General features: G+C 40.2%; 1 protein-coding gene, 1 long non-coding RNA gene and 1 pseudogene across 2 annotated transcripts; 2 read left to right on the forward strand and 1 right to left on the reverse strand.

The window, feature by feature from the left end:
* Positions 1–7152: 7152 nt before the first annotated feature.
* CFAP58 (cilia and flagella associated protein 58) lies at positions 7153–118348 on the forward strand. Its single transcript, XM_025397301.1, has 18 exons — positions 7153–7306; positions 13220–13501; positions 16932–17080; positions 19977–20133; positions 21067–21261; positions 23678–23815; positions 26585–26744; positions 32223–32305; positions 35491–35682; positions 47645–47806; positions 48743–48889; positions 61076–61216; positions 62412–62635; positions 65474–65585; positions 68165–68269; positions 107902–108021; positions 110252–110385; positions 117662–118348. Exons 1-18 carry the CDS (start codon positions 7298–7300, stop codon positions 117768–117770), a joined length of 2619 nt encoding a protein of 872 aa, XP_025253086.1. The 5' UTR covers positions 7153–7297; the 3' UTR covers positions 117771–118348.
* LOC112632311 lies at positions 61512–61625 on the forward strand (annotated as a pseudogene).
* Positions 118349–138038: 19690 nt separating the features above from the next.
* LOC112632207 lies at positions 138039–143292 on the reverse strand. The gene is made up of 3 exons (XR_003121282.1): positions 143144–143292; positions 140005–140160; positions 138039–138753 (listed from the first exon to the last, which is right to left on the reverse strand). It is a non-coding gene; the product is annotated as an uncharacterized LOC112632207 (long non-coding RNA).
* Between the last annotated feature and the right edge of the window lie 887 nt (positions 143293–144179).

Raw genomic sequence — 144179 nt, forward strand, 5'->3', positions numbered from 1 at the left:
TTGTATGGAGCCAGTTAGTTTTGTTTTGTTTTTTGTTTTTTTTTTTGAGACCAAGTCTCACTCTGTCACCCAGGCTGGAGTGCAGTGATACAATCTTGGCTCACTGCAACCTCCACTTCCTGAGTTCAAGTGATTCTCCTGCCTCAGCCTCCTGAGTAGCTGGGATTACAGGGTCCTACCACCACACCTGGCTAATTTTTGTATTTTAGGTAGAGACAGGGTTCCACCATGTTGGCCAGGCTGGTCTCGAACTCCTGACCTCAAGTGATCTACCCACCTCAGCCTCCCAAAATGCTGGGATTACAGGAGTGAGCCATCGCACTTGACCCACTTAGGCTTTTTAACCAATCTGGTCCACCGGTTGGCTTGTGCACGTCCTTACCAGTCCTGAGTAGGACATCAAACTGCAACCTTGGCGTCTTGGGCAAGAAGCACCAACTGAATGATCTGGCATAACAAGTCATACCCAAAAGTAATCTGTGTAGGATAAGAGAGTAGCTGGTTTCAAGCCAATAAAATTCAAGGCAGGTAAGATGACTGGGTAGTTATGACACTGCTATCTCCTTCTCCTGGTAAAAATGCTTACCCGCTGTGGCTGCTCCCCCAGTGCTTCTACCTGGCACCTGACCTTTCAGTCTTCCTAATAAATCTGCCTGAGCTTCGTCGCCTCCTCAGGTGTCACGAGGGGAGTTTGTCTGGAGACCCTTTGGGAGCTGATGTCAAATGCTCAACAAATGTTCTGTTAAGTTAGCACTGCAGTAGGCGGGAAAAGGAGAAGATTAAAGGAATAAAATATGCCCCGAACAGTTTTGGAGAGCACTAGCCAGTGGGGACTCTGCTTTGTCATCTAAGGTGACCATAGGGTCGGCTGATAAATGATAACAATTTTCTGTAACACGTGGGCTTTTAATCTTCCTAACAGTCTGCAGGAAAAATGTTAGATATGATGACAGGAGCAGTTTTTACCATGTCGTTAGGGGCCCCAAATGTAGTTTTTAGATTCCATAGACACTAAATCCAGCAATGCCACAAGAATGCCTATGCAAACAGGATCTGTGTTGATGCAGACTTTAAATTTCTTTTTTATTTTTGATATATACAAAGAAAACTCACTTCCTCTGGCTTAAACAAATGAGGTGATTTTGTTAGGAGGATACAAATTATCTAGCAGAATCTAGGAGACCTGGTGTTGCTGGGTCTCTCAAGGGACTGCCACCAGGTTCCCACAGGGCATCAGCCACCAAGGAAGAAGCTCCCTCCCCCATTTTTCGCTTCCTGCTTTTGGTCTGTGGATTCCCCTCATTTATTTGCTTTATTCTTCCCTCCATACAGCCGCCTGCCTTTCTCTGCCTCTCCTGGGCTTCACATATTCAGTTCCAGACCTGAGCAATGATTGACTTGCTCTTAGTCCCTGTTATAAATTCCCAGGAAAAATAATAGAATTGGCTTCATGTGGGTCAGGTCTCCCCCTTGACCCATCAGCTATGGCCCTGGGGAGGTAGGTAGGGTGGCTTAGAGCATCATGGCTTCAGGGAGGCACGTAATTCTGGGTGGGAGTTGATAATCTCAGAGGAGATTGTGAATGATATAGATACCCCCAAACTAGCCTCTGGGACCTCTCTGATCTATTACAGAGGTAAATTTCTGTTAGGGCACAGTTGCTTGGCATTACAGGCTAGGAATTTACATGTAGGCCTGCAAGTCAGTGTTTCTGCTTCTTTGGAGGTTTACTTCATATCTTCACTGGGTGCTGTTGAAGAGGTGAACACTGGGTATATAATACTGTTCTTATTACTGTGTTACAGCACACAACTGAGAAGTTCTAGGAGGGTACTGACAAGAGGCGATTATATCCAGGTTTAAATAAGGAGCTTTGCAAAGGTAGTATAGCTCATGATATATATTTGAGATATCTGGCAGAACAAATGGGTGTGTTCTTGACTGTCCCTGGTCCTTGAGTTTGGAGACACTTCTCTGCTATCCTTCCAAGGCTCTCTGCTATTCACCCATGCCCTCTTATCAACTTTAGTGTCCACCAATACCTGATAGGGACCTCACTCTGCCTAAAGCAGGATTTTTGGATTCTCGCCTTGGTTTCTGCCCAATGCTGTTCCCCATACCTGAGATTCTTTTTACTTCCTTCCATGTCTCTAACTCATACATATCATTTAAGGTCAAGTTCAAGAACCATGTCTACCATGCACCTTTCTTTAAGATGTCATGGTTCACTGGGCTTCCTTACTTTAGAACTCATTCAATAGTGATTCACTGAACAGTTATTATTCAGCAGAGTGCTGGCTGGTTATGTTCGCTAGGGCTGTTACAACAAAATACCACAGACTGGGTGGCAAACAAAAATTGAGGCTAGGTATGGTGGCTCACACCTGTAATCCCAGCACTTTGGGAGGCTGAGGCGGAAGGATCACTTGAGGTCAGGAGTTCGAGACCACCTGGCTAACATGGTGAAACCCTGTCTCTACCAAAAATATAAAAAATTAGTTGGGTGTGGTGGTGCGCACCTGTAGTCCCAGCTACACCGGAGGCTGAGGCAGGAGAATCACTTGAACCCGGGAGGCAGAGATTGCAGTGAGCCAAGATTGTGCCACTGCACTCCAGCCTAGGCAACAGAGTGAGACTCCGTCTCAAACTCCTCCCCACTGAAACAAAACAAAACAAACAAACAAACAAACAAAAAAATTGATTTCCTCACAGTTATGAAGGTTAGAAGTCCAAGATCAAGGTGTCAGCAGGTTTGAATTCTTCTGAAGCCCCTCTCTTTGTTGTGCAGATAGTCTCCTTTTCACTGTCATTCCTCTGTGTGTACACATAACATACCTGATGTCTCTTTGTGTGACCAATTTTCCTCTTCTTGTAAAGATACAAGTCTGATTGGCCTTATTTTAACTTAATCACCTCTTTAAAGGCTCTATCTCCAAACACCATCACATTCTGAAGTAGGGGGCATAAGGACATTAATGTATGAATTTTGGAGGGACACAATTCAGCCCCTAACACCAGTGGAGACAGGGGTGAAGAAGATATGCATCATCTTAGTGCTCCTGTAGTTTGACAGCGTGGTAAGGAACACAGGTGTTAAGCAACCATTTACGTGACTAGGCCATTAGTTACCCTTGTGGGATGATGCAAGAAGTAGAATACACAATCCTGGAAAAGGTAGGCTGGCGAAGTGAGACTGAAGGTAATCTGAAGAAGTGAGATCTGAAAGAAGGATGGATGGGAGCCAGCCAGCTGAAGAGAGAAAGAGAGAGAGTCAAGTATTCTAGACAGGAAGATCAGCATTTGTGAATTCCGGGAAGTGGAGAAGAGCATGGCTACCCAGGGAATTGAAAGAACCAGTGTAACAAGGAGTGAGTGATGGGAGCTGGCACCAGAAAGTCGAAAGGGCCAGATTACACAGGACCTTATTTACTGACATCCTGATTTCAGTGCTTACTACATCCTGTCTTGGGACTGTTGTCAGAAAATCTTTTATGGGGGAGTGTTGGCATGCGCGTTTTGCTTCTCCTTATGCTCCTTGAGGGAGAAGATCTGTCTTCAACTCCTTTTGTATTCTCTCTCCATAGTATGCAACATAGGGCTGGACATATAGTAGGTGCTCAAGAAATAAATTAAGTGGATATAATGAGAAATGAGATGAATAGAAGCACTCATTTGTCTAAATTAGGGGCTGACGCGATCTTGTTGGGTGTGTTTCTCCTAGAGGCGCTGAAAGGTGAGGACTTTTGGTACTATAATGCCACCTAGTGATTCTTCTTATTACAACAACACAGGGGAGCAGGGTGGTGATTAGTCTTCTGTAATCCAGAAAATTGGAAATCAAGCATTTTGTTTCATCAGCATAAATTGATTTGTCCAACCACCCATTCTTTCATCCATTCATCCATCTCTGTTGATGCCCCCTGCATCTCTTTCCTATGAGCTGAACATGTCACGTGCCTTTCTACCTCCTTGTGGTTCTTTGATTGCTCATATTTGGGTCTTTTTGTCCTCCTATAAGTAAGGTCTCAGATATCAGTATCTAGATTCTCTGAGCTCCCATTGTGCTTTCTGTTAAAATGGCATATACTAAATTATACCATCATATTGCGTTAGAATTAACTGTAGATGTTCCCTTCTGTCTTTCCCCCAATACAGATTGTGAATGCAAAGGGCAGTGACTCTGCCATAGTCACCTTGGTGCTTCCTGTGGGCAGCCGTGTGCCTACCATGCAGTAAGTTCTTTAAAAATTGTTTACTGGATTGAATGGCTGTCACCTATGCAGGCCACCTGCTTATGAAATCTCTTTTAGGAGATCCCCTGGACATGGGAAGACACACAGCCCTGCACTTGACATCAGTGCAAAATATGGGTGACCAGGGCCCTCTAGGTCTTTATTTTTGTTATATACCTTCAGAAATGTTATGGAGTTTCTCTGGATCATGGCAATCCCACAAGTCGATGGTCTCAATGTGTAATCAGGTTTCCTGTGAACACACAAAGCAGCCCGAGCTGGGTTGCCGGTCCCATTTCAAGCTCATTTCTATTTGCTTGGCTTACAGTGTGGTTCAGCCTACCTCTCCAGTTCATCCGCCACCTCTCCAGCAACCTCCATGCACATTATGACTCAGCCACATTTCCCTCTTTTTGTCCACCAGATATATAGTGTCAGGTCATGAATGAGATGTCACTGCACAGTTGTCAATTTTCCTTGAATTAATTCATCAATTCAACACAGTTCTCATAAACTTGACAAACTTACTCTAAAAATTATAAGGGAGGATAAAGGTCCATGGATAGACAAAGCAATTTTGACACAGAAGAATTTGGAATGGGGAACTTGCCCTTCAACCGTGATGACTAACTAAAAACCCACAGTGATAAAACCCTGTGCTACTGACACATGAACAAACCAGAGAGCTCAGACTATACTCATGTCTATTTGAAACTTTCCTAAACCAATTTGGAAAGAATGGATTGTTTGACATGAGTTGTTGGAAAATTTGCTCACCCTATGGAGAAAAATATAGTTAGATCCCTATCTCACACCATATGGGAAGGAAAACTCCAGATGGATTAGATAACTGAATGTAACAAAGTAAAACTATGAAGCTAATAGATAGAAAAAAATGATGGGTGAATACCTTTATGACATTGGGGTTAAGGAAGTCTAAATAATACCAAAAAACTATATAAAATATAGGGGAAAAAAGAGCTAAAGAGCCACAGTATGAAAATTAAGGACTGTTGTTCCCTTAAGGACATAAAGACAGAGTTTCTAGTCTTCTAAAGCAGATTGATGTCCAGGCTTCTCAAAGATGTCTGCAAATCAAAAGAAAAAAGACCAATAGAAAAATAGGTGAAGACGCTGAAAAGGCAGTTCACAGAAGGGAATCTCAAGTAGCCTATTAATGTATAAAGAAATGGTCAAAAAATTCACTAGTAGTTAGAGAAGTGAAAATGAAAGCAAAAAATGTACTTACAGTACTTTCATCATATTGACAGAAATTAGAAAATTAGCTAATTAGATGAGTCAATATTTGCAAAGCACTTAGAATAGTATCTGGCATTTACTAAACACTTTATGAGTGTTTAATAAAAAAGACCTACCACGTTCTGGAAGGGATGGATGGAAGTGTTGGACGGAAACCCTTGTACAACACACTGGAGTACAGCCTAGGGTAGTAACTCTGGTACACAATCTTAAAGTGCTTGGTAAATACCCTGGGCTTGTACTAGGCTGTTGGACATCTTTGTGCTTTTGGAAAACTGTTCACTTCTGGCCAGATGAGTTTGAAAATATCACACCCTCTAGATAGTTACAGCCTTCTAGGTTCATGACTTGGCTGGGGTACAGAGATTTTGTGAGAATAAAAAGTGCACACCTTCCTCCAGTAGGGCACATGGCATGGGAAAGAGAGTAGAGGCTGTTTTTCAGCCTCCATTGCCCCATGGTTGGATGTGTTTGTGCAGGACGCAGCTGCATAAGCAAATGTCCCTATGCATCCCTATGACTTTAACAATTTTGCTCTTTGGCATATATTTCAGAGGAATTTGCACAGAGGTCCATAAGGGACCACGGACAAGGACGATCGTGGCTGTATTACCTGATGTATTGGAGAATTAGAGGCAGCCTTGTTACCTAACACCTCGGGAATGGAAGTGAAGTGTGGTAGATGCCCCTTCTGAAACGCTGTGCGGTACTCAGAAGCAATGAACTAGAATATGCTTGCCAATCGCAACGAGGACAGATCCTTAAAAAGAATGTTGAGTGAAAAAAGTAGAAAATAAGATAATCTCCAAAGTCCAGTAGCATTATTTAAACATTTTTAAAAAATACACTGATAAAAATGCTGTACATTTCCCAAAAATACATATGGAAGCACAGTAGCATGAATACCTATGGGGTTGAGGATAGGGGTTGGGAGTAGGGGTGGGGATAAAGGGAGAAAATAAAACCAGATAGGAGTCTTACACATTTCACGAACCAAGGAGTATAATTATTTCAACTATTTGTACCTGAAGTCCAGAAAGAGCGGAGGCAGAGGGGAGAGAAGAGGGCAAAGAAACGGTTTTGGGAGTGGGATCCCAGAAGAAAGATTTTCGTGATGTGGTGCTACATACGTTTTTCCAGGATATCTTAAGCTCTGCACCCTATTTTTCTCACCACTAATATTAGATTAAATCCTTTGAAGACAGCATCTGTGGTTTCTCTACTTCAGCTGTCCCTCCGTGTCTTGCACACAGTAGCTGTTTTACAAGGGTTGAACTGACTGGAAGTGAGATTATTCCTCGTTGTCTTAGAAGGCAGAGAGTAGCCGTCTGTCCTTCCCTCAACCAGAAACTTCTGCTCCACATTTCCTTCCAAGCGTTAGTCCTCGGTTCTCCATGCTTGGCTCCCTAGTCCCCCACCGTCCTTTCTGGGTGGCCTCTTCCCATTCGCCCACTTCTTTCTCCTGGGTGTCTCCATCTGCCCGCACTGTGGGACTCCTCCCAGCCTCTCAGGGGCACCGCTCCCTTATTTCCTTGGCTCCGCCCCATTCGGGAGATATTTGCATATTTCTCTGAGGAACCCTGCCCAGGTGCCAGCCTCAGAAGCTCCTCCCCTTTCGAATTCCCGCTAGCGCCCCTAGAGGGCGTGTCGGTTGCCAGGCGACGGGACGACGCGCCGAGCGCGGGTTTCCGCTCGGGGCGGGCGATAGAGACAGCGCGTCGCGCCTTTAGCTTCTTTCCCAGACTCCCGCTCAGCTCCTGCGATCTCCACAGCAGCCTCTGAGGCCGCCCCCAGAGAGCATCAGGATGGCTGAGGTCAGGAGTCAGCGCCCCTCTGTCGCCTCTCCCTTGACCCCTCCCCATTGTCCCTCTCCTGCTGACGATTGTTACAAACGGTGATTCCAATATTCCCCCTCATCAACATCTTATCTGTCTGCACCCTCACTCACTCCCCCGCCTTTCTCCGTTGGCTCTGGTCCCTTTACCTCCTGTTTCTCCTTCAATTGTGTGGACACCCCCCTACCCCCACTGTGGCATCTGCGTTATGCTAAGTGTGGTAGGAAATTAGTGAATTCTGAAATCCACACGTGACATGCACCCAGCCCTAGATCTTTAGTCATGGAGTGATACCACAAGAGAGGCTCACACGGAAATATTGGAGATGTCTTATCTCACAGGAGAAACCTGGACGAAAGCTTCACAGATGCCTGCTGTTATCCCAATCAATGGCCCTTGTCCACCTGTCACACCCTGATTTCCTAACATATGATCACCTGCTGTCACACATCTTCATTAAGGCTCTTCTGCCCAACACCACTGCCCTGTGTGCTCATTGGCTCCTGTGTTAACATCTTGTATCACCCCACCACTCCCCCATATTACAGTACACCCCATTTTCAGCCTCTCTAATGAGGGGTTATTTCTGCAACCCTTCAATGACACAATGCCTGCCCCCCAGCCCCCTCATTTATAACCTCAAGAGCCTCGGGTCCCTGTCATTACTTGCCATTCACAGTCCCCATCCACTGTTGCCCTACCTAAATCCTTCATGGCCCCATCAGAGCCCTTCGCCTATCACCCATCCCACAGTCTGTTCCAGCCAGGACCAGCTATATGATTTGCAAGGCCTGATGCAAAGTGAAAACACAAAATCTCTTCAAAAATTACAAAGAATTTTAAGACAGAACAACAGAGCATTCAACCAAGAATGGGACCTTTCTGAGCAAGGGGCCCTGTGCAACTGACCAGTTTTCACTCCCATGAAGCTAGCCTAAGCCCCATCTTCTTTCAGCACCATAATGCTCCACACCCCCCACCCCGTTCTAGTTACTCCCTTGCTTCCTCTGCACCATTCACATCCTCTCATCATTGCTTTTCCTCTTTCTCTAGCTTTATAAATTCCATCTTCCTGTGATCAACACCTCCTTCCTTTCCTTATCATACGATCTCTTTCATATCATCCGTCTTCCTCACTCCTGGGCTCCATCACTCTCATCTCTCTCTGACATCCATGCTGCTGTGGCCACATCACTTCTCCCCATTACCCATTGTCATTTGTGTCTCTTTCTTTCCATTTCCTTTCTTCTTCCTTCTAGTTCTTTATTGTCCCATTATTGCTTTTGAGTGTTTTCTCCTCTTTTCTCCCACTAGTCATCTTTGTTTATTTCATTCTTCACTCCCAGTAGGGAAGCCCCAGCCTCCCAGAGGCACCGCCCCCTCATTTCCTTGGCTCTGCCCTATTCAGGATATATTTGCATATTTCTCTGAGGAACCCTGCCCAGGTGCGGCCTCAGAAGCTCCTCCACTATTTGGATTAGTTATTTCCATTTCCCTCTCTCTGTTACTCCTCTCGTTTCTTCCTTTCTTCTGCTTTTCTTCTTACTTGACCTCAGCCAACTTTCTCGCCTCTGCTTTCACAATTCTCTATTTTCCCTCTGGCCTCACCTTATATTGCAGTTCTCTTTTCCTTTTCCTTCTCCCCAGTAATTGATATTCCCAGAACTTAGGACAGGACAGTGCCTGGCACATAGCAAACACTCAGTGAATAGGTAAAGAATAAAGAAATGCCACAGTTCCTTTCTGATCGGTTCATGTTGATTTCATGCTTCTGAAACAGATACTATTATATACTATAACAGTGGAAATATCAACTGTTTATTGGCCAAAGCTAAGAGTTTATTTTCGTTTGCTTTTAAAAGTAATATACTTTTTAATAACAATAGGAACAAATCTCTTTTGTTCCTAAAAGTTTCTTCAAAACTTTTCCTTCTTTGGTATTTTTCCATTCCTGTGCTAAGTGCCAGGTAAATAGGTAAAACTTGGACTGCAAACAAATCATTAGACTGCTGATCAGGTGTTGACATTAATACCATTTACAGGGATGGAACCAAGAACATTGTAGTGATAAATTTTTGTGTGTGCTTATGTTTAGCATCAACAAGGGAGAAGCACAGAGCAGTAGCAATACCATATTTCCTTAATATGGTTTCTCCTCCTTTGTGGAATTACTACATTGTGGTCTTTGCAATAATCTGCTTTTAGTCAGGAAGAAAAACCTATGTGAATTTAAAATTAGTACTAAAGTTGTTATACAAAATGCTATAGATATGCTTGTGACTCTACATTTATTTTCATTTACAAAGACTGTGTTTTGCTTGCATGTCATCATTAGAGATTTAATTAATAGTACAAGTGTTTCTGAAAACCAAAAATATTTAGACTTTCTCCATATTGGGCAAGACAGGCTTGTCAAATAGAAGGTAAGCGAGACTCCTTAAAAATCTTCAGGGTGAGTTGAAATTTTACTTTATTATTGGGACTAGAGATTGTTTCAGTTGGTTTCTTTTAGCAAGAGAGTGTTGATACCAAAGCCCTTTGTAGAGTAGAATATTAAAACATAATGTTGCAAATGTAAGTAAGGCCTTGCAAGCCTTATGAGTCCTTTGCTCAAAAGTATTGAGTGGTTCCCTGTGGCTTGCAGAGTAATGCAATCCATACTCCTTGGAATGTAATTCAGTGTCTTCACTGTGTGTCTCTAACTCCCTAGCTAGTGTTTGGCTTCCTTCTCCCTGTCATACCTCTTATCCTTTTCTAAAATGTGCACAGACTTTTTTAAACCTTTATTTTAGGTTCATGGATAAATGTGTAGGTTTGTTATATAGGTTAATTGAATGTCACGAGGGTTTGGTATACAGATTATTTCATCACCCAAGTAGTAAGCATAGTACCTGATAGGTAATTTTTCAGTTCTTTACCCCCTCCCACCTTCTACCCTCAAGTAGGCCCCAGTGTCTGTTCCCTTCTTTGTGTCCATGTGTACTCAGTGTTTAGCTCCCAGTTATAAGTGAGAACATGTATTTGGTATTCTGTTCCTGCGTTAGTTAGGATAATGGCCTCTAGCTCCATCCATGTTGCTGCAAAGGACATGATCTCATTCTTTTTTTATGGCTGAGTAGTATTCCATGGTGTATATGTACCACATTTTTCCTTTTTTGTTTTGAGATGGAGTCTCACTCTGTTGCCAGGCTGGAGTGCAGTGGACAATCTCGGCTCACTGCAACCTCTGCCTCCCTAGTTCAAGTGATTCTCCTGCCTCAGCCTCCCGAGTAGCTGGGATTACAGGTGCCCACCACCACACCCAGGTAATTTTTATATTTTTAGTAGAGATGGGGTTTTACCATGTTGGCCAGGCTGGCCTTGAACTCCTGACCTCAGGCGATCCACCCGCCTTGGCCTCCTGAAGTGCTGGGATTACAGGTGTGAGCCACTGTGCCCGGCCCATGTACCATATTTTCTTTATCTAGTCTACTGTAGATGACATTTAAGTCGATTCTATGTCTTTGCTGTTGTGAATAGTGCTGTGATGAGCATACGCATGCATGTGTCTTTATGGTAGAATGATTTATATTCCTTTGGGTATATACCCAATAATGGAATTGCTGGGTCAAGTGGTAATTCTAAGTTCTTTGAGAAATTGTCACACTGCTTTCTATGATGGCTGAACTAATTTACATTCCCACCAGCAGAGTATGTTCCCTTTTCTCTATAACCTTGCCAGCATCTGTTATTTTTTTACTTTTTAATGAAGCCATTCTGACTGGTGTGAGATGGTATCTCATTGTGGTTTTGATTTGCATTTCTCTAATGATTAGCGATGTTGAGCATTTTTTTTCATATGCTTGTTGTCTGTGTGTATGTCTTCTTTTGAAAAGTGTCTGTTTATATCCTGTCCACTTTTTAATAGGGATGTTTGTTTTTTGCTTGTTATTTTATTTAAGTCCCTTATAGATTCAGAATATTAGACCTTTGTTGGATGCACAGTTTGCAAATGTTTTCTCCCATTTTGTGGGTTGTCTGTTTACTCTGTTGATAGTTTTTTTTTTTTTTTTTTTTTTTTTGCTGTGCAGAGGCTATTTAGTTTAATTAAGTCCCATTTGTCAATTTTGTTTTTGCTGCAATTGCTTTTAGCATCTTTGTCATGAGATCCTGGTCAGGGCCTATGTCCAGAATGGTATTTCCTAGGTCATCTTTCAGGGTTTTTATAGTTTTAGATTTTACATTTAAATCTTTAATACATCTTGAATTGATTTTTTTACATGGTAGAAAGAAGGAGTCCAGTTTCAATCTTCTGCATATGGCTAGCCTATTATCCCAGCACCATTTATTGAATAGAGAATCCTTTTCCCATTGCTTTTTTGTCAACTTTGTCAAAAATCAGATGGTTGTAGCTGTGCCACATTATTTCTGGACTCTATTCTGTTCTGTTCATCCCTCTTATTCTTTAGCCAACTTGGATACTTGCTTGGCACTGAGCTTTGCTCAAGCTTTGCCATCTGCTGGGAATGCCCCTTTTCTCCATATTCCCCTGTGAAAATTCCACTTTTCCTTCTGGGCCTGCTCAAATGCCAATTCTTTTCTAAGATTTTTTTTTTTTTATTCTTGTTGCTGGGAATAATTCTCTTTCTGTGGGTTCATAGAAAACTTTGAATACATTTTATGATAGGGATCAAATCAAATTCTATGCTTTCATTAACTGCATTCATACCCCACCAGGAATTAAGTATAAATTCCCTTTGGATAAGCTGTTTATTCTTCATCTTGGTATCTCTTACAGAATCCATCACAGAATTTATATATGGCAGATGTTCAGTAAATACTTGCTCAATGAATGAATAAATGTATTAACCACACCCATTCTTCTTCCTTATTATGTTGTACATAACAAGGAGTAGGTGGATTTGTTTGCTAGGGCGGCCATAACAAAGCACCACAAACTGGGTGGCTTACGGCAGTCTGAGCTCATCTTAACTTATTAAATGACTCTGTTCCAAATAAGGTCAGATTAGCAGAGTTAGGACTTCAAAATACCTTTTTGGGGGACACAGTTCAATCCTGAAAAGTAGAGAAAGAAGAATTCTGATACAACTTGCTCTTAGGTTCTCATCTAAGTAATAGCCAGACTTGCTTGAATTATATCTATATGTCTGGGCTTGTGTTTTGAAATAATTTGTTTCCCATCTAACCATGGAAAGCAAATGTGGAAAAGTTCCATGAGTATTGCACAGGGGCATTTTAGGACACTGTGGGGCATGACCTAGCCTACATTTCTGAGGGATAAAAATGATGGAATCTCTTTTGGGAGACAAGTCCATATTTCAGATGAGTTTCACTGTATATGTGATTTCATGATATCTATGCCAAGATCTTCCTATGTCTGGCCTCAACACACCGTGGCCACCCCCGCCGCCCTTTGCAGTCTTAGGGGCAATAAGAAGCAGGGCCCAATGAAAAGAGACTAGGGTTGGAATAATCATAACAGCTCTGAAAATTCATTGAATTCCTACTATTCGCCAGGCATTTGGCTAAGTGTTTAACATCAGTGATCTCATTTAATCTAATCCTTAGCAACACCATGTGGTGGGAACTGTTATTATCCTAATGGATATATATTCTGCATATATATTCCTATGCCTATATGTATATATATGTAATGTGTATAAATGTATAATGTGTATGTGTGTATATATACGTACACACATATATATGTACATAAGCATCAGGGTCTGAACAAGGATCTTTCCTTTCATATAATCTTAATTTTTCTGCTTATCAGTGGTTTTAATTTTGCTCGTATGGAGGTGTTTCATTCAGAGATAATAGCAGTAATTCCTTGATAGTAATGATGTAAATGTTGCAATGCCCTTTCCCATCCCTGCTTTTTTTCTATAGGAAAAGGGTGAAAAGCAAGTCCTGGAAGAATCTGCGTTTGAAGAAATGGAAAGAGATTTTCAGGGAGTTCTTAATGAACTTTCAGGAGACAAAAGTCTGGAAAAATTTCGGATTGAATATGAGAGGCTTCATGCTGTCATGAAAAAGTCTTATGACAATGAAAAGCGTCTGATGGCCAAATGCAGAGAGCTAAATGCAGAGATTGTAGTGAATTCCGCGAAGGTTGCCACTGCCCTTAAGCTCTCTCAGGATGATCAGACCACCATTGCATCCCTAAAGAAGGTCAGTGATCTTCTAGAAATGGAATGAACCTGAATTTAAAACATCATTCTCTCATTACATTGGCACCTCTAGGCTGGTAGTAAATGAGTTATTAGGTAAAAATTTACATGATTTTATATTCATTAAGCCTAAGGAATAATGTACATTTTCAAAGAAAATGATTTTTTAGCCTGGGTGAATCACATCATTGCAGAAAATAATGGAGAATCTTACTGGCTTGGTTTCTGGGAAAAGATTTAGAGATAAGTAAATGCGATATTTGGAATCTCAATATGTCTTATTTGATGCATGATGAGTAATTTAATACCTCATGATGATAGTTTAACTGTTAAAGATATTTTCATATTTCTGCTTTTTCTGCTGTTTTAGTAAAGATTGCCTTGAGAATTCCCAGGTAGTAATTTTCATGACCTTTCTTCCTAGCACCCCTTTTCTTTCCTCTCAATCCTCCCAGTTCCTCATAATAGAAGAACAGAGATTCAGTCTGGGGATACTGAGGATGTATTGCCTTGTTTTACACTAGATTTTTTTCATCCTTAAATGTGTTGCATTATTTTGAAGGTAAAATATATGTTCCTTGTTGACTCATGGTGATAAGAGGTTGAAACATAATTAAAACCCTAAATATGAGAAACAATTTATAAAATTTTTAGACAGTTGCCTTGATATCATGCAATTAGATGCCACCCAGTTCAAATGAATTTCCAAGTCCAGTACTAAATATGGATTATCAATTATCTTAGAAACTATTCACTTTTAAGTGCTATTTTAAAATTTATTGTCATGTTAGCCTCCTAACTGGTCTCCTTGCCTGCAGAAGACATGTCCTTCTTTATTCCATCCTTGCTGAAAAACCAATATAAGAAGGCTTTAAGTCATTTTATAATGGAAAAAAATTTTTTCATTGCAAATTTAAAAACTGATGATGGGCGGGGAGTGGTGGCTCATGCCTACAATCCCAGCACTTTGGGAGGCCGAGGTAGATGGATCACTTGAGGTCAGGAGACCAGCCTGGACAACATGGTGAAACCCCATCTCTTCCAAAAATACAAAAATTAGCTGGGTGTGGTGGCATGTGCCTGTAGTCCCAGATAGTTGGGAGGCTGAGGCAGGAGAATCACTTGAACCAGGAGGTGGAGGTTGCAGTGAGCTGAGATTGTGCCACTGCACTCCAGCCTTGGCAACAGAGCAAGACTCTGTCTCAAAAAACAAAACAAAACAAAAACCCCAAAACAAACAAAATCTGGAAATGGAAGTCATGAATGGATTAAAATCTAATTAGTAAAGTTGATTTGGATAAAACTTTTGTAATCTTTTTTTAATGTAAATATCTTTCATTTGTGTTGCTAAATATAGCACATATGGTTGCTACATAATAAATATTCCACAAACCGACATTTTGCTTTGAATCACTGAATTATTTGCTATAGTTACCCAAGGTAATCTGTCTAATGTAATAGTAACCATGAATTTGTTACATTAAATACTCTCTTCCACCCATTTTATTCCTTGTCAATATACAAGTGGAATATTTTAACCTAAAGCTTATAGGTTCTTATCTATTTAAAGGACCCACATTCTACTTGACAGAATTTTGCAGGAAAGTTAAGTGGTAGCCTAAAACTCAAAGCTGTTGTATATTAGTTGGTCATCACATTGCATTAAAGAAATACCTGAGACTGGGTAATTTATAAAGAAAAGAGGCTTACTTGGCTAATGGTTCTGCAGGCTGTTCAGGAAGCATAACACTGGCATCTGCTCAGCTTCTTGGGACACCTCAGGAAACTTACAATCATGGCAGAAGGCAAAGTGGAGCAGATGCTTCACATGGGCCAGAGCAGGAGCAAGAGAGGGAGAGGGGAGGTGTCACACACCTTTTTTTTAAACTTTTAAGTGCAGGGGTACATGTGCAGGTTTGTTACATAGGTAAACGTGTAGCGTGGGGGTTTGTTGTACAGATTATTTAATCACCAGGTATTAAGCCTAGTGTCCATTAGTTATTGTTTCCTTATCCTCTCCCTCCTCCTACCCTTCACCCTCTGAAAGGCCCCTGTGTGTTATTCCCCTCTAGGTGTCCATGTGTTTTTATCATTTAGCTCCCATTTATAAGTGAGAACATGTGGTATTTGGTTGTCGTTTCTTGTGTTAGTTTGCTAAGGATAATGGACTCTAGCTCCATCCATGTCCTTGCAAAGGACATGATCTTGTACTTTTTTATGGCTGCATAGTATTTCATGGTATACATGTACCACATTTTCTTTATCCAGTCTATCATTGATGAGCATTTGGGTTGATTCCATGTCTTTGCTATTGTCAACAGCACTGTGATGAACATATGTGTGCATCACACACTTTTAAATGACCAGATCTCGTGAGAACTCACTCACCATCACAAGGACAGTGCCAAGAGGATGGTGCTAAACCGTTCATGAGAAATCCACCCCCATGATTCAATCACCTCCCACCAGGCCCCACCTCCAACATTGGGGATTACATTTCAGTATGAGATTTGGGCAGGGACATACATCCAAATTATGTCATGTTGCAAAATTTACTGTTCGTTGCTCCTTTACTGGAACTGCTGTAATTCACTTTTAAGTATTTATGTCAATATTACACATTGTAGTTTATAATAGTAAGGAAGCCAAACCTGCGTGGGTCATTGCCTCCATTCCCTGTTATGGGTTTTTTCCCATATATAAGCATTTGATAAGAAGGCTTGGGCTTGAGTTTCTGAAAAATGGGAATTACCAAGGTTGTTTGGTACAATTAGGTAACAGTAAAGAACAGCATTGTGTGGGTTGTTCTAAAGCTCACATTGCCACTAGGAGCTCACTTGGGACCAGATGATAAAATGTATTTTTTATTTACAAATCTATCGAGAGGTTTAATTCAGTCTGTCAATTTAGGACTTGGATCTATGATCATTCCTCATGTGATAAAATTTATTGTTTTTCCTTTTAATATCTGGACTTGGAAAGCACATAAACTTTTACTTCTAATTTTGCAAACTTTGCAGTAAGTGAGCCTTGTAGCCACACTTAGCTACACAAGAAAAAATACCCTCTGCCAGTCCCTACTTTATTTTATTTTTATTTATTTATTTTTTTTGAGATAGGGTCTTGCCCTGTCATCCAGGCTGGAGTGCAGTGGCATGATTGCAGCTCACTGCAGCTTCAAATTCCTGGGCTCAAGAGGTCTTCTAGCCTTTGCCTCCCTAGTAGCTGGGACTACAGGCCCGTACTACCATGTCCAGTCCAGTCCTCCTCTTTCAATGTGCTATTCACTATTGACTAGCTCATGTTAAACAATTTAGTCAATGCACATTTATACAACTATACTGTGGTTATGGTGTTATTCTGTTTGCTAGTTTATCTTGCATCTAGAACCCAGTTTGGTCTTTCTCACTGATATCCTATGGCCCATCTAGGAAATTGAAAAGGCCTGGAAGATGGTGGACTCAGCCTATGACAAAGAGCAGAAGGCCAAGGAGACGATTCTTGCTCTGAAAGAGGAAATAGTGAATCTGACCAAACTAGTCGAGCAAGGGTCTGGACTGTCAATGGACCAGGATAGCAAGTAGGTCATAGCCTTGTTGATGTATGTTGAACTTGCTTTTGCAGAGGCCTCCTTCAATAGACAGCCTGGGGCTTGCCAGTGTCTTCTTGAACATTCTCTGTGATACAAAACTCTTCTTTATTGGGTTCTCAGAGATTGTTTTCTGTCTATTGCATTTTAAGTAATGCTCTTTACTCCACACCTAAGAACTTCTAATTCGTGGTTATCTTAAACTTCTGACTCCATAGGAATTCAGTAGTATAGTTTCAAAATGAGTAAGATGTTAGGTTTATTTATTTATTTATTTATTTATTTATTTATTTATTTATTGAGATGGAGTCTTGCTCTGTTGCCCAAACTGGAGTGCAGTGGCTGGATCTCAGCTCACTGCAAGCTCCGCCTTTTGGGTTCACGCCATTCTGCTGCCTCAGCCTCACAAGTAGCTGGGACTACAGGCGCCCGCCACCTCGCCCGGCTAGTTTTTTGTGTTTTTTAGTAGAGACGGGGTTTCACCATGTTAGCCAGGATGGTCTCGATCTCCTGACCTTGTGATCCGCCCGTCTCAGCCTCCGAAAGTGCTGGGATTACAGACTTGAGCCACCGTGCCCGGCTGGTTTATTTATTTCTCTCCAATTTGTGTAGAATATAAATGACTGATTTTCTGCCCAGAGTCCCAGCTTCTCCCACCTACTTCCCATGATCAGTCTCATCACCATCCCTCCCACCTTCAGATTCTAGGCCAGAAAACAGAGCTGCTCTTCCCTCCTGCTGCTCCCCCATCTCTTAAAGCCACTGTCTTGTTGACTTGGTCTTCTAAGCACTGCCTTTCACTCCTTCTGGTCACCAGAGCTACTGCCTTGTTTCAGGCCTCCTGTTCTCTGCCAGATTTGGCAGTAGCCTCCTAACTGGTCTCCCTGACTGCAGAAGACATGTCCTTCTTTATTGCATCATTGCTACCAAATTTAGGCTCCTGAAACACATGTGCACCTATCCCCAGCATAAACACTTTCAATAGCTACCCATACCCAAAGGATAAAGCCCAGACTCTTGAATGTGTCATCCAGAGCCCTTTGAGAACCTGCCCCAGTCAGCCTCTCTAGCCTCGTGCCAGCCCATCAAGTTGCTCACACCTCCATGCCTTTGTACATGCTGCTTTCCATGCTCAGAATGCCTTTTCTTCCATTCTCCCCATGGTCACCTTTTATGCCTCCTTTAAGACCCATCTCAAACAGTCTTAACTTCATCACCATCAGCATCACTCTTCCAACATCCTCTCCACATCCAAACTCCAATGACCACACAGAAAGTCACTATGTTTTCTATTTCCATAAGACCCAACATTTACCTCCAGCATGGCACTGATCAGATTGTATTGAAAATTATTTGTTGATGTGCTTCTCTACCCACTAGGCTGTGAACTCCCTGAAGGAAGACACCTTTATATCCCCTCCAGGAGCCCAACACTGTATGGGGCATGCAAAACATGGCATCAATGAATGAATCAGGAATGAACATACACTTCCTTGGGCAGCCAAGGAAATTAACCAGATCTGATGTTGCTGTTTCAGTTTCTTATGCTTTTTTGATGTGTTGATCCAACATTGACAGATAGTTCTAAGTACAGGTGTTGGGAGAGGGAATAGGAAATAAAAACAGAAAATATGATGCCTGTAGTGTGGGCTTTATCTTCTTGTTAAGGAAGTCAAGCATATTCAGAGCAACTACTGAAGAGGATTGCGAGGGAACTGATTCAGATATGAGGCATTTTAAACAAGCATTGGAAGAGGGTGAGGAGGAGAACTGAAGAAACAATCCAGCCCATAATTTTATCTTTAACAGTGTGCCCAGGCGTAACTGTCTGTCTTCATAGTAACCTTAGAATTTGAGATTTTATTTCTGGAGTAGAATTTGAGTGCAGATTTAAAGTTTCCTTATTAAACATTTGTTACATCAGAGGTGTTGGTAAATACACTTTGTCAAATTACTGTGTTTTGAGCAGTCGTTTGATGACTGTCAGCTGCAAGAGTCTGCAGTGCAAGTTCTCCTCTGCCTTCTCAGCTCCAAGAACTGCCTTGCTCTACATTCATTCTGCTGCAGAGTTCGTATCAGACACTGAGCTTCCACTTGCAAAGTGCTAATTCTGCAGGAAGTCATGCCAAATCATATGGAATGGCTTTTGAAATTTGGAGGTAACTGGTTTACAATTCAAATCAATGAATATTATCACATAACCTCCAAAAATGGGCATCATGAATGGTTTTCCCAATTTTGTTCTTTGTAACATTTTATCTGGGCTGCATTCATTTGGGAGAAACTAATCTCTGTGGGTAAATGGATAGAAAACTAGCAAAGCATATTATTTGGTTCTGTTTATGTTTTATTCTAGAGTTTATAGCTGTGATCATAGCCCTCCAGTGGATATATTAAACAAATAATTTCCTAAATTGACATCTGCTTAGGATTAATTACCAGAGTTCACAATAGCAACATAGTCTTATTGCAACAAATTCAAGTAATACAGAGGTGTGAAAAGTATCAACCTCCACAACCTTCCACCCTAAATTTTTCAGAGATAATCAGTGATATGTTTTTCTGGGCTTCTGTAAAAATGTCTGTAAAACACACACACACACACAAACACACACACACACGCGCACTCTCTCATGCACGAATAGACATTGTATTTTCTTAAAGATAAAAAAATAAATTATACTATGCATGTTATCTTGAGTACTTCTTTCTAGTTAACATCTCACAATCTGATCCATATCATGGCATAAAGATCTTTCTCTTTAATGCCTGAGTAGTGTTAATCATTGACCTGACATCTTTCCCATGAAAATCAGCTCAGAGAATGATATGAAGGATCCCTGAGAGGATGGCCATTTAGTCTGACTCCTGTGTTCTTCCTTTTTAGCATCCGAGATTTACTGAAGTTCAAAGAAGAAGTGACAAAGGAGAGAGACCAGCTCTTATCAGAAGTGGTAAAATTACGAGAATCCCTAGCTCAGACCACTGAACAGCAGCAGGAGACAGAGCGATCCAAAGAGGAGGCTGAACACACCATCAGTCAGGTCCGCCATGGAGGGCAGGAAGAAGGAAGATTTCCTTCCAGGGGATGTTTGTCCTTCCACGGTCTCTATTCCCTTCTTGTTCCTTTCTCAAATTTACCCCCTTGTGCCCAAGTGAAGCATCCTCAGTTCTGCTTATCTCTTTAGTTTGTTCTCTGGAGAGGAGCTTTACTTGAATTGAGCGACTTGATTTGTTCTTTCTCTGCGTGCTCTGTCTGAGAAGTCACTGAGGCAGGCACTCCCTACTTACAATTCTGGCTCAAAAAGATGATCCCCATGAAGGCCAGGGGGCCCAGCACCTGGGGATGGTGGGAGCCGTTTCTTTGGCCCTTCTTATTTATTTATTTATTTATTTTTTATTAGAAAGCCATTTAGTGGACTCCTTCTGAACACTTGTATATAAAGCCCAAAGTCAAATAGATCATATGCAATGTGCAGTCCCCAAAAGAAAAACGTGAGACTTCTTTGAACATGAGATCAGAAAAAGGCTTTTCATAGAATTTGGACATCAGGATAAATGTATAGTGCTCTCTTTAGCAATATGCAGGGTCATGTAAAACACAATTTTATAGTTAGGGTAGCTAGTCACATTTTATTTAGTCCCTATTGATAGAAAATCGGATGAATTCTTTCCATGTTTAATGCCCCTAGAACTCTGAGCTTCCATATGTATTTGATTTTGTACCATACTTTGTGGATTTGTTGCCCACCATCAGAGTAGTCATTTGGTTTCAAGGCCCCGAGAAACAGTATAGAATATTCCTGAAAAGTTTGAACACTGGGGCTCAAGGATGTCTGCCCTATAGGGGAAATGCTACTGCAAAGTGACTGCCCTGACAATCACAGACCTGAGAGAGCGGGGTGGGGCTTGGCTGGCTGAGACCTGCCTTGGTCAGGGCTCATCTCTTTCTCTCTTGTCCTTCCCGCACCCTCTAGTTCCAACAAGAAATCCAGCAACGTCAGAACGAAGCTTCCCGGGAGTTCCGGAAGAAGGAAAAACTAGAGAAAGAGCTCAAGCAGATTCAGACAGACATGGACAGCAGGCAGACAGAAATAAAAGCCCTGCAGCAGTATGTGCAGAAGAGCAAGGAGGAGCTTCAGAAGCTGGAGCAGCAGCTGAAGGAGCAGAAGGTGAGTTGGGTGTGGGCCTTCGCTAAAAAGCAAGAAAAACCCAGAATGGCACCTTTGTTCACACCCATTTGTGCATTTTGAATTCTCTTGGAAAGCAGCAAATTCCCTACACTACTCGTGGTGATGATGTAAAACTTAGCATTGCAATTTGGTCTTTGAATGGCTCTTATGAGGTGGTTATGCCCCCCTTTTTAAATTTTCCAGCTCTAACAGGTTAATAAGTTTCTTTTTAACCTTTTATTGATCTATACTACACATATAGAAAAGAGTATATGTCACAAGTCAGCTTGATGAATTTTAACCACTCAACCGCATCTTGGTCACCTGCTCCCAGCCGGAGATACAGAACATTACCAGCACCCCCAGAAGCCCTTTTGTGCTCCCTCTTAGTCATTCTCCCCCTAAAGTACCACCGCTATCCTGAATTCTAAGCAGAGTTTGGTTTTGCCTGTTTTCATACTTTACAGAAATAAAATATTACAGGATATATTCTTTGTGTCTAACTTCTGCTGTATTCTGTTTGTGAGATTCATTCATGTTGTTGCCATGTAGTTATAGACTTGTAATGCCCAATATGGTAACCCTTAGCAACAAGTGGCTATTTAAATTCAACTTTATTAAAATGAAATGAAATTAAAAATTCATTTCCTTGGTTATACCAGCATAATTTCAAGTACTCAGTAGCCACAGGTGGCTAGTCGATGCCATATTAGCACAGACAGAGAATATTTACATCACTGCAGAAAGCTCTACTGGACAGAGCTCAGTAGACCATAAGCTCTCATTTCTGTGCAGTATTCCATTGGGTGAGTATAATAATTTATTTTTAACAGTTTTATTTTTATTTATTTATTTTTATTTTTATTATTATTTTCTTTTGATATGGAGTCTCTTTGTCGCCCAGGCTGGAGTATAGTGGCATGATCTCAGCTCACTGTAACCTCCACCTCCTGGGTTGAAGCGATTCTCCTGCCTCAGTCTCCCGAGTAGCTGGAGTCCGCCATCATGCCTGGCTAATTTTTATATCTTTAGTAGAGACAGGGTGTCACCATGTTGGCCAGGCTGGTCTCAAGCTCCTGACCTCAAGTAATCCAACTGTCTCAGCCTCCCAAGGTGCTGGAATTACAGGCATGAGCCGCCGCGCCCAGCCAATAGGTTTATTTTTAAGTTATTTTCAAGTTTAGCAAACTATGGTCAGTCTTTATTTATTTTTACTATGGTACTGTTTTTAACACTTTCTCTATTATAGCAGTTTAAGGTGGCACAAGTATTGGTAATTGTATTATGTTTTCTCTCATTTTTTAAAGAAGCAATTCATATAATTGAAAAGTCTTTTCTTAAATATGTTTTTCCTCAGGAAGCTTGTTTCCAAAGAATTGTCAAGCCATATAGCAGTTTTATACTCAAAAATAGATATAAGTATACCTTTTTTTGTCCATTGCTCTATTAATTTTATATAAAGCCAGAAGTCAAATAGATAATTCACAATGTGCTGCCTCCAGCAGAAACACATGACACTTCTTTGAGCATGAAACATAGGAGAGAGGCTTTTGGACATCAGGATAAAAACTATCCTCCTATGAAACACAATTTCATTTTTAGCATAGCCGGTTACATTTTATTTAGTCCCTATTGATGGAGAATTGGTTGGATTCTTTTCATGCTTAATTTTTGTGTGCATGGGAGTTATATTTTGCAGACATTACTTAAGCTGTCTTTCTATTTTTATCCTGCAATTCATTTGCTATCCCTCCACCTCCTCAATATTCCCCCAATAGAAATGAGCCCCCAAGATATAATCTTTTGTTTTTATAAAACCATATCTGCTCAGGATAGTCAAGGCAGAGAAGAGGAAAATCTGGCTGACACTGAACTCAAGCAGACGTAAATCACTCCGCTGCTGTTCCATCGTTTTGAGTTAAGTTAGATTAAAAGAAAATTGTCTCTGTATTGGTGTTAGTGAACAGTTCTGTTGATGAAAACGTTGCAGGCATGTTAATGCAGGATTTGCTTCTGAAGATGTAGCTTCCAAGCCCCACAGCTTATAAAATCCGTTTGAATCTCTAGCTCATTTGCAATGATTATAGCAATTGTTGCGTATGCAAAGCCTGCCAAATGGCAAACAGGCATTAAAATATTTATCCACCACCTGTGAACAAGACTTCCCAAGGCTCTCAGAAAAAAAAATTATGCTCACTGTGTTATTCAGTAGAAGGCATCATTTTCCTCAACCGTTTAACATTCATCATATTTGAGTGCGTTAGTGCTTTCATTGGGGATAAAGAACAATTTCTACAAAGACAAAAACTCAGGGTTGCTGTTATCTTCCCAGGAGGTTTGTGGGCCCCCCTGTGTGTATATACAAGTATTGTAATCAGATTAAAAAGCATTAACCAGCTCATTCCATCCCTTTCAGATATTGAATGAGAGAGCTGCAAAGGAACTCGAGCAATTTCAGATGAGAAATGCTAAACTTCAGCAAGAGAATGAGCAGCACAGTTTGGTTTGTGAGCAGCTATCCCAAGAAAACCAACAGAAGGCGTTGGAGCTCAAAGTAAACACCAAGTCACATGTCTGTTCCCTAGCTCTTCCTTCCTCATTCCCTATTAACACAGGTTTGCCTTGGCAATTGGAGCCCTCGCTTGGATAACCTGTGTTGGCTCTACTGGGTGCCTTGACACATCAGAGGCAGGTGCAAGCCTATAGTGATTGCTTTATGCCCAGAAGCAGAGTTTGATGGCTTCCATTCTTATAAAATTGCAAACCTGATTATTGATCATATCGTTATGCAAATGGTTTCCAAAGTGAGCTCAGATGTCTATCTCTGTAACTAGCCTTGCAAGAAACCAGTTGCTCAAAGCTAGAAATCCATTCATACATGTGAACGGCAAAAAAATTCAGATTATAGTTTACTACTTGTTGGAGAAGGTGGGATGGAATTGTTGGGGGAGAGACTGATACTACCTAGTATTTACTTACAGGATTGTGGAATCATGATTTTCACTTCTGTCCAAGGTATACTTTGAGACAGATTTCCTGTTCTTCTCCTTGCTATCATTGAAGAGTGCTTGCAAATTAAGTTTAGATAACAATTTATACTCTGATATATATTGTATACCTACCTGCTTAACAGAGCGGCTTTATGTTTGTCACTTTAATGCTGAAAAAATCCATATTCCCTACTCTGGTTATGTTAGAATACTGGATGTAAAAAGAGTAGTCTAGCAAGAACCAACCCAAATGTCCATCAGTGAGATACTGGATTAAGAAAATGTGGCACATATACACCATGGAATACTATGCAGCCATAAAAAGGATGAGTTCATGTCCTTTGTAGGGACATGGATGAAGCTGGAAACCTTCATTCTTAGCAAACTATCACAAGGACAGAAAATAAAACACCACATGTTCTCACTCATAGATGGGAATTGAACAACGAGAACACTTGGACATAGGATGGGGAACATCACACACTGGGGCCTGCCGTAGGGTGGGGAGAGGGGGAAGGAATAGCATTAGGAGATATACCTAATGTAAATGACGAGTTAATGGGTGCAGCACATCAACATGGCACATGTATACATACGTAACAAACCTGCATGTTGTGCACATGTACCCGATAACTTAAAGTGTATGTGTGTGTGTATATATATATATGAATAATACATAGATTTGAGCAGAGAACCATAACATTTTTGTATCACAATCTCTTTTGAGAATCTGATGGTAATACACACATGCACATACTTATTTGCATATCTTACATCTTGTGTTGCATGCATCCCAAAAATAGGAGAGGTTTCCAGGATTTTTCTGAAGTCTTAACTGTGGGGTCTGGATTAATAACCACTGAATTAGAACATCTTAGAACTGGAGGAGGCCTTAACATCAACTAATTTGAACCCTATAGGGTCTGAGGGTCTGACGCTGAAAAACTTTTAAAACAGCCCAGAATGGGTAGACTTGAAACCATTCTTTATGAGAATGCAATAAGTTAAAGCAGAGATGAGATGACTACTTAAGTCAAAATAATATATTAGCCCCTAAGGTAAAATTAAACGAAAAAGACTCATGCCATTAATTCTTTCCCTTAGTAGCATGAATGGGGCACTTTGAAAGATGGACTATTTCTGTTATTAGATCATGAGCCTGATGGGATTCAGCCTCTAGCAATAATCTGAGGATAACATGAACAGCTAATTTTAGTCTCTTCATTGTTATGAGCAGAGATAATTGCTAACCTTTGTTTGCAAAAGAATCCCAGCTGCTCTTCTAGTCACTTCTAATGGCAAAATTTTTAAAAAGTGAATTTAATTAAAATTTCCAAAATCTGGAAAGCTTGAAGTCTGTAGGCAAAAATCAGGTGCTTTTCTTTGCTGGGATTATTTTTGGGGGACTGTTTGCCATTTTATAGACTGCCTATTCATACTATGAAATATCTGGTCCACTTATCCATATGTATACCTACAGACTAACATACTTTGAGGAAGGAGGACCCCTTCTCTAGTGTATATAATTGACCTACAATGGCCCAGTGAGTTCAAAAGAGTGTTTGAATATTTTATAGCATGTTAATAACCTTCTGAGAGAAGTCACTTCATAAGTCCATGAAAATTGCTAATTAAATACTATATACAAAATTCACATATTTTTGATACATATAACTTAGCATTCTTATCTTATTTGATTCTACAATTAGTTGGTGTATTAGTTCATTTTCATGCTGCTGATACAGACATACCCAAGACAGGGCAATTTACAAAAGAAAGACATTTAATTAGACTTACAGTTCCACTTGACTGGGGAGGCCTCACAATCATGGTGGAAGGCAAGGAGGAACAAATCACATCTTATGTGGATGGCAGCAGGCAAAGGGAGAGAACTTGCGTAGGGGAACTCCTCTTTTTAAAACCATCAGATCTTGTGAGACTTAGTCTGTATCATGAGCATAGCATGGGAAAGACCTGCCCCCATGATTCAATTACCTCCCATTAGGCTCCTCCCACAACACGTGGGAATTCAAGATGAGATTTGGGTGGGGACACAGCAAAACCATTTCAGATGGTGACTTGAAACAAAATTTTTCAGTCTTTTTATTATTTTTAGTTTATAAAAATATAAAACATAACCACATATTTTATTCAGTGAACAGAGTTTTTAAATTTCTCTCAAAACCAAATTGTGTATGCTTGATTTAATCTCACAGAACAACTTTACATTGCCATGGGAAGAATTTCCTTTTATTGGTTCTGAATTTACCATCATCCAGTTCCTGGCTCTTCGTTTACAAAGTGTCTCATTAATTCTTTCTCACTAATTACAGGCCAAAGAGGAAGAAGTCCATCAAATGCGCCTTGACATCGGGAAGCTCAACAAAATCAGAGAACAAATCCATAAGAAACTGCACCACATTGAAGATCAAAAGGCAGAAGTCGAACAGCACAAAGAAACCCTAAAAAATCAGATCGTGGGATTAGAGAGAGGTAAACCATTTTGTGCTTTCATTCATTTAGAAACATTTTATTGGTGACTGATGTTATCTTGTAACCCATGTTTACAAACACAACCCATGCCAAATGAAATCAGTAAAACAACACTCACACTGGTAAACAGTCAATATGGGGTGGGGTGGGGGGCATCGTTTTGAACACCTTAAACTCTTACCTTAAACAGTTCTTCCACAGGTTCCATTGGCAAAAATGAAAATCCAGCCTGAAGTATTGCTCAGTATTTGTCCGTGGAATAAATAGCATCTAAACTCTTATGTCTGAGGTTCACATGACCTGCTTTAGTTCTTCTTTTCCACAGAAGATAGTGGATACATTAGAATGAATGTCCTTCATTAGCAGTATCTGGGACAATATTGCAGTAAGAATCAGCGGAACAAAAATGAATGGCTTCTAACATCTTTTCTCTGTCAGTACTTTGCCATGTGATGAACCCCTGTCTTACTCTGTTATAACCCACCCGTGAAGGGAAAAATCTAAGTGTCACAGGGAGGTACAGAGAAGTCAGTAGGGACTCAAACCCTGGAGTCAGAGCTGCCTGGGTTTAGATCCCATCTCCCCACACCTGGTGGTTGGGGTGAAATAAGTGAACACAGAGCACTTGTGGAACTGAAGTGTGTGAGGCAGGAACATCTGTGTCCCGTTGACTTTACCCAGGTGGCTGTCAGTTGTCAATCACTGAATGAGACAACATACGTAAAAGCACAAAAGCATATATTCCTCACTAAAAGTTAGGTACAATCTAAATCTCTGGATAGAATTACTAGAAATATTTGTCACTAGTGAGACTCTGTCTTAAAAAAAAATTAAGGCAGGGCGCGGTGTCTCATGCCTGTAATCTTAGCATTTTGGGAGGCTGAGGTGGGTGGATCACCTGAGATCAGGAGTTCAAGATCAGCCTAGCCAACATGGTAAAACCCTGTCTCTATTAAAAATACAAAAATTAGCTGGGCATGGTAGTGGGTGCCTGTAATCCCAGCTACTCGGGAGGCTGAGACAGGAGAATTGCTTGAACCTGGGAGGTGGAGGTTGCAGTGAGCCGAGATTGTGCCACTGCACTCTAGCCTGGGTGACAGAGTGAGACTGTTTCAAAAAAAAAAAAAAAAAATTTGTCACTTAGGTCTTTGTGGATATTTTTCCTTCTAAGACATCAAGAAATAATGTTTTATGGAGATGCAGTTGCAGCCTATCTCAACAGTTTCTCTGTTCATCCATTCAATAAATCAAACCCAAACTGTGGGCAGGCATTATTCTAGGTGCTGGGTGCATGGAGGACTCTGCCCTCAGGATACCTACAGTCTAGTGTGAGTTTTCAATCTAATACTTTCTGTGACAGATATGAAGAAAAATGGAACTATAAGAGCATTTTTTTGTAACTGGCTATCAAAACACTTCCATATTTAAACTTCTATTTGCTTACAATAGTTCTAAGCTTTCGAAAAAGAAGTTTTACCCATTTGGCAGTAAGCCCAACTCTTCATCTTTAAATCATGTATACAAAGTTACCATTCTCTCTCTTTTAACTACTTTATAGGTGTCATCAACATTGTTATTTCTTCTTAGGGATCATGTTCTTTTGGTGTGTTCAATCAAAAAGTGGCACTGGGCATGACAGTTAGGAGCATGGGGCTCCTTCCTACATGTTAGGATTTTCTACCACAGAAACCAAGAAATAAACTGAAAAACTACCAGAACTAATAAGAGAGGTTAATAGAGTTCAGTAGAGTGGGAGGTTATAAAATAAATATGTAGACATCAATAGCTTTTTTTCATACCAAAAAAAATCAGTTAGAGTATATGATGGAAAAAATTCTCTTCACAATAGCAACTAAAGTAATAAAATATCTGTGAATAAAGTTACCGAGATATCTGCAAGATCTATATATTTTAAAAACCACAAAATTCTATTGAGGGGTGTAAAGGAAGACTTGAAAGATGGAGAGATATATCAAGTTCCTGGATGAGAAAACTCAATAGGATAAAAATATAAATCTGTCCAAGTTAATTTATACATTTAATTTTTCCAAAAATATTTCAGTGAGTTGGGGCCTGGCACAGTGGCTTACACCTATAATCCCAGCACTTTGGGAGGCTGAGACAGAAGGATCGCTTAAGGCTAGGGGTTCAAGGCCAGTCTAGGCAACATATTGAGGTACTCTCTCTTCAAAAAAAAAAAAAAAAAAAATTGCCAGGTGTGGTAGTATGCTCCTGTGCACCTGTAGTGGCACATGCCTATAGTTCTAGCTACTTGGGAGGCTGATGCAGGAGGATCACTTGAGTCCAGGAGGTCAATGTTGCAGTGAGCTATGATCACACATACTGCACTCCAGCCTGGGTGAGAGAGTGAGTCTCTTTAAAATTCGGTGAGTTATGTTGTATGGGACTCAAAAATTGATTCTAGAGTGCCTCCAGAAGAACAAACTTATGAAAATAGAAATGAAATAGAATAGAATAGAAATGAAATAGAATACAAAATAGAAATGAAATCTGGGAAATAAGGGAAGATTTGCCTTCCCAGATGTGTAAATGTATTATAAGGCTTCAATAATCAAATTATGTAATGATGATGTCCAGATAAACAGGTCAATGAAAAAGATTGGAAAGGCCAGAAAAGACCCAGGATTATCATCTAAGGTAAAGTGTTGTTTCACACCAGTGTGCAGTATGGATTATTAAGAAAATAATGGCATGACAATAAGCTTCTGTTTTGGGGGAAAAAGTCAATACCAAATGTTGAAACCATAAAGCCAAGATTGAGAGATTAAATGAAATAAAAGTCAAAATTGTCTATATTCTGTATTCTCTATAAATGAAGCCAAATTGACTAAAAGATTGTCAAAGCTCTTTATTATATGTGAAGGGCTTCTTTTAAAAGTCCACAAAAAAGGTCGGGAGTGGTGGCTCATGCCTGTAATCCCAGCACTTTACGAGACTTTGGTGGGTGGATTGCTTGAGCCCAGGAGTCTGAGACCAGCCTGGGCAATATGGCAAAACCCCGTCTCTACCAGAAAAAAAAAAGAAAGATAAAAGTTAGTTGGGCATGTTGGCACACGTCTGTAGTCCCAACTACTCAGGGGGCTGACAGGCAGAGGTTGCAATGAGCTGTAGTTGCACACTCCAGTGTGCACTCCAGCCTGGGTGACAGAGCGAGACCCTGTCTCAGGGAAAAAAAAAAAAAATCCAGAAAGGATAAACATATTGTGAGAGAAATTGGTAAAGGGCAAATTGGGCAATTTGAAAAACAGAAATACAAATAAATGGTCATTAAACATGAAGAAGTAGTAAACTTCACTACTAAGCAAAGAAATTCAAATTAAATACTGACATATTGGTTTTTAAACATCTATCAGACTGTCAAAGATCAAAGAGAACGATGATATCCAGGGGTGATTTGGGTGTGGATTTAAATTGCTATTAATTTTCTAGAGAGAAATTTGGCAGTAGCAGAGAAATGTCTTTAAAAAATCCCCTTTGATCTAGGACTTCTTCTACAGGAAAAATATGAGTAAGAACTTTCACAGGATTGTTGCTTGTAACTGCAAAAAAAAAAAAAAAGAAAAAAAGATAAATTATGTATTTTCACACAGTGAAAAACCATGGAGTTATTAAAAATTCGGATGCTGATGCACATTTATAGTATGGAAAGGCATTTATTCTATGCTTGTTAATTATAAAAGCAAGCTACAAAATAGTATACTGTGTGTACAATAAGCTTCTGTTTTTTGGGGAAAAGCTCAACACCAAATGTTGAAACCACAAAACCAAGATTGAGAGATTAAATGAAATAAAAGGAAAAAGTTTCTATATTCTGTAATCTCTATACAGAATATGGAGTGTACTATATATACATATCATTTCCTTTTGGGGTGTATGTGTACTTACAAATATATATATATATTTATAAATTATAGATATAAATATATTTAGGTTTATGTACAAATGTATATTTACATAAGAATAAGCTGGGAAAGAGACATATTAAAATACTAAGTAGATTCTGGTTGATTTAAATTTTTTCACTTCCGTTTATCTGAATTTCTAATTTCGTTCTGTATTTCTATTTACTTGTATAATAAAAAACATTAAAAAGAGCAAGGGGCCGGGTGCAGTAGCTCATGCCTGCCTGTAATCCCAGCACTTTGGGAGGTTGAGACAGGCAAATCACCTGAGATCAGGAGTTCGAGACCAGCCTGACCAACATGGTGAAACCCAGTGTTGACAAAAGAATCAAACTCTGTAAAATATTTTAAGAGATTTATTCTGAGCCACATGTGACTGACCATGGCCTCAGGAGGTCCTGAGAACATGTGCCCAAAGTGGTTGGGGTACAGCTTGGTTTTATATATTTTAGAAAGGCATGAGGCATCAATCAAATACATTTAAGAAATACATTGGTTTGGTTCAGAAAGGCGGGACAACTCAAACGGGGGTTGGGGAGTGGGTAGGGGGCTTCCAGGCTATAGGTAAATTTAAACATTTTCCGATTGACAATCAGTTGAATTTATCTGAAGACCTGGGATCAACAGAAAGGAAATGCTCAGGCTAAGGTAAAGGACTGTGGAGACCAAGTTTTATTGTGCAGAGGAAGCTCTTAGACAGCAGACTTCAGAGAGAGCAGGTTGTAAAATGTTTCTTATTGGACCTAAAAGTGTGTTTGGCTCTTTGTTGATTATTTCCTGGATCTGGAAAGGAAGGAAGGAAAACAAGGGAAAAGGGGATTCTCTATAGAATGTGGATTTTTCCCACAAGAGACTTTGCGGGGCAGTTTCAAGGTACGGCAGGGAAATATATTTTGGGGTTAAATATTTCAGTTTTCTTCCTTGTTATGCCACAGTCAGATTGGAAAGTAAGTCACGATATACAGGGTGAAATAAAACGCATTAGATGAGAATTTATGGTTTTAGGGCATGACTCCCCCGACCTCTTAGATAGGAATTTGGGCAAGATAAAAAAAAAATCAGAGCTTGTCCTCACCTGTCTCTACTAAAAAAACAAAAAATAATTAGCCAGGCATGGTGGTGCTGTACCTGTAGTCCCAGCTACTCTGGAGGCTGAGGCAGGAAAATCCCTTGAACCTGGGAGGTGGAGGCTGCAGAGCCGAGATTGCGCCACTGCACTCCAGCCTGGGCGACAGAGCAAAGCTCCGTCTCAAAAAAAAAAAAAAAAAAAAAAAGAGCAAGGACATTTTGGCATTAGAGAAATCTTAGCCCTGTCACCTGTTGGCTTCAGACATTTGGCAAATGGATTAATCTCTGTAAGCCTCAGTTTCCGTCTCTTTAGTGAGAGAGGGAGACCTACCTCACTTGGTTATACCAAAGGTCACATACACTCGGTTAATAGTAGTTTTATAGCTAGAGACGAACATGTAAAGCAGTTTTTGTTTCACTTCAGCTTTTGTAGATTCTCTTAGATCGACTCTACATTTGTTATTATTTTTTCTCCCTCGGGGTTTAGAGGTGGAGGCTTCAAAGAAACAAGCAGAACTTGATAGAAAGGCAATGGACGAGCTTCTGAGAGAAAGGGACATACTAAATAAGGTGAGTGTGTTACAGTCACACTGGTAAATAAATGTCTTTCTTCAGCACTGTAATATCTGGCTATAACCAGTTGGATGGGAAAAGAAAACTCCAAGGCAAACAGAAGTGGATTAGAATAAATAATAGTGCTTAATTTTCCTCTAAGCCGCTGCCTACAGTCTACCATTCACTGGCTATGAATTGCAATTGCATTATCACCTGAGAACACAAAAAGACTTTGGGGAATTAGCATATAAGCCAAGAGGAGATTTCAGAGTGTTTTGTGGATTCTTGTTTTCATTGCTGGTGTGCTATCTGGCATCCTAAGCAGTTAATCAACATTTGTGAATTTAATATCTATAATCGACAACTTTTGCTAATCCAAAAATTACAAGCGAATGCTAACTGAATTTTAACTCTGAGGTGTTAGGTGTAGGAATGGCAGGTCTAAGCTTTCCTCCATCTTTTCAGGGTTGTTGTAGGTTTTGGTTTTTGTTTTCTGTCCTTATCTTGTCAGACCTTCCAGCTCAGTGTGGTCCAAAGCTAAGGGAGGGGTTATGGGAGCTTGAAGGCAGAGATCTGAAGATTCTCCATTAAATGGAGGACCCCTCCTTTTTCCTATCCCACTTCCTGAAGATTTTTTCCATTGACAGTCACTTTTAGGAGTTTAACTACAGGGATTTAGGGTAAATTTTCCTGCTCAAGGATTTTTTCCGGGGAGGAAGCAACCACAGGCCAGGTGTGGATGGTGGGAGGGTTGTGGGGGATGGTGGCAGGGTTCTTCTGTAATAGCCGTGTGGCTTTCGGCCAAGACAGTTTCATCTCATCAAAGCAGAAACGGTCTGTATTTGTTCATTCTGACTTTCATTATTTCTTTGGGTTTCCCAGAATCAAACAAATGTTAACAAAATACACTATACTTTAGCCTAAAATAGACTATTCAGGGAATTTCAGGAATTGATAGATTAGATCTTCACATGCTAATCACTTTTAAAGAAAATCACTGAAGTTTTCTTGGACAATCTTGGAAATTGCTTGGTTTTTTTCTTGGACAATCTTGGAAATTGCTTTTTATTTTATACATTTGTACATATAAACAATAATGTTGGATTCAGATTTTTAAATTTATATTCAACACACATTTAATCCATTTGTATTTTATATATACTGATAAACAACCAATATGTTTTCTGCCATGATAAGACATGTAGCACAATAGTAATTTTACATTTATTTGTTGATTTGATTAATGTCCATTCTTCCTTTAGGGCAGGGTATACTTTTGTATTTTTTATTTCCTGGCCTTTGTATTCTTAGTGCCTAGCACAGCACCCGACTCTGCAGGTATGCAATGAACTTTAATTGATAATACATTCTTTCCCCATTGACTCAGTTGAAATGCCACCTTCATCCAAAGAATGAGTGACATGGTTTTGACAGGTAGCAACATGAATATATTTTGATTCTTTTAGTGTCATGTGGAAATGGCTTTATCTTTTATAGAACAAATGTTTAACCCAATACCTGAAAAAAAAGTTGATCTTTTCTGTTTTCTACATTGTCACCCAATCAACATTTAATAGGCATTTTACCTGATTATTGTCCAGCAGTTTTCAGATCTATCTGTTGTTCTATGTTGGTTAGAGATTTGAGAAAGAACTGTAAAGTGCCTCATGGAACTCATGGATACAGCTGGGCCTCAGGAACCCATTGGAAACTGGCCTGGCATTCTTGGGACGAAAGCATCTCTCTCTGCCAGTTGACTTCCTGAGTTTTTGCTCCATTCTTCTTTCAATGAAGACTGTCACTGTCTCTCTCTGTTTTCCAGTCCATATGACAAAAAATGACTGTCATCAGTATCTCCCAAGGTTACATCTTCTACTGAGTTGCACAAATCTAAAGGCCCTATTTCAGAAGTCCTGGGGAAGGGTCATTTGATCCATTCAGTTGCGGTTAAAGAGGTGAATCCTTTTGCATGAGCGTGGCTACCAGATTGCACTACTACTCATTCTGTGTTTCAGGGAAACTTGGGCAGCCAACCCAAGATATTTCCTTTTCAGCATCAGAAATCTCCAGTGCAACTTAAAAAAAGAAAAATGTAGATGCCTGGGTCCTATCCCAGACCAACTGAATCAGAAACTCTGGAGTTGGAACATGAACATCTGCATTTTTTTAAAAAACTGGGTTAATTGTTTTTGTTGTGGTTAAATACGCACAACACAAAATTTACCATTAGTGACATTTAGTACATTCACAGTGTTGGGCAACTGTCATCACAATCTAGTTCCACAATCTTGTCCCCCCAGAAGAAGAAACACTGTACCTGTTCAGCAGCAGTGTCTATCCCCCCTCCTCCCACCCCTGGCAACTACTAATCTGCTTTCAGTTTTTATGGATTTGACTGTCCTGGATATTTATACGAATGGAATCGTACACTAGTGAACTTTAGTGTCTGGCATGTTTCATTCAGAACAGTGTTTTCAAAGTTCATCCACTGTTGTAGCATGCATCTGTACTTCATTCCTTTTTACGGCTGAATGCTATTCCACTGTGTGGATATGCTGTATTTTGCTTATCTGTTTATCAGTTGATGAACATTTGGATTGTGTCTATCTTTTGGCTCTTGCGAATTATTTTACTGTGAATACTCATGTACAAGTTTTTGCTTTCATTTGTTTTGAGTATATATTCAGGAGTGAAATTGTTGGGTCACACGTTAATTCTAGGTGTCTGCATTTTTATTAAGCTGCTTTTTATCTTCCTTTGTAATCAAAGCTCAAGTTATATGATTAGGTTCAGTTCTAACCTCACAAGAGAAAGGCAAGAGCTAGATTGGAGGTTAAAGGCATGGACTCTGGGGTTAGCCAGCCATGGATTCAAATCTTTGCTCTGCCATTTCCCCATTGTATGAACTTGTAGGCAAGTAGCTTAACTCTTCAGTCTCAGTTTCCTATCTCTAAAATGGGGCAATATGGGGCCCATTTCTTAGGGACGTTGTGGTTGCTTAGTGTATTTATATGTGTGTTTAAAGTGCCTTGTGCAAAATTAGCATAATAAACTCTTAATAAGCTGTAAGGAACATGATCATTTTTATTCATCCAAAAGACAAGCTATCTAATTATGTTAGATATGAGGCAGAGGGTAAACTTAACCCCAAATCCTCAAACATTATGAGTAATATGACTGCTTTGTGCCCTTATTTTTAGAACATGCTTAAGGCAGTCAATGCGACCCAGAAGCAGACTGACTTGGTAAAGCTCCATGAACAAGCAAAGAGGAACCTGGAGGAAGAAATCCAGAACTACAAGGATGAGGCTCAGAAGCAGAGAAAGATCATCTTTCATCTGGAAAAGGAGCGTGACCGGTACATCAACCAAGCCAGTGACCTTACGCAAAAGGTAAGCCGCTCAGTGATGTTGTGGGTGGAGCAGAGGCACATTCCTTCCTCCGCATTTCTGATGGTCACAAACTGTTGCAAAGAGAATTTATTCAGATTTCTGCTTTTAATTTGTGTGAAGATTTGGTAAGAATGATGTGGACGAAATATGAGCTGTTTCTGAGCTGATCCTGGGCCACATTGTGAAAAGGACAATGTTTATGCTTGTTGCTCTCTCATTTCTCCTTTCCAGGGCCCTCTTCCAACTTCTGGGTTCTCTCTCTTCTCTGTTGCCCTGCTGTGCAGCATCCCTGGGCTGGTACCAGGGCTGCCAGCATCATCATCTCTCAACTCTTCAGTCTCCACACCCACCCACCATCTGGCACTGATTTTGTCTCCTCAGAGAAAGGACCCCAACTTGACGTTAGGAGAAAAGCATCTAATTAAATGACCACAAGTTAAGATGTGAGTGACTACCGCATCTGCTAGGGGTGTCACAATTTCAAAGAGCATTTTTTTATTCTCAAACGATTGTGAACTCCTGCAATCCCAGCACTGAGGCAGGATGATTGCTTGAGGCCGGGAGGTCACAAGTGGCCTAAGCAACATGTCAAGACTCTGTTTCTACCAAAATATAATAAAATAAAATAAAAAGGAAAAAAAACTGTTGTGAGCTGGGCGCAATGGCTCACATCGGTAATCCCAGCGCCCTGGGAGGCCAAGGGAATGGATAGCTTGAGGCCAGGAGTTTGAGACTAGCCTGGACAGCACGGTGAAACCCTGTCTCTACAAAAAATAGAAAAATTAGTCGGGCATGGTAGTGTGCTCCTATGGTCCCAACTACTTAGAGGGCTGAGGTGGGAGGAACACTTGAGCCTGGGAGGTGGAGGCTACAGTGAGCTGTGGTTGTAGCACTGCACTCCAGCCTGGGTGACAGAGTGAGACCCTGTCTCAAAACAAGCAAACAAACAAAAAAAAACCACTGGAGGAAATCCACACATTGGGGAGCTGAGTTCTAGATCTCTGCTTCTTATAAACTGCTTAGGAGAGAGAAGGCTCAAGGATATATGTCTCCAAGAATGGCTTCGGGGATTTGGATTTCATTTTAGCCAGCTGTCTTAGTGCATCGCCTGCATGAAGCATGAGTAGTTACAATAGTACTCTCTTTAATGCATTCATAGATGGCATGGAGCAGTGGTCTATGGAGTGGGAGGCTGGGAAATGGAGAAAAGTTTTAGTTATGAGGCTGATTAGAAAGTTCGGGAGAAAAGGCTCATTTAATCACCTTTTCTCCCCCTAGCAAGATGTGATCTGTTATGCAAGGTAAGCCCTCTCTTCCATCTCCTCAATGAAATTCAGGTTACATTCTGCAGTGCTTACTAATGCTCTTGCACACTTAAATTTTTTGTTTTTTTGGAGTGAAATGTCAAAGAAGGTGACAAAGGGACAGCCAATATTTGTATTACAGAAATAAAGAAAGTGGGAAACAAGCTTTACTAATAGGAAATCAGCTTCTTTCCACTTAGACTCAATCTGCCATGCAGACAATTTGGGAAGGGCTGCTGGAGAAGCACAGTGCCTTGGCTTTGTCTAGGTCTGCAGGACAGTGATCCCCAATGGATTCTCACACCCCTAATTGGGAGTCATTGGAGCAGAGCATATTTCTTTTCTGACTTAACCATGTAAGAAGTTCCACTGATTGATTTACTGACTCTAAGGACTTGTCAGTTTAGGCCCTGGTATTCTCGAGCTTGGACTTGCACGTTAGCTTCTGTATTCACCAGTTTACTGCACAAATAACTTTCAAACCTTAGTGGTTCACAGCAATAAAGATCTATGTTTTGCTCACATAACTGGCCTTTGCAGATCAGCTGCATCCCTGCTTTTTGTCCTCTTCTTTCCAGGCTGACTCTGTCAGGATGCCCTGGCCTCTGGACAAAGGGAAAGGGTGGAAACAGTGGACCCTCAGGGTGCTTCTGAGCCTCTGCTGACAAGGGAAGGGCACAGATCCTACCCACTCATATTCCACTGGCCAACCAAGTCACAGGGCTGTGCCAGGCATCCTGGTCCTCCTTAGGGAGGGGCCCTGCAGGGTGAGGTAGCAAATGTATTTGAACATATAATGTCATCTGTTGCAGCCTCCAGTTTCTTCTTCCTGATAAGCAATTTCTCTCCATTCCCAGGTGCCATCACACCGCCATCAGAGCTAACTCTTAAAAATTCCAGTGTGATTTTATTATTACTCAGGATATAAACCTCTGTCACCTCTCCCTGGGGCAGGGCTTCCTAACATTTTTCACATCACAGAATATGTAAAAATTACATGTTGATATGGTTGAACTCTGTGTCTCCACCCAAATCTCATCTTGAATTGTAATCCCCATGTGTCGAGGGAGGGAGGTAATTGGATCATGGAGGAGTTTTCCCCAAGCTGTGCTCATGATGGTGAGTGAGTTCTCATGTGAACTGTTGGTTTTATAAGTGTTTAGAAGTTCCTCCTTCATTCTTCCTTTTCCTGGTGACTTGTGAAGAAGATGCCTGCTTCCCCTTCCACCATGATTGTAAGTTTCCTGAGGCTTCCCCAGCCAGTGGAACTGGGAGTCAGTTAAACCTCTTTTCTTTATGTTTACCCCGTCACAGGGAAGTTCTTTGTAGCAGTTTGAAAATGGACCAATACACATGTCAGTGGCACATGGGAATAAGGAGATGAGGCTATTTGGGGCTGAAGGAACCAATCCAGGGATGTCAGCTGCCCAGGTCCCACCTGGCCATCCTGTGGGTAGAGTAAAATCCGTGTTTTAGCACACATCTGAAACCCATGCAAGGCACAGCAGTTGGGATACTGGATACTCTGCATTAATGGAATAGAGTCCAAGCTCTTTGTTCCCTGTGGAAAGTTCTGTCCTTTCTCTGCATGGCACATTCCTATTCACCCTTCAAGACCTAACTCAAATGCTCAGGTCAAGCTTCCTCTGATTCCTTATGGGCAGAGCTTGTCACTGTACTTTATAGATTTGTTAATGTCTCTGGAAAGACGATTATCAATCTATAGTGTAATTATTTATTTGCATATCTGTTTTATCCACTTTATAGTGAGCTTTTGGGGGCAAGGACTTTATTTCATTCCTTTCTTTATTTCTAGCATCCTGGCACATAAGAGACACCAAAAAAGTATTTGTTAAACAAATGGATAGATGATAAGCGGTAAAAAGAATGCTACCACTGATTTTAATATAGGATTGTATATTTTTCTTGGCTTCCTCGTAAAAGAGAGATTCGGATATCAAGTTTTGTTGTTAACCGTTTTTCACAAGTTCTGATATGTAACTGCACATAACGTCTTACCTAAATAATTTGAACACAAATTCTTAAAATATTACTTATCATCTACAATTTTTCTGTGTCTTGCTTAACCCCTGACAGAATATATCAGTTGCTATGCAACTTGTGCATCTCTGGACTTCTTAAGAATATGTATGTCTCTTTGTCCCCTTCTCATATTTCTTTCTTTCTTTACTGTCCAACACACACACACACACGCACACACACCCTCATTCTCACAAACAAAAAGCTCCCTTATGTGCATTCTGTTTGTAGGGTATTGAGAAATAATATCAAAGGCTGGGGAAGATGTCATGAAACTGACATTTTCATCTACTTCTAAAGTGAGTATACATTGTTCCAAGTTTATCTTCCAAGTTTATCTATCTTTTATCCAGAATTTTCCTTTTTAAGAAAAACTGAATCTAATGAAAAATAAGAAATGGAGAGATTTATATGAAAAAATATTTTTTCAAAACATAATTTATAATAATGAGAACTAGGAATCAGCCCCCAAAAAGGTTAAATAAATCATGCTACATTTATTTGACATAGTATTATGTAGCTGTTAAAATCATGTGTTTGCAAATTATTTTTAAAGATGGGAACATGTTTCTAATATGAATCTGAGAAAGATAACGTAAAATTATTTGTAGAGTCTGTCTCCAGTTTTTTCTGTGTGCATACAAAAAGGATTGGAGACATACGTAATTTGGCCCCTCCAATATCACTAGAGAATATTAGAAATTGGGAGGTGGACTGGGACTTGGCATGTCACTGTATTTCCAGCTGTAGATTTGAAAGTGGATCTGCCACCACCCTAGGGTACTAAGAGTTGGGGAAAGGTAAACCCCTTCACCTTAGTGGCATTGTTCTTAGGTTGCGGTAAATCCTGTCTTGCTCAAGAATGAATAAAGAAAAAAGCGGCCTAATGGAGCCTTGGGAAAATATGCCTGAGAACGAGAGAAAGAGAATGGCTTCTAGGAGCCCCAGGGTAAAGGTCTGTCTCTGAAAATTCTTCTGTGGCAAGATCTTTAGGTTGAACCCTTTGAAATCGTCTTTTTTTGGTAAATAAGAAACAATTGACTATCAGCGATTTCATAAGGTTCTTAACCTAATAGAAAAAAATGCAGAGAAAAGGTTTGGCTTCCTTCAAAGAGTGTAAATATGTAAAACCTGGTGCCAAGTTTCCACTTGTGGGAGGAACAGTCTTTGTTTAGCAAAATACCTTGATACTTGCCTTGGTTTGAAAGGTGAGGCTCCATGAACCAGAGTGAAACACAGTCATGTGAGAAAAGTAACAGGAAGTGGGAAAGGAGGAGTGGGTGGTGAGCAGGAAATGGGGAGAAGATGGGGAAGAATGGGAGAGGAGGACACACAACATCAGCATCAAGGCAGTAGGCTGGGCGCTGCTGGAAGTGAGGAGTTCCTAGAGACAGGAATGATGGAGGAATTGCAGAAAACAGTGATGTCCAATATTTGATTTTAAGTTCCTTAAACCTCTGGTGACAAATCTACTACATCAATCCTACAGTTGTGATTGCACTTTGGGGGCACAGGCATGGGGTGGTGAGGATGTGAAGTGACACATCCTGGAAAAAGGACAGTATGTGCAAGAGACAAGATGTGTCCGAGAATCTAGAAAGCTATGGCAACAGCAAACTGGAGCCACAGCAAGTAGAAGAAATGCAATTCCTCCAAGAATTCTTGGAGATATTAGAGGGTTTGGGGGCTTCCCAGCACACAGAATGGAAAGTCTAGACTTGTTGTTGTTGTAAAGGACAAGGTGACCCCAGTAGGATACAGGACTATCACCTGAGTTATAAATCCAACATGGCGTTACCTCTAGGGAAAAGCAAAGATGAAATAAAAAGAAAGGGTGGACAAAATAAGGATCAATTGTATAAAAACTAAAAAAAAAAAAAAAATGGCAGATTTAAAATCCACACCAAAGTTAGTAAAGAACAGAACTGATGTTGTGGAAAACGGAATCAGGCCAGGCGTGGTGGCTCATGCCTGTAATCTTAGCACTTTGGGAGGCTGAGGCAGGAGGATCCTTTGAGGCCAGGCTGGGCAACATGGGAGACCCGGTCTCTACAAAAATGATCATAGAGAAGATAAGAGAGAAGAGGACAGAGAATAGAAACCAGCCTACAGAGAGTTGGTTTCTGATTATGGAAATGAGCCCCTAATCAAGGATGTAGTGGGAAATATTTTCTGGAGATGAAGAAAGAATTGCACAGGCTGACCATGTTCCAGGCAAAATCAGTGACAGGACACTCTCCATAGACTTGCCCAAGAAGAAAGTCCTTTTGTGTGTGTGTGTTTCATCTACAATAATGAAAAGTTCTCTGTGAGAATTTACGCAAGAGGAAAAAACAGATAGATACCTAGTTACCCTTTTTTGTTTTAACAAGAAAATGAGTGGAAGGAGCCATATTAACATATTAATAGTGGTTATCTTTGGGTGATAAGGATACAAATTGTTTTAATTTGCTCCTTTTTTGCTTTTATTTTTTTTATTTTATTTTATTTTTTAAGCTATTCTAAAATGGATAGGCTGGGCATGGTGGCTCATGCCTGTAATCCCAGCACTTTGGGAGACCGAGGTGGGTGGATCACCTGAGGTCAGGAGTTCAAGTCCAGCCTGGCCAACATGGTGAAACCCCGTTTCTATTTAAAACACAAAAATTAGCTGGGTGTGGTAGTGGGCATCTATAATCCCTGCTACTTGGGAGGCTGAGGCAGGAGAATCGCTTGAACCTAGGAGGTGAGGTTGCAGTAAGCTGAGATTGTGCCATTGCACTCCAGCCTGGGTGACAAGAGTGAAACGCCATCTTAAAAAAATAAAAAATAAATAAAAATAAGAAAAAGTGAAATGGATATGTATTACTTTAGTATCTTGATTTAAAAAAGAAATAAATAATATTAGTAACCTTGCCTTTCCTTCAGGGACCAAATAAAATTCCACCTTTCCCAAGAAGGTTTACTAAAAGTGGTGTCTAATTCCTCTGTACTTGGTTCCCCTCTGGCCTGTGTGCACATAACTGTTATTTGCATATGTCTGCCTCATTCTAAACACTGGCTTCTTGGGGGCAAGTCTTATCCAATTTTGAGTTCTTCATATTACTTATTTACTAAGTAAATACTCAAATATTTTTTGAACTAAGAATGAATGGAAAGCTTAATTGGACATCTGAGTTAACTAGTCAGAGGCTCACTTTTAAGTATCTGTATCAGGTTATTTTCTAATAATATATTTACTTATCACTATGAGTCTGCCCTTCCTTTAAATTCATGTGAAACATGTTACCACGATGGACGATTTTATCTGAATTATCATTGGCATTTTTAGCTGTGAGTGACTTCCAGGCCTGATCTCTTCTTCCTTCTGAGCTGCAAAACAGAATCAACATTTGCCAACAACATTTGCCTTCTTGTTCTTTCTTGCTTAGAGAAAGAAAAGTGAACTCGGAGATGCTGAACTCCTACATTATATTGTATTCATTTAACTTGGCATTTGCCAGTGAGAAAGAAGATCCCCTTTTGTGCCTGAACTGGATGACTCAGAATCCCAAACCTTTTCCTATGTGTTTGTCTCTGTCAACACTTGCAATAATAATAGTGCATGATAAATAGCCACAACATCTCAGTAGGATACAAAAACAAGCACTTATTTCTTATTCACACACCTGCAGTTGATAGAGGTTCAGCTGACCTAACCTGGGCTTGCCTGGACTTGGTTCTGGGATGTGGGTTGGGCTCAGTTCTGGACCACATGTTTCTTATCCTCCATGTACATGTTCTTCTCATGGGGAAAGGAAGGAGAACAAGAGACAAAGTCACGCATACACGCACATTTTGTGTCTACTTGTCTAATATTCTGACCTCCCATTGGCTATAGCGAGTCACATGGCCAAGGCTAACATCAGCAGCAAGGGAAATGCACTTCTCTCTTTAGGTTGTGGGACAAGGGGAGAGAATGAACATTTGTTAAACCATAAGATAGCCTACCCCAGGATTGTAGCACTTTTTATCCTCGTGATTTTCCTTTGCTGCACTCTAAATTTCGCTATTCAGGTAAATTGAGAGGCATGAGAAACGGCAGGCATGGTAAGTTGTGGTCTACCATATTTCCTGCTTTCTGAACTTTTGCATGTTCTAGGTAAAACCATTCCTAGTAAATTATTAAATCTGCTGAACATTTTTCCCATGATGCACTTGCCTCATTTTAGGATCTCCCACCTTTTTCATTTCAAATATTAAACTTCTGGCAGTCACCTCCCAGACATTTGATATGCCAAAAAACATTCTTTTGCAACAAAACCCTACCAACAAATTTCCTAGCTCTTTGCTCATTTGCCTATAACAGTGTCAAGCAAAGCTCTTCAGGACAGAGGTTCCAGGAAATGAATAATAATGTGCTTTCAAGGACTTAATGCAAGCAAAGAAACCAAAAATTGATTAAGGAAATATTGTCCACTAGATAGGTATCTTCATAATGAAATAAAGCTGCTATTTCTTTGATGTTAATTTGAATTTGATACAGAGCCTCTGTAATTGAGCAGAACCCTGGAGAGAGGAATCAAGGGAACACAAATTATAAGCTTTTTGTGTCTTAATAGAACAAGCATACTTCGTATCATTACTTTTCCTGCAGAACAGGATTTGATTCGGAGGAAAATCAAATTAACTTTTTAAAGTACTAGTATTATGTAACATGACATAATGTAAACTATCATAATAACCTGTTAACATTTATTAAATGATTAAATTATTATATGCTAAGTACTTGTATGATGGCACAGGTGTATATTCTCTCACTTAAATCCTCATAATAGCCCTGTGAGATAGATATTATTATATCCCACATTCATAATATAATATGTTATAAAAATTAATCGAAGCCATAGATACGCCTCTCTAAATTCAAGATAGAGGGTAAAATAACAAGGCAAGAAAAATAGGGAAGACTCAACATTTCACTGGCCGGGGCATATAGTTGTTTTCTATTTTTGCAGAGTGAGTTTTTCAGTTTCATTATGAAGGTAAAAGCATTGTCAGCATTGAGACCATTGACATCAAGTCAGAAAAACTTATTTGAGAAGTTTATTGTACTGATATTTCATCAAATGTACGTTAAGGGGTTCCAAATGCAATGACCTACTTTCTAATCCCACCTTGGTCTATATGATGTTTTGGTTATGCTGCAGTTTTCCTGTACACGTTATTGATTTCTATCTCACTCTTATTTCTATCGGCAGGTTGTTTTAACAGAAAAAGAAAAGGTAGGAGTAGGTTATAAACTGAGACTGTACTTCTGTCATGCCCTGTAAGCATTTTCTGGACTCCTCTGAAGCCTAGGAGTGCCAGGAGCTCTAATTCACTGGCTGTAATAAAACTTTCTATATTTGGATGTGATTTATCTCATGAGTTGGTTTGAGGTACCTCAAAGTGTATATTAATTAAGCTCCAGCCCCAAGCTGGCAGCCTGTGTCTCTGACACGCCACTTCTAACAGGGGCAGCTTGCTGACAAGAGGTTTGGCTACACTTAACACCCATATACTTTATGAATTTTCAGGATTTGAACTTCTGCATGACTTTGGCCTGAATGATTTCCATAAAGATAAACCGAGTCCCAACACTTAGAAATACATTGCTTGTAAATTGTCTTTTCCCCTAGTTTCAATATTTGTGAATCCCTTTTATCTTCTTGGTGTCCTGATGGGTTCTTATAACTCCAGCTTCAAGAATCCAGAAGCAAGTTTGTGACTTTTGTGCACTGTTGTGTGCAGAAAGATGGACCATGCTAGTTGGACGCTCAAAAAAGAGATGCCCCTGGCTACCTCCTTTCTCTGTGGCATTATTCTGCCTGTGCAAAGAATTATTCTTGTTCTAACATCTCTCAAAGTGACTGAACAAACTATTTTTTTCCTTTCTCTAACGTGCTGCTTGATATTCTGAATGCTGATGATGCTGTTGAAAGTATTTTCAATCTATTAAGCATTAACCTTTCAGTCTTAGGTTTTCCCATAACACTTGGTGCATATCTCAGTTTACTAGTTATATCCATTCCTTGATTATCCATTCTGTGGTGAAGTCACTCCCTACAAGTGAACTTGAGGATAGGGAATGTGTCTTATTCTTCTTTCTATCACACATACTTTTACAGTGCCTGCCATAGATAGGTAGGTCCTCAGTACCTGTTCATTGAGTGAATGAATAAATGGGGGAGTGAATGAATGAGTGAACAGAAATGTACTCCATTCACTTTATGAAACTAGCAGAAACCTTGAGACTAAAAAAGAACTGAAAAGAAAGATATAGGCCTAGATCACTTGGGAAAACACATGCAGAATCCTAAATGAAATTCCAGGAAACCAAATTTAACAGTACATTAAAAGAATCATCCAGTATGACCAAAAAGGGTTTATCCTGAAGCTGCAAGGATAGTTTTCTATTAAGAAAGCTCTTGCTGGTGGTGTGGAAATGTAAAGTGTTACAGCCATTTTGGAAAGCAATCTAGCAATATCTATTAAAGTTGAAAATATGTATGTCCTTTGAGCCAGCTATTCCACCCCTGGGAATCCATCCACAGAAATAAAAGCACAAGTGCATGAGAATACACATACAAAAATGTTTCTTGTAGGATGGTTCAGAGTGGCAAAAACGTGGAAACAAAGTTAATGCCCATCAGTGGAGAAGGATTAAATTATGATGGCACACCCACGCTATAGGATATTATGCAACCTTTAAAAAGAATGAATTACAGTGATAATTTCTACAAGGCATTATTTGATGATAAAAAGCAAAATGCATAAGAGTAGTTATAAGATCCCATTGGGTTAAAAAATAAAAACAAACCTCAAAAAGCAAAACAGAAAACAAACAAATCTGTGTAGTTCTCTATTTACTCATTGAATAACTTTGTAAATATTACTTATTTTGATCTGTTTCTTTCTTTGTAAAATTGGAGGCAATAACAGTACATATCTTAGAGGATTTTTGAGAGATTAAAGGAGCTAATACATGTAAAATGTCAGGTACACAGAAAGTAACTGATGAATATTAGCTATTATTGTTAGGTTATAGACATGAATAGAATATGCAGAATCCAATGAAAAATATGGAAGAATACATAGTAGATTGTTAACCTACTTTTGTTTTGTGTAGAAGAGAGGCTGATGTTGGAGAAAGAAAGTTCAAGTAAATAAGGAAAATAAATGTGTATTTCACATTTATGAATTTATTTTAAATTGTGGCACATGGAACTATATTATAAATAAATTGAAAAATCTGTTACTAGGTTTATCAAATCAATTGACCCAATAAGAAAGAATAATACAAAATTATATACATTGAAAGACATTTACTAAAATTCAATCCCATCCCTCCTTAAGCACCTGTAAAAAAATTTTGAAAGGTGCTTATTTAAATATGTAAAGGATAAATATTTAAAATAATAGCCATCATTAACTCTGATGGGGAAAGAATAGAACTGGGCTTCTCATTTACGTATTTTCTGGGATAGTAATTCTGCAAGTGGAAAAAAATGGATTCTTGTAAGTGCAATAATTTGGGAACATGTTGCTCACAAGTAGCCCACACCTGAGTCATGGTGAATTTCAGGATGGCAGAAGTGTAAGAGGTCCTTTTCCACCTTGCGTTCTAGGTAAACTGTCACTTCCTCAGAGACATGGGCCCAGAGACATGGCCCTATTTCTTCATGTGTGTCCCCTTTTCCTCCATGCTCTGTCACATTGCTCTGTGTCCTCCCATTGCAACCATTAATTAAGGGAACACCAAGAAACACAGCGAAATTTTCTTAAGAATTTTCTCCTTATGTGCTCTAGCTGTTATTTACACTGTAGTTTCCTTGATTTAATCAGATTTCTTCGTGAACATTTTTCTTCTTAAGAACTTTCTAAAGAAGTTTATCTTTAAAAAGTCAATTTCTGTGGACATTGCAGCGGAGAGTCATGATGACGTCATTGCTACTGTGTGCATGGCTTTTTGAGAGGTATTGACTCATGGTGGAATTTCAGGTGTTGGTTTTTCATACTTGCAAAAATGGGGCAGTAGTTCTTGCATCCCATCTTTCCTGGAAGTATTTTGTGCACAAAAGAATGCATTTTTACAGAGTCCTTTTCAGTTCCCCTGATGGAGTGAGTTTGACATTGGCAAGATAGTGTCATGATTGCTATCAAAGTTCAAAGACCGTTTTTCTTTCTCATGGTTAACTCTGTAAGCAGCCAGTGTGGCCAAACAGCTAGGTTCTCTCTTATCTTTCTTAGTGCTTTGTGTTAAGATCCATTTAAGCCTGTGACTTTTTTTTTTCCCCCCCTTTTTCGGGGGTAGGGTGGTCAGGAGAGGTTTTCAGAATTGAAAGAATTTCTTCTCTTTTTTTTCTTTCTTGTGATCACAAAATAACTGTGTTAAGCCTTTATACTTGAGCAGAACTCTAGTATAGATAAAATGTATGTTTGCCCCTAATCAGTTGGGCTGAATTTCTGTGTCATACTGCAGTGATTATAGCCACTGTCAGATTTTCTGATTACTGGCATCTCTATCAGCCACGCTTAGATAAAAAACTCCATTTGTCCTGAACCTGTAAGCACAGGTGGGCTATTTAACCATTTTCATCTACTTCTTTCTTCTCCAGGTCCTTATGAACATGGAAGACATAAAAGTTCGTGAAACGCAGATTTTTGACTACAGGAAAAAAATAGCTGAATCAGAGATTAAATTAAAACAGCAACAGAACCTGTATGAAGCTGTGAGATCAGACAGGAATCTGTATAGCAAAAATCTGGTTGAGGCTCAGGTAAATAATATATTTATGTCCTTACATTTTGATTTATTTTCACCCTGCATTTAAAACAGTTTCTGTTACCCTAATGGCAGAATTTAGAATAGATAAAAAAAAAATCTCATGGAATTCACCTGAAAAGAAGATCAATTTATGCAAAACTATCAGGTTATTTGGAATAGAAATGATACATCTTAATAGGATGTGGAGATCATGGTTCTACTTGTAATTATTATGTAGAATTACTATTCTTGTCTCTCTACTTTTTTTTTTTGAGGCGGAGTCTCACTCTGTCACCCAGGCTGGAGTGCAGTGACATGATCTCAGCTCACTGAAACCTCCACCTCCCGGGTTCAAGTGATTCTCCTGCCTTGGCCTTCCGAGTAGCTGGAATTACAGGCGCATACCACCATGCCTGGCTAATTTTTGTATTTTTAGTAGAGACAGGGTTTTCACCATGTTGGCCAGGCTGGTCTCAAACTCCTGACCTCAAATAATCCACCTGCCTTGGCCTCCCAAAGTGCTGGGAATATAGGCATGAGCCACTATGCCCGGTTGTCTTTCTAATTTTTAAAACTGCTAATAGCTACCATGACTCAGAGGGCAGCAGCATACTCTTTGAATTCCAGAGCTTCACTTCAAAATCTTTTAGTTATATGTTTGTTGTGCTTCCAATTCCTTTCATAAAAGGAGGAATAAGGTGTGTGTGTGATGTTCATTATGCATATTTTGTGTGTATCTCATGAGAATATTTTGAGAGTTAATACTATATACTATAAAGTACTTTGAAGTCGATGGGCACTAGAGACAAAGGATTAGCCCAGTTGTAATTGATCAAGAGACCATTATTTTGAGAGAGCGTCCCTTAAGAGCTCTTAAATATATATTGAACTTCCATAGGGATGATGATGTCTAATTCACTTTCAAACATTTCTCCTTCCATTTTGTTAGGATGAAATAACAGAAATGAAGAGAAAGTTAAAGATTATGACCCATCAGGTAGATCAGCTGAAAGAAGAAATCTCTGCCAAAGAGTCTGCACTTGTGAAGCTGCACCTGGAACAGCAGCGAATAGAAAAGGAAAAGGAAACATTGAAGGTACTGACCTCATAGTAAAAGCAAAGGACCAATAGTTCATCAGCCTACCTAGGCAACCTCCAGTCTCACTGAAGGTAGCGAGGGGCAGGGAGAACAACCACGTCTGCCTGTGGTCACTGTTGCTAGTTATCCAAACCAAGCAAACATGGTACCCGGAGGATGAGCTTTACCATCTCTTGTTCAGGGCTCCCTACAGGTAGTGTTGCTAGGTAGAATGGGGAAAGGGAGTAGTGGAGATGCACACACACCCCTTTCATTTATGCAGGCTATCATACATCAGTGGGAGAGAACCTAGCAGGTCAGCAGTGCCAAGAAGTCCTTGAACTTGCATGCCCGCTACAATCCCTCTGCATTCACAACCAAGTCCAACCATTGTGCTCACACTCAACCCTCCCAAACTCCTCCCTGAGCCTTCTATAGGTGATGCTTTGTACCTCTGTTTTTTACTTTGTGTGCTGTCACTTTTCTATCTGCAGTCTTATCAACTGGGTGATAGAGCTCTGTTCTCACTTGGTTTACCCTTGTCCAGGTTTGTAGTTCACTTTACCTCTGTGGGTCTAAGAACTTTGCAGCTGCTCTTCCAGAGATCATCTCTGTCTCCATATATCTTACTAAGACATACCCTTTAAAATCTACTAATTTAGAATATTCTATGTCTACTAACATAAGGACCCTTTCCAAGAATACAAAGCAAATAATTACGCCATTTTAAATCCTCTAACCAAATATGTTTTACTATACACTTCACTAAACTTAGTGTATTTTTCTTTTCCCTATCCAATCCAATAGGTTTCCCTTCCAATCCATTTGACCAAGGATTAAAAAAGAAACTTCTAAGAAAATAATGCCAGTTTTGTTATGAAAATATATGCGCAGAATGCTCATGGGTTCTTAAGAGCTACTTGCAGAAACTGTTTACAACAAATTAGAGACTGGGTACCTTGGTTTCTGCACATATTAGCTTTCAAAGATAGTCACTGTCTTGAAAATGTATATCTAGTGTTGGGCAGGTTCAATGCCATATTTCCTAGATTCTAAGATACCATAGATTGAAATAGGCACTCTCAGTTTAATAATGAGTTTTGTCAAGTTAATGATAGGTTTTCATGGAAATAGAACTACTACATTAAATTAACTTAAAGCTCATTTTGTTTGAGAAGATTAAACTGTAACAAAAGTGAATGTACAAAAAAGGATATTGTAACTGATGTATTTACCTGTCTCAGACATTCATCTCCGCCACTCTATCTTATGATAGAAAAAGAATAGAAGATTCTGCATTAAATGTTTTTTATGTATAAAGAAATATACATATATTTTCTAAAACTGGAAAATGTTCTGCACTTTGCCCTTATACTCCTTGTTTGAAACCAGAGTTTTATAGAAAACGGTTTGTTCCACTGTGGAGCTTGTAGTGGGATAGGGTTTATTTATTGCTGAATGAATCAGAAGAAACTTATTTTTTTTTCCAAATTTTCTTTTTTTTATTTGTTATTATACTTTAAGTTCTAGGGTACATGTGCACAACGTGCAGGTTTGTTACATATGTATACTTGTGCCATGTTGGTGTGCTGCACCCATCAACTCGTCAGCACCCATCAACTCGTCATTTACATCAGGTATAACTCCCAATGCCATCCCTCCCCCCACCGCCCCATAATAGGCCCCGGTGTGTGATGTTCCCCTTCCCAAGTCCAAGTGATCTCATTGTTCAATTCCCACTTAGGAGTGAGAACATGTGGTGTTTGGTTTTCTGTTCTTGCAATAGTTCGCTGAGAATGATGGTTTCCAGCTGCATCCATGTCCCTACAAAGGACACAAACTCATCCTTTTTTATGGCTGCATAGTATTCAATAGTGTATATGTGCCACATTTTCTTAATCCAGTCTGTCACTGATGGACATTTGGGTTGATTCCAAGTCTTTGCTATTGTGAATAGTGCTGCAATAAATGTACGTGTGCATGTGTCTTTATAGCAGCATGATTTATAATCCTTGGGGTATATACCCAGTAATGGGATGGCTGGGTCAAATGGTATTTCTAGTTCTAGATCCTTGAGGAATCGCCATACTGTTTTCCACAATAGTTGAACTAGTTTACAATCCCACCAACAGTGTAAAAGTGTTCCTATTTCTCCACATCCTCTGCAGCACCTGTTGTTTCCTGACTTTTTAATGATTGCCATTCTAACTGGTGTGAGATGGTATCTCATTGTGGTTTTGATTTGCATTTCTCTGATGGCCAGTGATGATGAGCATTTTTTCATGTTTCTGTTGGCTGCATAAATGTCTTCTTTTGAGAAGTGTCTGTTCATATCCTTTGCCCACTTTTTGATGGGGTTGCTGTTTTCTTGTAAATTTGTTTGAGTTCTTGATAGGTTCTGGATATTAGTCCTTTGTCAGATGAGTAGATTGCAAAAATTTTCTCCCATTCTGTAGGTTGCCTGTTCACTCTGACGGGAGTTTCTTTTGCTGTGCAGAAGCTCTCTAGTTTAATTAGATCCCATTTGTCAATTTTGGCTTTTGTTGCCATTGCTTTTGGTGTTTTAGACATGAAGTCCTTGCCCATGCCTATGTCCTGAATGGTATTACCTAGGTTTTCTTCTAGGGTTTTTATGGTATTAGGTCTAACATTTAAGTCTCTAATCCATCTTGACTTAATTTTCGTATAAGGAGTAAGGAAAGGATCCAGTTTCAGCTTTCTACTTATGGCTAGCCAATTTTACTAGCACCATTTATTAAATAGGGAATCCTTTCCCCATTTCTTGTTTTTGTCAGGTTTGTCAAAGATCAGATGGCTGTAGATGTATGGTGTTATTTCTGAGGGCTCTGTTCTGTTCCATTGGTCTATATCTCTGTTTTGGTACAAGTACCATGCTGTTTTGGTTACTGTAGCCTTGTAGTATAGTTTGAAGTCAGGTAGCGTGATCCCTCCAGCTTTATTCTTTTGACTTAGGATTATCTTGGCAATGTGGGCTCTTTTTTGGTTCCATATGAACTTTAAAACAGTTTTTTCCAATTCTGTAAAAAAAGTCATTGGTAGCTTGATGGGGATGGTATTGAATCTATAAATTCCTTGGGAGGTATGGCCATTTTCATGATGTTGATTCTTCCTATCCATGAGCATGGTATGTTCTTCCATTAGTTTGTGTCCTCTTTTATTTCACTGAGCAGTGGTTTGTAGTTCTCCTTGAAGAGGTCCTTTACATCCCTTGTCAGTTGGAGTCCTAGGTATTTTATTCTGTTTGAAGCAATTGTGAATGGAATTTCATTCATGATTTGGCTCTCTGTCTGTCACTGGTGTATAAGAATGCTTGTGATTTTTGCACATTGATTTTGTATCCTGAGACTTTGCTGAAGTTGCTTATCAGCTTAAGCAGATTTTGGGCTGAGATGATGGGGTTTTCTAAATATACAATCATGTCATCTGCAAACAGGGACAATTTGACTTCTTCTTTTCCTAACTGAACACCCTTTATTTCTTTCTCTTGCCTGATTGCCCTGGCCAGGACTTCCAACACTATGTTGAATAGGAGTGGTGAGAGAGGACGTCCCTGTCTTGTGCCAGTTTTCAAAGGGAATGTTTCCAGTTTTTGCCCATTCAGTATGATATTGGTTGTGGGTTTGTCATAAATAGCTCTTATTATTTTGAGATACGTTCCATCAATACCAAATTTATTGAGAGTTTTTAGCATGAAGGGCTGTTGAATTTTGTCAAAGGCCTTTTCTGCATCTATTGAGATAATCATGTGGTTTTTGTCTTTGGTTCTGTTTATATGCTGAATTACATTTATTGATTTGCATATGTTGAACCAGCCTTGCATCTCAGGGATGAAGCCCACTTGATCATGGTGGATAAGCTTTTTGATGTGCTTCTGGATTTGGTTTGCCAGTATTTTATTGAGGATTTTTGCATCGATGTTCATCAGGGGTATTGGTCTAAAATTCTGGGGTTTTTTTGTGTCTCTGCTAGGCTTTGATATCAGGATGATGTTGGCCTCATAAAATGAGTTAGGGAGGATTCCCTCTTTTTTTATTGATTGGAATAGTTTCAGAAGTAATGGTACCAGCTCCTCCTTGTACCTCTGGTAGAATTCAGCTGTGAATTCGTCTGGTCCTGGACTTTTTTTGGTTGGTAGGCTATTAATTATTGCCTCAATTTCAGAGCCTGTTATTGGTCTATTCAGGGATTCAACTTCTTCCTTTAGTTTAGTCTTGGGAGAGTGTAAGTGTCCAGGAAATTATCCGTTTCTTCTAGATTTTCTAGTTTATTTGCGTAGAGGTAGTATTCTCTGATGGTAGTTTGTATTTCTGTGGGGTTGGTGGTGATATCCCCTTTATCATTTTTTATTGTGTCTATTTGATTCTTCTCTCTTTTCTTCTTTATTAGTCTTGCTAGCAGTCTATCAATTTTGTTGATCTTTTTAAAAAACCAGCTCCTGGATTCATTGATTTTTTGGAGGGTTTTTTTTTTTTTTTTTTGGTTGAGACGGAGTCTTGCTCTGTGGCCCAGGCTGGAGTGCAGTGGCCGGATCTCGGCTCACTGCAAGCTCCGCCTCCCAGGTTCATGCCATTCTCCTGCCTCAGCCTCCCAAGTAGCTGGGACTACAGACGCCTATTTGGAGGGTTTTTTGTGTCTCTATCTCCTTAAGTTCTGCTCTGATCTTAGTTATTTCTTGCCTTCTGCTAGCTTTTGAATGTGTTTGCTCTTGCTTCTCTAGTTCTTTTAATTGTGATGTTAGAGTGTCAATTTTAGATCTTTCCAGCTTTCTCTTGTGGGCATTTAGTGCTATAAATTTCCCTCTAAACACTGCTTTAAATGTGTCCCAGAGATTCTGGTATGTTGTATCTTTGTTCTCATTGGTTTCAAAGAACATCTTTATTTCTGCCTTCATTTCGTTATGGACCCAGTAGTCATTCAGGAGCAGGTTGTTCAGTTTCCATGTAGTTGAGCGGTTTCGATTGAGTTTCTTAGTCCTGAGTTCTAGTTTGATTGCACTGTGGTCTGAGAGACAGTTTGTTATAATTTCTGTTCTTTTACGTTTGCTGAGGAGTGCTTTACTTCCAATTATGTGGTGACTTTTGGAATAAGTGCGATGTGGTGCTGAGAAGAATGTATATTCTGTTGATTTGGGGTGGAGAGTTCTGTAGATGTCTATTAGGTCCCCTTGGTGCAGAGTTGAGTTCAATTGCTGGATATCCTTGTTAACTTTCTGTCTCGTTGATCTGTCTAATGTTGACAGTGGGGTGTTGAAGTCCTCCGTTATTATTGTATGGGAGTCTAAGTCTCTTTGTAAGTCTCTAAGGACTTGCTTTATGAATCTGGGTGCTCCTGTATTGGGTGCATATATATTTAGGATAGTTAGCCAATTGATCCCTTTACCATTATGTAATGGCCTTCTTTGTCTCTTTTGATCTTTGATGGTTTAAAGTCTATTTTATCAGAAACTAGGATTGCAACCCCTCTTTTTTTGTGTTCTCCATTTGCTTGGTAGATCCTCCTCCATCCCTTTATTTTGAGCCTATGTGTGTCTCTGCATGTGAGATGGGTCTCCTGAATACAGCAAACTGATGGGTCTTGACTCTTTATCCAATTTGCCAGTCTGCGTCTTTTAATTGGACCATTTAGTCCATTTACATTTAAGGTTAATATTGTTATGTGTGAACTTGATCCTGTCATTGTGATATTAGCTGGTTATTTTGCTCGTTAGTTGATGCAGTTTCTTCCTAGCATTGATGGTCTTTACATTTTGGCATGTTTTTGCAATGGCTGGTACCGGTTGTTCCTTTCCATGTTTAGCGCTTCCTTCAGGGCCTCTTGTAGGGTAGGCCTGGTGGTGACAAAATCTCTAAGCATTTGCTTGTCTGTGAAGGATTTTACTTCTCCTTCACTTATGAAACTTAGTTTGGCTGGATATGAAATTCTGGGTTGAAAATTCTTTTCTTTAAGAATGTTGAATATTGGCCCCCATTCTCTTCTGGCTTGGAGAGTTTCTGCCGAGAGATCTGCTGTTAGTCTGATGGGTTTCCCTTTGTGGGTAACCCGACCTTTCTCTCTGGGTGCCCTTAACATTTTTTCCTTCATTTCAACTTTGGTGAATCTGACAATTATGTGTCTTGGAGTTGTTCTTCTCGAGGAGTATCTTTGTGGCATTCTCTGTATTTCCTGAATTTGAATGTTGGCCTGCCTTGCTAGGTTGGGGAAGTTCTCCTGGATGATATCCTGAAGAGTGTTTTCCAACTTGGTTCCATTTTCCCCCTCACTTTCAGGCACCCCAATCAGACGTAGATTTGGTCTTTTCACGTAATCCCATACTTCTTGAAGGCTTTGTTCATTTCTTTTTGCTCTTTTTCTTTAGACTTCTCTTCTCACTTCATTTCATTCATTTGATCCTCAGTGATACTCTTTCTTCCAGTTGATCGAGTAGGTTAATGAAGCTTGTGCATTTGTCACGTATTTCTCGTGTCATGGTTTTTATCTCTGTCAGTTCGTTTATGGCCTTCTCTTCATTGATTATTCTAGTCATTCATTCTTCCATTCTTTTTTCAAGAATTTTAGTTTCTTTGCGCTGGGTACGTAATTCCTCCTTTAGCTCTGAGAAGTTTGATGGACTGAAGCCTTCTCTCTACTTGTCAAAGTCATTCTCCATCCAGCTTTGATCCATTGCTGGTGATGAGCTGCATTCCTTTGGAGGGGGAGATGTGCTCTTATTTTTTGAATTTCCAGTTTTTCTGCACTGCTTTTTCCCCATCTTTGTGGTTTTATCTGCCTTTGGTCTTTGATGATGGTGACGCACTGATGGGGTTTTGGTGTGGGTGTCCTTTCTGTTTGTTAGTTTTCCTTCTAACAGTCAGGACCCTCAGCTGTAGGTCTGTTGGAGATTGCTTGAGGTCCACTCCAGACCCTGTTTGCCTGGGTATCAGCAGCAGAGGCTGCAGAAGATAGAATATTGCTGAACAGCGAGTGATCCTGTCTGATTGTTGCTCTGGAAGCTTAGTCTCAGGGGTGTACCCCGCCGTGTGTGGTGTGGGGTGTCGGTCTGCACCTAGTGGGGGATGTCTCCCAGTTAGGCTACTCAGGGGTCAGGGACCCACTTGAGCAGGCAGTCTGTCTGTTCTCAGATCTCAGCCTCCGTGTTGGGAGATCCACTGCTCTCTTCAAAGCTGTCAGACAGGGTCATTTGCATCTGCAGAGCTTTCTGCTACTTTTTGTTTAGCTGTGTGCTGTCCCCAGAGATGGAGTCTACAGAGACAGGCAGGCCTCCTTGAGCTGTTGTGGGCTCCACCCAGTTCGAACTTCCCGGTGGCTTTGTTTACCTACTTAAGCCTCAGCAATGGCAGGCACCCCTCCCCCAGCCTTGCTGCTGCCTTGCAGTTAGATCGCAGACTGCTGTGCTAGCAATGAGGGAGGCTCCGTGGGCGTGGGACCCTCCCAGCCAGGTGTGGGATATAATCTCCTGGTGTGCCATTTGCTAAGACCCTTGGTAAAGCACAGTATTAGGGTGGGAGTTACCTGATTTTCCAGGTGTTGTGTGTCTCAGTTTCCCTGGCTAGGAAAAGGGATTCCCTTCCCCCTTGCGCTTCCCAGGTGAGGTGATGCCTCGCCCTGCTTCAGGTCTCGCTGGTCGGGCTGCACCAGCTGACCAGCACCAATTGTCCAGCACTCCCCAGTGAGATGAACCCGGTACCTCAGTTGAAACTGCAGAAATCACCCATCTTTTTTGTTGCTCGCACTGGGAGCTGGAGACTGGAGCTGTTCCTATTCGGCCATCTTGCTCTGGGACCTCAAGAAACTTATTTTAAACATTGCTTCACCCATGAGCGTTATGGACTATGTTAGCAAGGCTCAGTGTAATCCATTTGGTGCATCATCTCTTTCCCTTTAAAGGATGGCATTAGGTCTCATCTCTTACTTTCCCTGTAATACTCTATTCAAAAGATGAATTATTACCCCATAATGGGGTCCAAGTTGGAACTAATGTCATTCTACAAAATCCTGCTTTAGAACAAATGTCCTATACAAAATATCAATTATTCCTAATTCCTCGGAGTTTGACTTTAGCTAATATTTGTTTCATTTATGGCCTCTGCCATCAGGTGTCTACACATAAAGCTCCAAAGAAACATCATAATAAAATAAAATACAGGGCAATTGAGTCCTGTATTATTTGGACCTGGGCCAGCAGATTTGGCAGCTGGTGAACATGAAGGATGATTAAAAGGCTCCTGCTCCAGAGACTGCTCCAAATGGAGAATCCCAAGTCTGGATGGCTTTGGGTCATCGATTATAGGAAGATTGATTGCTTTGGACTTACTGTGGAACTAGGATGCCCTTTCTCCCCACATTTCCCATGAAGGCAAGAATGAGGAGCAAAGACAGAGGCCTCCCTGATTTATTATTTGAGGCTATCCAAGGTGACTTGCAATGGTGCTCCGACTGGATAATTTTGGCCTATCATTAAGCCCGTTTGACATTCTCTAGAAAAATATGACAGCTCAAATGTTGAGTTTTAGCCTCTTGACTTTTTTAGCCTAAGAATGAATCACATTTCACACAGGTCCCTGGATTTCATGCATCTAAAGTCTGCCAACCAAAACCCTGAGGGAAAGGGCAGATTTTCTAGTAACTTTGCTCCAGGAGACATTTATCTTATTATTGCGAGTTATACAAAGCTACGTGGGTACATAATCCCTCCCGGAGGGGCAAGCCCTTGCCTACTAGGTAGCCTGTGAGATACCCTTGGACAGGACAACCCAATTTACGACTTTTCCAAGCTGATAGGCAAACGACTATCTTTAGTAGGTCATCCTCATCTTCATTCATCCCCTTCAGCAGACAAATCTTGTCCTTCCATGTTTCTTTTACTTTTTCTGTTGCTACTAGCCTCCACTGATGCCTGAGGATCCTGTACACTGTCAGCACATTATGGTTATGACAGGATGTCAGTAGTTCTCTGTAGACATTGCTGTGTCTGCATTCATCTGCCCATTGTGTCCCAGGCTTGTTTCATCAGCACTGAAGGAGCCATCTCATTTGGAGTGTCTGCCTTCCAGTCCTAACAAGCCCCCGCTTCTGTCTTGTCTCTTTCCAATCATCCCACATGTATCTGACAGCCCTTTGATTCTTGGTGAATAATTCATCAGCAGATTCTCTGTGTCCAGAGCTCAGCACCACATTAGGGCCTGGCTTCAGGGCACCATATTCTTTTACTTAGTGGACTCTGTAGCTCACCATGGATGGGGAGCTGTCATCCATGTGAGACAGAGAGAGAGAGAGAGCCTAATTATTCTCATGGCTAGAAGACTTCAGGTGGTACTATTTGCTTTGCTAGATTTAAACAGATAATTTCTATGAAACTCATGTAGAGATCATGTATGAATGGGAGAAATTCTACAAGTATGACTCTTGAGATATGATTTATGCCCATAGCCAAATCTGGTTACAGATAATCCATAATGCCTATTGCAAAATGGTATAATTGTGGAAGTGGTGAGTAAAGGCTGTGTCTTGCCATCTCATTACAACTTCATACCACCAGTAACACTTGGATAGGTGCAGAAATCTCAGGTCCCACCTAGGGCATTGTTTGATGAGCTTTTGAACGCATAGTGGTTGTTGCCATCCTTCCTGAGTGAGATGGCTCAGATTTATAACTGCTAAATGCGTTAGACCCAAGGTATTTTGTTGATGTTAACATTTGCTGCCAACGTCTAATGACACATCTTGTTTACAGCCCATACATTTATGACATAAAGAGACCACTCAGAATTTTGATATATTATGAAAAAAGTATGCAGTAATGCCAAATGCACGAGTGGTTTTACATTTCAGACAGATACTTTTACACACTGTTGATTGCATTTTAATATAACAGGGGTTTCATTTTGTTCTGCTGATGGATTCTGATCAGCTCTTGGCACTTAAGAACAGGGAAGTGAATGTTGCACATCTGGGAAAATAAAAGTTTTATTAAAGAAAGCATGAGCCAAACAGGTATTTTATTGCTGTCTTTGCTGTCACCTTAAATGATTATAGAAACAGAAAGGCTGGTTCTTTGCTCTCTTTCCTAACAGACAATCCCCCCAAGTGGTAAATATGAGATCTTTTCTCAATAGATGAGATCTTTTCTCAATAAGTATTTCCTTTTGCTTATCCCTAGACCAAAACATGTTTCATGAAATGAACAAACAAAATGTCATAAAAGAAACCCTTGGTTTTATAGTAGCTGGTTGCATTCAGTTTGTGACATTACACATCTGTTACGAGGTACACAGTGTCTTTTACTGTTTGGATAAGTCTGAGGTGTAGAATTAATGACTTCTGGTTTTCATGGGGCAGGGACAGACCGTAACTAAAACTGGGTTGGTTCAAAGGCACTTTAAAGTATGAGGTTTCCATCATCTGGGTGTCATTTCTAGGTAGGCGGGGGTCCAAATACTTACTTGAAGGAAAAAATTATTACTCTTTTACTGACATTTGCCAACTTGCAAGCCATTGACAAGTTGAAACCTTAATATTATCTTGTCGTCTCCCTTGTGATTCCAGCATGAGGGAAAGCAGAGCTCTTCCTCCTCATTTGCTTCTTCTTGTTCTGACCTGGTCTGTGATATCCCTCATCCATCCCAGTTGGGCATGGAACCTCTCAAATGCATATTCTTCTTTCCTGTAACATACGTAACTTTGGTTCCCCCACTGCATGCCCTACATAGTGCCTGGCACACAAGGCCTTTCCCTGTCTGCCTTAGCTGTTTGTGAGCCTTACCTCCAGCTATTCCTTACCTAGCTCTCTAATTCAGCCATATTGGCTGTTTCACTATCTGGTGAACACACCAGGTACTTTATAGTTTGCATGCCTTTGTTCTCACAAGCCTGACTGCTGAATGCCCTGCTCTCACAACACATACCCCTCCATGTTGGCAATATCTGTCAACTGCCAGTGACCTGACTGGTTCTTCCCTCTAAACTCCAGGCAGAAATATAAACACCTTTATGTGTATACCCATGTCCTTTTCACATAGATAGATAGCATTTTCACACTGTTGTTGGTTGTTCATCATCTTCAATGGATGGTGAATCCCTCAAGTCTTGCTTATCTTCTATATTTAATTTGGAACTCTTGGGTGGTGACAGTAGAAGGAGCACAGGCTTTGGAATCAAAAGATCTGGGTTGGAATCTCAATCTGCTACTTAATAGCTCCATGACCTTGGGCAAGTTATTTGCTTTTGTCTCTGTAATTGCATTAAATGGAGACAGGAGTAGCTACGCAAATGCCTAGTATCATGCCTGGGATATGGTAGGTCACAAACTAACTTGTGGAATAGAAGTGAATGTGCACTTTGATGAGACAAATTGTCCTGCTGAAACTTAACAGTCCATAGCACCCTTTCTCCATAATTCCTATGATTTTCGTATAAACTTAGGGGCCAGATTCCGGTCTGAGCTCTCTGAGAAAGCATCCCTGCGACCCCCAGTCTAATGATGACTTTTTCTTTGACCTCCCATAATATCAATTCACTCTGTGTGATCATCAAGACACTGACAAATTATTGCCTGGACTTCTTAATATTTGCCTAATATTTGTCTATCTTATCCTCTCATCTGGGTTGGAAGTGCCATCAAAGTAGAATCTATATATCTTTTTATAAATGACATCCCTTCTGTTTCATCAGGATGTTTTACAAGATAGACAGTTATTATCTTTGAGTAGTTTAATTTTGCTTACAAAGGGCTTTACCTTTGCGGTTCATGTGCTTGTGGTGTTAGGGACATTACAGGAGCTGGTACACATGGAGGCCTCCCCTGTCCTCGCCCCCACATCCTGCTCTGCACTATTCTTTGTGAATTCTCCTGGTGTTTGGCCAGTAAGAGATGAAGTGCTGCTGAATACCAATGAAGCCCCTGCTATACATATATAGAAAAATGATAGAAATCCCTCAAGGGCACAACTCAGAATAAACATGATGACTGTAATATTCATTGCTATTTCTTTATGAGTGAGTGTCTGTGTGTGTGTGTGTGTGTGTGTGTGGTAAGCTTGTTTTGCTTGTGAGAGTGATCAAACTGTGTTAAATGAAACATCAGAGGAAAGAGTAAGAAGCACAACTGTACATCTGAATCCGGGCCCTGTCGTCCTGGTTTGTGCTGTAACGAATTGAAATTTGCCTGTATCTTCCACTCTTTGTCAGGCTGAGCTGCAGAAGCTGAGACAACAAGCCCTGGAGACCAAACACTTTATTGAAAAGCAAGAAGCTGAAGAGAGAAAACTCCTGCGAATAATTGCTGAGGCTGACGGGGAGAGGTTGAGGCAGAAGAAGGAATTAGACCAGGTAGAGCACCTCCTCGTCAGACTTACAGACCTCGTCAACAGACACGAGTATTTAATTCCACCCTTCCAACACTCCTTCCTCTCTAAGCTCTGCCAACTAGCCCTATTGGAAGAACAGCAGCAGAGACCCATCTTGTATTGATTAATTATGAAATATTCACTCCTTTATTTGACTTATATTTATGAGCACTTCCCATGTCTCAGTCACTCCTCTAGGCACTAGGGCCACATTGGCCACCAAGACAATACGGTTCATCCTCAGGGAGCTTGCATTCTAGTATAATACAGTTGCTCACATATAATTGCAATGGATAATTACATGATTTGATCTTGACTGGATGTTCACATGTATGTGTAAGATATGCCTCCCTCACACCTTATCATAATGTCAGCACATTACCCATCCAACATGAAAAAAATGAAAATAACAATTTGGGAGATAGAAACCCAAATGCATAATTTGGGGGTTAGAAATTTAACTGCTTTCAGGGACCTGGCAGAGAGAAGTTGGCCAGTGCAAGATAGAAGGAAGTAGTGGAACTTGGCAAGAGCTAGCCCGCCATGAAGTCATTCAGATTTGAACATTTATAAATATAAAGGATTTGGAAATAAATAAAACGACACATACATAGGCTAAAGATTATTAGATGATTGGACTATTGTTATTATTATTATTATTTTTGAGACAGAGTCTTTCTCTGTCACTCAGGCTGTAATGTGGTGGCACCATCTTGGCTCACTACAACTTTCTCCTCCCAGGCTCCAGTGATCCTTCCATCTCAGCCTCCTGAGTAGCTGTGACTACAGATATTGCCACTGCACCTGGCTAATTTTTGTATTTTTGGTAGAGATGGGGTTTCACCATGTTGGCCAGGCTGGTCACGAACTCCTGGCCTCAAGTGATCCACCTGCCTTGACCTCCCAAAGTGCTGGGATTACATGCATGAGCCACTGTACCCAGCCTTGGACTATTATTATTAATATTATTAAGGATTATTTGTTGTATGATGTTTTCAAAAACTCTAGTGGGAGGGGTCCAGTGTTGATTGTCTAGCCAGCTCTTTCCAGTGCCCAGCCCACGTGGTGCCCAGTACATGTGGGTGTTTGAAAGATACTCATTGAATGAATGGTGCTGCCACAATGAAAAGCTAAGGCTTCTTCTTTCCTGGTGGCCATGCCCCTCCCTACCTTCCTAGGTCATCAGCGAGAGAGATATTCTGGGGTCTCAGCTTGTTCGGCGCAATGATGAGTTAGCTTTGCTCTATGAGAAGATCAAGATCCAACAGTCTGTGCTGAATAAAGGGGAGAGCCAGTACAACCAGAGGTTGGAGGACATGAGAATCCTCAAACTTGAGATCAAGAAGCTTCGCCGGGAAAAGGGGATTCTTGCCAAGAGCGTGGCTAATGTTGAAGAACTCAGGTAACAGATAATACAACTCAGGGCTGAGGGCACAGTGCAACATGGGGAACTCCTAAAATCACTTCGTAGTCATGCTTGTTGCTCATTGAAGGTCTTTATCGAGTTGTACAAAATGAAGTTTACAGGATGAAATTATTAACGAATAATAAGAACAGCTTTTCCATAACGTCTCCATTGTTCCTATGCTGTGTCACAAAAATGAACCAGCTTCCTTTCAGGGTGGTATGGGCAAGTGCAAAAAGGTTTTTAAAAAACCATATTCTGGAGTTTACAAAATAATTTTCAAGGAAATTAGTTACAATTCAGAAATTTTTTCCCCCGATGAGCTTTCTTGAATTTCTTTAATACGTCAGTATGCAAGAGAGGGAGCATCAATATTGAAATTTAATCTGGTAACATTTGCACATCTTTTTCTTGGAATTATATACAGGAAGAAAAGAGGTGGAAAATATAATTTTATCACTACTTGAAAACTTCGTTTCCTTAGAAGGCGGCCAAATTTTATATCTCACTCTTGATTTATCTTCTGCAGCTTTCACTTTAGCTTAGTGCGCCTTCTTCTTTCTTGAAATCTTGCATTACACAAGATCTACTTTCCCTTTGGGAAAACGTCACCATGTTTTATAAAGGCAATTGCAGGAAACCAAATAAGAGTTCTGGTATTTTCTCAGTAGCTATCCTTATTCCCCACAGACTTGTAGATGAACAGTATCCTTGACCATCTTGGAATAAGGACATAGTTTGGATCTGCTTCTCAAATCAATTGGGTTAGAAGATAGTTTGGATATTTAAATGCAATGAATATATTCAGGAATAGCAAGGTTGCCACTATCAAGGATAGATCAATACTTTTTTGTTTTCTTTTTTTTTTTTTTGGAGTTGCTTGTATTTCAGATGATGAAAGTAGTACAAATTCATTGTAGAAAATGTGAGAAATGCAGAAAAAATATAAAGAAGTGATTAGAAAATCACTCATAAGTTTACTACCCAGAGATACCACCATTGACATTTTGGAGACAAATGGATTCATTCTAAGTAACTATTGAATAGTCTCCAAACCATCGCTAAACTTGTCAGCCATGAGTTATTTTTATTACATACACAAAGGACGAAATTTTATCCATTCCCATTCAGTATTGCTAGTTTGTTGATAATATATTTTATTTTTCTTTTCAATGGGAAGAAAACTTAATAAAGGCTGGAGACAAGCTAGCATGAATTCCAATCTGTCTTGCTACCTACAGACTGTGTGACCTTGGGCAAGTCACTGAACCTCCCTGAGCTTTGGACTTGTAGTCACAATTAAACAGCAAAACAAATCAATGTGCCATGTACAGAGTCTAGTACAAAGCAGGCCGTCAAGTATGGTAGCTAATACTTCTGCCCTCCCCTTCTGATGACATTCTAGAAAATTGAAGTGTTAAAAATATGCTTTTAATTCTAAGCAGCTTGCTCTGAGCGCCCTGTTGAGTGAACATCATGCAGTTAATTCTAATGGTTTGTCTTGCTAATGAGGGGAAGTTGTATTATTGGTTTAAATGAAGCGATTAAGTAAAAGAGATGGCTTAGTATTAGTAATCTGCACCCCTGCAGCAGGCGAGGACAGATAATAATATCCTTATTGCCCGTGTCAATGCAAGTGCTTGCTTCTTCTCTGCCTCCCAACATCTCATTCTATAGGGTGACAGCCAGCTCGCAAACACTGAGGATGGCTATTGCATGTTACCTATTAACTAGAGATTTCTGAAGATTTTAGCAGTGTATTTCAGCCAGAACTAGATATTCAGGACTTTTTCAGCCATCTGTACAGTTGTGGAACTCAAGATAAAGTATCATCACAACTCCTAACTAGGGTTTCTCAACCTGGGCTGCATGTGAGAATTGCCAGCGGGACTTTAAGACCTATGAAGCCAGGGACCCATGCTAGACCATGAAACAGAATCCCTCTAAGGATTGGGTCCAGGAGAAGAGGTAGCTTTCAAAGCTCCCCAGGGGATTGCAATGTGTAGTGAGGGTGGAGATGTATGCCCTGACTGGTGTTAGGTTATCACCCGAGCCTCAGCATATTGCTGTCAGGTGCTGAGTTTGTGGACTGTAGCCTGTTCACTTATTACGACTATAGAGACATTTAGAAACATTAAACAGTGTATTTAAACTCTTATAATTCACTGCTGAAATGATTTGTCTCTGTGTCCCCACCCAAATCTCACCTTGAATTGTAATAATCCCCACGTGTCATGGATGGGGGCCAGGTGGAGATAATTGAACCACAGGGGTAGTTTCCCCCATACTGTTCTCATTGTATTGATGTAGTGAATGAGTCTCATGAGATCTGATGGTTTTTATAAATGGGAGTTCCCCTAGAGAAGCTCTGTTGCCTGCCACCACGTAAGATGTTCCTTTGCTCTCCCTTTGTCTTCCTCCATGATTGTGAGGCCTCTGCAGCCATGTGGAATTGTGAGTCCATTAAACCTCTTTCCTTTATAAATTACCAGTCTTGGGTATGTCTTTATTAGCAGTGTGAGAAAAGACTAATACAATCCCCCTGCCCTTTGTTCCTTTCATATACTTATAAATTTCTTGAGTATCCAGAATCATGACTCTGATTCTGAAGCCTTGGCACTTTTTTTTTTGAAAGCTAAGCCAATTCTTGAGCTCTGCAAGAATTAATATCATCTGTGTCTTGCCCAGATTTAGGAGGCTGGTCCCAGTGTTCACAATATTCTCCCTAATTCCAACTTTTTATATAAGACGTAGTATGTATGCAACCAATTAAAGATAGACAGGATATTCAAACGGGTGGATAATTCTTTGCAAAATCAAGTTTGTCTTATTCAGACAGGAGTTTTTTCACATGCAAAGAGAATTCTTGAAGGAGAGGACACGCTGCCGAGCCCTGGAGGAGGAGCTGGAGAATCCCATGAATGTGCACAGATGGAGGAAGCTCGAGGTAACATCTGGCAGTGCGTTCTCCCCATCCCCAAATCTCTCCTCCTATCCCACGCGAAGCTTCTAACCTAAAGCACAACGAGAAGGGAGGTTTTATTTAATGCTATGCAAATTGTCACCTAAAATGTAAGGCTGGATCAGATGTAAATTGAGTTCTCTCAGAACCAGATGGTTCATTTGGGTTTTGTTTTAAAAGTCTTGCACAAAATCCTTTCTACCTAAAGAAAGCCCAGTGAAAACTGTGAACCTGCCTCACCAACTGACATTTATTTTTCCGGCTTGGGTAGGTTTTGGTTAACCAGTTATCCTGAGGCTGCCTATTAGTCTTGGATGTTCATGGCCTTTAGTGATGTTGGTCACCAGCATCTCTACCATCTTTCAATTGATCTTTGCATCCTTTTATTACTTACAGAAAATATGGTTTTGTGAACTGCCCTCTTGTTGAAAGCATGGTGTTAGCCAAGCCCTTTCTCTTAGAATCTGGGGACACAGCTAAAGTCTCATTGGAAGGGGATGGATAATCAACTTCATATTTAATTTTATTCTGTGGCTTTCTGGTAGTCATTACCACCAGCACTGAAAATAACAGTTAAAGACAAACTCTGCTTATTCAAGAAAAAGAAAGCTATCTCCTTTAGTTGTAACTAGCAATGTGGATGCCAAAAGGGTCTTCAACTAGATGAATGATCAGGGTATTGGGAGATGTAAGTATGTCACATAAGATAAAGCAGGGCAGGTATAAGAAAGAAAATCAGCCAGGGAGATTTTTGTTTTTCATTTTTATTTTTTTTCTTTAAGAACGGAAAGGACAATATGTATTTTACATAGGGACCTTTAAGAGGGGAAAAAATAAAAATTCCTTTATTTTTGATTTTAATTTTTATTTTTTCCTTATAAGAAAGAAAATCAGCCAGGCAGATTTTTGTTTTCCATTTTTATTTTTTCCTTTTAATGAAGAAAGCATTAAGGATAATGCATTATAAATTGTTATGTAAACACGAGGCCTGAATTTTAACAGCATCCAGCCCTGCCAGGTGAATGTGTGCCAAATCTAGTCCCAATAGATGGATATCAGTTGGCCCTGCTTAGTATTTCTCAAGCAAAGTCAGAGTCAATGGCATCTCTTTTTCTTTTCCCTTTTGGACCCTCATTCCTTCCTCTTCAAATGCCAAGAGTGATGTAGTTTACTAACCAATAGTAATATGCATATGTCTGCAGAAGCGGAGATGAAGATTTTAAATTCATTTACTGTCACATTAGTTTACTCTGTGTGTTTTCATGCAGATCTTTAAAGTTTCCAATTCCACATCAGTTTCTATTAGAAAAATTAGAAAATAGAGACTCTGGGAGGCAGTTGAAAATATTTAGCTGTTAGATTAATTCAAAATGTCCGTACAGTTGGAAGTGAAGCCTTGGCTCAAAGTCTAGAGGACAAATTACCAATTTATAACTATATATCTTGTTTGAATTGTACACAACTAGTGAGGGATCATCAGAGCTTTGTGGACTGATACTTCCATTTCAGAGCTAAATGCCATGGTAGTGCTCTGCTGCCAATGATTAGCAGAAGTCCACATCCTGGAAACCATCCCCATCATAGACCGCAGTGAATCTTCCTGCTGACAATTACCAAAGGAGAATCCTAAGGCTGAGTGAATTAGGGAGCTCTGTCTCCTTCCATTCAAGAATTTTAGGGGCTGGGCACAGTGGCTCACACCTGTAATCCCAGCACTTTGGGAGGCCAAGGTGGGAGGATTGCCTGAGCCCAGGAGTTGGATACCAGCCTGGGTATCCAACCTAGTGAGACCCTATCCAGCCTAGTGAGACCCTGTCTTTACAAAAAAATTAACCCGGTGTGGTGACACGTGCCTGTGGTCCCAGCTACTGGGAGACTGAAGCAGAAGGATTGCTTGATCCCCCAGAGTTTGAGGCTGCAGTGAGCCATGATCGCACCACTGCACTCCAGCCTGGGCAATAGAGTGAGACCCTGTCTCAAACAAACCAAAGAATTCTGGAAAATTAAGTAAACAGAGGAGACGGTAGGGTAAGCTGCAGAGCATAGGAATTGAGAACTATGCCTTTGAGGCTTGGCGTATTTGGGCTTGACTCCAGCTCTGAGCCTTGCCACTCTGGGTAAATGACTTAGTTTCTTTCAGCCTCAGTTGTCGTATCGGTATAAAAGGAAAAGACATACTGTCTCCTAGGGCTGTCCTGCAGCTAAAGTATAATGTTGTATAAAAAGCACTTAGCATAGTATCTGCATGGCGGCAAAGAATCATATATCGAGCATATTGGCTACCATTATTGTTATTCCCACTGGTGGAATAAACACATTTACTTTGTATTTATAGAATAACTAATGCCATAGATAAAACATTAGGAAAACTGCAGTCTGCTTTTTTGGGGACAGGAATTTATGATTGTCTCATCTATTATACTTTATTTTTGGTTCTAATTCTCTCTGTATTAGGTCTGCAGGTTTCCAATAGATTTTAATAAGACAATGTACATTTTAAATAGATACCTCAGTGCTTTGAAGTTGATGATATCTCAGCTGCTATTGTTGTTCCCCTTGGACAGGCCAGCGACCCCAACGCGTTTGAGCTGATACAGAAAATTCACACCCTGCAGAAGCGTCTCATCAGCAAGACTGAAGAGGTGGTTGAAAAAGAGCTGCTCCTACAGGTAGCATTTTTGTTTTCTGTACTCATTGTACAAATGGATTGCCTTAGCACCACCATCTCCAGGACTACGTTCTTAGAATTAGTCAGTTATTTGGCAGCATTGCATGTCCCATATTTAACTGTAGATGGCAACAGTGACTCACACATAGAGAACAAGCACAGTCTGATTAATTGGTCTTTTATGTTGCGATCACTGATATTTCAAGAATTCTGGAAAATTAAGTTCAAGGCTAGACTTACTGCAATGGGTAATGTGAGCAGCCCCGCCCCCTGCACTTCTCTATAGTTTTATTTATCAGATTCTTTCAAACATTTTTCTTCATATCTTCACATAATGCAAAATGCTGTGATTTTGATTTTGAAAATAAGCTTTCTCATAGCGCACAAATGATCTGTTCACATGAAGATTTGTGTGAGTGAAATGGAAGGAGAGATTTCTTTTTGAGGATTTCATGCAGTAAATTGTTCTGTAGCAATTAGGCCTGTATCTTTGCAAGGGCCTGCTGTCATCATCACCATCACCATCTTCCTCACCACCATCATCATCATCACTTACTGCATGCCAGATATGCTGGTGGCTTTACCTACTTGGTCTCATTTCCTCTTTGCAGTTCAGGAAGCAGGTATGGTCATCCCCAGCTGATGGCCGAGGAAGTCAGGACCCACGAGTTTAGTGTGGATGAGAATGTCAGCTCTTGAAGTTAGATGGCTTGGTTTGGAATACTGCCAGTTGCTATGTCAGTTTAACTTCATTGTTCTTAGTCTGTATTATGGGACAATAACAGAACCTGTGAAAATGGATATTGTGAGGATTGAAAGAGTTTAACATTATCCATGGTAACATGGTGTCTAATAAATATTAGCAATTATTCATGTTACTTTGGATTCCAAAGCCTTTAATTAATTAATTGATTTTTTGAGACAGTCTTGCTCTGTTGCCCAGGCTGGAGTGCAGTGGCACCATCTCGGTTCACTGCAGCCTCTTCTTCCCAGGTTCAAGTGATTCTCCTGCCTCAGCCTCCTGAGTAGCTGGGATTACAGGTGTGTGCCACCATCCTGGCTAATTTTTGTATTTTTAGTAGAGATGGGGTTTCACCATGTTGGTCAGCCTGGTCTTGAACTCCTGACCCCAAGTGATCTGCCTGCCTCAGCCTCCCAAAGTGCTGGGATTATAGGTGTGAGCCACTGTGCCCAGTCCCAGAGCCCATAATTTTAATCACTAGGTTAATATTAGTAGGAGTAGGAACTTCTATATATGAGTAAGAGGCATTTGCTCCTTTTGTTTTACAGTCTACCTTAAGAAAGATATTTACCCTAAAGTTGGGTATACAGTAAATAACCTTCCAGAATATCATGACACTGAATGGCCAACAGGGATTTTCCTCTTCTCTTGTAGATTACTGTGGTGGTTGAGGGAGTAGACTTTGGAGTCCAGAAAGATCTGGTGTTAAATCAGTTTCAACCCTTGATCATTTCATGACTTTAAGAGAATTACATACATTGTACAAATCTCAGTTTTCCCATCTGTAAAATGGAGATAATAATACCTGTTTTTTTAATAATGGGAGAAGGATACTCTAATCAGAGTACATAGTTTGGATGTCTTGTAAGGATAACCGATTAGTACATGGCACTGGGCTTTGACAGTCCAGAGTTTGCTGTGGCTCCCCTGATGCTGGCCATAAGTCATTTCCCAGGTCTGTGCAGCTGGTAAGTGCTAGGGTGGGACTTGGTCCAGGCAGTCACTCCAGAGCTCACACTTTCTACTGCTTCACTACCTTGTCTGTTCTGTTATCACTTTGTTAGTTTTAAAAAGAACCAAATCCTATGTTTGCCAAGCATCTGTATTATAAGTTTGTTTTATATTTCATGGACTGCTTTAACTTTATTATTTCCTTCCCTCTATATACCCTGGGTTTACTGGGTTCTTCTACCTTTTTAAGGTTAATGCTCAGATCATTGATGTTCAGTCTTCTAATATAAATATTTCAGTTATAAAATGTCTTTTAAATAATGTATTTAGGGTTGGGTGCAGTGGATCACACCTATAATCCCAGCACGTTGGGAGGCCAAGGGGAGTGGATTGCTTGAGCCCAGGAGTTCGAGACCAGCCTAGACAACATGGCAAAACCTTGTCTCTACAAAGAATACAAATATTAGCCAGGTGTGGGGGCGCACACGTTTAGTGCCTGCTACTCAGGAGGCTGAGGGGGGAGAATTGCTTGAGCCCATGAATTTGAGGCTGTAGTGAGCTGTGATTGTTCCACTGCACTTCAGCCTAGGTGACACAGTGAGACCCTGTCTCAAAAAAATAAAACAAAACAAAATAAAATTTAGTTTCTTTCCACAGGTTTTGATATGGGGAATTTTCATTTAGTCCTAAGTGTAGTATATTTTCAGAATTACTTCTCCTTTGACAATAAGTCTTTAAAAATATTCACTATTTCTCCTAATAATAATTAGGAGATATTTTATGATATTTTAGGATAATTAAAAGTGTATTTTAAAATTTCCAAATATGTATGTATTTAAGTTATCTTCTATTTACTGATTTCTCACCTTTCTGCATTGTGGTCTGTATTATACAGATTTTTTGGAATTTGTTGAACTTGATTTGTGACCAACTAAGTGATCAGTTTTTATACCCGACGCCTGCTGTTTGAAAAAGATACATACTCTCTAAATGCTCTGGGTTCAGTGTTCTCTATTTGTTCGTTAGATCAACCTTGTTAATTGTATTGTCCACGTCTGTACTTTTCCTAATTTTCTGTCTGCCTAATCACTGAAAAAAGTTTGGAGATTTGTCTGTTTCTCCTTCTCTCTGTAATTTTTTGCTTTGAGAACATTTTAGATCATGATAAGGTGAGTATAAGTTTACAATTTTTATTTGTTCCTGGTTGAATTGCTCCTTTCGTGTTATATAAGAACTCTCAAAATAATATTTTTACTTACAAATTTGCCTAGTATTAACATAGCTCAATCAGCTGGATTTTGAAAAGTAGTTTTCGTATGTTTTTACTTTTCAACTTTTGGTGTCTTTGTACTTTAGGACAATCTCTTGTAATTAAAAAAATCTTATCTTTGTCTCGGTGTTTAGTTTGTTTATTGATAATTTTAGGTTTATTTCTACCTTCTTATTTTCCCTGATTTTTTGTAATGCTCAAAAAAATTCTATCAGACTGAGTTTTCTTTATGTTCTGTTTTTCCCGTTTACTGGTCTCCCTGCTAACCATTACTACCTATTCCCTTTATACAGTTTTTCTTTTACTCAACAGTTACCACCACTCAGTATAATATTCTCTGTCTCTGATTCCCTTAAATACATATCTTAATCCTTTGTTTTTCTTGTTCATGGATTCCCTTAAAAATTCACCATGCATAGTTGACATCAAATCTAAAGTCTAAAGTTGATCAATATCTTTCTCCTTCTTACAAACAGTGTAAGAATTTGGAATGCTTTAACTACAGCTACCCTGCTGTTTCCAAAATCAGCCATCACCACTATTATGTTACAGAGTCAATTTACTAAGATTTACCAAGATGTTTACCTGTTCTTTTGTTTTCTATTTCTACATATCTCCAATTCCTTACTTCTGGCTTTTTGAAGTATATCCTTTCATAGTTCTTTAACCAATAGATTTTTTTCAATGGTTTACGCTCTCCTTTGCTTGTCTAAAAATGTTTTAAATTTGGCCTTATTTGTAAATGTATTAACTTGAAATCTTATTTCTATTTGCACTTTGAAGACGTAGGTCCTTTGTGTCCCCAGCTTCCAGTGATGTGATTGAGAAGTCTGCTGTACATCTAATTGTTTCTGCTCGTTTTTAGGTGACCTGCCTTTTCTTCTGTTTGATAGTTAGATCTTCTCTTTGCCTTTGATGTTTCAGAGTTTCAGAACAACGCATTTGGGTATTAATTTAGTTTTGCTTACCATGTTCAAAACACACTCCATTTCCTGAATCTGAGGATTCCTGTGTCTTCGAATAGTCTCTGCTTTAGTGTCTTTATTCACTCCTCCTGGAAGTCTTATTAGAAGTACATTGGGTTTTCTTATTCTTTTTTTCCTATTTACTGACCTAGTTGATGTTTTTCTTGTCTTTAACTCTTTATGTTACATTTTCTTAGCTTTATCTTATTTATTTATTTATTTATTTATTTATTTATTTATTTATTGACATGGAGTCTCACTCTGTCACTCAGGCTGGAGTGCAGTGGTGCAATCTTGGCTCACTGCACCCTCTGCCTCCCAGCTTCAAGCGATTCTCCTGCCTCAGCCTCCTGAGTAGCTGGGATTACAGGCATCCACCACAACGCCCAGCTAATTTTTGTATTCTTAGTAGAGACAGGATTTCATCATGTTGGCCAGGCTGGTCTCGAACTCCTGACCTCAAGTGATCTGCTGGCCTCAGCCTCCCAAAGTGTTAATCTTAATCTTCTTGTTTACCAATTCTTTCAGTGTGCTTATCTGTTAATAGTCAATCCATTGAGATTTTATTTTCAATTATTTTATTTTTATTTTCTAGAGATTCTTTTTCACATATGCCTGTTTTTTGTTGATAGTTTCTTGATCTTTTCTTATGTTTTACATCCTTCCTTTATGTCCCCAATTAATTCAAGAATTTATTTTATAGTCTTGATCTGAATGTTCTATTATTGAAGTTCTTGAGGGGTTTTCCTGTTTGTTGTGACTGCTGACTTTCACTCATGGTGGATTTTTCCTTTCATGTTTTGTGATTTTGGATTGTGAACTCATTTTCAGAAAGCCTTTATTTGGGGACTTGGGAATGGTTAGGTTAAGGAAATGTCCATTCATTTGTTTCTGCCAGGTGCCTTAGAAGACATCGCTTGCTTAGAACAATTTTTTTTAATGTTGAATTCTCACCTTGGGCTTCTTGGACTACTTGGCTAACGTATACTAGAACCTCAAACACTTGTGACAAAAGATCCATGGAGACAAGTTCTTAGGGAAGCAACTTTTTTTTCCCACCCAGAGCCCAGGAGAATTACTTAGGTTTTTAATTGTGGTCTTGTGGTCTTCCTGTCCCAGTGGGTAGATTTCTATCTGTTGTATCTTTTCGCCAAGGGTGAAACTTTTAAAAGTCATTAACTTTATGTTGAGGAATCTTAGTACTAATACCCGCTTCACACAGGGCCAGCACCTTATCCTTTGCCTTCTCGTGGCCACGAAAATCCAGGCCCTTTGTTCAACTATCCCTCAAGGGATAGCTGCAATATATATCTATTCACTGTTCTAACATGCAGTTCACGCTTTGATTTTGACACTTGAGCAAACTAATTGCAAACTCTGTTTTGTGATTAAAGCTCATGCTGAATTGTTTTACTCAGCATGTCTAATGCTTTGTAGACATTAGTTTTCATGTTATTTAGTCTGACATATTGCCATAAACAGAAATCTCTTATTTGCTTGACTCACTAGTTTCTTCATCCGTAAGTTGGGGACAATAATATACCCATAGAATTGTGTTAGTACACATAAAAGTTTAATAGAATGCTTAGTTTTCATTAACAATGTTATTAATAATACTATCGTTAATATCATTAATTACCAACACAGTTTTTCCAGGCCTCCAAAGTTTAATGTCCTGTCTCAATCCCTTTTAATCAATTCCTTATTTAGAATTTGGAATGGTTGGGCTGCCCTGTGCCTGCTGTGATTTTTCTCAGCAGCTTGCATATCCCCAGACAACAAGCCTTGTTATCTTGCTGAAGCCTCAAGTGTTCCACGGGATTTGACAGTTTCTCAATTTCATCTTTTTAAATTAAAATATTAGAGAAGTTCTCTCACTCACAACAGAACATTTTGCAATTAGGAAGACTTTGGGTTGAATTCTTCTGAGTTTCACAGCAATTTTAAAATAACTGTTTAATCTGTTACGTGGTGATAGAGAGACCCCATTATTTCCAACCAGCAGATATGATGGAAGCATATTTTCAAGTCCCACTCACCTGTGAACTCTTTGAGGAGAGGCACTTCCCAGTTCACCTCTCTAATCCCAATACCTGATACTGTACTGGGCACACAGATGCTCATTATAGATGGACCAGCTCTCTGCCTGGGCAACTCCTGCCCACCCTTTAGGTCTTAGCTTAAATATTTTTTCCTTAGAAAACCCCTTTTCCTAGGTTAGGTGTCTTGGTACAAGTTCCTGTAACTTGACTTCTTCCTTATACCACTCATCATACTCGTAATTAATGAAGTAATTGTAATTAACATGTAATGGCTCTTTCCTGTTAGACTATAAGCTTCACAAAGGAGTTCCGGTGTCTGTCTTGTTGATCATCACGTCCCTAATTTCTCATCCACAAATATTTGTCTAGCAATTTATTAAAGGTTGGAAGAATTGTGGTCCTTCAGAAAGTGGTATGTTGCAGTCATTTAAGTTCTGTCTTTGAGCTCTCTGAGAGGTGGCCTTTGCATTTTTTTATTGACTTCTGACTTTGTAGGAGTCTGGAATTTACTGTGAGTTTATGGATCTATAAACTTGATGCAACTTGTCAGTGTCCTTTTTGTTTGTGGAGGCAGGCTGATTCATGTGGGTCTGCTCAAAGTTCTTCCCTTGCTTGGGATTAACATGAAAATAGTTCTGGAGACTAACTTTATAGCTTCAGTGGTAAGTAAGATGGAGAAGTCTGTACTCTTGCCAAAATTGGAATCTAAGGTATGGATGGGAAGGATTTCTTTTCTTCTGCTCACCAAGCTATTCTCCCCTTCAAAGAAGCAGGGGCAATGGAAACGTACCTGAAGCGTGCCTCCTGGTGGCCTCTCCTTGCTGTTGTTGGTTCATTTGTTCCTCATCCCGTCTGAATCCTTCAGGATTAATGACTTCTTTTTTTCTTTAAAGGCATCTGTGGGATAAGACAGGCATATATGCCTTGAGTAACTGCTGTCCACTACCCTGGTATCTTTACATCATCATCATCATCATCATCATCATCATCATCAAGATGGCATTCCTAATAATGGGCATACGGCATGATAGCATTGGAGTAGGAAGCTCTAACTTCTTGCTAGAGGCACTTAAAACATGATGAACACTCAGAGCGGCTCAAATTGTTTCTTCCAAATGCTTAAATACGGGGTAACAAGTTCAAATGCACTTACCCTCAGGGCCAGGCATGTAACAAGAAAAGAGTGAGGTGGATTTTGCATGTCATGATCAGAAACAGCAACTGGTAGGTGTCTCATGGTCAGAGGCCAGTGGGAGTGGTGGGGATGGCAGCACGTGGCAGGCTATGGGCCCCAGTCCTAGGAAGCATCCCTAGGAAGCAGCTAATCCCACCCCAGCTAACTGCAGGCTGATGTTGTCAAATCTTTAAATTTTAAAGAGCTGGAAATGTAGACTTTTATGTCCAATATACTGAGTTTTAAACATTGACAGTCTTAAAAACACTCCCAGAAACAAGTTTGCCAACCATCCTTGGCCCACAAGTGGATAGTTTACAATGTCTAGCTTCAAGGCCTGGGAGAGAAGGAGACGTAAAAAAACCAGCAGCCACACAATTGGCTTTACTAGTTTTGATTTCTTTAATCTTGTTCTTTGTTGTGATTCCTTGATAGACTTTCAGAGCCCAAGAATCAAAAGGGAAGGAAGGAGGGAGGAGAAGGTTCAGGCTGTAGGTGCTATGCAGCAGCAATCAGAGGTGAGCGAGGCTGGGTTCTTCTAAGGATGTGAACAGAGAGGCAGAGAAGCAGGGGCTGTGTTCTGTGGGGCAGGGTGGGTGGGCTTCATGCAAGATGGGCTTTCTTAAGATGCCTTTTGTCTTGCCGCTAATAACTCTTGATTTTATTTTATAAATTCTTCTAAAACAGAAAACGTCTTCTCTGAATTGTTAAAAATACCAAGGGTTGTCTCTGAACACTCCCCACCCCAATGAATGGGCAGCAGGAATACTTTGTATTGCCAGTCTGCCCACCACAGTCACTGAGCGCCCGGAATTCTGGGGTCAATGACCCAGACCTGGTCCCAGCCTTGAAGGACCTCTTAACTCTGCAACCACAGGGTAGTGTGCCAAGGGCTGTGATACTGGGATGCTACGGGACTCTAAGCAAGGCTCTGGAGTGGGCAGGTGTCTCAGTTTGGGTCTCTTCAAATCAGACACTGAGACAAAGATCTGGGGTCTGGGCATTTGGGAGGCAGTTGCAGGAAGCTGGAGTTGGGGAGCAGGAAAGTGAGACGGGGAGGGAGGAAAAGCCAGTGGGTGGAGGGGGCGGGAGCAGGTCACCCCATGGACATCTGAGCTCCAGTACCACTGAGATTCCTCTGAGGAACCACACAGGAAAGAGGGTAAAATTGTCCATCAGAGAAAAGAGGACTGGGCATTTGTTCAATGGCTCCCATTCCCCACCGGTTGAGAGTTTCCTCTGGGGACATCAAGCTGCTTCCAAAGGCAGACTGAGGGGGAGCCCTGGCCTGAGGCAGAAACACTGACACCCATGCACCTGAGGTGGAAGCTGCTAGAGCATTCTGGGAACTGTGGGTCCTCCCAGTGCACCAGGCATATCAGCTCAAAATCATGAAATTTAGGATAGGCTGTGAGGAGGAGGCTCAGGGTACCACAAGTGTCTGCTACATGAGATCAGGTCTCCTGGCAGGTCCTGGGGACTACCAACCAGGTAGACCTCTTTACTCACTCAGTGATTCACCTAAGGTGTGCATTGCCAATCTGCCTTTAGAAAAGGAGGGGCATTTTCCCAACCAAGTTCCCATTAGACCTCCCTCTACCTGCTGCCATTTCAGTTACCTGCCAGGAACCAGATGACACAATCATACTGTAGTTCATGCCCTGAATGTGTTCTAATGACTGCAATCCTTTGAGTGCTTACTATATGCCAGGCACTGTGTTTTCCCTATGCACAGGCAGCAGCGCATGGTGGTGAGTACACAATGACTGTTAGCTTGCCAGATGGTGGGGGTGAAATGATGCGTGGTACACCTGGGACTCATTTTGGGGAAAGGAAACAAGCTTGACCTCCTAGACTGATAGAACTGGATCATCCTGCCCAGAAAATTTTATTAAAACGATGAGAATACTGAGGCATTTTCCCTTAATGTGTGGAAGTAGTGATGTATTACTAGAAGAGTTAATTACATTGGGGGGGGGTTTTGATGAGTGGAAGCGTACTACCTAATGAACAGTGACACTGAAATAGTCCAGGTGAGAAAACTGCCTTGGTGTAGTTCAGGCTCGTGTTGCTTTAGCAAATTGTCACATGCGTTCTTTTACATGCATCTAGAGGCCTAGGTAATGGGCATATCCCTCAGATATATAAATCATGAACTGAACTGGAAATCATTGCTTCTTTCCTGGCATCTGGGTCCTGCCCTTTCAAGGTGAACTTTACCTATAATTTAATTTTATGACTGACTGGATGGAAGTCTGGTTTATTTAACTGTAAAATGGCTTGAATGATAGGAGGGTTTGAATGGATCTGCATGAGTTATTAGCTGTGCGGAGGGAACAAACCTCATATAGCTCATTTTTAGATAATTCTTTCACAAGGGCCTTCAGTTTTCTTGATCTCCTGATTATCTTACATTTGTTTAATGTTTACACTGTGTGAAACATTGCTCTAAATGCTTGTATAGGTATTATCTCATTTAATTGTCACAACAACCCCAGAAGAGCACACCAGTCCCCTTTACAGGCAAGGGAACATGTAGGCCAGGAAGACCCAGTCTTTCTACCAGGGCCCCATAACAGGTACCTGGTGTAGCATTGAGTCTTATCTTAGAATTCTGCTTCCAAAGGCTCTTCCCCACCACAGGATGTGGTGTAGGAACACCATGATCATTGAATTTATGATGTATAGATTGCCTTGGTCATTCACGGAGAAAATTCACCTTTCTCACTGCATCTTGAGCCTTGCTACTCCAAGCATGAACTCCAGTGGCACTGGCATCTCTGAGAGCTCTTTAGAAATGCAGGATCCCTGGACCCCCTGAGGCTTAATGAATCAGAATCTGCATTTTAAGCAGATCCCCAGGGATTCAGGTTACTGTTTCAGTCTGAGAAACACTCAGGCCCTAGAAGTTGGTTTCTCTGTAGTAGATTGTCATACTCCAGAGCAACAGCTGTGGTGCTGGTGGGCCCAGGATGGAACCCCACACCTCGCCTTATTGCTTAACCTTCCTACGCTTTGCTCTCCTCTGAAATATGGAGCTCATCATTTTATTAGCATCCTTTGGTTACTGTAAAGATTAAGGGAAAGAATGACATAAAGCACTTAGCAGAATGCTTGAGATTTGGCCAGTGCTCAAGAAATACCATTATTTGTAGTTTAGAGGATGATAGCTTCACCCTCTGGCCCTGGCTCTTAAACTCCAGGGACTGAGAATATCTAGGGGTAACCAGACAAATGAATGCATACAGAATTTCAGGGATGTTTTAGGATCCCACAAACTCTTGAAGGCTATTGACGTTTGTATGAAAGTCTAGAGTGTTTCTTTGTTGACAAGAGACATGACAATACTTGGTCCTGTTTGATGGCAGCCCAGATAGATTTGGTGGAAGCTACAGAGAATTTTGAAGAGTAGAGGGAAATGGCAGTCACAGCTCACTTGGATTGAATGCTGAGGACATTTAGTACTCAGTGTACTCTGTGCTGCCCTGTGCTGAGCATTTGCTTTCACTACAGCCACTGGAAGCCCAGGTGAGGCTAATGCTGCTATTGTTTCATTTCAGAGAGAAGGGAACTGAACTTGTTCAAGAGCTCACAGAGGAGGGAAAACAAAACTTGCCCAAGAGCTTATGGTTAAGAAATATCAGAGCTGCAATGATAAACCAAGTTTGGGTAAACTGTGGCCCACAGTGGGCTGTATCTGGCCTACCACCTGTTTTTATATGGCCTGCACCAAGAATGGTGTTTATATACTTAAGTGGTTAGAAAAAAATCACAAGGGTAATATCTCATGACATATACAATTGTGATGAAATTTGAATTTCAGTGTCCAGAAATAGTTTTATTGGCACACAGCCAGGCTCATTCATTCACGGAACATCACGGTTGCTTCTGTGCTACAGCAGCACAACCGAATTGTTGTAAAGGGACTGAATGGCTCACAAAGCCGGCGTTGGTTGCTCTCAGGCCCTTTACAGAAAGCATTTGCTGACCCCTCTTAGAAAGTTTAGTCATTGGAATCCAGAACAGAACCCCTCACCACTATTCTTTAGTGCCTCCCAACAGAGCCACTCAACATTCCATTACCATGACTTCTTTGTTCCTCCACTTCAAATTCCAAAGTAACTCTTCAATTATTAAGGAACTGCTTTAAGATCTGGAAGGCAGAATTCTAATAGCATGGCCCAGTTGCTGGTACTGTAGCCTACACTAAACGTAATTCTTGCCTGCTTTATTAGTGGATAACTCAGTGGTCATCCTCCCCAAAGCTGGGCTGAAATAGTTGAAGATGCTCCCTCACTGGACGATGGTGTGGGACTGAGAGGTACAGTGTAAGATGAAACCACCGAACAGAAGCCTGTCTGTGGGTTTTTGCTCTGTTCTAAAATCAAGGGGTAGAAAAATGAAATGTGAGGGGAAAATAGCTTCTTCAGAGCCTTGATGCTCTCGTCGAAGGACACTTAAAGTGCTGGGAATGGTTGAGGAGGCTGTGTGCCCATCATGCTCCTGGGGCCTGCTTCTCGGCTGCCACTTCTTTCTGGGGTTTCCGGGAATGCCTGCTGTCCTGCACATGCTTCTGCATGCCAGGGAAGATGGAAGGAGCAATTGGAGGCAGGCTGTTCAGAAAACAGAATGCCAAGGCTAGCATAGATGTCCTCCCTGTAGCTGTCTGCAGGGCACGTTATGCCTCTACCTAGTTGGTTTGTCCAAGACAGCCTGAGTATGAACATTCTCTGAGGGTGGGTTCAGGTCACACTGCTCATGATCCTGTAACACTCCAGCAACACTTAACCTCTGATGGGCACATTTTCAAAGTGCTTTCCTTGCATTGTATCTTAGTGGTTCCCAAATGCTGATCTGAGGGCCAGGAGAAACAATATAGTCCCGAACGCAAAATTCATTAGTCTGTAACAAAATGAGCACAGTAAGAACTGTATAGCATAAAGCTAATTTTACTTCTCTATTTTAGGGACTGTTCTTTTATCTGTGTCCTTTCTTTTTACTTTTGAAAATTCCTTTTTTGAGATAATATTCTCTTATTGTTTGTGTGTTCCTCTCCTTTATGAGATGATGGTAAGAGGCCTGATGATTTTCTGTTAGTCAGAAGCATGGATCCTGTGTATGTGGTGACTTTGTTGCTTTGTTAGACAGGGATAATCATGCCAATCTCCTAGCATTATTGGGAGATTATATTAACATATGTAAAACATTTAGAATAGTCCCTGGCACATGGCAAACACTACACTGTTACCTAAGATTCTTTCTTTTTTGTTTTCATGTTAAAAATTTAGCATAAGAAGAAGTTGGCAAGACTATAATGGTACCTCCAAGATTTTGGAGGAAATATATGGAGGTCCAAGAAATTCAAAATCTAGGAACTGATACTTTCTGTCTTAATCCTTGCAATAACCCTGTTTTACAGATCAGGAAACTAAAGCTCAGATAGGTTTATGGACCCTCAGAAAGTGTAAGAAAAAGAGTAATAGTGCAGGATTGTCTAGGACTTTGGTCTCTCTTAAGGGAGCAGGCTTTTAATATGCAGATGTTTGGGGACTTTCTTTTTTTTTTTACAATTATGTTCAGCTTCATTAAGGTGAACAAGTTTCTCAATGTGTGTTCTTTCAAACTTGCCTAGGTGTACTTAATGTGCTCAATTATCAAATGCCTTCTCATTGCCTCTCAGTAGTTCTCTCTAAATGTGCCAGGAATAACTTCCATAGCATTAGAGTCCTTCAAGCATTATTTCTTAAAAGAGATTGGTGCTGGTAAGCTCGATTAGGCAGATAGTTTAAAAACCGGTTTATACCTTAAACTGTAAGTACCTTAAACACTTGTAATTTCAGCCAACCTAAGGAGAGACACAGATGACTGCCGGAGTCCAGATCTTCAATTTGGTTAGCAAGGGTCTTGTTCAAATTATGTATTTTGAAACAGGTGGCTTTTCTACCTATCAGATACTATGCTTATTACTTGGGAGATGAAATAATCTGTATATCAAACTTCTATGACACACACTTTACCTTTATAACAAATGTGCCCATGTGCTCCTACAACTAACATAAAAGTTAAAAAAAGAAAAAGATTGGTTTTCAAAAGGGGTATCTTGATTGACTTCCTTCTCCACCCTTCCATTTTCTTTTTCTCTTTTTAAACATTTTTTTTATATTTGATTTTTTTTTTTTTTTTTTTTTGAGACAGGGTCTCACTCTGGTGTTCAGGCTGGAGTGCAGTGGCGTGATCACAGCTCACTGCAGCCTCAAGTTCCTGGGCTCAGGTGATCCTCCCACCTCAGCCTCCTGAGTAACTGGGACTACAGGCTTGTGCCCCCACACCCGGCTAATTTTTTTGTATTTAGTAGAGATGGGGTTTTGCCATGTTGCCCAGGCTGGTCTTGAACTCCTGGGCTTAAGTGATCCACCAATCTTGGCCTCCCAAAGTGCTGGGATCACACGCACGAGCCACTGTGCCTGGCCTCATCCCTTCCATTTTCATCTCAATTTTAAGAATTAGGATTGAGACATTTTAAACTGTAAGAAGTCCACAAAATAGCAGATCTGATGGCAGAGGTTCAATTAATAAAGGGGTGATGTATATTAAGTGAATAGTAGATATGGAACCTTAGCACTCATCATGTAGAAGCCCCACACCTTCTACACCCATGACAACAAATGAATTTCTGTCCAACTTTTCACCTGTTTTACTAGCGCCCTTCTAAGACTCCTTTTCCCTTCCACCTCCCCACTCTCCCAAGAATGGAAAAGGAGGCATTGCTTACCTGGTGGTTCGCAGCCTGAGACTTGAGCCACATATTGCTGATGGTCCAGGCCATTATGTGCTGTATATCCCCTGCCTATGTGCTGAAGCTCTCTTGCTCTCCTAGCCTGGGCAAGACCCACTATGTCCACCGTCCATTCCAACTCCTCTCAATCTTTGACTGGGTAGGTAAACCTTATTGGATCTGCTCTTTCTGGCCATCTGAGATTCAAGGAAGGCAGAATAGGTCTCCTGGTACAGAAAATTCCCAGCTCAATAGACTAAAGAAGGCTTACACAAGGTGGTATCCATAGTGATTAGGGGATATGACTCTTGAGCAAATCAGGTTCATGAGTCCAAAGCTCACTCATATTGCTGTGTGACCCAGAGGAACTTACTTAACTTCTCTAAGCCTCAGGTTTTGATTTGGAAGGTATAGGTAATAGTAGTGCCTATCACATAAGGTTTTAGTGTAAATTAAACGAGATCATCTTTATCAAGCACATAGCTCAAGGATTGCACTTGATACATGTTAGCTGTTGTTACCATGGTATCGTACTTTAGACTTAAATTTTAGGCCGGGTGTGATGGCTCACGTCTATAATCCCAGCACTTTAGGAGGCTGAGGCGGGTGGATCACCTGAGGTCAGGAGTTCGAGACCAGCCTGGGCAATGTGATGAAACCTCGTCTTTACTAAAAATACAAAAAATGAGCCAGGTGCGGTGGCATGCACCTGTAGTCCCAGCTACTTGGGAGACTGAGGCACGAGAATCGCTCGAAGGTTGCAGTGAGTCGAGATCACTCCACTGCACTCCAGCCTGGGCAACAGAGTGAGGCTCCATCTCAAAAAATAAAATAAAATAGGATAAAATAAAATAAAAATTTTACAAGAACCTCTAAAATACATAGTAGCTTATAAATGACATAGCTTGACTCAGCATTTCATATGTGAACTCATTTTCAGGAATAATTGTATAGACCTATCTATTCTTAGAGCAGTCTCTCACTTTCTTTCCATGGTGTCTGACCCTGTGCCCATGAGTTAGGCCTCTGTGATAGCCTGAGTATCTCTTAGCTTTTTCTGTATAATAAAACCCTCCACAATTTAGTGGCTTAGAACAATAATCATTTATTAGGTGGTGATTCTGTCAGTTGGCAATTTGGGCTGGGCTCAGTTGGCTAGTTTTTCTGTTGGGCCCGCCTGGGCTCACGTGTACTTTTTCAGCCAGCTGGTGGATTGGCCCAAAGCTGGTTTATCTAGGTGGGATCATTCATATCTACAGTGGTTGGTGCTGGCAGTTGGCAAGAGGGCAGGAGTGACTGAACCACCTGTCTCCACCAGCCTAGCCCAGGCTTATTCTCATGGTAACAGCCTTAGAATCTCCAAGGCAGCAAGAAAGGGCAAGCCTCAATATGCAAGTACTTTTTGCGTCTCCATTTGTGTCATGCTTAGCAATGTCCCATTGGCCAAAGCAAGTCACATGGCCAAGCCCAGAGTAAATGTGGGAGAGGACTATCCAGGATCGTAGATACAAGTGGCTCTTGTTCAACACTGTACCACAGTCTCCTTTCTTGGAGTTTGACTGGAGATACTTTGCATTTAATCATCAAGTGGTACAAGATTTCTTAAGTTTTGTTTTAATTGACACGTAATAATTGTACTAAGATTTCTTTTTTTAATCTTTTGTTGGATATGGTACTTTAATATGCCAGCATCTGGTCGCTACCCTTGGATTTTTACTGCTGACATGTTTTTCTTTCCTTTAATCTTTTATTCCCTTTATTTAGGAAATTATGGTTTGCTGTAGGACATAGTTCTTTTTATAGGAGAAACAGCTGTGATGTCATAACTGAGTACATTTCCTTAGCGATATGCATTTATCCCCATGCATTTGGAAACAAGAACCACCATCCATTTGTTCATTTTTATTTTGGTCTCTGACTTCATATTGAATCAGAGCAAATATGTGGACCAAAAATATATTAGTTGATAAATTAGTCTTTTAAGAATGTAACATTTACTATTTTCTTTTGATTTATAGTTATTTAGCTGTAAGAAGTAAGGGTGTGTTTAAAAATATTTTTTTTCTATTATAAGGGTCAGTTTGAATTAAGTTGCATAAAACCTAGTGAGATGCAGAAAAATATGTTTCTAGTATCAGAAACAATTCAAGTTTTTTAATAAAAGTGGTGCTTAAACAGGAGTTTTGTTTTGTTTTGTTTTTTTATTTTAGAAACAAGTAACAATAATATGGCCAGTAACTGAAAAAGGAAATAAGTAGATTACTTAGAGTCCAAACAAAACGTTTTCAATAAAGAATTTCTCAGTGGAACATTTAGGTTGTTATTGAATCTGTATACAATTATATCTTACTCCCCAAACAAAACAGATTTTCAGTGATAAATGTTTTTGGACAGCAGCAAGATTCAATTCAGTTTATTTCAACAGAAGGATTTATTTGTGAAATTAGAAGAAAATAGTTGCCAACAAGGACCTGGGGGAGTCCTCTCTATTTTTAGCTCCTCTGTTGGTTTTTACCCAGAAATATCTTAGAAATGGAGGTGCTTCTTACAAGGATGAGAAAAATTGCAGGTGGAGCAGAAATTAGTTTGTATTTATAGTCCAAACACCTACATGAATCCTTAATCTGCTTTTTTATGATTTTAGGGGAATTTATAGAATCGTTGAGATTGGAAGAAATCTCCAGTGGGTCATCAAGTTCCCTCTCCTTATAATGGCAGTGCTGATTTTATTATCTTAAAGCAGCTCTGATAGATGGGTGTCAAGTCTGGCTCATGTTTCATGCATTAAAAAATGTATATTCCCTACTCTGCATATATTTAATGTGTAGGAAACAGCCTGGGAGCTGCCTATATGCCTGGGAGTCCTTTTCTGAGTTCTTGACACACAGCCTTCTCTGGAGCAGGTGCCAAATCTGTAGCATATTAAGCGTTATGTTGATACCATCAGACTCAGTTTGCTTTTGGCTTCTGACAGTTTGGAACGCTTTCCTCCAATGTGTGTAGGGGCCCAGTGTACTATCTGTTCTGAGATGATAATAGGTCATTCCCTCTTACATCTTTTTGTCCTGCACACCTCCAGAGAACTGCCTTCCCGTAAATTAAGAAGCCTGCTTGGCAGACTAATTATGAACCAAAAAGCACTTTGGAGTATCTATAATATCTATAGAAGTTTATGAGGCACAAAGGAATAGGACATGGTCCTTACCTGCAAGAAACTGATGATCTATTTGAGAAGATTTCTGAGGTATATTTGGGGAGAAATGAGACTGATCTCCATGAGCAGTTTGTGAAAATCCAGATCATTACTTTATGGTTCCATTCAGTGAACAATACACAATGACACCTAAACACGTCATTCTGGATACTGACAATAGGGAGGGCCTAATTATGCAGTGGAGCCACTGTCTGGGACAGTATATAATGAGGTGTTGTTCTTTAAAACTGCTGTGCATACCGAAAGGATAAGAGCAGATGAGATGAGTAAGAACTGGCTTCCTCAAGGACAAAGAGGACATGTTTGGGCTGGGCCTTGAGGTGTTAAAATGACTCATCCAGTTATTGCCTAAAAACATACACTGAGGCAGGGTGGCACAGTGGCTGAAAGCTGAGACCTATTTTGAGTCCTGGTCTTACCAATGACTACCTCTGACCTTGGGCAAGTAACTAACCCTCTCAAAGCCCCAGTGACTCCAGCTGTAAGGCAGCAAGAGGAACAGTACCTGATTCATAGCGTTGCTGTGTGCATCAGATGAACTAACTGATTTACACTGCCTAGGACAGAGCTAGACACCCAGGGTAAGAAGAAAAGTAACTACATGTGATGGTGATGGTGGTGGTGTTGGTGTAGAAAAGGCCCATGGAAGCACATGGGCAGAATATTAGAATGTTTTTGAAGGGGGTACATTTGGAAACAAAGGAAAAGGGCATTTCAGGCTGAGGACAGATGAAGAGTCCATGTTCTGAGGCAGAGGTGAGCGCATCTGGGGTGTGGGGATGTGGCTGAGTAGCAGGAAGATATAGCTGGCTATTTTGTTTTGGAGGGTACCTTTAGATATATTTGGTGGGACCAATTATATGTGTTAGAGACCAAGCATAGGCATTACCCTAGCTCCAGGAGACAACTATGCACTCTAATAGTGACAATGACCGCAACTCCCACAGCTGCAGCTAACAGGTCTTGACCGCCTATTTTACTGTGTGTCCAATCCTTTATGTTATGTATGTTATCCTCATAAGAATTTTTAAGTATTAGACCAGTTTTACAAATGAGGAAGCTGATGCTCAGAGTGATAAAGTAACATGGCTAAGGCCACACAGTATCCCGTGGCAGAGCTGGGGCCCCAAACCCATGCAATCTGTGGTGAGAAGTGACTATTGTGTCCTAGCCAAGGTTGGTTGGCTGTCCGGGCCTACATTCTGCAGGAGATTAGCCGGTCAAGAGTGAGACTCGGTAAAAGTGATGAGGAAGAAGACTGAGGCCAGGGACTGGGGCTAAAGGAGCAGATAAGGAGCAGCTATGATTTGAGCCTGAGGTACTGAGGATATTGGTAAGGGACAGGCCCTGGGGAAGAGAAGAAAGGAGGAGGAGAAAGGAGCAAATCCGTGAGATCTTAAAAAGACCAACATAGGCTGGGCGCTGGCTCACGTCTATAATCCCAGCACTTTGGGAGGCCGAGGTGGTGGATTGCTTGAGCTCAAGAGTTTGACACCAGCCTGGACAACATGGAAAAACCCTGTTTCTATAAAAAATACAAAAATTGGCTGGATGTGGCAGTGCTCACCTGTAGTCTCAGCTACTTGGGAGGCTGAGATGGGAGGATCACCTACCTGATCACCCTTGACCAGAGGTCGAGGCTGCAGTGAGCTGTGATGGTTCCAGTGCACTCCAGTCTGGGCAACAGAGTTGAGACCCTTCTGAAAAACAAAACAAAACAAAAAAGACCAGCATAGGGGACTTGGAAATTGAATCCCTGTGAAGGTCAAGGGAGGAGGGTCAAAGGTGGCTTTCAGTCTTTCCTCCCGGTCAGTGATAACTCCAAAGTTGACAAAACCAATTACCAATTTGCTGCCTTGGGGACCATTCACCATACCACACCCCTCCTCCCATACCTCCTTCCCCTCCCCCACACTTCCTTCCCCTCCCCACTTCCATCATCCTCTCTCCTTCCGGACTCCTCCGAACTATCCAGGCTGAAGCTTGAACCTTAAGACTCTTTAAACTTTGATGAACCCAGGCTGAAAACAAAACAAAACAAAACAAAAAACAGGGAAAGAAAATCCATGTTACAAAAGGCTGCAAATTTTTTTTTTTTAAATCACAGGAAAACTAGAGACTCCGGTAATCCTTTCGTTCCATTTCACTCTTCCAGATTGTGCCTCTGACAGAGATTGGCAGTTATGAAGAAAGACATTTTCACCCCATTACGTGTTCCAGTTGGTTATTGCCGGCCTGTTGAGGGCTATTGATTTTTGCCTACTTGTTTGTATCCAACATATCATACTAAATAGCTTCTCAGTTAATTTTCTTGGGTTTCTAGGTATGTAATCATACCTTGTTTAAGAAGTGATTATTTTCCTCTTCCTTTCCAATAATCATTCAATTTGTTTTTATGTCCTCACTTATTGCTTTGTTTATAATATCAGTTATTTAAAAAAATTAGTTGGAATAATGAAAATGATGTTCGGTTTTAGAAATCTGAGAGGTTAACAGCAGAGTGAGTGGCCAAGAAGCCACTGCAGAGGAAGCGTGCTGTTACAATGCCCAAGGAGATTGAAATGAAGGAAATTAAAATAGTCACAAGAGAAAATTGACTGGCTTTGTTATTGTGGACAGGTACAAAAGATGACTTTCAGGCCTTAAGTCCAAAGTCGGTGGTCTAATTGACAGTCATTAGGAACTTGGCTGGGTTATTAATATGATTTGAAGTTTATTTCAATCTATTCATCTGAAAAAAGGTGAGAGGATGGAAATTAATTAAAATTCTCAGTTTATAAAAACAGTTCCAAGAATGTAGATTCAAAATAAATTAGCAGGTATATTAATTTTCTTCAATATTGTCACGGTCTGACTCTTAATCTAGTGAGAGGCAAAAATATCACAGAATAATTACAATTTATAAATGTTTTTTTCTAGTTGACAAAGCAATTTTACATATATTGTCTCATTCGGTCTTCAACAACTCTGTGAGATGGATGTTGATGGAGGGATCTAACATTTGTCTGACAAGTTATGTTTTGCAAAGCACTTCTACCCACAGCACCTCATTTAGTGCTCACACTGATTAATCTCTAACACGCACTCACAACATTTACCTGACTGTGGTTCTCTAATACAGATTTTCTTTTCTGTCTCTGAAAATGAAATTCCCCACAGAGAATATGCACCCATGCCTTGTCTGTACTCTAAACTGCCTTTATTTTTCAAAATTCTGTTCAGCTAGGACGTTATCTTTGCCCCTTCCCCAGAAGCACAGAGGTAGAGTAGGGAGAGACTGAGGAGGGAGGACCCAGCCAGGTGGCCCTTGGTTGGTGTATATAGAGGTGGGGTGTGAAGAAGCTCCCTCAGCGACATCGAGGGTTATGGAAACTTTGGCGTGACCTTATCGTCTTTGGCTTTTTCCTAAAGTGGGGATCGTAGAGAAACTGGCTGTTGTGTGAGAGTGGGTAGTATGCTTTTGAGGGGATGATATTTCCTCTGCAAACACATGGAGAGGCTCTGTATTCCTTGCTTAGACAAAACTACGTTTCTGGATTTTAGGAGAAGGAAGGGGAAAGCTCATTTGGTTGTTTGCAGGATCTGGCCGTGGACTGTGTCTGATTTTGCAATGGAACTCAAAGGGCAGCATCACAAAGGCCAACGGAGGAGGGAACTTCCAGGAGGGAGTTGGACATCACTGTCAGCATCCGCCAGGAGAAGCATAACCGAGGGAAGGATGTGCCCACAGGGAAGTCGCTCGCTGGTGTCCTGTGAGAGTCCTGTTCTGGGAAGTTGTTGGGGATGGAAGTCTGGCAGCCAAGGGCCCCAAATGAAAGGGATGTGAAACAATGGGGACAGCAGACTTGGGTTACTTGTAGGAGACATTTGACTATGAAACATTGGAGGGAAAAAATGTAAAAACACACATATAAAACACAAATACATTCTTGTAAAAGATTCAAATGATTTAGAAACACAGAGTAAGCCACGCAAGACCTCTGTTCCTTTTTGTCTCAGCCCCACTTCCTGAGTCTAATGGAGGGATGCGTGCTCTTCTGGTCCATGGTAAACATTTTAGAGAGGGATGGGATGACAGGCATGAGTGCAAGGAGCAAGCCCAGGAAAGAGAGGCAAAGGTCAAGATAGGAATGCATGTTTGCGAATGTGCCTGGGGATAGTATGTGTGGTTTCATGTGCATGGGTGCGTGTCTGCATATGTTGATTCACATGCACATACTAGGCAAGAGGATGAAGGCTACCAGCTCTTCATGTGAGATGGTCAGGAAAGTGGAGAGAGTTTAGGTAGCACTGATGTCTTGCAGTGGAGGTTGGGATCACTTAAGGTATCTTCTGTTTGCTTAGATCAGGCCATCTGCTGAGCAAGTATGTTGGAGGTGAGACTGGGGTCCCAAAGACGGGTCTGAAGAGGCTGCTGGAGCAGACACTGTCCAGGTGTTCTCAAGAAATGGACATGAGAATTGCTGAGCAGAGAAAAGGAATGGATCAAGACACAGATCCACTGATTTTCTTGAATTTGTAGCAGCTCCATTCTGTATAGTTCTGCACTGCCCTCCAGCAGCACTGTGTGGCCAGGGAGCTGAGTGATTGACCCCACAGTAGGAGAGAGGTAGTGCTGGGAGTGTGCATAGCAGTTGTCACAGAGGTTGGGGATGAAGGGGTGGCAGGTGCTGTGGGGGGCACTCAGAAACATTTGACTCTGCAGTTGAGGAAGAGGAGGGAGAGCAATGAAATCAGGCAGAGGCTAACGTGCTGGTGCAGTGGGAGGGTTGAGTGGGGTCCTGGTGGCAAGGGCAGAGAGCAAAGGAGTGAGCCAGCCTGCATTCAGAGAGGGAGACCTTGGAGCTTGAGCATTTCAAAGCCAGCCCTTGAATTAATGACATTCGTATTCAACTAGCTGTGGAATTTCAGGGGTAATATGTCAACCAGATAAAGGCAGAAAAGCAGGCCAGTGTCTACTGTGGCATATCAGCTCCTGTCCCCCAAATTTGTTTATTGATATTTCCTTGTTAAGGATCCCTTAGTAAGTGTCACTTCTGAAATTGATGTGTATTTGGAGAAGCCTCAATTCCTCTTTGATATTGAATATTACTGTTGCTCTCTGATTTGTGAATTCTTTCATTCTGCTAGGTCTTGCCCAAATTCACTTTCTCCTAAGTAAAAAACAACTCAAGGTACATGTTTATACCATCCGTCACTTTTATTTTTATAAAAACTGATCTTTTCATCTGTTGAGCTACTACCTGCCTGGGTTGACTCTTGGACTAGGCATAGAATTACTACACTTTTGCATTTGAGGCTCCAGGCCTTGGCTGACTTGGACAGAACACAAATATAAATTCATTTTTTTTTTCCCCGCAGCCTTTCCTCTTCTGCCTGCTCTGAGGGTTCTGGCTCTCTCACTGACAGCCCCTCCTCCCATTCAGGGAGGGGTCTGCCCCTGCAGAGTCGTTCCCTTGGCTTTTCAGGTACATAATCAGGATAGCAGTGAGGGGTGGATAGATGGGCAGCACATGAAAGGAGCTATTCTAGAGCTTTTGAAGTCAAGAATGTGAGGGTGGCTGCACATGGTGAGGGAAGGGGGGTTTTAAGTACTGATGTGGATCATGTGTCCCCTTCACAATAGTCGAAAGACACGAATGATGTACTTAAGTTAGCCTGAAGTTACTTGTTGGTTGCTTTCTTTGCCCATGATAGCTCTCTGTGACTGGACCACATGGGTCTTAGTGTCAATGGGACTGTACTAGAATCATCACTTTCCAGTCAAGAGTAGACAGCATTAAAAAGGGAGCAGCCCTAGGACCACTAAAATCACACAGGCTGATCCAGTGATAGTCCACGGGGCAACAGAAACACCAGGAACCTGAAAACAAAAAAGGTTATTTTCTTATGGTTTTGCTTTTTCATGTTACCTTCTCACCTACAGTCTTCTTTTGGAAACGAATCATCTTTCTACTACAGAACTTAATACACAATTTTCCACTTTCCTAAAATTTTATTAAGTGCTTTATGGAACAATTTGCGTGAGGTCTAATTTTCCAAGTTGTCGGCTGTGCAGCGTAATGACCTCATACTTTTTCATCTAGTTTCATGCCATTATTTATATAAAGAGGTGATTGGTTTGCATTCAAATTAGGCATATATGAGACTGGACACATTTTTGCGTCTAAAAAACACCATTGTTGCTCTATTTCAGTGCTGTCCACTAAAAAATAACGTGAACCATATGTGTGATTTTAAATTTTCTAGTAGCCACAATAAGAAAATGTAAAAATAATCAGGTAAAATTAATTTTAATAACATTGTTTAACACAGTCCATGCAAAATAATATCACTTCAACATGAAATGAATTTATTAATGTGATATTTTATGGGTTTTTTTTGTACTAAGTTTACACTATCTGCCATGTATTAACACTTAAAGCAAATATCAATTCAGACTACATTTCAAGTGCTTGATAGCCATGGGTGGCTAGTGGCTACCACTTTGATGAGCACAGTTCTGTTTTATGGTTGTGATTAGTTGGGTACCAGTTTGGCTACTTGATTTTTTCTGATTTACTGAGTGTATTTGATGTAATCTGAATGAGGGCACTACTGGAAATGGCAGAGAGTTGTTTAGTCAGTTACATTAATCATTCATTCATTCATTCTTTTCATTCACACACTCATTCAACAAACACTGAGTACCAGGTCTTATGCTTATTCTAGGGATACAAAAAGACACAGGAACGGTTCTTATATGAGACAAAGGCAATGTCTAGTGGAAGAGACAAGCATGTAAACAAGTAACTATAGCTACAGCACAGTATAATAAAGTACATATGAGAAACATAGACATAGTGTTATGAGATTTATATTTGGAAAAATTAGAGTTCTACTTCATATCATGCACTAAATTTTAAAAACTTCCTAAAAGTTCCGGAATAAACTATAAATATATTTCTACATATTCTTGAGGGTGGGAAAAATCCTCCCTTTTTTTTCCCCCAAGTTTGAGATAAAATGTTAATGCAGAAAAGTAGAGTATAATAGAACACAACTGTCTCTATTCACCCAAAATAGTAAATATTAATATTTTGTCACATTTGTTTCAGATTTTTTTAAAAATGAAGTGAATAGATTTTCAGATTAGATGAAAACTTTCGTGTCCCTTCAAAGTCCCATTTCTTTTCTGCCTTTTCCAGAGGCAACTACTGTCATTAATTTGATGTATATTCCTTCAGTATATTTTTGTGCTTTTACTGCAAATAGATGCATTTACAATGTATAAAATTACTTGGTACGTTTTACATTTACACACATGGTATCATACTGAATGCATTATTATTCATTTTCTTCTTCTTTCTACACTCAATACTGTATTTTTGAGACCTATCCTTGATACACATCAAAGATAAAAATAATTCCATTGTGTATCTATTCTATAGCCATTTTTAAAAAGATGATGAACATTTAGGTTTTTTTCTTTCAAATTTTCACTATTGCAAAAGTATTTCAGGGGCATTCGTGTATAAGTTTCCTATACACATACATGAGCATCTCTCTAGGATATGTATCTAGAAGTAGAGGAAGTGTAATACCAAAGGCAGAAATCATAAAGGAAAAGAGTGATAGCTTTGTCTACATAAAAAGTTTAAAACATTATGAGGATAGTAAAAAGCATTTCAAAAGTAGAAGGAAAAAACTAGGAAAGACATTTGTAACAAATATGGCAGAGAACGTTCACTATCCTTAATATATAAAGTTTTTACAAATCAATTTGAAAAAGGTATCAGTGAATAAATTGGTAGAGATAATAAGCAAACAGTTCACAAAGGAAGAAATATGAATCAGTAGTGAACATGTGAAAATAAGGTAACCTTATTAGTAATCAAAAAAGTGAAAATTAAAAGAATAATTATATTTCCTTTTGGCCTATCAGACCAGCAAAGACAAGAAAAGAATGATGATATTCAGTGTTAAAATGTGGGTGTAATAGGCACTTTTTTTTTTTTTTTTGAGACGGAGTCTCACTCTGTCACCAGGCTAGAGTACTATGGTGTGATCTTGGCTCACTACAATCTCCACTTCACGGGTTCAAACAATTCTCCTGCCTCAGCCTCCTGAGTAGCTAGGACTACAGGCATATGCGACAACGCCCAGCTAATTTGTGTATATTTAGTAGAGACGGGGTTTCACCATGTTGGCCAGGATGGTCTCGATCTCCTGACCTTGTGATCTGTCTGCTTCGGCCTCCAGAACTGTTGGGATTACAGGCATGAGCCACCACGCCCAGCCAGTAGGCACTTTTATATATTGCAGGTAGAGTTTGAATGGATGTAAACTTTCTAGAAGAGAATATGGTAGTATGTATTAGAGGCTTTATAATATAAAAACTCTGACTCAGAAATTCTACTTTAAGAATTAATCCCGAGAAAATAAATCAGAATTTTATGACAATATATCTGTGATGAGGGTGTTTCTTGTAGTGTTATTTATGCTATAAGGTTGAAGATGGCTTTGCCTAAACCAATGAAGAATATGACTAAATCAACCCAAGGTTAAAAAAACCTAACTTTAACACTAAAGATGCAGTTAATTTTTTTTTTTTTTTTTTGAGACAGGGTCTCATTCCATCACTCAGGTTAGAGTGCAGTGGTAAAATCATAACTGCAGCCCCAAACTTCTGGGCTCAAGCCATCCACCTGCCTCAGCCTCCTGAGTAGCTACAATTATAGGCATGTGACACAGCATGTGCCTAATTTTTAAATTTTTTGTAGAATTTTGCTCTGTTGTCCAGACTGGTCTTGAATTCCTGCCCTTAAGAGATCCTCCCACCTTAGCCACCCAGAGCACTAGCATTACAGGCAAGATACAGTTAATTTGAAGAAATTGGAAAGACCTCCCAAGAGAAGTTACTTTGATCATCAGGGTCTTAAAGTATGGGAATGTGTTTGCCAAGGGGTGGAGGTGGAAATAGGGGAAGGGCATTCTGCAAAAATAAGTGGCCAGTACCAAGGCAAGAAGCCTCAGGAGAACCTGTTCGGATCAGGGAGTGACAGTGATTTTGTGTGATGGCATATAGGGAACATGAAGAGGTGCAGAGCCAGGATGGAGCCCTCTCTGCTCTGAGCCCATCCCATGATGTCATGATCCACTTGGAGGCTTTTTAGGATTTCATCACAAAGTTCAAATTACTTGGGGTTATTTCAACTTGAGTATTTAATTCCATCAGAATATTTCTTGTTTTCAAATTTTAATTTAGCACACCCTTCCAAAGAATGTTCCAAGTAAGCAAGATTTCGCTGAGTGGCCTTTCATTGCTACATTACATATTTTAACAAGTTGCTTGCTTAAGATCCTTTCCTTATGCAGCTGTCATTGTCAATGTACAGTTACACTGCTGCTCTGTTCTCTCCGGAACCCTCACTTCGTTGGCTGTCCCTCTGGTCTGGCAGGTGACTTCAAATACTTTGCAAAGCAAAGTATTTGAAGAAGCCAAGAGCGTGCGGGTCTAGGCTTGGAGTCACACTGGCCTGGGTAGGAATCCTAACTCTGCAATTTTAAGTGTGTGATCCTGGGCAAATTACTTAGCCTCACTCAGCCTCTGTTTCCTTATCTGTGAAATGGAATTGATGTATGAGGAACACATGGATAACGTCTATAAAATGGTGTTCAGAGCTTGTCGTATGTGCTAAATAAAATGTTAGCTATTATTATAATTTCTATTTTATGAGTAACTGGATTCCTTCTGCCTTCTCTTATTAATCCCCAGGGGATTATTTATAGTATAGGCGTAATTATTTACGGTTCTAGAACTTCTCTTGTGTTTCCTACCTCAGTGGCATGTTGTTGAGAGGAAGCTGAGAATTCATTGTCTAGGCTGACTCTTGATCCCAGGCTTCAGTGAGCAAAGTGTAGGAGGCCTCAGGTCTCCTTCTAAGCCAGCCAGTTTATACAAGGTCTGAGGAATGAGCCCTTTTAGGACCACAGACCGTGGGTTCGAATGGCACATGCCATTAGGTTATCTATCTGTGGAATCCCAACATTCTTGCAGCCTGGTTCATCTCACCCTTGAGCAAATCACCAAGAAGCAGGGATGAGAGAGAGAGAGAGAGAGAGGGAGTCAGGGAGAGAAACTCATGGATTCAGCCAGGCGACCTTTGGAGATGAAGCCTCCAAGCATTTGGGAAGTGATGGACCTTTATTGGTGATGAAATCCCAGGGGACCTTTCTTTTCAGAAGTCTCTTCTCTGATTTTTGTGATGTCACCTGTAACTGTCAAGAATTGCTCTTATCACAACATCCTGTTGAGTCACTTCTCTGCCTCTCCCATTAGACTCTAAATTCCTTGAGAACCACACTGTCTCTAGGAAGGAGCATGGTCTTTTGGAATTGAGTCTTCTATACAGCTCTAGGACTTGTGACTTTGGTCAAGTTACTTGTTTCCTCGTCTGTAAAATGAAGATACTTACTGATTTATAGACTTATTATAAGGATCAGATATAATTTATGAAAAGTGACTGGCATATAATAGTTGGTTAATAAATGGTAACTGGTGACTATGAGAACAGCCATGATACCAGCGATGATAATGCCAGAGTAACATTGTGCCTGATGTGTCTGTCCATCAGCACATGTTTTGTGGATAGATAATTGGATGAATAAATGGTCAAAGAAATTCATGTTTAAGTAGATGAGTAAACTGGCCAGACGTGGTGGCTCATGCCTGTAATCCCAGCACTTTGGGAGGCTGAGGTGGGCAGATCATTTGAGGTCAGGAGTTCAAGATCAGCCTGGCCAGCATGGCAAAACCCCATCTCTACCAAAAATACAGAAATATTAGCCGGGCATAGTGGTGTGCGCCTGTAGTTCCAGCTACTTGGGAGGCTGAGGCAGGAACATCTTTTGAAGCTGGGAGGTGGAAGTTATAGTGAGCCGAGATTGCGCCACAGCACTCCAGCCTGGGCAACAGAGTGAGACCCTGTCTCTGAAATAAATAAATAGATGAGTTAACAATTCCAACAGACTGACTTCAACCCTTGTCCTTTTTAGCCTCAACCACATTTGATGGCATCAAACACACTCACACTTGCCTCCTCTCTCATCTCTTAGGGCTCAGAAGTTTGCTAATTCTCCTCCCTTGTTGACTCTTCTTTCTCTCTTCTTTTTTGGCCTTTTTTCATTTCTCCTATTCCCTAGATGTTAACCATTCTCCAGAGCATATTCTTGAACATTGCTTTTACTGCTTTCACCCTCAAGGATTTCATTCTTTATTAAGGCTTCAATTATCACTGTTATGTAGATAAAGTCAAGATGTCTTATATAGACTCTTCTGCATTCTGGGCTTGTATTCCTTAAAACCTATTTGTCAAAAGGATGCCCTGTTGACTCTTTAAAATTGAACTTACCATCTTCTGCCTGAAGCCGGCTCCTTCCCTGGCATGAGTATGCACATTCATGGTGTGGCAGCTTTTCCAGGCTCCCAGAGGCTTGACATGCCAGAGTCATTTCTGACTCCTCCCACCCATGTTCCATTCCGTGCTAATCATGTAATTCCATCTCCATATGCTCTTGCATCTGCTTCCAACCTCTTTTTTCCCCCCAGGCACTATCCTGATTCAGGTCTTCTCTATGATCTTAAGCCAGTTCTCTGAAGTGGAACGCTTAAACACTGAGTGCTCTAAGAAATATGAGAATTTCCACACATATGTGCATTTTAATCTCAATCTTTGAAACGTTCTGTTTTATATATGTTTTATAACAGAAATAATTTATTAGAGTAGTGTATGTATATACGATACAATAGAATAACATTTTAATTACTAGAATAATAATCTATTATATACCAAGAAGCCCTCAGTAGCTTTTGTGTTAGGCTGTTCTTGCATTGCTATGAAGAAATACCCGAGACTGGGTAATTTATAAACAAGGATTTTAAGTGGCTCACGATTCTGCAGACTGTCCAGGAAGCATGGCGCTGGCATCTGCTCAGCTTCTGGGGAGGCCGCGGCGAGCTTTTTCTCGTGGTGGAAGGTGAAGCAGGGGTAGGCACTGCACATAGTGAAAGCAGGAACAAGAGAGAGTGGGAGGGAAGGTGCCACACACCTAAACAACCAGATCTCACTAGTACTCACTCTTGCAAGGACAACACCAAGCCATGAGGGATCCACCACCAGGACCCAAGCACCTCCCACCAGGACCCACCTCCAGTATTGGGGTTACATTTCAGTGTGAGATTGGGTCAGGGACAAATATCTAAACTATATCAGCTTCCAACTCCCTATCATATTAAAAACAAACTCATCTGCCTGTCAATCAAGGCATATGTAGTACCTCCTTTCTAGGCTGGTAAGGCAGTCCCTGGTGTAGAGTCCCTTGCACACGCTTCAGGCTCTAGCCAAATCGAACTACTTACTGGATGCTTTTAAGCTCTCACTTCTTCACCTTTATGACTTTGATTGTATTGTTCTCTTCTCTTACTCTCCGTCTGTTATAAGTAGTATGCATAGTGGTTACCATTTCTCTCTCAGTCATTGAAAAGTTCTATTTCATATAAGTTCAAATCTTGGCTCTGACACCTTCTAGTTGTTTTATTTGGGCAAGTCACACTTCTGAGCCTCAACTTCCTCATCTGGAAAATAGGGATAACAACAATCAGCTCACAGGTTTGTTGTGTGGAGTTATTAAGTAACACATGTGTTGAGCTTAGCACCATGTCTGGCATATTCATAATACCTGATCTAAAAGTGAGAGCTGCTGCTACTGCTTCTATTACTTCTTTCCAGTATTTTTAGTCCAATTCTCCCAAATGTGAGATTGTGCAGGAAAGTAAAGGTTGTCGTAACATAAAAATATTAACAGACAAGCTTGCCATTTATGTGACTATTTCCTACTCATACATTCCTCCCAGCATCATAACCCTTGCCCATCCTGACATCGTTGGTCTGTTTCAGTAGAATTGTTTAACATTATTAACACCCAACAGTACAATGCAAATACGATGCAAGGCAACTGTAAAATTAAACTTTGCAAAAGATGTTAGATACCATGAAGTCAATGCAACTTCGTGATGTTAGAAAAATGATATTAGAAAAATGCTGGAATCATGTACAAAGGCAATGATCTAAATTAGGATCTAGTGGAAAAAGAGAAAATTGAACAAGTATAAGTATAGGCACTTCAAAAAAGAATGTTTTAAATATCAAAGAATTAAGAGAGAATTTGGAAGAAATTAATGAAGTTTTTAAATATTATTGCTAACAGAAATATTTTAAAAATACTTGTTCAGAGTATTTAAATAAAATACAAACATTAACCATAAAAGAAATATGTATAAATCTTGCTACATTAAAATTAAGAATATCTGCTCCCTAAGAGAAATTATAAAGAAAAGCACAAACTTTATATATCTTTCTATATCCAGAATATATAAATAATTACAAATCAGTTAAAAAAAAAACTGTATGTGAACAGGCATTTTTCAGAGGAGGAAACACGAATGAATAAACTTGGGAAGAAAATAATCTTATTTTATAAGGAGGGAAATGGAACATTTGATGGGACATATGATAACATTGAGATGCCATTTTACTGTTTCTAGAAGGACAAAAGTTAACATGTCTGTATTAGTTATCTGTTGCTCCACTACAAATGACCATGAATTTCACAGCTTAAAACAACACACGTTATCTCGTAACTTCAGTAGGTCGGGAGTCTGGGTATGGCTTAACTGGGTCCTTTGCTTAGGAATGCCTGACAACACTCAGCAATGGCAAGTATACAAATCAATGGGAATTTTTATAAAGCACTTTGGAAAATAATTTTCTATTACCTTATAGAGTTGAATGTTCATATAGCTTTAAGATGCAGCACTTCCACTCATAGGTCTACATCCTAGAAAGACTTGGACTTGTGAACTTGGGAACATGCAGAAGAATGTTTATAAAAACAAAACCCTGGAAACAACCCAAATACCAACTGACAGGTGAATGCAGAGATTGTGGAATTCTTACCCAGTGGAATATCAAACCAACTACATGAACAGAAACACACAATAACCATAAGATTTATGGTTCAATAAATCTTAGAACCATATTATTGAGGAAAACAAGCTAGCCAAAGAAAACTAGATACACTCAGATATATTTTTATAAAGCTCAAAGCAAAACTAAGTAACAGATATGTGATAAAACTATATGGAAAAATCAAGGCAATTATGATAATGGGTTTCAGAACGGTGCTTACCTTGGATGATGGTTATAAGCACAGGGGTGGGTTGGAGAAGGGAGTACACAGTAGCTTCCTGGTAATGAGAATATTCTATTTCATAAGTCGGGTGATGGGTTTACCCTGAGCATTTATTATCATGCTTTATAGCTGTATATGCTATGTATATTCTTTAGTATGATTGTTACATAATAAAAATTTAAGAAAATGTGCACTATAGTAGTCAGATATATGAAGTCAAACTATACTGTAACATAATGTTGTCAGTTATGTCAAAAAACACCAGTCATTTTAATTGGGGTTTACTGGTTATTTGTTTGTTCTAATAGTAGCACATTATTACAATTAAAATGTAAATTTTGTTAACTATAAGACAAAAAAACCTATGAGTATTAGATCAGTGTTTCAAGGAAAAAAATCTCACTGAAACTTTTATTATCGTTTGTTTTGAAAATTGGACACCATTTTATTTCATTTCATTTTGGGAGGCTGAGGTAGGAGGACTGCTTGAGCCCAGGAGGTCAGGGCTACAATGAGTTGTGATTGTGCCACTGCAGTCCAGCCTGGATAGCAGAGTGAGACTCTGTCTCAACAACAACAACAACAACAACAACAACAACAACAACATATTTTCAAAGAAAAATAGCAAAAGCCAATTGGAAACCTACTTACTCTTCAACTCCAATTTTCTTTAAATTTGGAAGTGACTTACTGATTTACTATTTCAAACAACTCCTCTTCTTCCCCTTTAGACATTTACCATCTACTCACGCTAACTTCTCCAGAGGAAACTGCTCTAGCATGTATCTATAGGTCCTTGTTTAGCTCCTTTTACCAAAACGTAGAAAACACAATTCTGTTTTGCATCTGAAGGGCTCTATTCACTAAGAATAGGAAAAAAAATCCTTTGGAATAGCCAGTTAAGTTGAATTTTAAAAAATATCCACATGAATGTGATTTGGTTGGGACAGGAATCCTTTCCTTTGTTCCCGGTAATCTGATACCCATCCTTGAATCCTTGTAATTCATACTCCCTATTCTAGCCAGGTAATGATTTGAATCCAATGATCCAGCTTCAAGGATTGAGCCCTCTCCAGTCCAAACATTTACAGCCAGCAAAACCAAAGGAGAGGAGGCAAAATGTAATCAGAAAAGGTTTCTAGGGAATGAGGACTTATGTCTGTCATCTGCTTAACAGATGTACATCAATAACTATCAACTTCCCCCAAACAAATTTCTCCGTGGTATTCAGATAAGTTTTAGAAATTTAATCATCATGGAGACAATGAATACTATTTAAAATGGATTAACTTCAAGTGGCTTTATCTATTAAATTTGTCCTCTGATAGTGAAGACCTTTTCAGATCCACAAATACAAATATTACTGCTACTTCTTCTCCCACCAAGATGCATCTGAAATATTTCCCTTTCTGTGGCCCACCAAACTGATATCATCTCCACTTTCGAACTTACCTACACATGCATAGTACTCCTAGCACCTCTTTGGGAACATGGCATGACTCTAATTTGTTTTATAATGACTTAGTTATTTGTTTTTCCATAACTGGATACTAAACTCTAGACCTTACTGATTATTTTTTGGTGGGGAGTGGACAGAGTCTCATTCTGTCACTCAGGCCGGAGTGCAGTGGAGCAATCTTGGCTCACTGTAACCTCCACCTCCCGGGTTCAAGTGATTCTCCTGCCTCAGCCTCCCAAGTAGCTGGGATTACAGATGCCTGCCACCATCCAGCTAATTTTTGTATTTTTTGTAGAGATGAGATTTTGCCATGTTGGCCAGGCTGGTCACAAACTCCTGATCTCAAGTGATCTGCCTGCCTCAGCCTTCCAAAGTGCTGGGATTACAGGCATGAGCCACCGCACCCGGCCAACCTTACTGATCTCTGTGTGAACCTAGGACAGTCATGCACATAGAGTTGTTACTAAACAAATACTTAGTTGACTTGAATTTCTCTGGACGTGTTTGATTACTGGCTTTAAGAAAAGTCAACACTGTCATGATTTTTAATACGTGCAAATTCTTTGCATGCATTAAATTGCTCGGTAAGGTGCAAAGTTAAAGCAAGCAAACAGCCTTGGTAACAATGTTCAGGCTAGCCTAGAGCATTACATACTTTGTACTGGATTTTACGTACATATATTTACATTTTGGAAATAAAGTCCCTTGCAAAAAGAGCTTTCAAGAAAGCTTGTGTTGCTTACATCAGAAAGCACCAGAAGCATTTTTCCTATTGTTACAAAAATGGTGAAGGTTAGCGCATGCAAATTTCTCATATGCCTCATAAAACACTTACTCATCTACAGCTAAAGCCAAGAACCACTGTGTAACCAACTAGTTCCCTGCTCATAAGGAACTCGGCTATGTAATTCTGTTTCATCACCAAATGCCAGCATTTCCTATCCTCTCCAGGGGGCTTTACTACTTCATGACATCATAAACAAGATGGGCCCAGAGTTCAGTTTAGCTGACATCTTCGTTATAAAGCCAATAAACAAGAAAGCCCCAAGGTATTAGGCATTATTTTTTCTTTTCTAAAGCTAGATAGAAATGTAATACGTTTACAGAGTTTCTAATTTATTTTTCTGCTGATGAAAACAGGCATTTCCAGATAAATTAGGCAGTGTTCTAGAGTTGCTTTTATATACAGAGGGAAGTAATTTTGCTTAGAATTTTAAATGTAGCTTTTGTCTTCTGTTAAGAATTATGGATGGTAGTCGGGCGATGGAAAAAGGACTGAAACCAAGCAAAGAGGCAAAAAAGTATTGCATTTTTTTTTCAATTCTGGAAAAGAGTTATGTGTGCAATTAGGATTTCTGTGTTTAAGGAGGCTGTTTAAAAAGTCAACACATTATTTAGTTCAGGAATGTAGTTTAAGAGTTTTGCTTACGGCTGAATGTAGTAGCTCATGCCTGTAATCCCAGCACTTTAGGAGGCTGAGGAGGGCAGATCACAAGGTCAGGAGTTCGAAACCAGCCTGACCAACGTGGTGAAACCCCATCTCTACTGAAAATACAAAAATTAGCCGGGCATGGTGGCGCGCACCTGTAATCCCAGCTACTCAGGAGGCTGAGGCAGCATAATCTCTTGAACCCGCGAGGCGGAGGTTGCAGTGAGCCAAGATCGTGCCATTGTACTCCAGGCTAGGCGACAGAGTGAGACTCCATTTCAAAAAAAAAGTTATGCTTACATTTTTATATTTATGTGTATCACTATGTACATGCACATACAAGTAGTCTTTTCAGAGCCAATTAATTTGAATACATTTTCAAGTCTTATGAATTTAAGAAAATGTTTGAAACTACTTGAACTATCAGAAAACCTCTATAAACATTTAAGAGATCAAGGCAAGGTTGTATCTCAAGTGATTTTCTGAGTTATACACAACATATATAATAAATAAATATTGCTCAATGTGATGGAACTCATAGCACCAGCTCAGTAAAGTGAATTATGCAAGCTCTGCTAACTGGAAGATGTTATCAAATGGTTTAATTCAAGTAAAAGTTCTCAACACAAATATATCTGTACCTGTATTGATGTATATTGGTAAAATACTGTGGGCATAGTTTGCTGACCGTGTAATTGCAATCAGTGAAATTATTGAACTTCCTCAATAGAACGAGGAGAGCACAACAGTAGGTGCGAGTTATATATAGAGAGATCCACCATGGTTCTGGCCTTAAAGGCTCAAAATTCAGTTGGAGAGAGATAATGGGTTTATAAAGATAAAATACTGTTGGTAGTAACATGATGTCTGTTGACATTTTGAAAAACAGGTTTTCTGTATATTCTGCGAAGTAGCTTCTCTCAGAAGTAGTGGTTATTGAATAAAAAAAAAAATCAACATTATCTTGAACCCACTGGGTAAGGCTGGAGTGAAGGCAAGATGGTATTTCTTTCCTTGGAGTTCTTGGCACTCAAGCATCTGAGTGGGTAGCTTTTGCCCTGGTAGGTGTAGATAAGCATATGTCTTTGGTCTGGAGGAAAGTGGCCTGTTTCACTTGAGTCAGCTTGTTCACAGACTGAGGTGATTATTCCCAAGTCTCACCCAAGCAAATTGATGACTCCAGGGTGAGCAGAATCAATGCACTGGCATTTGCCAAATACAGATTCAGGTGAAAATGGAATAAATTAGTTCCTCTCAGTCAATTATTGCTTCAAGTAGGCAAGCTGAGGAAGAAGGGGTGCTGAGGTGCACACTGAATTTGAACTACATTCTGTTTTCAGCTGAAGATATAAACAGACAGTGACTATAAAACCTTAGCTTGGTGGGAAAAGGAGTTCTGTGAGCAACTCAATTTCTCCTTCTGAATTGTACCTCGAAGAGCACTGACTCTTATTTGCATAGGCTGTTCAGAATATGTCTGGAATTTCCATTGTGAGGTTACAGACTGCCACCATGTAATAACATTATTGGAAGCTAATACCATAATTAATTTCTTACTACTATACTCAGCTGATATTGACAATGAGATGTACAGTTACGCAGCATAACTTGGCAGATTCTTCACAGCAAAAGAATTCATAATCAGATCTGATGGCCTGTCCAATGGAGAGAACAGGTTATCTAGGAAGAGACTATCATTTCAAGGATAGACATAGTATGGTTAGTGCTCTCAAGACATGCTTAGCCAAAGAGAGAGCTACTCTTTTGGTATTAGTAGTTGAACTTGATTCCAGTATAGTTGTTTATAAAATAAATAGTGAGGCATGCTACAAAGTACTATTGCTGTGCATCACCAGCAAACTCTGAATAAAAGAAATGCCAACCTGAAGATGCAATCTCTTATTGGTGGGGAAATAATATACTCTTTATGATTTTCTTATGATGTTTCATTGACATACGGTGCTTCTAACCAAGTGACAAATTAATCTACTAGATTTAAGGAGAAATGGATGTGGCTTAATGAAGAAGGACAGGATATGTATTATAAGGCAGCTGGTTCTGCCACTGCTGGCTTATGGAGAAAATATACATTGGACAGCTAATGAGTCTCTGTTGCATAAGATAGATTCTCTTTATAATAGAATTGCACGCTTTGTCTCTAAATGGGGTTATTATACACACCATTGCACAATGTTTGAAGAGCTTGGTTGGCCCTTGTAGAGGGTTACGAGAGAAATAAATTGGAAGACAATTGTGCTTAAGACCTTCAATCCATCAAGCATTTCATATTTATCCAAATTACTAGCATGTTCTCCCAAAATATGAATCTGTATGATACACAAGGCTAGAATGTTAATGCTGACCAGACTTTGCTTTATCAGACAGGTTTTCCACTGTAAGCATTGACCAAAATTCACACGTGGTGAAGCTGGGCAATACGCATTCCAACCACTGCCCCCATTCCCTTTGCCTCTGCTCTTCATGTATTCCACTATCTTAGTCTCTGAAGTTTCATTTGTTATTTCTTCTATCCACCATGAACACAAAGGGCTCACTTGCCCTGAGTTACTTAATTCTCAGAACTTTTTGACTTGACTACCCAGACAGTTTTAGTGGTAATTCAGTTTCTTCACTTTTCTCCATACTTGTGGGCCCTCACTGTTCAGTTGCTCAGCTATTATTTAGAATAAATCCATTTCAATTAAGGTTACAGCCTAGAAAGAAATGCTAGGCTGGGTGTGGTGGCTCATACCTGTAATCACAGCACTTTGGGAGGCTGAGGTGAGTGGATAAAATGAGCCCAGGAGTTGGAGATGAGCCTGGGCAACATAACAAGACCCTGCCTCTACATAAAGTACAAAAATTAGCCAAGCATGGTGGTGCATGCCTGTAGTCCCAGTTACTAGGGAGGCTGAGGTGAGAGGATTGCTTGAGTCCAGGAGGTCGAGGCTGCAGTGAGCTGTGATTGCACCACTGTACTCCAGCCTGGGTGACAGAATGAGACCCTGTCTCAAAAAAAAGAACAAAAAGTAAATAAAAAAAATATTGGAAGTGATGAAGAAGACCGGATAAATGACAATATCATTCACTCTGTGTCAGAAGACTGTGCTTTCTATTAGAGGACATGGCAGGGCTTATTTAGATGTTGTAGACGGGGAGATGGAGGAGGTGAGTCATGCTCTTACCATCATTACTTTCTAATGTGGCTTTGAACCTGATTCTACCTTCTGGCTTGATTCTTCTATCCATGATATCATGTAGTTGGAATTTTGTAGCTCAATTTTGCCCAGATATTTTCAGGGTGATACCATGTCCTTGAGCCCCAGGGGAAGTTTTGCACAGGAAAGGTGATTCTTGGGGTGTACCATCACTAGCTTTTTGACTTGCCAATGGACTTTGGAGGCACCATTAATTCCTGCTGATGCTGAGATCCTCACCTATGTGGTGAGGTGACAATATTTTGTTTCTTTCAAACTTTCTTTTCTGTGTTTCTCTCCTCTCAACCTACCAAGAGTAATTGAAGAGAATTACACCTGTGAAACATTTCAAGATGCTTGGAGTAAGATGATCTTTTCAGTTTAAGACGTTATTATATCCCAAACCAGACTGCTTTCTCTCTGTCATTGTGAGGTTCTTTCCTTTGCAAGTCTATCCGTACTCTGGTATAGAGAAAGGTGAGCTGAAAGAAATGGACAAAACTGTTTCATGGGCTTCTCCACATATTTATTACCCTCTCCAAATTGAATCTTGAAGCTTTGTCAGAAGTGTTATTTTCCCAACAGAGCAGGTGTTAAGTGTCTATAGAAAATAAACTCACCTCCTGATATCTTTCTCATTGCCTGCTACATCCATTTACTGTGAAGATTATATTGTAAGGTGTGACAAGAGGTGTTGTACAGCAAGGGAAAAATCATCACTTTGTAATTCGATTTGTTCAAGTTCTCTTCTTTTGCACGGGCTTTTGGATTTCCTTGTCATTTGTGGAATTATTTCTTAAATGGTGAATATCGTTTTCATATGTGTTTTTCCCAAAGCTTATTCCATCCAAATACTTTTTAAGTTGCATACACTCTTCTATAAGTAGAGCTACGTTTTTGTAATGAAGTTTCAATAATTTGGCCAGGGAAAAGGAAAAACCAAAACAAATGCTAAAAATGACTAGTTGATTTTTCTTTCACCTAATTTTTTATGACTTTTATATTCTCTGCTAAAAACAGATTATTTGATAACAATACTAAGAATACTTAGCTGTAGGTAAAAATTAATATCCATTTGACTGAATGTTTCATTTAATGAGAGGGCTTGTGCTTACCACGATTATCTTAAGGAAATAAATGTGTACAGAGACTAATGAGTAGACACACTAGACTTTATCAATGTTTATTGAAATTATTGCAGTTTAGTGATATGGAAATCTAGAATTGAGATGCTTTAGAAATAAATCTTTGCTTGTATGTAATTTCTTTAGTTCAAGGATCTGAAAACACTTTACAAGCAATTAAACTCTAGGATTCAAATGGGGATTTCACATTGTTTATTGTTTAAATAAAGTTACAGAATTATCATTTGCTTAGGGTTTCTAGTAAATCCTTTCTTTTAGGTCTACCAATATGCATACCCGAGTTTCCCTGGATATTTACCTCTTCGCTCAAACCATTTTCAGATTTCTTTTCTTCTCATGCCATCATATTTCTTTTCTTTTTTTTTATAGATAGGGCCTGGAGTGCAGTGGTGCATAGCTCATTGCTCCCTCGATCTCCTGGGCTCAAATGATCTTCTCCCCTCAGCCTCCTAAGTAGCTGGGACTATAGGCATGCACCAAAATGTCCGGCTAATTTTTGTATTTTTCTTTTCTTTCTTTCTTTCTTTTTTTTTTTTAAATACAGCCGTGGTCTCACTATGTTGCCCATGTTGGTCTTGAATTCCTGGCCTCAGGCGACCCTGCTGCCTCGGCCTCCCAAAGTGCTGGAATCACAGGCATGAGTCACTGCACCAGGCTATTATATTTCTTGAAAAATTCTCTTTTTTACTTCCTTCCTCCAACTAACTCCTCCAACCAGAGTCAGTCACTCCCTCCTTTTCCTGGCAAGATCTTCTATCCTTGCCCTTGTCTCCCAGTCCTTGTGATCTTATGTTCAGGTAGAGAGGAACTTTCTCTTACTCATTGTCTTATTACTTGTATCCAAAGGTTGCGCACATTCCTGGCCCTTCATAAGGATTTTTCAATGCATGACTGAATGAATCTGTGAGTGAATGTGATCACTGTGGAGCTGTGAAGTAGCTCGGGCCACTCCCACATTGTGCTGGCCGTGCAGTGAAAGGCATTTTCCCTGTTTTGATGGGGCCGTTTATCTCTGCTCCTGGTTCTGCTCTCTACTAGGAAAAGGAGAAACTCTACATGGAACTAAAGCACGTCTTGGCCCGCCAGCCTGGACCTGAGGCTGCAGAACAGCTGAAGCTCTACCGACGCACACTGCATGACAAGAAGCAGCAGCTCAAAGTAAGTGGTAGCCCCTGTTCCTTCCTGGCCCCAGGGCAGCCACACTGGGGAGCACACCTGGACAAGTCCACTGCCTCCACACGATGAGCCAGTCTCTCAATGCCATGATCCTCTGAGGTTGGCTTTCTTAGAGCTCTAGTCTAGGACGAGCCCAGCCGACCTCAGAGCTACCCCTCTCTTCCTGGACTATGAGCACCATTTTCCATTTCCAGAAAGAGGCAGGTGAGCAAGAGACGAAAAGATGATGACCACGAAATGGAAATGTGGGGGACAGGGTTTGTATGGATGATCTCAAGATGACTTGTTAGAGTACTTGAAGGGCAGGGATGAGCAAAGGAAATATTTTAACACTGTTGCCCAACTGAAGCAGACTGCCGTGCCACGGTGGGTCTCTGGTATTCCATCCCATCTGAAATAAACATACACAGAAGAAGTCCAGCTACTGCCCGGCCCTGAGGGCCTTGCTTCCTGACCAGCTCTCAAATATGTAACCATGAAAGAGAAATAAAATCAGGCAAGATTTTTTGATAGTGTGATTCCCTTCTAAGTCACGTAAGACCCTCAGTTGCAGAGATATGGAGTGTTTTACTTTTATATGTGCCTTTGTAAAGTTTTTCTCAAAAATTGTGCATGTTCACACTATATTTTGAGCTTCACCTCCTAAGCTCTTGGCGTGTCGGGGAAGTTTTACACACAGCCACAGGATGAAGCATGTGCCAGTTGAATTCTATTACCCAATGAGGGTAATAATCGTTGACTTTCTGTCTGGGGTAAAATATATGCCACCCTACTAGTATAGCCCTAACCACTTCAAAAACAGGACATTGTAAAACTGCATCCTTTTATTTTAAAAGGGCAAATGAAACAAGTCTAATTAGAGCATTAATTTTCAATTTGTCACTCTGAATGTTCATTTCACATGAATATCCTGAGACATAATTTGAGTTTTGCATAAGACATAATCTTTTGATTATTTTGTTCCTTTAAAAAATTGAATATTTTAAAGAAAACAAATTATTTTCCGGTTTTCTCAGAGGTAGATATAGATTAGAAAAGCACAGAGCTATCTTATTCACTCAGAGCTCCGGGTTGCCTTCAAAAGCTCACAGGAGCCTTTTGTGAATTTAACCCTTTATCTCAGGAAATCCAGATTTTTCGCTCAAATGAAATGTGACCCCTCGTGAAGAGGTTTAGAGGTGGGTGGTACTGAGCATGTCTGCCAGTTTGTCCTTGATACTTACCTACTCTTTTAGGAAATTCCACATTCATTGTTTAGAAGCAGGGTTTTTGTTTCTAAGAGTTTAACTATTGAGACAGGCTTTTTTTTTTTTCCCCCAGCATGAAAATTACATTCTTTAGCCCATGATAACATAGTCAGAATCATTTTCACAGCAGTGAAGAAGAAAGAGTTCAGAAGCAGATGAACATTAAGAAGGCTAAGATCTCCCTTTTATGCAAATCTTTAAAATAGCAAACAAGAGGAAAAATAAATCCAGCCTATTGCATGCCTGTTAGAACTATAGCCTTCCTTTTCTCTTTTTGGTTTTGGTGGGGAGCACACCCCAGCTTTGGCACGTGCTGTGTGCTATGCAGATGAGTGAATCCCCACTCCTCTTGTCCAGCCCAAGACCCGCAGCAGCTACTGAACACAGCAACGGAAGGAAGCAGGTAGTCAGGCTTTGAAGGGTCCCGAAGAACACAGTAAAGAGGGGATAGGCATTCAGCAGCATCACAACCCTGAAAACACATACATTGAATGCTTAGTTAGCAGTGATGGCAGGATGATTTCAGAATAATTTTTTTCATAATCCTCAGATGAATCACACTCTCTAGTGATGTTTTTCTTGAATATTTTCTCTTTTTTTTTTAAGGTTTTAAAAGCAATTTTAGATTCTGTGTCTGGGAGTTTATCTGTCTCTATTCATGATATTCCTTGAAGCACATTAGACTATTCATCTGTGAGCCTGTTCGAATGTTGTCTAATAGTTCTTCTTTTAAGTGGGGGAATGATATTTTATTTAAAGTTGCAACCAGATGATGCATCTTCAGCCCTCAGCCAAGTTTCTACTCAGACGTGGACCCTGAGCAGGTGGAAGCATGCAGATTAATTGTGATGCTTGGGCATTGTTTCGCACCTCTAGCTCCACTGCGGTAAATGGTAGCAGATTAAAAGATTTCTCAGAAAAGGATATTGTATCTTTTGTTAACGCCACTTTATTTGTCATGTTAGGTTTTGTCTTCAGAACTGAATATGTATGAAGTACAGAGCAAAGAATATAAATATGAGGTAGAGAAACTTACCAATGAGCTCCAGAATGTAAAGAAGAAATACCTCGCTCAGAAACGTAAAGAACAACTTCAAAAGTAAGAATTAGTCAAACGTCCTATTTGTGCCTATTATCTGCACATAAGAAAATATTTGGTGAACAGTCACAGACTTGCAAGTTTCACTGGGGTAAACTAAGTCGCAGGGCAAACAAATGACGTTCTACCAGTCACTCACTAAGTTTGTATCAGAGCAAGATCAGTGACTCATCTGATACTGAGTCCTCTCCTTGGGATTCTAACAGGGATTCATTAATATCTGTTCATTGGTGGATCTACCATGGAGCAGAGGAAATGTAATATGACTTTTCCTCCCACACTAGTTTATGGTTTGGAGATAATAATGTCATAACTATGTTTGCAAATGAGGTTCAAAATCAGCCTTGAACAGCATATTCACATTTAAAACCACATGTGCTTTTGCTAAGGGACCGGGGCTTCATAAAGCTGTTCTTTCTAATGATGCCCCTGTACCACTATAACTGCTAGTAGTTCACCTATGTTTTTATTTATTTATTTATTTATTTTTTATTTTATTTTTTTTAGTGATAGGGTCTTGCTATGTTGCCCAGGCTGGTCTTGACCTCCTGGCCTCAAACAATCTTCCTGCCTCAGCCTCCCAAAATGTTGAGATTACAGGGTGAGCCATGCCTGCCTAGGTTTTTAGATAGTTATTATCTCTGAACCATTTTCTGTGTCTAGTGACTGACTTCAGCATCTGCTGTGGGGGGTTGATGTGACCTCTTCCTCTAGGAGATGATAATGTAGAGGTGAGGTGAACATTTTGGGTTTCAGGATGCTCCCATGTTGAAAAACAAAAGTTCTCTTCACATTGTTAATATTATTTGCCTGATCCCAGGGTGAGAATAGGGGCCCAAATGAATTGGGTTTGAAATGAACTAGTTTTAAAACTTGGTTTGGCTGCGTGACATTGCCAAAATCATCCAGTTAATTTGGCAGTGACACGTTATGGGCTGAAAGTCATGCTTGGTATTTATCCACATGGACATTTCAGGGACATGGTGAAATATGGCTTGAGTGCATTTGCCTAAGATTCGTTAGTAGCAAAGTTATATAAAGTAACTGGATGCAAATTCATTTGCCAGTAAAAGTCTGCCCTTCTTGTAAATCAGAATACTCCCCTGTTCCACATTTAGGTGCCAGTTCCATAGTAGAGGAAAATACTGCTATAATTTAAATAAGTCCGTCTTCATGTGTAGGTCTACCAACTATCTGTCTGACTCAGAATCCCTAGTGAGATTTATTAAACATGCAGGTTCCCAGGCCATATTTCCAGATACTTGGATTCAGCAGACTCTGGAAACCTGCAATTTAATAAGCTCCTCAGGTGATTTTCATGCACAGTGAAGCTTCAGAACCACTAATATTAACAATGTAAATTAAATGAATGCTGGAGTGGAAACACTGTATTTTTCTTTTAGGATATCAAGATTGTGCTCATAAAATGTCAACACGGTTAATTTCCACATGAGGCAGGTGTCTAACTCAGTGGTCTTCAAGCTCTTTGATTGTACACCCTTATCAGTAAAACTTTTTTTGAGACAGAGTCTTACTGTGTCACCCAGGCTGGAGTGCAGTAGCACCATCTTGGCTCACTCTGACTCCGGAGTTCAAGTCATTCTCATGTCTCAGCCTTCCAAGTAGCTGGGATGACAAGTGTGTGCCAACATGCCCGGCTAACTTTTTTTTTCTGTTTTTAGTAGAGACAGGGTTTTGTCATGTTGGCCAGGCTGGTCTTGGACTCCTGGTCCCAAGTGATCTGCTGGCCATGGCCTCCCAAAGTACTGGGATTACAGGCATGAGCCACTGAGCCCTCCCGGTAAAACATTTTTGAACTTGCAGCATGTATATGCATATATATTTAAAATAATTTTTAAATTTCAGAATAGTTTTAGATTTACCTGCAATGTATTTTAATTTATAAATTATATGCAGATACCACTGTCAGTTTGTAACTCTTAGTAAAGCATAATTTAAAAATTTTAAATATAAAAGTATTAATAGATTTATTTATTAATAAATAACAATAAAAAGAAATATAAATTAATAGAAATAAAAGAAAATAATCAATTAATAGAATTAATATAATAATATCTTCTTTCTTTTTTTATTATACTTTAAGTTCTAGGGTGCATGTGCACAACGTGCAGGTTTGTTACATATGTATACATGTGCCATGTTGGTGTGCTGCACCCATTAACTCGTCATTTACTTTAGGTATATCTCCTAATGCTATCCCTCCCCCCTCCCCCCTTCCCACGACAGGCCCCAGTGTGTGATATTCCCCTTCCTGTGTCCAGATATTCTCATTGTTCAATTCCCACCTATGAGTGAGAACATGCAGTGTTTGGTTTTCTGTTCTTGTGATAGTTTGCTGAGAATAATGGTTTCCAGTTGCATGCATGTTCCTACAAAGGACATGAACTCATCCTTTTTTATGGCTGCGTAGTATTCCATGGTGTATATGTGCCACATTTTCTTAATCCAGTCTGTCATTGATGGACATTTGGGTTAGTTCCAAGTCTTTGCTATTGTGAATAGTGCCTCAATGAACATACATGTACATGTGTCTTTACAGCAGCATGATTTATAATCCTTTGGGTATATACCCAGTAATGGGATGGCTGGGTCAAATGGTATTTCTAGTTCTAGATCCTTGAGGAATCATCACACTGTCTTCCACAGTGGTTGAACTAGTTTACAATCCCACCAACTGTGTAAAAGTGTTCCTATTTCTCCATATCCTCTGTAGCACCTGTTGTTTCCTGACTTTTTAATGATCACCATTCTAACTGATGTGAGATGGTATCTCATCGTGGTTTTGATTTGCATTTCTCTGATAGCCAGTGATGATGAGCATTTTTTCATGTTTCTGTTGGCTGCATAAATGTCTTCTTTTGAGAAGCGTCTGTTCATATCCTTTGCCCACTTTTTGATGGGGTTGTTGTTTTCTTGTAAATTTGTTTGAGTTCTTTGTAGGTTCTGGATATTAGCCTTTTGTCAGATGAGTAGATTGCAAAAATTTTCTCCCAATTCTGTAGGTTGCCTGTTCACTCTGACGGGAGTTTCTTTTGCTGTGCAGAAGCTCTTTAGTTTAATTAACTCCCATTTGTCAATTTTGGCTTTTGTTGCCATTGCTTTTGGTGTTTTAGACATGAAGTCCTTGCCCATGCCTATGTCCTGAATGGTATTGCCTAGGTTTTCTTCTAGGGTTTTTATGGTTTTAGGTCCAACATTTAAGTTTCTAATCCATCTTGAATTAATTATCGTATAAGGTGTAAGGAAGGGATCCAGTTTCAGCTTTCTACATATGGCTAGCCAGTTTTCCCGGCACCATTTATTAAATAGGGAATCCTTCCCCATTTCTTGTTTTTGTCAGATTTGTCAAAGATCAGATGGTTGTAGATGTGTGGTATTATTTCTGAGGGCTCTGTTCTGTTCCATTGGTCTATATCTCTGTTTTGGTACCAGTACCATGCTGTTTTGGTTACTGTAGCCTTGTAGTATACTTTGAAGTCAGGTAGCATGATCCCTCCAGCTTTGTTTTTTTGGCTTAGGATTGTCTTGGCAATGCGGACTCTTTTTTGGTTCCATATGGACTTTAAAGTAGTTTTTTCCAATTCTGTGAAGAAAGTCATTGGTAGCTTAATGGGGATGGCATTGAATCTATAAATTACCTTGGGCAGTATGGCCATTTTCACGATATCGATTCTTCCTATCCATGAGCATGGAATGTTCTTCCATTCGTTTGTGTCCTCTTTTATTTCACTGAGCAGTGGTTTGTAGTTCTCCTTGAAGAGGTCCTTCACATCCCTTGTAAGTTGGATTCCTAGGTATTTTATTCTATTTGAAGCAATTGTGAATGGGAGTTCACTCACGGTGTGGCTCTCTGTTTGTCTGTTATTGGTGTATAAGAATGCTTGTGATTTTTGCACATTGATTTTGTATCCTGAGACTTTGCTGAAGTTGCTTATCAGCTTAAGGAGATTTTGGGCTGAGAGGATAGGGTTTTCTAAATATACAATCATGTCACCTGCAAACAGGGACAATTTGACTTCCTCTTTTCCTAATTGAATACCCTTTATTTCTTTCCCCCGCCTGATTGCCCTGGCCAGAACTTCCAACACTATGTTGAATAGGAGTGGTGAGAGAGGGCATCCCTGTCTTGTGCCAGTTTTTAAAGGGAATGCTTCTAGTTTTTGCCCTTTCAGTATGATATTGACTGTGGGTTTGTCATAAATAGCTCTTACTATTTTGAGATACATTCAATGAATACCAAATTTATTGAGAGTTTTTAGGACGAAGGGCTGTTGAATTTTGTCAAAGGCCTTTTCTGCATCTATTGAGATGATCATGTGGTTTTTGTCTTTGGTTCTGTTTATATGCTGGATTACGTTTATTGATTTGCATCTGTTGAACCAGCGTTGCATCCCAGGGATGAAGCCCACTTGATCATGGTGGATAAGCATTTTGATGTGCTTCTGGATTTGGTTTGCCAGTATTTTATTGAGGATTTTTGCATCGATGTTCATCAGGGATATTGGTCTAAAATTCTCTTTTTTTGCTGTGTCTCTGCCAGGCTTTGGTATCAGGATGATGTTGGCCTCATAAAATGAATTAAGGAGGATTCCCTCTTTTGCTATTGGTTGGAATAGTTTCAGTAGGAATGGTACCAGCTCCTCCTTGTACCTCTGGTAGAATTTGGCTGTGAATCTGTCTGGTCCTGGACTTCTTTTTGGTTGGTAGCCTATTAATTATTGCCTCAATTTCAGAGCCTGTTATTGGTCTATTTAGGGATTCAACTTCTTCCTAGTTTAGTCTTGGGAGGGTGTATATGTCCAGGAATTCATCCATTTCTTCTAGGTTTTCTAGTTGATTTGTGTAGAGGTGTTTATAGTATTCTCTGATGGTAGTTTGTATTTCTGTGGAGTCAGTGGCGATATCCCCTTTATCATTTTTTATTGCATCTATTTGATTCTTCTCTCTCTTCTTCTTTATTTGTCTTGCTAGCAGTCTATCAATTTTGTTGATCTTTTCAAAAAAACCATCTCCTGGATTCATTGATTTTTTGAAGGGTTTTTTTGTGTCTCTATCTCCTTCAGTTCTGCTCTGATGTTAGTTATTTCTTGCCTTCTGCTAGCTTTTGAATGTGTTTGTTCTTGCTTCTGTAGTTCTTTTAATTGTGATGTAATTGAATAATATCTTCTTTCTACCCACAATGGATCATCTCATTCATTTTCTAAAGTTCGTACACTCCATTTGGAGACCAATGGTCTAGTTTACACTGTTACAAACAGCTAGTTTGGCTCTTTATTATCTTTCTAGAGCTGATTAATTTTCTTGCCTTGACCCTGGGATTTGGCCTAGTCTTCTTTGACATTACTGCCTGCTGATCTTGCTCCCTCTCTTTCCCCAAAGCTTGATGGACATAGAGAGCATGAGCTGTCCATATATTGGCTCAGCCCTTCTTGATGGGCCTGTCCACTAGCACTGTGCTGCCCAGCTGTGTGCCACTTGTGGCCATTTAAATTTAAACAAATTACTGTGAAATCAGTTCCTCAGTCTCACTAGTCACATTTCAAGTGCTTAATAGCCACATGTGGCTAGTGGCTGGGTATAACAGAAAGTTCAACTGGGCAGTACTAGAAAGTTCTAGAAAGCTCTAGAATCTTTGCCTTTACCTGTCCTCTTCTTGTCCTTACACACTTATTACTAGTAGCCACTCTGACCTAGTTAGGGCTCCATTGGTGGTTCCATCTACTTGGTGATTCCTAAACCGGTAGACAAAGATTAGTTCATAGGATAATAGCAAAAAAGATGCTGAAGAAAAAAATATGAAGAGGCAAGAACAAAAGTGCTGAGATGGTATAGACTGGAAGGAAGAAGGCTGAGGGAGTCATTATAATGGTCTATAAATACATTAAAAAGATAATATAAAGGAGACAGTATTCCCATTAGTCAGCTTAGACCAAGCCAGAAGCATTAGGCTTAAGCTCCTTCAGAAAAAGAAAATTCAGGTTATTTAAGGCGAGAGAGGGCAGGGGGAAGGGGAGTGCTGCCGCCTCTAACACCAGTCAAGAGCCAGACGAGTTGCCAAGGTACAGGAAAGAATTTGCTTTGCTGGATCCACTCAAGGCTAAGGCTTTCGTCCTATTTATGGAGAATGGTTTTTCACAACAATGAAATCAATTCTACTGAGAGACAGATGGGTTGATTACCAATCCTCTACAGGTTCTCTCCCAATGGAATAATTTAGAATAATCTCTGTGGATGTTGTCTCCACATATGCCCTTTACAAAATAGCAACTCTTATCATTTTGTACCTTTTACCTTCTTTTGTTTTTCTTAAACACCCCTCTGCTCCCACTGTGATCCCAAACTACACCTGCACCTGCCCCTGACTACCCTACTCAATATCCCCAGGCTGATCTACAGTCTGCAGTACCAGATTCTTTTCCAAAAGACAGTTTGTTCCCCTAGGGTGAGTCATTCATAATTGTCCAATCTAATTGGTTTTGGTCTTAGCAGTTTGCTTAATTTTCATTGTTTAACAGGGATTCCAAAGGTGTTTTCTTTAAGACCCCAAGATAGATAACTTGTGTAGATCTAGGTTACTTCTACAGTAAGCCTGAATATGAGTGTGTGTGTGTGTGTCTGTGTGTGTATTTAAAGGACATCTATATAGAAGTTATACTGTTGATTTTAGGGCAGAATTCTCTTCATCCATTGCCAAAAATACTATTTTATTTATCTTCCCCAGCTTTTCTTGTATCTTAAAACTATTTCTAGTAATAATGGTTGCTTGTCTAGGGTTACAGGAAAATTTGTGTTTTATAAATGTCCAAGTTTGATGAAGATACCTTGTGTGTAGTAAATATTTATAAATTTATACCAGAACTTTGCAATATAAAAGTTGATAAATGATGAATTAGTCATTATAATTGAGCCAAGAAAAAGATTCTTCTGACTGATCTTTGGAGCTAAACAAATGTTTTATAAAACAGGAAGATGATTCCAAGTCAGAAGTCACCAAATACACAGCATTTGAGTTATAATGAGGTCTTCTGTTCATATTTAAATAAACATTAGGAGAGCATATTTTGCATTTAATTGTCTTGCCCTAATTTTATGTTTTATCGGTGAACACCTAATTAGATTTAAACAACTACCTTGTCTAAAACTAGAAACTGTAATCAAAGTAGTTTTCAGTGGCTAACACACCCTAGGATTATCAAATGTCAAACTTAGACAAAAAGGATGTTAAGGAAGCTAACTTTCACCTCCTCTATTACAGAAACAAGGACACAGCACCCATGGATAACACCTTCTTAATGGTCAAACCAAATGGCCCTGGTTTTACTGGGGGTGGATTTCCTCTCAAGTCAACCAAGATGAAGTTCTAACCTGAAGCTGCTGGCTGGGTCCAGTTGAACAGCTCATGAAATCTGCTCTGGGACATTTTGGGGGAATCTCGAAGTCCTTGGATCATAGAATCGGTGCTGAGAATCCAGGATGGAAAGAAATGCAGAACTATTATAGTCACATACATATAAGAGGGATGGTGTTTTGTCTGGTCCACGTTGATATTAGCAAGATCATAATTCTCTGTTTTCAGTTAGGCTGACCTATTGCATGAAGCAAATCTTTTGTTGCTACCCCATTGGTTGAAATGTACTAGACCTTAATTTCTTTATTATAGATATTGGTGTACTTGAAGGTTTTATATTTAAAAGTATTTTTGAAATGCAATGCGTCCCCTCTCACCTTATTAACAAGAATCTATTTTAATTATTCCTCATTAACAAGTCATTGCATGAGACGAGAAAGAAGGACAAACTCTCAAGAATTTAAAAAGTGTTTTGAGAATGATTTCTATGTGGAATTTCTTTTCAGGCCTGGAGTAGGAAAATCTATTCCAAAGAGACACACTAATAAATACTTCATCATAAAAAATAAAAAAGAATCTTTGTAGAGATTTTGATCCTTGCTTTGGTAGAGTATGTAATTAAAGTTTAAAGCTACTGTGAGAGATGTTTAACAAGAGCATTTGATTCACAGGAACCAAGACCATGAAATGAGAGATTTGTGCTAGTCTCCTATCCTTTCTAGGCCTCCATCTTCCTCCCAGACTTGAGAACACAATTATTTAGCACAGACATCTGTTTGGCTCCCAGGCATTTTGAACCATTGAATCCACTGTGATTTCTTGTTGTTGAAGCCACAATTATTGGGACATCCATTCAATGTTTTCTCATTAAGAGGTTTCATTCAGTTACATCATGTGAGGACACTCTGGCCATCTCTCTCACAATAACTTGACCTCTGTATTTTAAAAAAATTTTTGAGGAGTAGCTCAGGGATGAACAAGCACAGTGTTAATGGATCATAACATTCTGTTTGTGCCGAGGGACCAAGATTTCCCTTGTGCAGAGCCGGAGTGTTAATGACCTGAGATGTTTGTTTAGACCATACGTGGAGGTGGGACTTCAGAGGGACCTTCTGGATGTCCTGCGTCACCTTCAGTTCACTACATACCTGTCTCCACTCTTAGATGAGGTTCTCTAGAAGCAAACCAAAGACGTTGGTGTCAATGAAAGTGATGTATTATGAAGTGATCCGAGGAAAACCAGTAACAGGATGGTGAAGTAAGACAGGGAAAGGAAGGAGGCCGAGAAGGATGCAATATTATGTCCAGTTCCATGATGGGAGACTTTGGCTCCATCTTGCAGGAGAGCTCTGGAGACATCTTAGAGTTGTCTCCAGGAGGAATGAGGGGCTGGGGTATATCTCCTGTGCTGTCTGTCATTGGCCAAGGACTGCTCTGGAGGGTCCCCTCTGGTTCTCTCTCCCTGCAGGCAAAGCAGGCTTTGGCAGCTTGGTGGCAGCCCACAGACAGAGAACACAGGTGCTGACTGTTGGAGGTGAAAGTGGTTAAGGGCTCAGGGGGAAATGAGTTGGGCAGTGTCATCCTCTGCTTCTCCCAAATGGGCCCAGTGAGAGAATGCTTACAGATGGAAAGCAACCTCCAGTGTAGCTGATAATGTTTTGAAGAGGTGTGATCATCAGCTCTTTGGGCACCATACAGGGATATAGAGGATGGGACTGTACCCTAGAGAATTTACCAAGAGCATTTTAAACCTAAAAAAATCACAATGGGGCCATTTCCATTTTTGAAAATCACTGATATCTTCCCTCAGAGCCAACCATACTTTGCTTAGACAAAAGACTTTTGCAGGTAAGGTAAGGCAGTTATGACACATATACAACCCTGGAGATTTTTCTCATCTATTCTGAGGCATTTGGAAGCATAGTTGTAGCCCATTTTATTCTGAGTCCTTGGGTGTCTTCATAAGAGGTTCACTTCTATAGGGGAACGGAGTCTGATCTTTGGATCTATCTCAGAATGGCAAAGACTCTGGAGACAGATTCTGGGTTCAAATCCTGACTCATCATAACAACAGGTTGTTTTCAGGATTAAATGAGTTAATGCATGTAAGCTTAGAACAACGTCAGGCACGTAGTATTGTTCAGTAAACATCTGCCATTATTACTATTACCTAAAAGATACCAAACATTTTGGAATTAGAGAAGAAAAGTTGTTACATAATACTTGTCACCTGTAAAGGTGATTCTAATCCTCACTTAAAAGGTTAATGACACTAAAATGAAGCTGGATTTAGTAATGTGATATAAATAGAATATCTTGTAGAAATGTCACATTGTGTGCCTCATGAAAACTTCTGTATTTTTTTTATAGTTGCCATCTGGGAACAAGTTGATCCTCCATCTTCAAAGTCAGAGCTTTCAGCCTTCCTCTGTTCACAGGAGGGAAAGAGCCTGGTGGTTTCTGGCTGCCATCTTCTTCCTGTGTCTCTCCATGTAACAGAGCAGGATGATCAGCAGCTGCTGATGACAGACGTCCCATGAGCCAAGGGGGAAGAGGGCCTTGGGAGCTGACATAGCAGCTCCATCAGACTCAGTATGCTTGTGTTCAGATGGAGGAGGAGCGAATTAGGCTAGAAAAGGTGGAAGATACTGCACTGCCTCTCATTTACTGCACATCCTGACAGCCCAGGGTATTATAAGCAATAACTATTTAGGTGCAGGTGTTACCACAGTAGCCGCAGCACAAAAATGAGCTGTTAAAAAACACCAAGATTTGCAAATCATTAAAGATAACTGTGAACTCACAGTGGGCTGAGGTGCTTTTAAAATCACAAATTTGAGCTGCATTGTAAAGCAACATTAGGAGACTGTACAGTAGCATAATTTTACCCTGGGGTTTTCAGAATTTCAGAAAGGAGTCCTGTTGCTAAACCATCCATTGACTCCTGGCTGGGCTGATGGGGAGCTGGTGCAGTTTCTCTGTTAATAGAGAGAGACATGATGAAGGGGACTCCCTGGTCATTATTTGCTGATCATAGCTTCTCAGCGACTATTCTTATAGCCAGGTTTTTATTGTGCTTACCTCTGAAGAATGGCTCAGGGCAAAGGTTTGTTGCTGTGATGAGCCATAGAGACAGCAGTAGTAATCTTGCTAGGAAGAGATAGCAACACCTCTGCTTGTCATGGGCTATAATTTTGCTATAAAAACTTATCCAGGGCTGATAATTATCATTTGATTTCCTGACTTGCTCAGACAGATTCTGAAGTTTGACCTAGACCAAGACACCCATAGGAACATACTGTATAATGCATTTTGAGCATTATGGCATTTCAGGGCCTGGACAATTTGAGGAAATGATCTCTCTCTTACAACATAATCAATTATATGGACATCTTGTTGGGACAGGAGTAAAGGGAGGGCATTTTAAAATGTTCAAATGGTAAAATAATTTAAAAATATGTCTCACTATTTTCTTTGTAGTAGACAGAAAATATTTTTATAGCATTGTCCATTTTTACCTTCCAATTCAATGCTGTTTTAGTATACCATTTCTCATATCTATTATTTAAAAGTTCCATTAGGGTTTTTAGATTCATTAGAATTTTATAACAGTATAAAATGTGATTATCAACAGGGTACCATTTTTCTTCTTTATAATTAAAAATAGATTTTGTTCTTACTTTAAAGTACACGACTCTTACAGAATATTAACAAATATAGATAAGCAAAAGGAAGAAAAAGGACGTCTGTAATCCTACCACTCATAGCTATTGTTTTTCTGGACTAACACTCATCTCATTCACACGGGTTGGCTGTATCAGTTGTTCAAACCTACCATTTCTTCTGATGGATCAATGCTTGTGCTTCCCATCATTAAATATTTTTAATGTCACCTTTGAAATATTACTGTTCTATACTTTTGAATATATCTTTCTGAACCTTTAAGTATATACTGTATAAGCATATATGCATATATATGTATATATAGAGATAGATTTTCTTTTTAAAAATAAGCTTTATCAATATATAACCTACATATAAAAGGCACTTATTTTAAGTGTATAGCTTGGTAAGGTTTGACAAATGCATACATTCAAGTAACCACTGCCATAATCACCACCCCTCCAAAATGCCCCTTACGCCACTTGGCAAGTCAATATTGCCAGCCACCACCCAGCCCAAGTAACAATGGATCTGTTTTTTATTGTTATAGATTAGTTTTGTCTTTCTTAGAATTTTATATGAATGGAATTATACACTGTGTACTCTTTTGTGCCTGACTTTTATTTTCAGGAAGTAGTTTTTCGAGATCCATCCATGTTGTTGTGTGATCAGTAATTCACTGATTTATATTGTGGAGCAATATTCCATTGTATGCAAAAACACAATTGGTGTATTTTACCCGTTGATGGGAATTCAAGTTATTTCTAGTGTTTAGCTATTCTGAATAAAGTTGCTATGAACATTCACATACGGGTCTTTATGTGGATATACATTATCATGTCTCTTGGGTAAATACCAAGGAATAGAATTGCTGGATCAAAGGATAATTGTATATTTAACTTGATAACTGTCAAACTGTTTGCCTGGTTGTACCATTTTTACTGACAATGAGTGTGGTCTCCAGTTGCTTCACATCCTTGTCAATACTGGTATCGACAGTACTTTTTTAAGCCATTGTTTTGGATATATAGTGATACTTCATTATGGTTTATATTTGTGTTTCCTAATGACTAACAATGTTGAGGATCTTTTCACGTAGCTTTGGCCATCAGTAAATCTTATTTTGTGAAGTGTCTTCAAATATTTAGCCCATTTTAAAATCATCTCATTGGCTGTAAAAGTTATTTGTGTAGTCTGGATACAAAACGTTTGTCAGATATGTGTATTGCAAATATTTTTGTTCAGTCTGTGGCTTACCTTTTCATTTTCTTTTTTTTCTTTTAATTATGATTTTAAGTTCTGGGATACATGTGCAGGATGTGCAGGTTTGTTACATAGGTAAATATGTGCCATGGTGGTTTCCTGCACCTATCAACCCATCACCTTGGTATTAAGCCAAGCATGCATTAGCTATTTTTCCTAATGCTCTCCCTTCCCCCACCCCACCCCCGACAGGCCCCAGTGTGTTGTTCCCCTCCTTGTGTCTGTGTGTTCTCATTGTTCAGCTCCCACTTGTAAGTGACAACATGGGGTGTTTGGTTTTCTGTTCTGTGTTAGTTTGCTGAGGATAATGGCTTCCAGCTTCATCCACGTCCCTGCAAAGGACATGATCGCATTCCTTTTTATGGCTGCATAGTATTCCATGGTATATATGTGACACATTTTCTAGTCTATCATCGATGGGCATTTGGGTTGATTCCATGTCTTTGCTATTGTTAATAGGGCTGCAATGAACATATGCCTGCATGTATCTTTGTCACAGAATGATTTATATTCCTTTTGGTGTATACTCAGTAATAGAATTGCTGGACCAAATGGCATTTCTGGTTCTAGATCTTTGAGGAATCGCCACACTGTCTTACACAATAGTTGAACTAATTTACATTCCCACCAACAGTGTAAAAGCGTTCCTGTTTCTCTGCAACCTCACCAGCATCTGTTCTTTCTTGATTTTTTAATCTCCATCCTCACTGATGTAAAATGGTATCTCATTGTGGTTTTGATTTGCATTTCTCTAATGATTAGTGATGTTGAGCTTTTTTTCATATGTTTGTTGGCTGCGTGAATGTCTTATTTTGAGAAGTGTCTGGTCATGTCTTTTGCCTAATTTTAAATGGGGTTCTTTGTTTTATTCTTGTAAATTTGAGTTCTTTGTAGATTCTGGATATTAGACCTTTGTCAAATGGACACATTACAAAAATTTTCTCCCACTCTGTAGGTTGCCTGTTCACTCTGATGATAGTTTCTTTTGATGTGCAGAAGCTCTTTAGTTTAATTAGATCCCATTTGTAAATCTTGCTTTTGTTGCCATTGCTTTTGGCCATTTCATCATGAAATCTTTGCCCATGCCTGTTTCCTGAATGGTATTGCCTAGATTTTCTTCTAGGGTTTTTATAGTTTTGGGTTTTACATTTAAGCCTTTATTCCATCTTGAGTGAATTTTTGTATAAGATATGAGGAAGGGATCTAGTTTCAATTTTCTGCATATGGATAGCCAGTTTTCCCAGCACCATTTATTAAATAGGGAATCCTTTCCCCATTGCTTGTTTTTATTAGGTTTGTCAAAGATCGGATGGTTGTAGATGTGGTCTTATTTCTGAGCTCTCTATGCTGTTCCATTGGTCTATGTGTCTGTTTTTGTATAAGTACCATGCTATTTTGGTTATTGTAGTCTTACAGTATAGTTTGAAGTCCAAGTAGCATGATGCCTCCAGCTTTGTTCTTTTTGCTTAGGATTGTCTTGGCTATATGAGCCCTTTTTTCCGTATGGTTCCATATGAATTTTAAAATAGTTTTTTCTAATTCTGTGATGAATGCCAGTGGTAGTTTAATGGGAATAGCATTGAATCTATAAATCACTTTGGGTGGTATGGCCATTTTCACGATATTGATTTTTTCCTATCCATAAGCATGAAACATTTTTCCACTTGTTTGTATCCTCTTTGGTTTCCTTGAGCAGTGGTTTGTAGTTCTCCTTGAAGTCCTTCACTTCCCTTGTTAGCTGTATTCCTAGGTATTTTATTCTCTTTGTAGCAATTGTGAATGGGAGTTCACTCATGATTTGGCTTTCTGCTTGCCTGTTGTTGGTGTATAGGAATGCTTGTGACTTCTGCACATTGACTTTGTATCCTGAGACTTTGCTGAAGTTGCTTATCAGCTTAAGGAGTTTTGGGCTGACGTAATGGGGTTTTCTAGATGTAGGATCATGTCATCTACAAAGAAAATTTGACTTCCCCTCTTCCTATTTGAATACACTTTATTTCTTTCTCTTGCCTGATTGCCCTGGCCAGAACTTCCAATACTGTGTTGAATAGGAGTGGTGAGAGAGAGCATCCTTGTCTTGTGCCAGTTTTCAAGAGGAATAATTCCAGCTTTTGCCCATTCAGTATGATATTGGCTGTGGGTCTGTCATAAATGGCTCTTATTATTTTGAGATATATTCTTTCAATACCTAGTTTATTAAGAGTTTTTAACATGAAGGCATGTTAAATCTTATCAAAGGCCTTTTATGCATCTATTGAGATAATCATGTGGTTTTTGTCTTTAGATCTGTTTATGTGATGAATTATGTTTATTGATTTGCATATGTTAAAATAGCCTTGCATCCCGGGAATGAAGCCAACTTGATTGTGGTGGATAAGCTTTTTGATGTGCTGCTGTATTTGGTTTGCCAGTATTTTATTGAGAATTTTTGCACTGATGTTCATCAGGGAAGTTTTCTTTTTTTGTTGTATCTCTGCCAGGTTTTGGTATCAGGATGATGCTGGCCTCATAGAATGAGTTAGAGAGGAGTCCCTACTTTTCAATTGTTTGGCATAGTTTCAGAAGAAATGATATCAGCTCCTCTTTGTATTTCTGGTAGAATTCAGCTGTAAATCCATCTGGTCCTGGGCTTTTTTTGGTTGTAGGCTATTTATTACTGCCTTAACTTCAGAACTTGTTATTGGTCTTTTCAGGCATTCAGCTTCTTCCTAGTTTAGTCTTGGAAGGGTGTGATGGTTAATAGTGAGTGTCAACTTGATTGGATTGAAGAATACAAAGTATTGATCCTGGGTGTGTCTGTGAGGGTGCTGCCAAAGGAGATTAACATTTGAGTCAGTGGGCTGAAGGCAGACCCACCCTTAATCTGAGTGGACACCATGTAATCAGCAGTCAACACGGCTAGAATATAAAGCAGGCAGAAAAACATGAAAAGACTAGACTGGCCTAGCCTTCCAGCCTACATCTTTCTCGTATGCTGGATGCTTCCTGCCGTTGGACATCTGACTCCAAGTTCTTCAGTTTTGGGATTTAGACTGACTCTTCTTGCTCCTCAGCTTGCAGATGGCCTATTGTGGGACCTTGGGATCATGTGAGTTAATACTTAATAAACTCTCCTTTATATATCTATCTGTCCTATTAGTTCTGTCTTTCTAGAGAACCCTGACTAATACAGATTTTGATACTAGGAGTGGTTCTAGAGGAACAGAATATAAAGATGGAGTTCTTTTGTTGGTTTTGGGGTTTCTGGAGTTGGCTGCTTAATACAATTAGAACCCAAAATGCTAAGGACTCTACTTCTAATAGTATAGAGAACACTGATTGTCCTTGGCATGTACTGTTTAGAAAATTATGCAAAATATATGCATTTGACACTCCTGATTCACTGCTTGTGAGGGGCAAGGTGTTTAGTGACTCTATACATAATACCTTTGACCATATGTGGAGAACCAAGGAACATAATGAAGCTGGTTGGTTGCTCCTAAGTTCAGTGGACAAAGTGATGAAAGAAAATGATGAACTCAGGGATTCTAACTCCCTGAGTTAGAATAAGGAGTTAAAATAGGAAGCAGATATTGAACCTCAACTCTGCTATGATTACCCTGAGTGAGACTCTTTATCTCCTGTAGAGAAAGAGCTGAAATTGTGGAAAAATAAACACAAGCTCTTATCATGCAAGTGGCTGAACTGCAATGAAAAGTGCATGCACAGCCTCACCAGATGTCTACTGTTAAAGTGAGGGCATTGATTGGAAATGTATGGGACCTTGAAACTTGGAATGGGGACATGTGGAAGGACCTTGATAAAGCTGGGGACACTGAGTTTGTAAACTCTTCTGAACATTTTTTGTCAGAAGGAACAGCTTCCCACATACCCAGTAGTGGCAACATCCCCTCCCCGACCCATGCTGCCATCAGCCTTTCCACATTTATCTGAGGAGATAAACCCTGTGCTGCCTGAGGCAACAGGGATGGCCTCCCCTGAGGCAGTTGCCAGGCAAAATAATGTTGATTCTCCTCAGGAGCCATCCCCAACACCCCTGTTTGCTTCTAGACCTATAACTAGACTAAAGTTCCAGTGAGCCCCTGGAGGTGAGGTTGAGAGTGTGACCCATGAGGAGATGTGCTACACTTGAAAAGAACTGTTTGAGTTCTGTAATTTATATAAACAGCAATCTGGAGAACAGGCTTGGGAATGGATATTAAGGGTATGGAATAATGGTGGAAGGAACAGAGAGTTGGATCAGGCTGAATGTATTGATTTGGGCCCACTAAGTAAAGACTCTGCATTTAATGTTGCAGCTTGGGGAGTTATAAGAGGTTCTAATAGTTTATTTGCTTGGTTAGCTGAAATATGGATTAAAAGATGGCCCACCATGAGTGAGTTGGAAATGTCTGATCTCCCTTGATTTAATGTAAAGGAAGGGATCCAAAGGCTTAGGGAGATTGGGATGGTAGAGTGGATTTGTCACTTTAGAGCTACTCGTCCCAGCTGGGAGGGTCCAGAAGATATACCCTTGACCAATGCCTTGTGAAATATATTTGTGAGGGCAGCACCTGCATCTTTGAAGAGCCCTGTAATTGCTCTTCTGTGTATGTCAGATCTAATAGTGGGAACTGTAGTCACTCAACTACAAAATTTAAATACAATGGGAATAATTGGATCCGAAGGTGGCAGGGGCCAAGTGGTGGCACTCAACCATCAAAGACAAGGTGGGCATAGTTACAGTAATGGACAGTAGAGGCAAAGTGGCAATCAGAATAGTCTGACTTGTGTATAGCTCTGGCATTGGCTAATTAATCATGGTGTTCCTAGAAGTGAAATTGATAGGAACCCTACTGCATTTCTACTTAATTTATATGAGCAGAAAACTTGTAGGTTGAATGGACAAAAGACTAATTTGAATTACAATCATGGCCTCACAATCAATTTCCAGACTTCAGCCAGTTTGCAGACCCAGAACCCCTTCAATGAAGGAAAGGCCAGGTCCCCTGGGGGAAGGACCCTACTACACTAACGACAATTTATGCTGTTAGTCTTTCTCCCATCCTTCCCCAAGGAGAACTCTGGCCTTTTACCAGGGTAACTGTGCACTGGGGAAAGGGGAATGATCAGACATTTCGAGGACTACTGGACACTGGCTCTGAGCTGACGCTGATGTCAAAACGTCATTGTGGTCCCCCAGTTAAAATAGGGGCTTATGGAGGTCAGGTGATTAATGGAGTTTTAGCTCAGATTTGACTTACAGTGGGTCCAGTGGGACCCCGAACTCATCCTGTGGTCATTTCCCCAGTGCCAGAATGCATAATTGGTATAGACATACTTAGCAGCTGGTAGTACCCCCACATTGGCTCTCTGGCTGGTAGGGTGAAGACTATTATGGTGGGAAAGGCCAAATGGAAGCCATTAGAGCTGCCTCTACCTGTGCAGAAGACAGATGGATCTTGGAGAATGACAGTGGATTGTCATAAGCTTAACCAAGTGGTGATTCCAATTGCAGCTGCTGTACCAGATGTGGTTTCATTGCTTGAGAAAATTAACACTCCTGGTACTCCTGGTACCTGGTATACAGCTACTGACTTGGCAAATGCCTTTTTCTCCATTCCTGTTCATAAGGCCCACTAGAAGCAATTTGCCTTCAACTGGCAAGGCCAGCAATATGCCTTCACTGTCCTACCTTAGGGATGTATCAACTCTCTGGCTTTGTGTCATAATCTTATTCGGAGAGACCTTGATCACCACGCTTCCTCAAGATATCACACTGACCCATTACATTGATGACATCATGCTGATTGGATCCAGTGAGCAAGAAGCAGCAAGCACACTGTACTTATTGGTGAGACATTTGCATCCCAGAGGATGTGAAATAGATCAGACTAAAATTCAGGGACCTTGTATTTCAGTAAAGTTTCCAGAGGTCCAGTGGTGTGGGGCCTATTGAGATATTCCTTCTAATGTGAGGGGAAAGTTGCTGCATTTGGCCCCTCCTACAACCAAGAAAGAGGCACAATGCCTAGTGGGCCTATTTGGATTTTGGAGGCAACACATTCCTCATTTAGGGGTGTTACTCTGGCCCATTTATTGAGTGACCCAAAAGGCTGCCAGTTTTGAGTGGGGTCCAGAACAGGAGAAGGCTCTGCAACAGGTCCGGGCTGCTGTGCAAGCTGCTCTGCCACTTGGGCCTTATGACCCAGCAGATCCAATGGTGCTTGAGGTGTCAGTGGCAGATAGGGATGCTGTTTGGAGTCTTTGGCAGGCCCTCATAGATGAATCACAGCAGAGGCCTCTAGGATTTTGGAGCAAGGCTCTACCATCTTCTGCAGATAACTACTCTCCTTTTGAGAGACAGCTTTTGGCCTGTTACTGGGCTTTGGTGGAAACTGAACATTTGACTATGGATCACCAAGTCACCTTGCAACCTGAACTGCCTATCACGAACTGAGTGCTTTCTGACCCATCTAGCCATAAAGTGGGTCATGCACAGCAACATTTTATCATCAAATGGAAGTGGTATATATGTGATCGGGTTCAAGCAGGTCTTGAAGGCACAAGTTACATGAGGAAGTGGCTCAAATGCCCATGGTTTCCACTCCTGCCACCCTGCCTTCTCTTCTCCAGCCTGCACCGATGGCCTCATGGGGAGTTCCCTAACAGCAGTTGACAGAGGAAGAGAAGACTAAGGCCTGGTTCAGAGATGGCTCTGCATGATATGCAAGCACCACCTGAAAGTGGACAGCTGCAGCACTGCAGCTCCTTTCTAGGACATACTTGAAGGACAGCAGTGAAGGGAAATCTTCCCAGTGGGCAGAACTTCGAGCAGTGCACCTAGTTGTGCACTTTGCAGGGAAGGAGAAATGGCCAGATGTGTGATTATATACTGATTCATGGGCTGTAGCCAATGGTTTGGCTGGATGGTCAGGGACTCGGAAGAGGCATAATTGGAAAATTGGTGACAAATTTGGGGAAGAGGTATGTAGATGGACTTCTCTGAGTGGTCAAATACTGTGAAAATATTTGTATCCCATGTGAGTGCTCACCAATGGGTGACCTTAGCAGAGGAGGATTTTAATAATCAAGTGGATAGGTTGACCCATTCTGTGGACACCACTCAGCCTCCTTCCCCAGCCACCCCTGTCATTGCCCAATGGGCCCATGAACAAAGTGGCAATGGTGGCAAGGATAGAGGCAACACATAGGCTCAGCAACATGGGCTTCCACTCACCAAGGTTGACCTGGCTATGGCCACTGCTGAGTGCCCAGTTTGCCAGCAGCAGAGACCAACACTGAGCCCTCGATATGGCACCATTCCTCGGGGTGATCAGCCAGCTAGCTGGTGACAGGTTAATTATATTGGACCTCTTCCATCATGGAAAGGGCAGAGGTTTGTCCTCACTGGAATAGACACTTACTCTGAATATGGGTTTGCCTATCCTGCATGCAGTGCTTCTGCCAAGGCTGCCATCTGTGGACTCATGGAATGCCTTATCCACAGTCAAGGTGTTCCACACAGCATTGCCTCTGACCAAGGCACTCACTTTATGGCTAAGGAAGTGTGGCAGTGGACTCATGCTCATGGAATTCACTGGTCTCATTATGTTCCCCATCATCCTGAAGCAGCTGGATTGATAGAATGGTGGAATGGCCTTTTGAAGTCACAATTACAACGCCAACTAGATGACAATACTTTGCAGGGCTGGGGCAAAGTTCTCCAGAAGGCCATGTATGCTCTGAATCAGCATCCAATATATGGTACTGTTCCTCCCTTAGCCAGGATTCAAGGGTCCAGGAATCAGGGGTGGAAGTGGAAGTGGCACCACTCACCATCACCCCTAGTCATCCACCAGCAAAATTTTTGCTTCCTATTCTTGCAACATTACGTTCTGCTGGCCTAGAGGTCTTAGTTCCAGAGGGAGGAACGCTGCTGCCAGAAGACATAACAATGATTCCATTAAACTGGATGTTAAAATTGCCACCTGGACACTTTTGGCTTCTCCTACCTTTAAGTTAACAGGCTAAGAAGGGAGTTACGGTGTTGACTGGGGTGATTGACCTAGATTATCAAGATGAAATCAGTCTACTACTCTGCAACAGAGGTAAGGAAGAGTATGCATGGAATACAGGAGATCCATTAGGGCATCTCTTAGTATTTCCATGCCCTGTGATTAAGGTCAATGGGAAACTACAACAGCCCAATCCAGGCAGGACTACAAATGGCCCACACCCTTCAGGATTGAACCTTCCTCCAGCAGGAAAAAAAGACACGACCTGCTGAGGTGCTTGCTGAAAGCAAAGGGTAGTAGAGAGGGTAGTAGAATGGATAGTAGAAGAAGGTAGTCATCAGTACCAGCTAGGACCATGTGACCAACTGCAGAAATGAGGACTGTAATTGTCATGAGTATTTCCTCCTCCTTTTGTTAAAAACATGTTTGGGCATTTATATACTTGTACTAAGAAAATATCTTCATTTTATTTCCTTTTCATATCAGCATTTAAGTATTGTTAACTTTATGTAATAGTATTTGGGTTGGGGATTGGTGCGTTTCTGGTTCATAACAGTTCACACCAAGGACTATCAGTGTTTTCCATACTATTAGAAGTAACAGTCCTTAGCATTTTGGGGTCTAATCATATTAAGCAGCCAACTCCAGAAACCCCAAAACCAATGAAATAACTGCATCCTTAATATTCTGTTCTTCTAGAACCACTTCTAGTATCAAAATCTGTATTAAGGTTCTCTAGAGGGACAGAACTAATAAGGTGCATATATATATATGTGTGTGTGTGTGTGTGTGTGTATTCCCCTTTATATACATATAAATATGTATGGCCGGGCGCTGTGGCTCATGCCTGTAATCCCAGCACTTTGGGAGGCTGAGGCGGGTGGATCACGAGGTCAGGAGATTGAGACCATCCTGGCCACCATGGTGAAACCTAGTCTCTACTAAAATACAAAAAAATTAGCCAGGCATGGTGGCATGCGCCTGTAGTCCCAGCTACTTGGGAGGCTGACACAGGGGAATCACTTGAACCTGGGAGGTGGAGACTGTAGTGAGTCGAGATCACTCCACTGCACTCCAGCCTGGCAACAGAGCAAGACTTCATCTCAAAAAAAAAAAAAAAAAGTATATAAAGGGGAGTATGTATACAAAGGGGAGTGTGTGTGTGTGTGTGTGTGTGTATATATATATTCCCATATATATATGGGAGTATATTAAGTATTAACTTATACAATCACAAGGTCCCTCAATAGGCCATCTGCAAGCTGAAGAGCAAGGAGAGCCAGTTTGAGTCCCAAAACTGAAGAACTTGGAGTCCGATATTTGAAGGCAGGAAACATCCAGCACGGGAGAAAGATGTAGGCTGGGAAGCAAGGCTAGTCTCTCACGTTTTTCTCCCTGCTTTATATTTGCTGGCAGCTGATTAAGGGTGGATCTGTCTCCCCCAGCCCACTGACTCAAATGTTAATCTCCTTTGGCAACACCCTAACAGACACACCCAGGATCAACACTTTGTATCCTTCAATCCAATCAAGTTGACACTCACTATTAACCATCACATTGCACTAGCCAGGACTTCCAGTACAATGCTAAATTAAAACGGTGAGAGCAACATTTCTGCCTTCTTAATGGTAGAAGGAAAAGTATTACATCTTTCATCATGAATACAATGTTAGCTGTAGGATTTTTACAGATGCCTTTTATTAAGTTGAGGAAGTTCCCTTCTATTTCTTGTTTGCTGTGTTTTAATCAGACATGGATATCGAATTCCATTAGTATTTTTTCTGCATATGTTAGGCTAATTTTTTTGTTGTTTTGTTTTATTGACATGGTGAATTAGTTTGATTTTTAAATGTTAAACCAACTTTGCACTCTTTGGGTAAACACCATTTGGTCACAATATCATTTTTACATAGTATTGGATTAGATTTAAATCAGATTAGATTTGATATGCTGTTAAGGACTTATACAACTATGTTCCTGCGGGATGTTGTCTATACTTTTCTCATAATGTATCTGTCTGGTTTCAGTATTTTTAGCTGGCTTCATAAACTGAATTAAGAAATCCTCCTCCTCTACTATTTCCTGAGCTACTTTGTGTAATATTGGTATTATTTCTTCCTTAAATGTTTGATATAATTTGCCAGTAAAGCAATCTGAAATTACATTTTTTCTTATAGAAAGATTTTAAATAGGTATAGGGCTCTTCAGATTTTCTGTTTCCTCTTGTGTCACTTTTGATAGTTTGTATCTTTCAATGAATTTATCTATTTTATATAAATTGTTGACTTTATTGACATAAAGTTTTAAAAAATACTTATTTTACTACCCTTAACATTAGTAGGATCTGAACAAGTGATTATTTTATTCTGGATATTGGTAATTTGAATCTTCTCTGCTTTTTTTCTTGATGAATTTAGCTAGGACTTTATCAATACAATTTTATTGGTATTTCTAAAGAACCAGCTTTTTCTTTTTTTGATTTTTCTTGTCCATGTTTTTTTTAATTTCATTGATTTCTGCCCTAATACTTAGTGTTTTTTTTACTTGAGTATAATATCATCTTTTTTTGGCTTCTTGAGGTAATCGATTTTAGCCCTTAAAAAAAAAAAAAAAAAAAAACTTAGCCTTTAAAACTATACATTTCCCTCTAAGCTCTGCTTTAAATGCATCTCACACATTTAAAAGTATTTTTGTTCAGTCTGTGGCTTACCTTTTCATTTTCTTAACAGTGTAGTTTGAAGAGCAGACATTTTGAATTTTAATAAGGCCCAACTTGTTCTTTTGCTGATGTAGTTTGTACTTTTCTTGTTTTGTCTAAGTAATTTTTGCCTACTTGATAGTAAGGAATTTTACCTGCATTTTCTGTAGAAGTTTGATTATAGTTTTCGCTTTTATATTCATATTTATTACCTATTTAGAGTTAACTTTATGTAGGATGTGAGGTTAGAGTTTCATTTTTTTAATTTTTATTTTAAATTTTGAAATATACAATACACTTTTATTGACTATAGTCACCATGTTGTGCAATAGATTTCAAAAACTTATCCCTCCTAACTGTAACTTTTTACTCTTTGATCAACATCTTCCCATACCCTTTTCCCATCCTCCCAGCCTCTGGTAACCACCATTCTACTCTCTACTTTTATAAGTTTAGCTTTTTTAGATTCCACATGTAAGTGAGATCATGTGGTATTTGTCTTTCTGTGCCAGGCTTATTTCACTTAGTGTAATGTCCTCCAGGTTCATCCATGTTGTTGCAAGTGACAGAATTTTCTTCTTATCAAGGTTGAATAGTATTCCATTGTGTATATATACCACATTTTCTCTATCCATTCATTCATTTCTTAATACTTTTTTTGGTTCATATCGTGGCTATTGTGAATAATGCAGTGTTGAACATTAAGAGTGCAGATGTCTCTTAAATTTGAATGCACGCTTTTCCTCTTATGGCTGTTTGATCTCAGGCATGTTAAGAAACCTCTCCAGCTTTTGGATATTCAGTAGTAAAATGAGAGTAATAATAGCACCCATCTCACTGAATTCCTGTGAGGATTATAGGAGACTACATGTGATATGTGCATAGTGCCTGGCACATAGTAAGTGCCCAATAATTGTCAGCACTTACCTAAAAATCATCTCTTCGCTCCTAATAATAGCCTGGAAAGTTTTAAAATATTGTTCTAAGTGGTCAGTTGAAGGATAATAAACATCATGGCAACTGCTTAACTGTTGTCTGAGTGGATATGGTCAAGGATCTTCAATGGATTATGAGGCCTTATATTATGCTCTTTAAATAGATATTAGGAAGTTGAATGGCTATTAAAGTATATTGTATCAATTCTGTCTCTTTCACATAAGTGGTTAATCTTTTTTACACTTCATCTGAGACAGAATGCCAGGAACTCTTTCCTCGAGTTCCAAAATAACACTTCTCTTCTGTGGCTTAAACTAAGACAGTTCCTTTTTCTCCTTCCCACTGTCACAGTGCAAGGGAATTTATTTATTTTTTTAATTTATTTTAATTTATTTTTATTTTTTATTTTTTGAGACAGAGTCTCACACTGTTGCCGGGGCTGGAGTGCAGTGGCGCAATCTCAGCTCACCGCCACCTCTGCCTCCCAGGTTCCAGCAGTTCTCCTGCCTCAGCCTCCCAAAGTGCTGAGATTACAGGAATGAGCCACCACACCCAGGCGAGAATTTAATAAGCATAACAAAAAACAGTAATAGCTTCCATCACAAAGGCTTTAAAAAACCCTGATGTCTGGCTACACCACAGAATCTTTGGAAGAGGAATCTGCATTCTCAAACCTGGTTGTACATGGGAATCACCTGGGGAACTTTTAGTAATATTGATGTCTGGGTCCCTCTCCAGAGATTCTGATTTCACTGGCCTTGGTGTGATGTGGGCATCAGGACTTTTTAAAGCTCCCAGGTGATTCTGATGCTCAGTGGGGCTTGAGAATAGCTGCTTTATATACAGTATCTCCTCCATGAGAGAAGCCCCCATTCACACACACACAGCTTCACCAGGGAGAGGAAGCAGTCTCCTGGATCATGGAACTTGATTTCTGGAGGCAAGACTTGAACTGATAAGCCCCTTTGATTAATCTTATCAAGCCACACATAATGGTTTACCTCAATCTCTAATCTAACTGGGTTTACCCAATCCCCCACCCCTCCTCTACCTTATTGCACCCTCTGAACTCTTACCTGTGGTTAGCAAACTTCCCTATGTCCTTAACCTTTTCTCTGTATGGAAGTTCCCCTTTATTTTCTTGCTGCAAAGGAGACCCAGCTTAACCCTGTTACCCTTGTAGCCCTCTTAAATGTAGACCTTTTTCTTGTTAAATCTCACGTACGCCATGCTCTTCAGGTTGAGAACATGGAGTAGGTGTCATCCTTGCTCTGCATTACTGCATTCATTCTTATTCTTTTTTTCTTGTGAATGTCAATGTATTTGAATTTGGACCACCTGGCTCTACCATCCACCAATCCTTCAGATTGCATTCATCTACCTACCCACCTCCTGGCCATGCTCCTCATGCCCCAAGAGCCTTACCCTTTGTCTTAGTGTTTACTTTTCCATCCCTAAATCTCTTATTGCTTCTAATGACTTCAGCAACTGTGTGGATGACTCACGCAATGCCCCAGGGCTCTTAGTTCCTTGAGTTCCTCAGTTCCAACAACTTTTTCTCCCTTCTACCTCATGTCACCATCCAATTATTTCACCAGTCTTGAAATCTTGGTTTTACATATTCTGTTGTCTGACAATGGCTTCCTAATCTTCCAGATAATATGGTCTAGAATAACCAATACAACTGTTTTCCAACTTTGTTGAGCACTTCAAAACATCAGCTCCCCTACTTTGTTACTATTTATCTCATGTTTTCTTTCCCTTCTTATACAGCTGAGATTTTGTGGCCCACAATTGTTATTGTTTCCATGAAAACACTTTCAACTCCCTTGACCCTCCATCTCTGCTGGAATGGACTGGCAACTCTCCTAGTGTGAGTGTGCATCTGCTGCCTTCTTTCTACCACCCTGGGAACCTGCTTTCGGACTTTTAACTCATGACTTGCTTCATATTTTGAGAATGCCAAAGTCATAATCTTCCCACTGATGCAGGATTTTTTTCCCCTTAGCTCAGCTGGGCGGGGGTTCTTGTCTCATGACCAGGAAAAATTAGGCATGTGGACACTTGAAGAGTAAGTGGAGTAGAATTTATTAAGCAAAAGGAAAGCTCTCAGCAAAGAGAGGGGTCCTAGAAGCAGGTTCCCATTTGCCTCCTTCACAGTTGAATACCAGGGCTTTTATATATAAGCTGATGGGTCTAGGTTCACTATTTATACAAGGCACAAATTCCTGGTGGCTCCACCCTATTCCCCTAGTGCATATACAGGCCCTTAGTCTGCTGTGGGCATATTTAGACAAGCACCTTGTGCAAGTTCCCTTATCTGCACAAAACATCTGGTGCAAGCACCTGCAGGGTGGGTTGGAGGCTCTCCAGGGAACTTTCCTTCCCTTACTGTTTTCCTAAAGCAAGCTGGCTGACTCCTTTCCCCACCAATAAACCTACAAATCTACTTTCAGCAGTGCCTGTCTTCTCTACTTCCCTATCATTAAGAAGTATGACATGCCCTTACTTCTTTTTTTATTTAAAAATTTTTTTAAATTTTATTTTAAAAACTTTTTTAGAGGCAGGGTCTCACTATATTGCTCAGGCCAGTCTCAAACTCCTGTGCTCAAGCGATCCTCCTGCCTCAGCCTCCCGCAGTACTAGGATTACAGGTGTAAGCCAATGTGCCTGGCCTATGGCTATACTTCTATCAAAGGCCAAACTCTTCTTGTGCTCTGGAACTTATCTCCTCACTTTCTCAAGGACTTGCTATTTTAGCAAGCTTTCTCACCTCTCTCCTGCATTATTAGTTTTTCCTCTACAAGCTCATTACCATTATCTTACAGATATTTGTACTAGCATAACCCATTAAGAAAACAACAGTCTTTCTTGATTTCATATCCTCTCAGCTCACCCCAATTCTTTGTCTTCTGGAAAATCTTCTTGAACCCATTGTCACTCCTTGTATCCTTCTCACTTTTTAATTCTCTAGAATTTAGCTTTGATCTCCAACATACTTCTGGAAACATTTAAATCCAGCAGAAACTTTCCTAATCTTATACAATCTCTCAACTACATTTGCTCCAACTGACTACTTTCTACTTCTTGAAACACTGTTCTGTAGAATATCCCCTGAAATAAAATTATTTGATTTTTTTAAATGATTAGATTGGGTTATGGCCTTCTGGGAAGTATACCCCAGAGGCAAATTCCCTCATATCAGGAGGTACGTGACAGCCACACAGCTTCACTGATGATGTTCACTTTCAGCATTTGGTTAAGGTGGTATTGTCAGGTTTCCCACTGTAAAATCACTGTTTCTCCCTTTCTCGACTCTGTCCTTTGGGAGCAAGTCACTAACTCTGGAGCAACCGCAGCCCAGAAAGGATTGGTAGTGATTAAGTTCCACTAAGGAAGATATTCTTTTAAATCCTGTTTTAAGATGAGACAATGAGGGTTCAGAGATGTTAAATAATCTCTCTGAACCCCAGTTCAGAGTTGTTAAATAATGATGTTGGCTTATTACCTAAATAACTTGTAACGACCTAACTTGTATTCATACAGCCAACCTTGCATGGGGGATAGGCTTGATTGAAATGCTTTAAAAAAGAAAACCTTCAGGTAAATGCAAATACATGCTCCCGTCAAGACATTTAACCATTTCTGCAGGCCAGTGTATAGGAAAATAAAAATGAAAAGAGACCCCAAACATTTACCATTGTTGTAGAAACCACCACACCTCTAGTTTGGAGAAAATATTTTATTTTTACTTTTAGAGACAGAGTCTTGCTGTGTTGCCCAGGCTAGCCTCGAACTCTAGGGCTCAAGCAATTCTCCCGCCTTGGCCTCCTGAGTAGCTGGGACTACAGGTGTGTGCCACCATGCCTGGTCAGGGAAGAAAAGATTTTAGAGAAGTAGATTTCAGCTTGTGATGGGAATTCCATGATTTGGATCTGGCTTGGAGATGTGTTTCATTGGGCCTACATGGTGTTTAAAATTATTTTCTGATTCAGTTGGCAACTTTTAAAACCTGAGATATTTCATATACCAATTCAGGTTGAATGCTTCTCTTGGAGATTTGAAAGCTCTGGCAGTGTTAGATCTTCATTTATCTCTGACAACACTCACATGGTGCCAACTCACAGCTTCTTCCTATGAATGAGCCACTCTCTGGTTCTCTTCAATCCCTCATAACCTACCTGGGGTGATTTTTGGTTTTCATAGCTGTCTGAGCTCAACACTCCTGCTGAGAGGAATGAGATCACTGTCCCTTCTTGGTTGAGGGGTCACCAACTCAGAAGGGAGAGTTGACATATTCTTAGAGCTCCTGAAAGTGAAACCAGTATCAAAGACTCAAGTTGTAGGAGACAGTCTCCAGCAATGTAAGGCAGAATGTTCTATAGATGTTCGCAGTCAGGCAACCCAATAGGCTGCCTCAAATATGGGAACCTTCTTGTCACCTGGAGTGTTTAAGCAGAGGAGACATCATGAATCGGGGCTATCAAAGACAGGATTTATGCATTACAGAAACTTGGAGCAGAGACATTGAAAGAAGTGCTTCCGACTCAAATATTATGCAACCCCATTTTCCTGAAGAATAAATTTAATGGAATGGTAATTCTACCCATAAAGAAGTAATTATACCTAATAACTGATTATATTGAGACAACTGCATTAAAGCACCCAATTTAAAAAAATATGCAAAGACTACAGTGAACTGACTGAAGATGTAAAGCTACAGGCAGTGGTGAGAAATGACCAGAGATGTGGGGAGAAAATTGGTCACAGGAGAAGGTAATGGGAAGACAAGCAGCTCGTGTTTTGTTTCAGGTGGAGGGAGAGGGTGGCGAAGGGGTGAGGGAATGATGCAGTTAAAGGGGCAGCATGCTCACCACTAGGCAAACTGCATGCCTGGATTTTATCTTGTGGTCAAGTGGCCTTGATTTTCTTGAAATAAAAGGAAAGCCAGGTATAGTATAAACAGTGCACAACCTCATCTAAACACAGCCTAGTGAAGATGGTGTTTTAATCTTTTTGTTCTAGGGTGTTATGTAAACTGGTGATGGCATGGGTTTTGGTTTAGGTGGTTAAATACTTGAGCACTCTTTAGTTTGTTACTGGAGAGATTGTTCTAGCTTTGCCTTGAGTTGCAAAGTTTGGGCAGTCTTACTGTTGCGACCCATATTTATGTTTTTACAGAAAGTTAAGTGATTTGGTATAAGGCTATTTATGTTTACAGATGTGAAAATTTGCCTGAGGAAGCATTTTGTCTCTGCCTCCTGTTTTTATCTACCAAGAGGATTTGGGAGATTCTTCTGAAATTAGTTCGAGATGTTGTGTTACCAAATTAAGACAAGTAGAACACACCTATCCATCAGGTGGTTTATTACCCTAACAGCAATAGAGATGTTAACCTCCTTGGTGTCAGTGATGGTTGAGATGAGAAAGGAATGCTTGTAGCAGCTAATTATATCTCTCTGTATTAATTACCATATTAAGTGACAGTTTTGTTCACATTTTGTTTTCGTTAAGGAAAAAAGAAACGAACAGTTTTGTGCAGTTCTCTGAAGATTTGGGATAGGAATCTTGGCTCTTGTCCTTAACAGATTTCAGGTCAAAATAAGAAAAGGAGAGAATGATTCCACTTGTGCTAGGTGGCTTAATAGAAAAAAAATTAATGACTTTCATTTTATTTCGGTTCAGACGCCTACCTGAGATATGATTTGAAATGAGTTTCCTATTCTCGACTCCCCTTGTCGAAGACCTGGAGATTTATCAATATCTCACAACAACAAAGAACATTGCTCAGTGCAATTTGACTCAGGTGCTGCTTTCTTCTCCAAAGAACCATCATGTCTTATTAACTTCTATAGATTTAAGCAGGATTTATACTTTATAAACCCAAGCGTGTATCCAAATCCTCTTGTTATTGTAAAGAACAACAACAAAAAGCCATACTCTCAATAAGTCAGTCTTGTTTTCTATAAACCTCTGAAGAAAGATTTGTACATTCCCCAGCCTGAGCATTAGAAGAAATAAACCCAGTTTGGCTGGCACCCCTGCTAGAAAGCGTTGTCTGAGAACAGACCCCGGGGCCCTGTAACTTTCCAAGCACTAATATGAAGGACTTGGCAAAGTGGCCACAGGGAATTTGTCACACTTCTCCTTCTTTAAAGTAGGCAGCAACTTACATTTATGTTTGTCTTTCTGGAACATCGTTGTATCACGCTATTATCTAGTCAGAGACATTTTTACTATTTCATATGGGATTTATAGCCACAGGGCTTATTTCCCTGTTGATGTTTAGCATTATGTTTAGAATTATGCCCACCTGACACTTCAGAAATTTCCTCCAGCGAGGTTGTATTTAAGCCAGAAAGGGCCAAGCTGGTTCAGAACCCACTGTTCAGCTGGTACTTTCTAAGTAGTGTAAGACAGACTCTTTGAGTTAAATTGATTTAGCTCTTGCAGAGTTAACTCTACCTTCTGTTTTTTTCATTTGAGGGTTTTTTGTTTTTTTTGTTTTTTCACTTGGCATCCCTTTCCATTCGCCCCATATTAGTGCGTGGAAGATGCAGAAAATGAGGCCTGCAAACACTACATGAGTTAATCACATCTGGGATGTCTACAGATGGGCATACTATATGCAGGTATAGTTGGGGTGTTGCGGAGAAGGGTATGTAGGCATCTTAGAAAGAAGGATGGGACAGAGTCAGACTTGGGTTAAACTCTGGTTCTTCCAGTCACTAGTATTATTCATTACCTTCCCATCTTGAAAAATTCTCGGGGTTGTTGTAAGAGACCACTTAAAATAATATGGATAAGTCATAGGAGATGAATGGTAAACGTTAGTTTAGTTACAAATAATAGCTATTTTTCTTGGGAGAAATACCAGGTTTAGGGTCCATGTGAATATTATAAATGTAGCTTGGTGGGGTTTTTTTTTTGTTTTTTTTTTTTCTGAGATGGAGTCTCGCTCTGTCGCCCAGGCTGGAGTGCAGTGGCGCGATCTCTGCTCACTGCAAGCTCCGCCACCTCCCGGGTTAACGCCATTCTCCTGCCTCAGCCTCCCTAGAAGCTGGGACTACAGGCACCCGCCACCACGCCCGGCTAATTTTTTTGTATTTCAGTAGAGATGGGGTTTCACCGTGTTTGCCAGGATGGTCTCGATCTCCTAACCTCGTGATCCGCCCGCCTCGGCCTCACAAAGTGCTGGGATTACAGGCGTGAGCCACCGTGCCTGGCGCTTGGTGTTTAATCACTTAGTTTCACACCTAAGATGCATCAACGGGGCTTTAATAATTTTATTCCTTATTTGGCCAGTAATCCTATCTCCTCCAAGATGAGCCTAGACATAAAAATTTAAAAATACTTTTGACTGAATACATGTGTATCTCCATACCTATGTGACAAAGGACTCCATAAAAAGTACTGTATTATGCCAAGGCGCTTTGATCCTATTCAAATATTAAGATCTAAGTTTCAGCTATTTCGAAGGCCTGATAATTTCCACCTCTATTCCCAACATAGAAATGACTCTTCATGGAACTCCTGACCCTAGGTGGAATGTTTCAGCTGCTGCTCCCAGGAACCACACGTCCCCTTCATACTCAGTGTGAACTGTCACCGACTGCATCAAGAGACCACCCCTTCATGTAGATGACAGAAAAATGCACTGGCTTTTACTCAGCTGCTAATGAGTAATTGCTCTGTGGTTAGTCACAAACGTGGCCAGCCACAGCAGGGCTATTGTGAGAAGGCACACACTCTTATCCTTCAGGACCTCGTGATGCTGCCATCAGATTGGGCCAAGAAGAGGTTGGCTGTTGGGCTGGCACTTTGGGAGCAGGAGATATATATCCAGGACTTGCTACTCTAGCATGATTGAGTACCATTATTAAAAGACATGGCCACCGAGTGTCCTGGATGGTCAATCCATCTCTCTTTAGTAGCAACGTTGACTTTGGAAACCGATTTCGGTCCTCAAAGGGCTGCTTGGTGGATATAGAATCACAGTAATTAGATCCATAGGTTTTGAGCATTATTTTTTCCTTTTAAAAATGATACAAGCAATACATTTTTGTTGCAGAAAGATTAGAAAACGTGATACACAGTAAGGGTGAAAAGAAGTCACACCTAGCATTTAGGCATAAGCGTTGTTAATATTTTGGCACATCCTTCTATACTTTTCCATGCATCCTTATTGAGACTTGCATACTCTAGGGCTTGAGAATAATTCATTCTTTTAGGAACTTAGGGCGTTGCAAGAGCAATTATTATTCAGATTTTACTTTGAGAGGAGAAAGCAGAAAACTCTGTTCCTGTAAAACCAGGAGTGGGTGAGCAGGGGTGGGCATGTGACCCAGTCTCAGCAAATCGGATAATTATGACCCCTTGGATACAATGATTGGTCTGGAATAGGCACGTGAACCATACAGGACTAGCCAGTTTTTTCCTGGAATTGATGAACAGTAGGACAAAAAGTTCCACTTTATGCTGAGATAGCTCAATGGGGAAGACAGGCAAGAAGTCTGATGTCTGCTTGACTGCCACGTGGCAGAGAGCTCATCTGAGAGAAAGGCCCAGCAGGGCAGAGATAGGCAGGGGGAAAAAGAGAGAGAGAGAGAGAATGAATAGTTGGCAATTTTGATCCCTTGGATCCATCCATCCTTAAGATTCCCAGTTACGTTAGCCAACTAAACTTCACTTTTGCTTAATCTAGTGTGAGTTAGTTTATGCCAGATATGACCAAGAGTCCTGGCTCAACCACTTCTCTAGCTCCTTGGGGACAGGGCCCTGTCTGGCCTGGTCTCTGAGCACACTGCCTGCCCCATGGCCTGCGTGACTCACCGAGGTTATCAACTCTTCTTCTTGGTGCTCAGGACTTGCTTTTCTCCCTTTCATTCTGCCTTAACAATTTCAGCTTCCAGCTCTGCATTGGTGACAATGGGCCAGTCTCTTTTTGGGAAAAGAAGAGCCCCAAACACCCTTTGGCAACCAGCTGAAGGGTGGGACCTGTGACTTCCCTCACAGCTGATGGGGTCAGATGGGTGGGTAGGCCCAGATTTGATTAATATGCCTATAAAGTGGAATTCTGGGACTGACCTCCACTCAACTGAAGCAACACAAAGATAATTGACCTTTGGAAACTGCCTCTGGCAGTCTTTTTACTATTTTTATAGGAAAGTCCTGCAAACCAATTACATCTCACAATGGGCCTTTTATGGTGCTATTAGTTTAATGCAGCTTTCCGAGAAATTAGCCCTCAGGGAGCCTGAAATTCTAGAGGAAAAAAAAGCCCTCCATGGACTTATTTGACTTTTGGATTAGCAGGAAAGATGGATTGGTAGCGCAATATTCCCTACAGTAACTTTTGGCATTTTTGAGCCATCTAACCAAGGTACCAAATTCCCATTGTGGGCCCCTGGTGTCTGCCCCAAGCAAAAGGAAAAAATAAATTTGAAAAAGAATAAGCTGTCTCTTTAAAGAGTTCAGTCTACAAATCAAAGAGGGTTTATTCCCCTCTTAGTCTGAGGTTAAAGAAGAATGGGAGTGAGAAAATTGAAATAGCACTTCTGTTTGAAGGTCTGGGTTTTTCCGAATGTGAAATTACAGGTGTCTGTCTCAGATCCTCATGTTGGCTTCGGTACCTCTCACCCAGCCACAGTTATTTGCAGAGTGATGGCTCTGGGGCCATTGTTACGGGGTCAGGCTGTGGGTCTGGGCTGGAGAGAGAGGAGATATCATCTTAGCAACGTCTCGCTGCCCTCACCCAGGGAGCAAGTGCATGTTGTTTCAGGCAGGGCAGACTGGGGGAAGAGGGAGAAGTTAGAAGGTGACAGGAGGACTAAGGACCCTGCCATTTCCTAGAGTCTGATGCCCAGGT

This window comes from Theropithecus gelada, chromosome 9 (genome assembly GCF_003255815.1).
Source record: "Theropithecus gelada isolate Dixy chromosome 9, Tgel_1.0, whole genome shotgun sequence".
Lineage (NCBI taxonomy): Eukaryota > Metazoa > Chordata > Mammalia > Primates > Cercopithecidae > Theropithecus > Theropithecus gelada.

Bases quoted from the DNA above. Each gene is read 5' to 3' on its own strand.
- CFAP58 (XM_025397301.1), top strand. The intron at 23,816-26,584 runs GTAAACACCAAG...CACTAATTACAG, and splicing joins AGAAGGCGTTGGAGCTCAAA to GCCAAAGAGGAAGAAGTCCA. The intron at 62,636-65,473 runs GTAACAGATAAT...TGTCTTATTCAG, and splicing joins GCTAATGTTGAAGAACTCAG to ACAGGAGTTTTTTCACATGC.